At 38.6% G+C, this 115010-nt stretch overlaps 2 protein-coding genes across 2 annotated transcripts; one reads left to right on the plus strand and one right to left on the minus strand.

Moving 5' to 3' along the window:
• The first annotated feature begins 1642 nt into the window (after positions 1 to 1642).
• LOC132826602 (transcriptional regulator QRICH1-like) lies at positions 1643 to 39076 on the plus strand. Its single transcript, XM_060842558.1, has 9 exons — positions 1643 to 1780; positions 16448 to 17485; positions 22770 to 22941; positions 26878 to 27032; positions 28065 to 28179; positions 30769 to 30877; positions 31186 to 31337; positions 33030 to 33120; positions 36914 to 39076. The coding sequence occupies exons 1-9, from the start codon at positions 1643 to 1645 to the stop codon at positions 37101 to 37103; spliced, it is 2160 nt and encodes a 719-aa protein (XP_060698541.1). The 3' UTR covers positions 37104 to 39076.
• Positions 39077 to 40673: 1597 nt separating this feature from the next.
• mov10l1 (Mov10 like RNA helicase 1) lies at positions 40674 to 102446 on the minus strand. The gene is made up of 26 exons (XM_060842559.1): positions 102407 to 102446; positions 101773 to 101960; positions 96734 to 96893; positions 92240 to 92352; positions 88926 to 89116; positions 82287 to 82430; positions 80902 to 81426; positions 78798 to 78998; positions 76205 to 76319; positions 75948 to 76125; positions 73983 to 74053; positions 70591 to 70682; positions 70370 to 70428; positions 66380 to 66501; positions 65121 to 65160; positions 63417 to 63601; positions 62636 to 62782; positions 60490 to 60611; positions 59598 to 59697; positions 55249 to 55410; positions 52983 to 53156; positions 51222 to 51371; positions 50759 to 50866; positions 46272 to 46412; positions 44832 to 44923; positions 40674 to 40695 (listed from the first exon to the last, which is right to left on the minus strand). The coding sequence occupies exons 1-26, from the start codon at positions 102444 to 102446 to the stop codon at positions 40674 to 40676; spliced, it is 3642 nt and encodes a 1213-aa protein (XP_060698542.1).
• Positions 102447 to 115010: the final 12564 nt, after the last annotated feature.

The following is a 115010-nucleotide window of genomic DNA, read 5'->3' on the forward strand; positions in this document are numbered from 1 at the left end:
TGTGGACTTGTTGGGCCGAAGTGCCTGTTTCCACACTGTAAGTAATGTAGTCTAATCTAACATCTAATCTTCAAACTAGTCACTTTACAACCTTCAGCATTGAGTTCAACATCTTAAAAATTACAAACCCATTGCTTCTGTATCTTTTGGCTTTATTTGTTACATTCTCTGTCACCATGTCCTCTTATCCCTCCCCCCACTCCAGTGGGACTGTCTCTTTTTTCCAGTCTGGCAGTTACACAAACCATTGCAGAAATGCTGCCTCCTCCAGACTTGAAGAATCATCCAGACTTGAAACATGAGCTTGCTTTCTCTCTCTCTCTTTCTCTCTCCCAATAAATCAAAGAACTGCTACAGTGTGGAAACAGGCCCTTCAGTCCAACTGGTCCACACCAATCCTGGAACAGTAACCCACCCAGATCCATTTCCCCTACCTATTATCCTGTATTTACCCAAGTAATACACCTAACCTACACATCCCTGAACACTATGGGCAATTCACCTGACCTGCACATCCTTGGACTGTGGGAGGAAACCGGAGCACCCGGAGGCAACCCACGCAGACACTGGGAGAATTCTTTTTTATTTGAAAAATACACTTTACTCATAAAATAATTTGATACACTGTACATTTGGTAATGCCATACATATTTCCACATTTACATACACAGCCCAGAATTTTCATTATTACATACAGATCTGCGCATTTCTCACTCATATTGAGCTGAGGCGTCAGCAGAGCCCAAATAACTGCATGGCCCCCCTGATCTTCTTTCGACAGTTTTTTTTATTTCAAAAATATACTTTATTCATAAAATAATTTGATGCACTGTACATTAGGTAATGCCAATGCCATGCCTATTTCCACATTTACATACACAGCTCAGAATTTTCATTATTATATACAGATCTGTGCATTTCTCACTCATATATTGAGCTGAGGCGTCAGCAGAGCCCAAATGACTGCATGGGCCCCCTGATTGGACACTGGGAGAATGTGCAAACTCCACACAGACAGTCGCCCAAGGCTGGAATCGGACCGAGGACCCCGGTGCTGTGAGGGTGTAGTGACTTTACCGCCCGACTCGCTATAAGCTCCTGGCCAAGCAACTCCTACAGAGTAAATATACTGTGAGAGAGTAATCTGCACTAAGCCCAAACTTCCTACTCCACACATCGCATGCGCCACAAACACCGGCAACAATGTAGCAGTTCGCTGACAGTAGCCACGCCCCGTCAGTCTCTCACCCTCCTGATTGGCTGCTCACGCGCCATCATTTCGGTGGGGCTCTGGGTGTAATGGTACGGGCACGGTCAGAACGGCGCAAACTCCCTGTCGACGGTCCGCCTGGTATGGGGATCGCGCTTGCGCACGCACCCTGTGTGTGCAAACTCGGCGGCCCGCTCGCGACCGTGCAGACGCGCGTGCGCGCCGACTCGGGCGCTGGAGGGGGGCGGTGTCCAGAGCAGAGCCGGAGGTTCCCGCGACAATGGGAGCTGCGCACGCGCGCCTTCGGTGCCGTGACCCGGCGAAAGCAGAGGGGGGAGAAAAGTTCCAATGCTGCGCATGCGCTCCGTCGCGCTGGTGGGCGCGGCTTAATGGGACCCGCCCCGTTTTCGTGGAAAAAAGAGGGAGCCGCGCATGCGCGTGACTGGTGCAGCCTCTCCAGCGGCGGCAGCGTTCTCCTGTCGGCCGCCTCCTCTTTACTCCCTCCTCCTCGATGTTGGTTGTCGTTTTTCGACCGTAGCCAGCGGCGCTTCAGCGAGGTTTAAAACAAAGGTAAAGCAAAAATGAAGAGATGCGGCGTAAGGAATTTTTAAGTGAAAGTCAGGAGAACTCCTGCGGCTGGGCCCCGCTGCTCAGGAGCCGCATGTTTCAGGGGCCCAGGCCACTGCCAGTCCGCTCTCAGCAGAAACCCCAAGCAGCGGCACGAATGGCTCCTGTAACCTCGCTCTCTTTCAATGAAATAACTCACCTCTTTCCAGGGGCAGGCTATACGGTGCAGGATTGAGGCCTGCAGCTGTTGATCGTGGCTGACAGATCGTAACTCATTCCTCCACTGCATGAATTCCTTTGTTTTCACTATTTCATATGCCCCTAGTTTATCTTGTAAATTTTGATTCTCTTGACTTGTGCAATTTTTTTCGAACTCTGAAAATTATTATTTTTTTTCCCTCTGCACCGGGCAGGCAAACTTTTTTTTTCCCATTTAAATCGCAATCCATTGAACAGATGGATTTGAGCAGATCTGTCAATTTAGGAAACCAAGTATTATTGGTATTTGAGGCCTGTACTTGCATTCTACATTCTCGGGTGCAGAGTGACTGCTTACATCGATAGTGATGTACAGTAGATTGGTCCGAGCATTTTCAAATATCTCTTTTTAAAAAGTGTCAGTTGTGTAAAATTGGCTTATTATGTGCAGAATATAAATGTTCCTTCAACCACCAAAACAGTTGATGAGCTTGATTTTTTTTGTCCCATTAAATATCGTTGTCAGGCAGGGTTAATTGATTGTATTTGCTTGTCAGGTTTCAGTTTTTTTAAAAAAAATCACTTTTAAACGGATCTGCTTTTTGACAGTATATTCACTTGTAACTTTTATGGGCACTGACTGGACCAGTTTTGATCTCATGACAGATAAATGGGTGCCTCTTTACAATAAAATACCTGCCATGGGTTGTAAAACTATTTGTTTATTTTTTACTGTCTGATATCTACAATGGATGACTTTAATGGATAATCAAAGGGACTATTTAGTTTACTCTAAAACTGAATCTTCCTGTAAAATTATGGCAAAGTGAGTGCTGTGTTCTTTATTGTAACAGTTTTACTTCCCCTTAGGGATAGGTATCATGTTACTGAGCAAGATTTTGTTAATTGAAAGCTTTTTTTGTTTAATACAACCCAGATGCAGAGTAAAGGTTTTGCTGTGGTAATTGACTTACGACTGCACCGGTATGCCTTATTTTTGTCTCTGCAGCAGCTGTATTTGTGAGGAACTGTCTGGGATAAGTGTTAATTTGTGCTGTAGATCTTTACCTATGGCCTTGTCACGTCGAGTCCGCTAAATTTCTTTTCGTGTTACATCTGTGAGAAGAAACTTTTTAATCCTATTGATATAAGCTAAAACGAATAGAAATCTTGGTGGCAGACTTCAGTCTTAATGAAGCATGTATCATATCTAATATAGCATTTGACAGTCCTCTAATTATATTGGCAATGAGCAGATTTTGTTTTTCTCTAAAAGCATTGTTAGTCTGTGAAATTCTCTTTCCCCAGAGACCAGTAGAAGCTGGGCTATTGAATGTATTCAAGGTTGACTTAATAGCATTTTTGATAACAAAGGGAATCAAGGATTATGGAGGCAGATTTGAAGACAATGTTGGGAGCACAATCAGAACGGCAGGATATGTTTGAACTATGGAGCAGGTTTGGAGGGCTACTCTTGTTTCTACAATTTTGATCTGCAACTCAGCAGTAATCAAAATGAAGCATTTCTAATTATCATTGTTCATGATTTTATCTATAAAAGATTTGGAACTTGTGAAATTAGGACTCAGGCAATGTTAAAGTTTCCAGAAGGGGACACAATGCAGGACTGAGGGTGTTGTACTTAAATACATGAAGTATATGCGACAAGGTAAATGAGCTTGAAACAACAGATTGGTCTTGCCAATTTCAGTGTTGTGGGTATCGTTGTAATATGGTTGCAAGGGGATCAGAGCTGGGAACTAAATATCCAAGGATATGTGACCTATTGAAAGGACAGGGAAATGGACAGAGGGAATGGGATTGACCTGTTCGTAAGAAATGAAAGACAGCAAGAAGCGATGTAGGGTCAGATGGTATGGAATCTCTGTGAGTAGAATTAAGGAACTGCAAAAGAGAAAGGACTGATGGGAGTCTTGTATCGATCTCTTAACAGTACTCAGGATGTGGAGCAGAAAATAAATCAGAAGATAGAAAAAGCATGTAAGAAAGATGCTGTTACAGTAATCATCAGAGATAAGAATGTGGGTGGACTGAGAAAATCAGGTTGGTTGGTAGCAGATCCCAGGAAAAGGAATTTCTGAATATCTGAGGTCATTTTTTTTTTGGAAAAGCTTTTGGTAGAGCCCGCTAAGGAACAGGCAGTTCTCGATTTGGTGATCTGTAATGAGGCAGACTTCATTACAGAGCTTAAGAAAAAGGAACCCCTCTAGGGCAGTGATCACAATTTAAGATGGTAATCTCCCTGCAGTTTGAGAGGGAGAAGTTTGAATCAGATGTAACAGTGTTACAATTATGGGAACTACGAAAGTATGATGAAGGAGCTGGCTAGAATTGATTGGAAGAAATCGGGAAGGTTGATGGATCTGAAATGGCAGTCATAGAGATGTACAGCATGGAAACAGACCCTTCAGTCCAACCTGTCCACGCCAACCAGATATCCAGCCCAATCTAGTCTCTCCTGCCAGCACCCGGCCCATATCCCTTCAAACCCTTCCTATTCATATACCCATCCAGATGCCTCTTAAATGTTACAATTCTACCAGCCTCCACCACTTCCTCTAGCAGCTCATTCCATACATGTACCACCCTCTAAGTTGCCCCTTAGGTTTCTTTCATATCTTTCCCCTCTCATCCTAAACCTATGCCCTCCAGTTCTGGACTCCCCAACCTCAGGGAAAAGGCTTTGTCTATTTATCCTATCCATACCCCTCATGATTTTGTAAATCTCTATAAGGTCACCCCTCAATCTCTGATACTCTGGGGAAAATAGCCCCAGCCTGTTCAGCCTCTTCCTATAGCTCAAATCCTCCAACCCTGACAACATCCTTGTAAATCTTTTCTGAACCCTTTCAAGTTTCACAACATCTTTCCGACAGGAAGGAAACCAGAGTTGCACACAACATTCCAACAGTGGCCTAACCAATGTCCTGTACAACCGCAACATGACCTCCCAACTCCTGTACTCCATACTCTGACCAATAAAGGAAAGCATACCAAACGCCACCTTCACTATCCTATCTACGTGCAACTCCACTTTCAAGGAGCTATGAACCTGCACTCCAAGGTCTCTTTGTTCAGCAACACTCCCTAGGACCTTACCATTAAGTGTATAAATCCTGCTAAGATTTGCTTTCCCAAAATGCAGCACCTCGCATTTATCTGAATTAAACTTCATCTGCCACTTCTCAGCCCATTGGCCTATCTGGTCAAAATCCTGTTATAATCTGAGGTAACCCTCTTCACTGTCCACTACAGCTCCAATTTTCTGGGAGTAATTTGGGAGGCAGGCAGAAATGCATCCCAAAGAAGAAGAAACATATGGAGGGGAAGGCATGGCTATCATGGCTGACAAGGAAAGTCAGGGACAGTGTAAAAGCAAAAGGAAAAATCATTCAACGCAGTAAAGACTAATGCAAAGACAGTGGATTGGGAACCCTTTTAAAAGCTAGCAGAGGATAACTTTTTTAAAAAAAAAGCAGTGTGGGGGGAGAAAATGAGGTAAGCCAGCTAGTACTATAACAGAGGATTGCAAAAGACATTTTTAGATATATAAAAGGTAAGAGTAAAAACTGGCCTGTTGGAAAATGAGGCTGTGGAAGTAGTAATGGAGAACGAAGAAATGTTGGAAGAAATGAATAGGTACTTTTTATCAATCTTCATGGTGGAAAACACTGGTAGCATATCAGATCTTTGAGTCAGGGGCAAAGGTGAGTGACATGGCCATCATTATGGAGAATGTGCTGGGGAAGCTGAAAGGCCTGAAGGTGAATAAATCGCTCAGACCAGGTGGACTACACACCAGGGTTCCAAAGGAGATAGTGGTCACATCAGTGATTCCTGAAAGATCAGTACCAGAGTCATGGAGGATTCAAGAGAATTAGAAAATGGCTGATGTTTAAAGTGAGAGAGGCAGAGACAGGAAATTATTAGCCTGTTAGCCTGCCATGGTCATTGGTAAGAGTTTAAAGCCTGTTATTAAGGAGATTGTGGAATACTAGTAAAACAGGGCTGAATCGGCATGACTTTGTCAATGTAAAGTCGTATCTGACAAGTCTGTTAGATGTTTTTGAGGAGGTAATAAACAAGTTAAACAAAGGAGAGCTAGTGGACATGATCTTTTTGGATTTGCAGAAGGCCTTTGACAAGGTGCCAGACTGGAGGCTGCTAAATAAGTCAAGGGCCATGGTTTTAGGACCATGGTAATAGCATGGATTGAGAATTGGCTGACTGCAATCTTGGAACTCTGTTTAATCCTGAAATGAGCTTCTGACTGTATATTGACTCCATCAACAAGGCTGCTTACTTCTACTCCCATAATGTGTCCAATCTCCGATTCAACCTCAGTTTATCTTCTACTGAAACCACTGTCCATGCATATGTTACCTCTAAATTTGGCGTTCTAGACTTCTCCCATTTCTCACCTCCACAAACTTTGTTTCAATATTAACATGCAGTTCTGTTTACCCATTGCTCCTGTAGTTTGACTCCTATTTTGGAAATACCTCAGTTTTAAAGATCTCATCATTGTCTTCAAGTGTCTCCAAAGTCTTGTCCTTCCCAACTCTAATCTCCCATCCTACCCTCTGAGGTGTCTGTGCTCATGTAATTATGGCCTCCTGTAAATTTTCATTTTCATGAACTCTACAGCTTTCAGCTATATGTACAGTTTCTAGGTGCTGAGCTCTGAAATTCTGTCCTTAAAGCCTCTCTAACTCTGATGCTTTCTCCCCCTTAAAGTATGCTTAAAGACCTTTTCTCTTTGAACCAAGCTTTTTTGGGGTCACTTGCCTTAATATATTCTTCTGTATGAGCAATGATAACATGTCTCCTTCAGGTTGTGGGTTCAAAGCTCACTCCAGAGACTTGAGCACAAACTTTAGACTGATGTCCAGTGCAGTACTGAGGAAGTGTCGAAATGTCGGAAATTCTATCATTCTGATGTGACATTAAGTTGAGGAACTGTCTCCTTTCTCAGAAGAACATCAAAACAATGACATAGCATTTTTTTTTAAGAAAAGCAGGAAGACTATCTTAAGTGTCACGGCCATTCTTTCACCTTCATGCCGTAATACTTAAAGAAGTTATTGTCACATGGTTATTTGTGGGAGTTTGCTGGATGCAAATTGAATGCTAGGTTCCTGCATGATAACAAATATTACGTTTCAAAAGTACTTTTTTTCCTGTAAAGATTTTTAGGATGTCTTGAGTTCAGTCAAGGCAGTATATTATTTTTAAAATGATTTAGTCTGTCACAAACACCCACACGTTGTGAGACAATGCCAGTATTTACCAACCATCCATCCCTAATTCCTTTTGAGAAAGTGATGGTGAGTGATCTTTGTAAACAGCCCATTTGGTGTAATTGCACCCACAGTGCTATTAATGGGATCCAAAGCTTTTGAACAAACTGTAAAGTCATTCCAAGCAATACCTGAAAGAGGTTTCCTAGCTCTAGTAGGCCCACATCAGGGTCTTTGGTAATGGTGGTGGCGCTGCCTGGAACTTGCAGAGATCTTTTAAAAGGCATGCAGCTGTGTTTGTTGACACCTTGTACAGAAGGTGAGCTCTATTTTACGTTATTTCCTTTTACTCTAGTTGCAACTCAGATGGCAACAAAACACTTCACTATATCTTTTCAAATATATGTGACAAATAAATAAGAAATCAGGATGGTTAGTGACTTGTAGGGGGTCTTTCAGCTGGTGGATTATCTGTGGATCCACTGGTCTTGTCATAACAGGTGATAAAGGTCATCTGCTTGCATAAGGTGCTGTCAAATATGGTTTGGTGAAACGCTGCAGATCATCTTGCGTATGGTACACATTGCTGCCTACATCTATGATGGAGGTGCTTACATACCAATAAAACTTTGATTTGAACTGACTTCGGTTTTGTTAGGGCTCCTTGGATACCACACTCTGACAAATGCTCCCATTTGATCAAAACAATCACTCATCTCTTGAGTTCAGTTCTTTCATTGATGTTTTGATCAAGGCTGTAATGTGGCCTTGGTAGAACCCAAACTGTGAAAGTAGGTGAGTCATTGCTATGTAACTGCTGCTTGGTAATACTCTCCTCTTCGATTACATTGCTAATGATCAAGAGTAAATTGATGTGAAGTAATACACTTGTGCATTTACTTCCTCCCTCCTCACTATCCAAGAATCCAAACACACCTTCCATGTGAAGCAATGCTTTACCTGCACTTCACTTAATCTATCTAATGTACTTGCTGCTCATAACGTGGTCTCCCCTCCATTAGGAAAACTAAGCACAGACAGCATGACCGCTTTGCAGAACACTTCAATTCTGTGTTCAGGATTGACACTGAGCTTCCAATTGCCTGCCACTTCAACAAACCACTGTGTTCTATGGCCAATGTTTGACTGTGTTGCCTGGCCAACATTTGTCTCTGGTTTGCTGCAGTGCTGCAATGAAGCTGGAAGAACAGCATCTCATTTTCTGCTTGGGAATTGTGTCCAGAAGGCGAAATGTCAAGTTCAACAATTTTAGGTCTTGAGCACCTTTCCCCATCTCTTTCCCCCACTTCTGCACTCCAAACCTTGTCATCATGTGGATTGCTGCCATACACAACCCACCGTCAGCTACTAATAGTCCCTAGTAGCAGTTATTGGTTTTCCCAGGCTGAGCTGAAAATGTGTTGCTGGAAAAGCGCAGCAGGTCAGGCAGCATCCAAGGAACAGGTGAATCGACGTTTCGGGCATCAGCCCTTCTTCAGGCTGACTTTTACCTAGTCCATCTGTTTTTCATTCTTTGGGCTCGATCTCTACCTATCATCATTTACTTTACCCCATCCCATCTTCTGCATAAATAGTGACCTTTTCCTAGACACCATCAGTTCTGAAGAAGGGTCACTGGACCTGAAATGTTAACTCTGCTTTCTCTCCATAGATACTGCCAGACCTGCTGAGTTTTTGCAGCAATTTCTGCTTTTGTTTGAGTGATCAGTCAGGTTGTATTTCTCTTGCTTTTTGTGGACAGAACATAGTTGGTAGGTGTCAACGTTTGTAGCAGTACAGATGAGGATGTGGTTAGTTTTGGAACGATGTCCTAGTCTCCCATTATTAAATAGATAATTGTAGAGCTGCCTCCTCTGGTTATTGGTTTAGATGTCTATTATCATTCACAACTGGATGTTGCAGGACAGCAGAGCTTAGATCTGATCTTCGTTATTCTGAGCTTTTTCATGTGGCTTGGTGTCATGTGAAATGCCTTGGTATTTACTATGTTAAGTACACTATAAGAGTTAGCTTTAATGCTGTAAAGTAATTTTAAGATGCCGAGTAAAATATAATTGATACTATAAATATGAAGTAAAGGGATACAGCAGCTCAGGTAATAAATATAGAGTATTTCTTCAGATTATTCATCCAGGACTTTGCATTACTAATTACAGTATGTTAATATATCCAATTAAAGTGACCAGTTAGATAATATCATAGATGTTTCATCCTTACTGGTGATTAATTTGAAGGAGTGTACCATTTGGAAATGGGCCATTTGGCCCAGCAAGTCCACATTGACCCTCTAGAAAGTTATTTGTATTAGGCGGTTTACTATTTTTAAATGGATCATATATGTACATTTGGTGTGCAAGGTTCAAAGATTTTAAAGGATTCTGTATAAATTGTTGACAGGCATTTTTCCTGATTTCTTAGCAGTCTGGAAACTTGCAGCTGCTCTCCCCAATGTTTTTCCACCACTTACGTTGAAACTGAGCAATGACTTTAAATATGTAAATCAGTTTGCAGTATAATTTGATAGAAAATCTTTTTCACACTGAAACTAAAATCCACTGATAATCTTCCATGCTGATTCTGTTTCCCTCATCGTGGAAGTCAGGAATATTGGTCAGCACTAGAAGCAACATTCCTTCCCCTATACGTTGTTGAAGAACAAGGGAATAAGGAGATGACAAAATCATAAATCACTTATTGAATAAAATTCAAACTTATGATTTAATTTGTGGCAAACTTATAATTTAAACTTTTTATTCATTAATTCAATTCTGCAGCTGTATAAGTGTTTTAAGTTTTCATTCTTTTGGACTAAGCTGTGTACAAAAGGCATAAAATCTTTAGTTCAAGTTCTCCAAGATGGTCATTGATAGAGATAAATATGGCTGTCTTTAATAGTCATGTAGAAGCCGTTCCTGTGTTTGTAAATGTCATTGAATGATTGCCTGTAGAGGGTTACTGAGGCAAATCAAACAATGTTAGAAGAGCTCTTTGAGGAGAGAGGAGACTTAGACTCTAGGGTTAGCAGTTAATGAGCAGTTCCATGCAAGGCAGAGTGAAATAGAATGGTTAATAGAAAGCTATAGAGAGATTGGAAAATGATGCAAGCTCTGTACTCTTGACTGGAACTGTCTTGGTCCTGATCAGGAAGTGACTGGCTGGACTCTAAGGGTATAGTTAGCTGATGTTAATACAGAGGTGTTGCAGTTCAGAAGGCAGACATCACCCATCATGGTTGCACTGGCTCTCGAAATAAGCATTATGACTTACTGCCATTTTCTTGTCTTTTACCTGTACACTTGTTCGTTGTTTCTATTCAGTAATGATTTAGTGTCCTCTTGAATGCCTTAATTGAATCTGCTGACACCATGCTTTCTAGACAGTACATTAGAGACTCAAACTACTCATTGTGTGAAAAGGTATTTTTCTTGTATCCAATTTGCTATGTTTGAAAATACTTTAAATCTGTATTATCTCAGTCTTGATCCTTTTACAAGCAGGAATAATTTCTCCCTTTGTATTTTATAATGCCTTAACAAGACTTTGTAAATATAGGACATGTAGAGATTTAAGAAGTTGAGTGTGGGAGTTTTTGGGAAATATCAAATATTTGAAGATATTGAGAGGCTAATTAAGACTTGGTGTGATTGTAGATAAAAAAAGTTTGAAGGCTACTCAAGAGGAGAAGGAAGAAAAACTGAATTGTGTACTACATGGGCAGGGACAGTGACAGGATGAAAACAGTTTGGACATTAAGAAGTCCATGCATTCTTCCTATGGAATTTGAGATGAAGATGGAGTGAGTTATGAATATGACTGTGGGCAGAAGTGATTCATAGTGATGGAAAGGAATTGGATTGTTCTTATCCTATAAGATGCTAGAGTAACATGATTCAGCCAGCAATGTTCAGCAGGCTGAATGCCTTAATTTCAAAGCATCATGAGAAGTGAATAAGCAAAGATAAAATCAAACTTGATGGACTTGTGGCAGGACGGAAGTTTCATTGAGAAGTACCATCAACTCTGTTGAGACAAATACTCTGCATCAGATGGGAGGTCAGGTATACCGATGTCAGTGTCCTTGAAGAAGCTAATAGCACCTAACATTGTGACCATAATCAAGTCTGCTGGGCCAGCCATATGATTAGGACGCCTGAATTATAACTACCACAGCAAATCAGCCTTGCCCAGCTCAAGGAAGGCACTCAAGAAGATGGCAATAGAAAAATTTCAAAGATGTCCTGAAGGCTTCCCTCAAGAAATACACTATTCATGTCACTGCATGGGAGAGTCTCATTCAGAAGAAACTTGGAGGAAACTCTTGTGTGAAGGGACATAATTATTTAACAATACTCATTGGCAAGAGGAAGTATAGAAAACAAACTAGAGTCAGAAATGCCAGTGATCGCGTGGCCAAGGACCTCTTTCACTTCCCGAAACACTTATCAAATATGTGGTCAGCGATGCGGCTTTGGGATCAGGTTCATTAACCACACAAGGACCCCAGAACCCGTGACCAGAGACACAGAATTTCCTAGGTGGACAATTACTGTCAACAATTCACATAATCTGTGAAATCTAATATACATAGAAGTTAGCAAAATCTTTGAGAACCATAGAGACTGTGGTCAGTAGACCTGTTGTAAATTTTGGTGTTTTTGGAAAATATTGATTTGGTTGCTGTGAAGTAAATGCTTGGGTTTTGATCAGTGTCAGGTGTATCCCTGGTTTCTCAATACCGTATCTGCAGAACTGCAAAGCCAAGATAGAGTTGAGGCAGTCTCCATTCACACAGTAATATTCATGCCAGAGAAGTGCTAGGTGTTGACTATCTCCAACAAGAAAAAAATCTAATCATCTCTCATTGATATTCAATGGCTTTACTATTGCTGAATCTTCACAATCAACATCTGAAGTTTTATTATTGACCAGAATCTGAACAGGACCAGCTACCTAGAAATTATAACTAGAGCTGCAGGTCAGACACTGAGAATTCAGAACAAAGCAATTCATCTTCTGAATCCCGAAGGTTTGTCCACCCTCAATAAGGTGCAAGTCAGAAGAGAGATCCGAGAAATCAGCTGTTCTCCTTGGAGAAGTAGAGTCGCAGGTAGATAGGATAGGATAGGATAGTGAAGAAGGCATTTGGTGTGCTTTCCTTTTGGTCAGAGCATTGAGTACAGGGGTTGAGAGGTCATGTTATGGCTGTACAGGATGTTAGCTAGGCCACTTTGGAATATTATGTGCAATTCTGGTTTTCTTCCTATTGGAAGGACATTGTGAAACTTGAAAGGGTTCAGAAAAGATTTACAAGGATGTTGCCAGGATTGGAGGATTTGAGCTAAAGGGAGAGGCTGAATAGGCTGGGGCTGTTTTCCCTGGAGAGTCGGAGGCTGAGGGGTGACCTTTATGGAGGTTTATAAAATCATGAGGGGCATGGATAGGATAAAGAGACAGTATTTTCCCTGGGGTGGGGAGTCCAGGACGAGAGGGCATAGGTTTAGGGTGAGAGGGGAAAGATATAAAAGAGACCTAAGGAGGCAACTTTTTTGTGCAGAGGGTGATGTGTGTATGAAATGAGCTGCCAGAGGAAATGGTGAAGGCTGGTACAATTGCAGTATTTTAAAAAGCATCTGGATGGGTATATGAATAGAAAGGGTTTAGAGGGATACGAATCAAGTGCTAGCAAATGGGACTAAATTAGGTTAGGATAACTGATTGATTGGCATGGACGAGTTGGACTGAAAGGCCTGTTTCCGTGCTGTACATCTCCATGGTTCTAGTTTGAGTAGATCCATAAAGCTTGGGTTCAAGTGTAACCTGCCTCAGAGGTTCTTATATGCTTGATCATGTTGATTTTTAAAAAATGTATAAAATCAGACTTATTAGTTAGAATTTAATGTATCTTTTCTTTTAATTACTGTAACTAAGTAGGGAAGGGAGAGGTGTAAAGATAACAAAACCTAGATTCTGTGAATAAATTCACTTCAGACTATCATTAAGTTTGTGCCTTGAAGTCAGGGTTATAAGCTTATTTATTGTGCTGTGGCTCTATAATTGAGCTAGAAGGTCTGTGTTCAGGCCCCACCTGCCTGGGAGGTGTTAAAACATGTCTGAACAGGTTGATTTAAAATTATATACAAAATCAGACTTGTATGAAGGCTAGAAGACTCAGCTGCACAATAGTTGCATCATTTGAACAGGTTGGTTAAGCTTACCTCTAATTTATTCACTAGTTTGCAGTCAAGTTGTTGTAATCTCTCGGGTATTTACTTATGTAAAGCTACAGTATTCTGTGTGTTTTACTTTCTTGTGTGAGGATGCAGGAAATATGTTCAAATGTTTTAAATATAGAGCTTTCTGTATGCTGGAGTATCCAGTCATGGCTGATACATTTCTCAGCCCCGTTTCTCCTGCCTTTTCTCTGTAACCCTTGATTCTCTTACGAACCAAGAATATACCTATCTCAGTTTTAGGAGCATTGGGGAATAATGGAGTCAGTTCAATGGGGTAGTAAATCAAAACCTTTTCAGTATTTGCATTAAATTTAATATAATGCAGAGTAATTTCCATTTTGGATTTGATGCTGCCTTGCAGTGTAAAGGAGTCAGGGCATGACCTGGAAGTGATAGTTCGGCACTCCCTTAAATGGGTGCAGATTTTCAGTGAGTGCAAAGAGTTTTGTGCGATGTTTGGGGGGGGGTACTTCCTAAAATGTTCTTTTATATTTTGAAATATTTTAAAGGTTATGGATTCTGCTCTCTGTTTCTTTAGAAATTTAACTTTTAACTATTTGCAGCTGTGTATGCAGGTATATACAGATTTCTCCCTTGGGAGGTCAGTAATGATCCCAGCAGAGGAGAGCTGAACAAAGTAAATGATTTGTTTTGCCTGGCTCATGTCTGATTGTGGATACTAGTCTCACAACTGCAGTTGAAATGCAATTACAAGTTAATTAATATGTAGGACACTGAGGGCATGTCACAGCATGCCACTTACTTTGTATTAACTTCATTTAGTTGATATTTGCTCCAGGCTGTAATGTTAAAACAGCTTTTATAGCTTTCAAAAAGACCAAGTTGCTTCTTTTATTATTTGTTCATTCACAGATTGAGTGCACTCTGGCTAAGCCAGCATTTATTGCCCATCCCTAATTGCCCAGAGTCACTTGTAGGCCAGATTAGATAATTATGGCAGTTTCCTTCCTTAAACAAAGATTTTCGAAACAATCAACAATGGATTTGTGGTCATCATTAGATTCTTAATTCCAAATTTTTATCGAATTCAAATTCTATCAACTCCTGCGGTTGGATTTGCACACGGATCCCAGGCATACCTGGGTTTCTGGATTAAAAGGAGGAGAAAGTGAGGTCTGCAGATGCTGGAGATCAGAGCTGAAAATGTGTTGCTGGAAAAGTGCAGCAGGTCAGGCAGCATCCAAGGAACAGGAGATTCGACGTTTCGGGCATAAGCCCTTCTTCAGGAATGAGGAAAGTGTGTCTAGCAGGCTAAGTCCTTCCTCCTACCTTTTATCTTAGCCTGCTGGACACACTCCCCTCATTCCTGAAGAAGGGCTTATGCCTGAAATGTCGAATCTCCTGTTCCTTGGATGCTGCCTGACCTGCTGTGCTTTTCCAGCAACACATTTTCATCTCTGGATTAAAAATCCAGTAATAATACCGCTAGGCCATTGCCTCCTAGTGCTGATTCCTCTGTTACCAAAGTGTACAAATGTGTCAATGTCTGAATAATTTCTAGGCTTGGGCTGACAAGTGGCAAGTAACGCATGCATGTCACACAAGTGCAGGCAGTGACCATTTCCAATAGGAGACAATTGTATTGAGGTATCATCTCTTGACATTCAGTAGCATTATCATCATTGGATCCCCAACTATCAACATCCAGAAACTAGACAGGACTGGCCATCTAAGTACATTTGGTCCAAGAGTGGGTCAGTGGTGAGGAATAACTGCAAGCAACTCACCTCCTGACTCCCCAGTGCCTCACCATTCACTACAAAGCAGAAGTGAGAAGTGTAATGCACTTGCCTGGATGGCTGCAACTCCAACAACACTTGAGAAGCTTGATTTGATGCAGGAGAAAGCAGTGCACATAATTGACATCACACCCATAAACATCCAGTCTCTTCATCATTGTTCAGGAGCAGCATTTTATGCCACCTGCAAAACACACCAAATTCTCCAAAACTCCTTAGTTGGCATCTTGCAAATTCACCAAATCTAGAAAGACAAGGGTGACAAATGCATGGGAACACCGCCCAAGCTTCTGTCCAAGCTGTTCGACACCTTGATTTGGAAATACATTGTCATTTCTTGGGTGTCACTGGGTCAGAATCTTGGAATTGCCTCCCTTATGGCATTGTGGGCCTACCAATAGCACATGGACTATAGCAGTTAAAGAAGGCAGCTTACCACCATTTTCTTGAGCAACATGCAGTCATTTGCAGAGATTGATTTCTTCCAACTCTCGTGTTACCTGTTAATATTGTTGATTGCCCTTGCACTCCTTATTTTATGTACCTTTGTTTTTGATATTGGTGAGCTTTCCCTCATTCAGTATTTGCAAATTTTAGATACTCTAGAAAGCTAAACCAATTCCTCCCTTTATAAGGTCAAAATACATCCAGTACTTCTGTCCTGACAATTCTCAGTCTCTCTTTGTTACCTGTGAATCAATTTCAGCATCATTTACAAGTCCTCTCCTTGCTTTGTCTGCCTTATTTAGAAAAGTTTGACCCAAAGTCTCTTGACAATAGTACCATGCAAATTTCTTCATTTGTCTATTAGTATCCTGATGTTTAGCATGGAGTTAAAAATCGCACAACACCAGGTTATAGTCACAGGTTTATCTGGAAGCACTAGCTTTTGGGAGTACTGCTCTTTCATCAAGTGGTTGTGTTGATGTATTGAGGTACGTTTTCCAGCTAATTTATTTTGTTTCATGCTTCCTATACACTTTTTAAAAAAAAATTCATATCACTTTACTTTTGTTCTGATTATTACTGGCACTTTATTTTGCTTGTGCATGTTGTTAATGTTAAAATCCTATTATTATTGAGCAATACCTTTTTAAATCCGATATCTATCTTACTCTGATTTTTTTTTGGAATTAAATGATCTACATTCTAAGAAAAATAATGTTCTTACTTATATGATGCATTTTACTTTTTTAGTTGCTTAAAATGAATCATTCATTGGAGAATTCGATTCCCTATGAGGAATATTTACGGATGAAAGCACGGACAATACCACAGCATCGCATGAAAGAATTTTTGGATTCCATGAATGGCAAAGGGTCTGAAGAAATCCAGCAATTTGTTCAAACTCCTGTTACAATGTACCAGCAAAGAGGACATTATATCTACATGGACAGTGCTGATGTTGCTGGATCATTGCTGGAGTTGTCGAGACCAATTAGTTCTCCAATTCAGCAACATGCGTCACAGGGGTCACCACTAGGGCAACAGCAGATGCAGTCTCACCATGTACAAGCACAAGTCCACCAGTTGGAAATTCAAACAAACCATCAGTCCTTGCAAGCAAAGCAAATGCAAGCCCAATTACAGTCGCACACATCTTCTGAGGAACTACAAAGTGGCAGTCAAGCTGTCAACTCAATAACGCAAGAAAGAAGGCCAAGCTCTTCGAGTGTTCCACAGCCTGTGAAGAAAAGGAAAGTTGACTTACCAACTGAAGAAAGCTATACCATGAGTCAACCTGCAGTGCAAAATACCGTAACCACTGTGCTTACCTTGTCTTCTCAGGCACAACAACAAGGGTACATTCCTGTTCGTCAGGAGCTGCTTACAGTGGATAGCAGTCAGTTGTATGGTGTTGTTCCAGCTACCACTTCAGTTACAGGCCCGTTATCCAATACAGAATCATGGACTATATATACGACACCTGCACCTTGCTCAGAAGGCCAAACTGTACTCCAATCCTCAATTCCTCATGACACTTGTAATTTAGTACAAATTGATGAAATCCCAATGAGTATGACTGGGATCAAAATAGAAGATGACAAGGATAAGACTCCAGTACTGTCAGATGGTGGGAAAAACTTGCAGGATAAAATGATCCAGCCATCTGTGACAGCTGCTTTTTCAACACAGTTTGTGAATGTGAATGGCAACCTTCATATTCCTGTTACAATACAAGCTGGTGGGAGAGCCTATCAGTCTCTGAAATACTGGGATCCACAGCAATTACAGGTATTCTATATTCGGTAACCTTTTTTATGATATGGTTGATATGAAAACTAATATATTGAAGTGTTCTTGTTGTTTGTAAATGAAATTAAACCAATGGGGGAACATTGGATTTTCGTTGTCTGTTATTTGTACGATATTTTTCATCGGAAGATAACATGCTGTACTTGTACATCAAGGTGCTGATACCTCAGTAAGAACGAGAGAATAATCGTTTGAAACTTAGAACTTACGATGCATTGTGGGAATGGGGAAAGATTTCCTCCGCTCACCAAACTTGATTTATATTGGGTCGAAAGTAACCAGAGATCGAAACATCTTCAGTTAATTTTAAGTTTCAAATGTAGTTCTTATTAGCATGGACTTGAAGAGCTCCAGGTATAGTCCTCACACCCTGGGTGAATTATGTACAAATTAAAGTACTGAAATAATTTAAGAGCATGGTACAAGCCATAATTGCCATTTATCTGATAGCTCGACCAAATAGGCCTGACTGCTCAGTATAAGAACAATGGAGCACTGTGCAAAAGTTGGCAACACAAAAGAATTTGTATTGTCTAGATCCTTTCTTACAACCATAAGAACCAACTTGATAAAAGCATTAAATCAAAAAGTTTACTCAGACCAATTTCCTTCCGAGCTTGCAATTTGACACCAAGGAACTTACACATTAAAGGAAAGTAAGCTTTCTAAATATTGAACCACAAATTGCAGGGTTTTCACTTGTGTAGCAGTCAGGTATTGTTGAGTCAACATACAGCTCCTGTCTGTGAAATTGATTTAGTCTTTTTGGTGTGAAGCCACTTTAGGACAGTTTTTCAGTCTTCAAGCATTTTTGCCATTCTGTTTGACGTCTTTACTTCATGGCATCTTTACTTTGTTTTCCTTTTAAACTCATAACCACTAAAATTGCATGGTTCTCTGCTTTGAAGCTATTAGTTGACCCAATATTTCCAATGTCTTGGAGCATTTTCCAGATTATACTACCTTTTGTGATGCAGAAATGTTTCCTGATTCACTTTAGCTTTGCGAAAGCAATGGAACAAGAAGTTGGTGCTGCTGACATCACTTTGCACTCAAACTGCACCAGAACTGGAAGATGTCAGCCCATTGTTGTTCCCCCTCCATCTCTACTCCCTTTGCCACTCCCCTCACTGTTGTGTCAAGCCCTAGTTGAAAAGCTGTAACAAATCTTCAGAAAAGCACGCTTTACATGATTGAATCAGAATAAATTGCACCTATAAACTATCTTATTAAGAGCACCATTTTCGGAGAGATGATAACATGTTCCATATAAATCTGTTTGCACTTGAATACTGTGATTGCATGAAATCTGCACTTTTTAAAACTCCATAAGAAATAAGAACAAGAATATGCCATTTGATCAAGCCTAATCTGACATTCCTCATGTCCAATTTCCTGCATTTTCCCCATACCCTCCTTGATTCCCCTACTGATTAGAATCTATTTCTCTCAGCCATAAATTTACACAAGGACTTTGCCCTCACAGCTCTCTGCTACAAGAAATTTCTCCTCTTCTCAGTGTTAACTTGGCATCCCTTTACCCTGATGCTATGCCCTCTGGTCCTGGACTTGCCCATGAGCGAAAACATCCTCTCAGCATTTACCCTGTCAAACCCCTTAAGAATTCATTGTTTCAATTAGATCAATTGTCTGCTTAACCTTTGCTCATAAGACAATCCCTCCATTTTCAGAATCATTTTCATGAGCCATCTCTGCATACCTCCAATGAAATAATATCTTTCCTTAAATAAGGTGCTCAAAATTACAAAGAGAATTGCGAGCATGTATGGTTTGATTATCTCAATGTCTTTAGTTATGCAGTTCTTCAGAGTGAATAGTTTTGATGTTCTTATTCAAGTTTGTTGCAATCTGGTGGAATGCAGTGACATAACAGGCACTGCAACTGAATGTGTGGTGAGTGTGCTCCTGCAGTCTGTTGGCAGCAAATGCACTCTCCTGCTTTTAGTCCAAAATGTTTCAGACTTCATTTTGAAAGCATGTGCCTTTTCCTAGATTTCCCCCACTGCAGGAAATCGCTCATTGTACCTACTGTATAGAACTCTTTATCAATTGAAACATTTCAATTTGATTGATCCTCAACATCTAAACTCAAAAGAATACAAGCTGGTTCATGTAACTGTCATCATAATTAAATCCATTCAGCCTTTGTGTAATTTGATGAGCCTGCATTGTTCTCTATAGCCTTTATATCTTTCCTGAGATTCAGAGCCAAGAACTGAACATAGTATTCCAGATGAGGCCTGAAAATCTGAAGTTTTAACTTCTCCTTTTTGAATTCAATCTCCTTTTGAAATAAAGGCTGATGTTCTGTTAGCATTTCTAATGAGCTATGTTAGTACAATAGGTCTTATTGATTTGCAATGACCATCTTCAATAAGAGACAATCTAACCACTGTCCCATGCCATTTGAATGGTATACCATTACCCACTATCAATGTTCTGGGGGCTACAAGATCGGGTCAGAGGCTAGGAATACTGCAGTGAGTAACTCACTTCCTGACTCCCCTAAGCCTGTCCGCTATTTTCAAGGCATGAGTCAGGAGTGTGATGGAATAGACCCTACTTGCCTGAATGGGTGCAGCTTCAACAACACTCAAGCTGAACACCACCCAGGATAAAGCAGCCCTTTGGCACCATATTCGTAAATATTCACTCCCTCCACCATTGCTCAGTAGCAGCAGTGTGTACCAACTATGAGATACACTATAGAAGTTCACCAAAGATCCTTAAACAATTCGCTTGGTAGTAGATGCATGGGAGCACCACCACCTGCAGGTTCTTCTCCAGGCCCTCTTCATCGTGACTTGGAAATATATTGCCATTCATTCACTGTCACTGGGTCAAAAGCCTGGCATTCCCTCCTTTTAAAGGCATTGTAGGTCAATCTACAGTATGTGGACTGCATCTGTTCAAGGACGTTCACCACCACCTACTCGAGCAATTTGGAAGGGTAGTAAATGCTGGCCATGCTAGCGACACCCACATCCCATGAGTGAACATTTTTTTAAAAAAAATGTCCATGAACCCACCTAAATACATCCCCTCCACAGCTTCTAATCCCTCACCACTCGGGGCCTAGTTCATTTGGGGCTTTCTCATGTTCAAAGTCACATCATCCTTTCCCAGATCTATCTCCATCAATGGGCACGATTTCTCCCTAACGTTTCAATCTGGAGCTCTCACGATCTTGAACAGCTTTATCAAATCCCTCCTCAACTTTCTGTTCCTCATGGACATTTTGGCCCTCCTCTCTGGAACAAAATCTCTCAAATCATTCAAGCACCCTTTTTTGAAGTTTTCTTATCATTCCAAAGATACAGTATCCAGAATTTATATGCCACTTCACTTAAAATTGAACTGGTGTTTTGCAATGGTTCATCACATTTTTCATTGCAGTCTGTACCTCTATTTATCAAGCTCACAATTATGATTGTCCTTTTAAAGTTCTTCTCTCTGCCCTGCTAACTTCAATGGTCTTTGCATTTAAACCCCTGATCCTTTTGTTCCTTTAACACACAACTGAAGAATATCTGATGTTGAAATGAATAAGATATGTTGCAAATCCTGTTGTCACATTGACCTACCCATCCCCACCTCCTCAGCTTACTGTGCTAAAGACAATGACTGCTTTTTCAACTAATCATCACTCTTATGTTGATTAAGAGCCAGTCTACACATGCAAGTTCAGAGAAGAAATGAAAGAGCAAGGGAGAGAGAGAGAATGTTTTGTTTTAGAATGTTTGTTTGGCTATAGTTTTGTATTGTCTGTTCTTCCTACCACAATGAAGTAATACATAATACTCTGCATTAAATTTAGACAGTTTTATGTCCACATTCCAATGCACGTATGTCCTTTTTTTGAAGTTTATCACCATTCTTTTCTTATTTCACAATAATTCCAAGTTTTGACATCTGTACATCTTGAAATTTGTGCCCTGTGAACCACATCCAACTCGTTCCTTTAATATATTAAGAAAGCCGGGGTACAATTACCAAACTTTTCAGAAACTGTGTATCTTGCTGAAATTCAAAAAGCAACCATTCACTGCCACTGTTGTCAGTTGGGCAGTTTGACATCTGTGCTGCCAATTTTCAATTCAACAAAGTTTATTAAACATTATTTACCATCTAACATGTTGGCTTCTTATCATTAATTCACATTTTTCCAAAAAACTGTTGATTTTATCACTTATTATCATCTCTAGAAGCTTTCCCATTGTCAGTGTTGAGCTGACTGGCCTTGGTTGCTGGGGTTTTCCTTAAACCATTTTTTGAACTAGGACGTAAAATTTGCAAGTCAAGCCAGCTGTTCCTGTATTTAAACAAGAACAGTATGGCCAATGCCTTCAGAATTTCCAAGTTCTTTCCCTCTGCCCATCTGGACAGCTTTAAGGAAAGACACCTGTTTTTTTAAAATAGCTCATACACATGCCATCTCTTTCACTATGACTTGGGCAGCTACAAAGTGCTCATTTAGTAGCTCAGTCATGCTTTCTGCCTCCATGTATAAAGTCTCTTTCTGCTTCCTAATTGGCCCCATACCTTTTACTAATTATTTGCTATTCATCTGCCTTGTGAAAAGTTTGGATTCCTTTTTTTATTAGCTGTAGGTCTTCCCACATCTTTTTTCTCTCTCTCTCTCTCTCTCTCTCTCTCTCTACCTTGCTCTTTCATTTCTTCTCTGAACTTGCATGTGTAGACTGGCTCTTAATCAACACAAGAGTAATGATTAGTTGAAAAAGCAGTCATTGTCTTTAGCAAAGTTAACTCAGGAGGTGGGAATGGGTAGGTCAATGTGTCAACAGGATTTGCAACATATCTTATTCATTTCAACAACAGATATTCTTCAGTTGTGTGTTAAGTTGCACTTGGAAATGCTGAACAATGTGACAATGAATGACAGTTATTAGATTATCAGGATAAAACAGTGTGTTATTAATATTTGAAGAGGATAATTTGTTATATAAATTGCCACTTGAAACAGACTATTTGTATAATGTGCACAAATAACCTGTTCAAAAGTTGATTCTTTTTTGTTGGTCTGTTGAGTCTGATCTTAGATTTAAAATTGCCGTTAAAAAAAATCTTCCTTAATACTGTGGTTTAAACATGAGGAAGCCTTTTGATATAAATTATTTGTCATTCAGAAACAATCAATCTTTTATCTCCCAAGTGCCTAAATAAATGCATTTTGTGGAATAATTTTACACCATATACTGGCATTTTCTTTGTGTATATATAGGTTCAAGCAATTCAGACACATACAACGGAACAGCAAATTGAGGCGCAGGCTGATTTAATGCTTCCTGATTCTCTAAAACCAGAAGAAGGGGCTAGTGTCTGGCAGAACTGGGCTCAAGTTAAGAATGCAGAAATAATGAAGGAAGCTGAAAATAAACCCCCTTTGCCAGGAAGTAAGAATTCATTTTATATCATAGTGCAATGAAAGAGGCCCTCTTGTTAATCATGTTTGTGCTGGTCGTCAAACGCCTATCTACTCTAACTGCATTTTCTGGCTCTTTTCACCCATAGCCTTGTATACTACAGTGTTTCATATGTTCATGTAAATGCTGCTTAAATGTGATTGTTCCTGCCTTTACCACCTTTCAGGCCCTCTGGATAAAAAATCATCTTCTCCTTTAAACTTCTTCTGAACCTCTTGCTTCTTACCTTTAAATGTATGCTCCCTGGTAATTGACTCCTCACTAAGGGGAATAGTTCAGTTTCTGACTTGACTGACCTGTATCTGTGTCCCACATATGAGTGTATACCTCAGTAAGGTCCCACCTCGGCCTTCTCTCCTCCAAGGAAAACAACTCCATCTATATAGTTTCTCTTCATAGATGAAATCCTTCAGACATGGCAATGTCCTGGTGAATATAGTCCATTCCCTCTCCAGTGTAGGTACATCCCTCTTATGGTGTGACAACCTGAACTGAACACAGTACTCAACTGTGGTGGCCAAACCAACATCCTATACAGCCCAATCATTACCTCCTGCGATCTATATTTTCTGACATGACTAACAAAGGCAAGTATCCTATATTCCTTCTTAATATTAAGACCTTCTTGTCTTCAAGGATCGATGTACATATACGCCAAGATCCCCCTGAACCTCAGCATTCACACTACCCAAGGAACTACCATTCATCATGTACTCCCTTGCTTTGTTATTCCTCCCAAGATGCATCACTTCACATTTTTCTGGATTAAACTCCATCTGTTTCTATTCTGCCCATCTGACCAGCTTGCCTAGATCTTCCTGTAGTCTAAAGCTTTCTTCTTATATTTACCGTATCACCAATCTTTGTCATCTGTGAACTTATTGATAAAACCCCTATATTCATGATTAAGTCATTCATTTACACTTGCAAACTCAAAGGACCCAATCCTGCAGTTCTCTTCTGGGCATGGGCTATCTTTCCCAATGACAACTTTCCTCCTGCACCCTGTGCCTCCTGTCATCAGCCAAATTTTGGATTCAATTTGAAAAATTTATCCTTGGTTCCAAGGGCTACCATATTCTTTAACAGTGTTCTATGTGATACCTTTCAGAAGCCTTACTGAAGTCCATGTAGACTACGTCAACTACATTGTCCTCATTACGCACCTAGTAACCTCTTCCTTTTTTAACAAATGAGTTTTTTTTTTAATGGTCTCCCCACAAAGTGATGCTAACTATCCTCTATCGATCCCATGATTGTCCAGGTGGAGAGAAATTCTGATCCTAATTTTTTTTTTGTCTATAGATTTCCCTACCACTGGTTGTTGGGTTCATTGGCTTATTCTAGTTTATCCTGACTATCCTCCTTAAATAATAGTATCATATTAGCTGACTTTCAATCCTCTGGCACCTCTTATTTCCTGAGATGATTTTGAAAGGCCTGTGCAGTCTCCTCCCTTTCATTTCACAGCAGTCAAGGCTGCATCTCATCTCAAGCTGGAAATTTCTCCATCTTTAAATCCACTAAAAGTTTATCCACCCAAATTGGTTAAAATTTATCACAGTTGTCCACTTGATTTCCATACTGATATCCCTCTTCTCAATAGTGACACAGAATCAAAAAAAGTTCCAAAATTTGTAAGAAATGGCTTAATTTGCCAATTTTGTATACTGTTCTTTTTAACTTAAGAAATGCTTTTGTTGAATTATAAGGATAGAACCCATCAGTTTATTAGCATAAATTGTGAAGTCATAAAACTGTTTCACTTGTACGAAACCCACCTGAGGAAAGGAAAATTTGTGTGCTAAATGAAACAACTTGATCTTTGAGGCAAAGATTTATACTATAATAATATTATTGAAACACTTTGCTATTTAAACAAAAGATGTCTAATCTAGCAGCTGCTCATAGTTAACAATCCTTTGCCATGTAACTCTTTTAGTTTACAGTAATAGAAGTACTTAATGGAACAGTTTTTATTAAACTGCCAGTTGAGTAAAGTATACAATTGATTGATCTGAGATGTTAACAATGTGTGCCAGTGTAACGACTGAGTAATACCAGACTTGAAGTTTTAATAGGGCTGGTTTTAAGGTTTAGACTGTGCATCTCAAGGTTATTTTGTGTTTAAGACTAACTGTAAATCAAATATTTTGTTTGATTAATTGTAATACAGTGGTCCAACAGATTTGACTAATTGCAGGATAGCTACTGTGGTTCTGAATTTTCAGCAATTTTATGAAGGTTGAGTCAAAACCTGTTGGTGCATTATATCAATATTTTCATCATAAAGCTGATAGTCAAAATCATCTTGATTGGAAAATATGTAATTGAATTTCTATGTCAAGTTTTTGGTTGTTGTTATTGTTGTTTCTTTGCACCATTGGACTCTAATTTCTCAAAGTCATTATTGGCATCAAAGGACAAAGAAATTACAGTGCAGGAACAGGCCCTTCATCTGTCCAAGCCTGCGCTGATCCAGATCCTCTATCTAAACCTGTCGCCTATTTTCTAAGGATCTGTATCCCTCTGCTCCCTGCCCATTTGTGTATCTTCTAGATTCATTCATCTCAAATGATGCTATCATGCCTACCTCTGCCACCTCCACTGACAATGCGTTCCAGGCACCCACCACCCTCTGTGTAAAGAACTTTCCATGCATATCTCCTGGACGTAGGTTTGCTTGCTGAGCTGCAAGGTTCATTTCCAGACATTTTGTTACCTTGCTAAGTAACATATTCAGTGGGCCTCAGGCGAAGCAATGCTGAAAATTCCTGCTTTCTATTTATATGTTTGGGTTTCTTTGGGTTACAGATGAGGAAGACATCACTTCGACTGGGACAACACATCCTTCCTAGGACAAGCTAAACCAAGACACACATGTGAATGTTATCCACCCTGCTATATCTCACGATTTTGTAGACCTCAATCAGGTCCCACCTCAACCTTTGTATTCTAATGAAAATAATCCTAATCTACTCAACCTCTCTTCATATCTAGTGCCATCCATACTAGGCAACATCCTGGTGAACCTCCTCTACACCCTCTCCAAAGCATCCAGAACTGTACACGGTATTCCAAATGTGGCCGAAACAGAGTCCTATACAATGTAACATGACCTGCCAACTCTTGTACTCAATGCCCTGTCTGATGAAGGAAAGCATGCCATATGCTACCTTGACCAGTCTATCTACCTGCGTCACCACCTTCAGGGTACAATGAACTTGAACACCCAGATCTCTCTGTACATCAATTTTTCTCAGGGCTTTTCCATTTACCATAAAGTTCGCTGTTGAATTGGATCTTCCAAAATGCATCACCTCGCATTTGCCCGATTGAACTCCTTCTGTCCTAACTCCGCCCAACTCTCCAAACCATCTATATTCTGCTGTATTTTCTGACAGTCCCCCTCACTACTCCACCAGTCTATTGTCATCTGCAAACTTGCTAATCAGACCACCTATACCTTCCTCCAGATTATTTATGTATATCACAAACTACAGTGGTCCAACACAGATCCCTGTGGTACACCATTGGTCACAGTTCTCCACTTAGAGAAATGCCCTTTCACTAAAACTCTGTCTCCTGCTGCCCAGCCAGTTCTCTATCCATCACTAGTATTCTTGTTCACATCTTAAAAAGCATTAGAATTAAAACAATGCATCCACATATTATTAGTGATATTTATTAAAAAAAACTTGAGAATTTCTTGAACATTGAAACTTTTGACAATTTAAACTTTGAATGTTCACCTCGTCTAGAGTTCATTATGACTTAAAAAAAATCCCTACTTTCATTTAATATAGGCTGAAAAATTGTTAGCGATTTCGTGACAGTGGTTGAATGGATTGATGAACTTTCAAGTTATTTTTGGCTAATTTAAAAGACTTTCCTTTTACATATTAGGACGACAGCCAATGAAATTTAGAGAAGATGCCCTTTGTGCAACATTAGTAGAGCTCAATTATGGACTTTGTTTGATGACCAAAGAAGCAAGGTATTCCGATGGTTCCCCGTATGAAGCAGACTTGCTGTATTATTTCTTTCTTTGTATTCAGAAGGTATGTTTTGCATGCTTTCCTTTTTGGGTGGTGGAGAAACATGCTTATGCTGGTCGTTCCATGCTCCTTTTTGAATTGTTCAGTATTTGAGTGAATGAAATTCTGCTGATGGATGTATTTGCTATATTCACTTTAGTTCATAAGATATAGGAGCAGAATTAGGCCATTCAGCTGATCGAATGGCCGAGCTGACTCAATCATGGTTTATATGCTTCTCACCCCCATTTTCCTGCTTTCTCTCCACATCCCTTCAACTCATTACCAATTAAACATCTGTCTAACTCCTCCTCAAATTTATTCACGGTTCCAGCATCCACTGCACTTTGGGGTAGTGAATTTCACAGATTCATAAACTTTGGGAGAAGTAGTTTCTCCTCAACTCCTCAACCTGTTTTAAATTTGCTACTCCTTATTCTAAGGTTAATACCTCTTGTCTAAGAATGTGGTGCTGGAAAAGCACAGCATGAGGCAGCAAGTCGGGCAAAAGCCCTTCATTCCTGATGAAGGGCTTATCTCCAAAACGTCCATTCTCCTCTTTGGATGCTGCCTGACCTGTTGTGCTTTTCCAGCAACACACTCTTGACTCTGATCTCCAGCATCTGCGGTCCTCACTTTCTCCTAGAATGCCCCACAAGAGGAAGCATCTGTTTCACATCTATTTTATCCACACCTTTTATCATCTTGAATGCTCAATTTGATCTCACCTTTACTTCTAAATTCCAGAGAGTATAGGCCTAAACTGTTCAATCTCTTTTCGTATGACAAACCCCTCATCTCTGGAATCAATCTAGTGAACCTCTTCTGAATTGCCTCCAATGCCACTACATCTTTCCTTAAGTAAGGGGACCAAAACCACACAGTACTCCAGATGTGATCTTACGAATACCTTGTATAGTTGCAATAGTACTTCCTTCCTTTTATATTCTGTTCCTTTAGCTATAAAAGCCAACATTCCATTTGCTTTCTTTATTATCTGCTGTACCGGCATGCTAATTTTGTGACTCATGACTTTCTGTTTCATATGTTTCACAGCATATGTTTGAAAATGGAAGAATAGATAATATTTTTGCCGATCTCTACTATTCTAAATTTACTGAAAAATTACATGAAGTGCTCAAAGAATGGCATCCTAAAATAAGTCCACTTGGTGAGTTGTAATTTATTTCTGTAGTTATTGGTTTATAGAATTGGAAGCAGATCATCAGAATTCATTAAGTTGTTATAGGAATATTTTATCATTTTCAAGGTGTCAAATTTAAACCTGAAGTCTGATATTGATGCCTTAGTATATAATGTTGTGTTTGATATCTATATGATTATTCTAGAGTGAGAAATCATCGCACAATATCTCTTCCCTCTGCTCATCTGAGGTAATATTTGAGTACTTGCCTCTCTCACCACCTTTTTAAAGTGGTGTTCTTTTACAAGGGATGAATGTGTCTGAAGAAAAGGAAATATAAAATAGGAAACCTTTGTGACAAGAAATCATATATTTTATGATTTTATGTAATACTTCTAGGCCATTTCAGGTAGTGGAATTATTTGACTTCAAATGGGTAGAAATATTAATTTTCCCTTTGTTTATCTTTCATGACCAGCAAGGTGGTGAACCAAAGTTTGTATCAAATTACCAAAGTGACCTCAACACTTCAGCATTCAAGCAGTACATGCATGTAGTTCAAAAGTGTATATTAACAACAGAACATGACCCTATTCAAAGTACTGAGGCAACTCTTCACAAACTGTTTTCCCATGTGACCCATTTTAAACTCACCAACATCTTGAGGGCAGAAATACTTGTCATGTCAGGAGCATCCTCATCTCCTGAAATCATATTAAGATGATATTTAATATTGAAATGCTTGACTGAGTTTTTTAAAATATTTGGTTGAGATGCATAAGCCTTTTAATGCCATAGTCTGTGTCCAAAGCTCCTGAATTGCCTCCCTAATTTGCTGCCTCACCAACTCCTTTTATCCTTTACTTCTTGTAAGACCTCTAAACCTGCCTCTGTGGTGAAGCTTTGTTATTCTCATAATTTATTATATTCAGTAAATTTTTTTGTCCAATTGTGCTTCCACTAAAGACTTGCGTCAAAATTGCCATATGAATGCAAACTGTTGGTGAGTGGCTGCCTTGGGAGAGACAGGGGTTATTGGGAGAAGTAGTTGAGAGAGGTACAGAGGAACCCAAATTACCCGAAGGACATGTGTGGGGAGTATTTCGTTTGGTTAATCGAATGCCGGATGTCATAGTTTAGTCAAGCATCGGGACCTTGCAATCTTGCCGGATAATCCAATATTTGGAGAATCAAATGCCGGATAATCGAGGTTCCTCTGTATTCTCATTATATACTGAATGGTTTAGTGAATCACAAAGCTGCATTTTCTCAGCTTGCAAACAATTTTCTGACTCACTTCAAATGAGTAGCATGAAAATATTTTACTGAATGTATGTTAAAACTTGAAAAGATTTGGGCTGTTTCTGATCGATGCGTACATAGCTTCAGCAGAAATTGTTTCTGACTTCTTGAAAATTGGTGTTCTCATACAATTGATTTTTAAAAGTTTAAATGTATTAGTAATGGTTTTCAGAGATTCTGAATGATGCAAGTTGTAGGTGTAGTGATTAAGAGTGGTGTTTGAATAAAATGACTTGTTTTTTTTGCTCCATGCTTTGTTAATGCACTGACCACTTCGAACAGATATTGGGTTGTTATAATCTAACATTTCCCCACAATTTTTAAGAATGTTTGTTTGTTTGTTTCTTATGAGGCCTATAATTGTGTTCAGCTGTCAAGGCAAGCTGAACTCAAGCTGGCTTCTAGTGTTGATATTTTTGGGCTGTATTCCAATTGATGGCAACTTTTTATTAGTGGACAAAATAAAGTGAAAACTTTCCATTAGTGATAAGCAAATGTAGACAGTGAGGACTTCATACAATTTGAGCACTCTTAATTTGTATCTTCAGTGAACAAATGAATTATGTTGGTTCTTTGGAGAAACAGTTAATTTGTAGGTGTCTACATTGTCCTCTTTCATATAGAAAGGGACACTTGCAACTCAAAATAAAATAAATAAACCTCACTACCTTTTGAACAATTGGATATCATGGAAATAGAATCTTTGAAATAACTAAGTTTACTTGAAATGAACACGACAGTTACCTTGGAATTATTTGTGAATTTTATGTTCAACCTGCCAAAATTAGTAATTTTTTAAACAGGGTTTGATGTGATTTAATTCTTAATGCTGTTTATTTTCATTTCTAAATATCAATCTTTACATGGCTGATAAATCCATAAAATTTAGAGACAAAAAAACTAAGGTTGCTTCTTCAAATTTCGATTTCAGCTGATTGAAAGAGTAGCAGTGTAAAATTTAGATTTAGGTTTAGATTACTTTCAGTGTGGAAACAGGCCCTTTGGCCCAACAAGTCCACACCGAGCCGCCGAAGCGCAACCCACCCATACCCCTACATTTACCCCTTACCTAACACTACGGGCAATTTAGCATGGCCAATTCACCTGACCCGCACGTCTTTGGACTGTGGGAGGAAACTGGAGCACCCGGAGGAAACCCACAATTTATTATGCTACGTACAGAATTTGTATACAATTTGCCAGCAAAACATTTTAATGCAAGGTTGCATATTCCATTCTTTTCTTTTCACAGTAAACTAACCCAACAAGCTTTGTACCTTTAAAAAATTAAGAACACTTTTTTTGTTTTGACAGGTTATGTCATTCCAAGTCGAATTACTGAGGAGATGCTTTGGGATTGTAAGCAATTGGGAGCACACTCTCCAGCTACTCTTTTGTACACGCTAATGTATTTCAATACCAAGTATGACTTGCAATTTTGTTATTTGCCTAAAATTACTCCATTAAGGATTAATCTGTTATAATTAACTGCATTTGATGGGTTAGATATATTGTGGAAATTGCTCTTTTTACAAAAGTGGCTGGTTTTTTTGTGTATTATATTTTACTTTTAATACAGGATTAGAAAATGAGCACAATAAAGCTAAATTTTCTGTTGTTCCCTAATACAGAATAATTCTGCAGATCATTTAACTGGGAAGTAAATTTGATAGAAACAAGATTTTTAATTTAGTAAGCTATTCGTTTAAACTTGGCGAAATGTTTTCACAGGTACTTTATGCTTAAAACAGTCGAACAACACTCTAAATTAGCTTTCTCTAAAGTATTAAAGCAGATGAAAAAGAATCCAGGCAATTCAAAGGATAAGTGTTCTAGTATACGATATCTGCGATTATATGGACAACTTCAAGCTGGACAGAAAGGTAGTCTACATTTTTAAAGAACTGATTTTGAAAATGGCAATTTGCTCTTTGAAAATGGCTACCGCTTCCTACATTACAATTGTGATGACATATGAAGTAATTTTTTTGGCTGTAAAATACTTTAGGATGTCCATGGCTGTGAAAGTGTATATTTTTTGTTGTAATTACAATAAAAGGTTGTGATGACAAGCTGACATGTGGTAACATGTTTTGATGCCCAATATGAGTAAAAAGAATTGTTTTATTTGTTCATGGAATGTGAGCATCACTAGCTAAGCCAGCATTTATTAACCTACTTAAGTGCCGTGGAAGACTGATTTCTTGAACTGCTGTAGTCTCTGGTGGGTTGAGTTCACCAGCAATGTTTTTAGGGAGTTCTAGGATTTTGACCCAGTGACCGTGAAGGATTAATTAATGTAGTTTCAATTTAGGATAATGTAACTTTAAGGGTTACTTGTGGGTGATGGTTTTGCTGTGTAGGTGAATCAAAGGTTATAGGAAAAAGGCAGGAGAGTGGACATGAGTGTCAGTTCAGTTGTGACTCTACTGAATGGAGCAGACTTGAAGCTAAATGGCCTATTCCTGTTCCTATTTGTTATAGTCTTAAGTGTGGCATTTGTCCTTCTGGGTGTAGAGGTCATGAGTTTAGAAACAGGTATAAATGAAGTTTCAAGTCAACTTCTAGCTAGTTACCAATAAACAACTGTTTAAACTTTGTCATTATTGTTGATTATTTACCTTCATTGCTAAAATAAGCTTGAAATGTCTGTTTGACGCATTACATGTATGTTGTATGTACTTTGCCACCAATAAGTATTTTGTCTAATCTTGAATGCAGTCAGTTACAAAAATTTATTGAATATGAATTATTTCCTCCCTACCCCATTTTAAATCTCTTACTGATGTATCTTGACTCAGTTTTGAGAATTCTGAGCTATAGGGAGAGGCTGAACAGGCTAGGGCTGTTTTCCCTGGAGTGTTGGAGGCTGAGGGGTCACCTTATAGAGGTTTACAAAATTGAGGGGCACGGATAGGATAAATAGGCAAAGTCTCTTTTCCCTGTGGTTGGGGAGTCCAGAAGGAGACGGCATAGGTTTAGGGTGAAAGGGGAAAGATAGAAAAGAGACCTAAGGGGCAACTTTTTCACGCAGAGGGTGATACGTATATGGAATGAGCTGCCGGAGAAAGTGGTGGAGGCTGGTACAATTGCAACATTTAAGAGGCATTTGGATGAGTATATGAATAGGAAGGGCTTGGAGGGATATGGACCGGGTGCTGGCAGGTGGGATTAGATTGGGTTGGGATATCTGGTTGGCATGAACGGGTTGGACTGAAGGGTCTGTTTCTGTGCTGTACATCTATGTGACTCTGTCTGTCAAGAGCAAGATTGTGTTTGGATGCGGTACTTGGTGACGTGTGCCTTTTGCTCACACCTACCCTCATGAGATGAGTGACTATCTAAACAAATTTGAGTTGGCACCCTTGTATCAGAATGAATTTAGATTCAAGTCCTAAAGTTTAACCTTTCAACAGACTGCATCAGTTCATCAAGACTTGCTGTTTTTAATTTCTCCTCCTTGTTTAAGTTGTCATGATCTTTGAAAATAAAAGGCAAAGTACACTTTTTTTGTTGAATTAATTAGAATGAAAATTAAAGATTTAATACTTGGATGCTTTTCTTTTTTGGTTTAGTTACAGAAGATATGTATGTGGAACAACTTGAAAATTCTGAAAATCCCTTGAGGTGTCCCATAAAACTCTATGACTTCTACCTCTTTAAATGGTAAGGATACCCAGATTTCTTTTGTCTAATTTCCAGTAATTGACTACTACATTTTACTGTTCACTGCTTCTCATGTTGTTTTTCTCATTGAGGCATCACCTTTGAATCCCTACAGTGTGAAGCAGGCCATTCAAGCCATTGAGTCCACCACCAAACCCGTCATTCTGCCCTCTCCCTGTAAACCATGCATTCTTCCTTGCTTAATGACCAAACCTACACGTCCCTAACCACTGTGGGTAATTTAGCATGTTCGATCCACCTAACTTGCACATCCTTGGACTGTGGGAGGAAAGCAGAGTACCCAGCAGAAACCTATGCAGACACTGGGAAAACATGCAAACTACACATTGACCGTTGCCAAAGGGTAAAATCAAACCTGGATTTCTGGCATTGAGAGGCAACAGTGCTACCCCTGAACCACTGTGCCACCCTCAATCATTAAGCTTTTTAAAGGATTTTTTTAATCATCTAGATACCTCTACACCAATAAACCGAGAATTATGAGACAAATAATCATGTACATGTCTCCAGTTGATTGATAATAAGATACAGGAACACAATTAGTCCATTCAGCTCATCAAGTTTGCTCCACTGTTTGATCATGGCTGATCAGTTTCTCAACCTCATTTTCCTGCCTTCTCACTATAACTTTAATCCCCTTACTAATCCAGAACAAATCTATCTTTGTCTGAAATACATTCAACAACTTGGCCTTCGCAGCCTTCTGTGTCAGTGAGTTCTATACATTCACCATCCTCTGGCTGAAGAAATTCCTGATCATTTCAGTTCTAAAGCGTTGTCCCTTTTATTCTTAAGGCTGTGGCCTCAGGTCCTAGTCTCTTCTACATGTCCACTCTATCCAGGTCTGTTGGTATTCTATTTCAATGTGATCCTTCCCATCCTTCTAAACCTTGTGTACAGACTCGAGTCCTCAACCACTCCATATGAGAAGCCCTTCATCCCCAGGATCATTTTTCTAAAACTCGTCTGGACTCTCTCCAAGGCCAGCATAATTTCCTCTTCCCAAAACTCCCCTCAATATTCCAAATGCAATCAGACCAGAGCCTTGAACATCTTCAATGGTACATCACTGCTCTTGAATTCTGGCTGTTTTGAAATGAATGCATTTATACCTTCCGAACTGAACTGAACCTGCATGAACCAGGTCTCCTAAATTCTGTTGTGCTTCAGATTTCTGAAACCTTTTCCCATGTTCCTCTATTCTTACTTGCATAGACTCACTTATTCACATTATATTCCATCTGCCACTTGTTTGCCTGTACTCTTAGATTATCTAAGTCCTCTGCAGCCTTCCTGCTTCCTCCACACCTACCTTTGTATCGTCTGCTAACTTGGGAACAGTATCCTCTGTTTCTTCATCCAAGTCATTGATGTAAACTTTAAATAGTTGTGGTCCCAACACTGACATGTGCAGAACTTCACTAGTCACTGGCTGTCATCCTGAAAAAGACTCTTTTATCTGTATTCTTTTTGCCAGGCAGCCAATCGTCTTTCCATGCCAGTACTTTGCCTCTATTTTCCTTCCCCATCCCCACCCAGTTTAAAGAACTTTTGACCTCAATTCATCTTGATCTATGTTATCAGTTCATCTGCCTTAATCCAATGCTTTGTGCATTAAGATGCAAAGCCTTTATAATTGTTCTGTTATCAGGTTTCCCTACACTTTTATGGTTTCTTACCACAAAATAAGTGTGAATGTCAAATTGTACTAACAATCAACCCCATCACAAACCAGCAATCATACCTTCCCCGTTACCTCTGACTGTATAATTTTCAGTGCACCACATGCATGCACACACATTTTAGTGTAAAGCCGTACCCACAGCAGTTATGTACTTCAGGGCTTTGGTCCTAGATGAGCATGTCTCATCAGAACAGCTGCCTCCTTCCCCAGTACTAGTGCCAATGTCCCATGCATTCGAACCCACTTCTCCCACACCAAATTTTGAGCCAAACATTTACCTCTTAATTTTGTTGACTTATGTCATTTAGCTTGTGGCTCAAGCAGTAATCTGGGGATTATTAACTTTTCTGGTACTGCTTTGTAATTTAGCTCCTAGTTGCTCATGTTCCCTCAGAATTACTTTCCACTTTGTCAATATTGTTGATATCCATGCGAGCTAGACTTTTTTCCCCCTTACATCGTGACTTTTTCGGTTATGTTATGAAAGTATCTTGCCATAGTTAAAGACCAGAGAATACACATGATACAAGCTGGAACACACTGGCATCAAAATGCAAATACTTTGTTCTATTTTGATAAGATAAAATATTTAAAAAAACACACCCTCTTAGGTTGATTGACTGGAAAGCTGACAAAGCATTCTTGCATTTCAGTCATGCAACATCTCGCATATCAAGGGTGATACAGTGGCTTAGTAGTTAACATGCTGCCTCTCAGTGCCAGGGATCTGAGTTTGATTCTAGTCTTGGGTGACTGCATGGAATTTGCATGTTCTCAGTGTCAACATAGGTTTTTGCTGGCTGCTCTGGATTTTTCCCCACAAGCCAAAGATGTGCCGTTTAGGTGGATTGGCTATGCTAAATTGCATTGTATTGTTGAGGGATGTGCACACTGGGTGAATTAGTTGTGGTGGTGTTATGGGGATAGGATGTGATGCTCAAGAGTTGGTGCAGACCTGATGGGCTGAATGGCCTCTTTCTGTAGGAATTCAGTTCTACCATTCTGGGCATGGATAGGATAAATAGACAAAGTCTTTTCCCTGGGGTCGGGGAGTCCAGAACTAGAGGGCATAGGTTTAGGGTGAGAGGGGGAAGATATAAAAGAGACCTAAGGGGCAACGTTTTCACGCAGAGGGTGGTACATGTATGGAATGCGCTGACAGAGGAAGTGGTGGAGGCTGGTTGCAACAATTGCAACATTTAAGAGACATTTAGATAGATATATGAATAGGAAGGGTTTGGAGGGATATGGGCCGGGTGCTGGCAGGTGGGACTAGATTGAGTTGGGATATCTGGTCGGCATGGACAGGTTGGACTGAAGGGTCTGTTTCCATGCTGTACATCTGACTCTATTCTACAAACTTGTTTAAAAACTTTTACTATTAAAAATACAACCTTACAAAAGATGCAAAAAAAGTAAGAAATTAGGTCTTGTTAAAACAAAAAAAAAGTACAGCATGAGACATTGCAGCATTTGTGTGAATGTTAGTTTTATTTGATCATGGGTTTACTGATTCTCTGCAAAGTTTCACCCTTGAATTCATCGCTCCTAACCACAAAAGCAAATCAAGCAAGATTTTATAACTTGTGATCCTGTGCTATTGTCCTAGCATTAATATTTTGAATATTCATACTATAAAAATGTGCACAAAATCCATACTTTTCTACTTTTTTCCATAACGTGCAAATGAATTTTAAACTTCTTAAACAATGAATGGGTTGGACAATAAAGTAATCTGCATAACTAATAGACTATCCAGACAAATTAAACAAGCTGAATAGCTTTGAACTTGTATGTAAGATTTACCTCTTCCAGGCACTTCTGAACTGAACCTTGTTATATGCATTTTATTTTTGTTTTATGTTGGTGCACATTCCACATCTGATAGGCAAATGCAAAATTGATGTTCTACCTGCCTGGTCTGATGGCAACACAGTCCAACATTTAACTCTATATTGAAACAATTTGAAATTCCATGTCTAACTGTTGCTGTAAGATATTCCATATAAACTATAAAATATGTTTAATTTCACTTTTCTGTATTACTGTGTAAATAACAAGCAATAATGACACTTTTTTCCCCTGTAGTCCACAGAGTGCTAAAGGGCGAAATGATGCCTTCTACTTGAATGCTGAACCAGTAGTTGCTCCAAATAGTCCAATCTGGTATTCAACACAACCAGTCAGTAATGAGGCAATGGAACAAATGTTGACCAGAATCCTTATGATAAGGGAGGTTCAAGAAGCTTATGTAAATATAGAGATTCCTCCCTTCTAGTGAGAATTTCCCAAAGCAGGGTGCTGGTGGAGAAACTGCCAGTCTAAAGTAAGTCATAGGAAGATTATTTTGTCAGAGAAACATCTTTGTCTCTTCCTGCTCCCTCAGAAGATGTTCATGCACAGTGTGCTTGAGGACTTGTGTATTATGAATATGGATGTCAGAATTTGTAAACCCCGTGAATTTGTGGGTGATTTGTATTCCAGTTCCAAAAGCTTGATCAGTTCTATTGTTTCTTTAAACTATACAGAAAAATGTAACTGTCTAACTGAACAAACTGTAAATAAGAGGAAAGTTTAAAAAAACTATTTCTTCCAGTTAGTAGTAAAGTTTGCTACTTCATCTATAAATTCTTTAATGGAGCTTTGAATTAAATATAAATTATGTGCATTCCAATTTGTGGCAACACAGATAATTGTGATCATTGTATAACTTAACTTCTTGTTTGAATCTTGACTCTCAGTTCTGTCTGTACTTTGATTACAGATGCTTCCATGCACAGTCTTTTTTTAAGCAGACTGACATGTTCTTTAAGTGTCTTTTTTTGTATGTAATGTACCTGGTGTACTTATGTGCCTAATGTGGATATTCCACTACAGATTTTAAGAAACTTTTTAAAATATGGAAATTGCATTTGCATGAACAAAAATTAAATTGGGCTTTCTTAAAAAAAAACGTTGGCTTTAGGTTTTAAACCAGATCAACTTTACCTCACGGATCTTGTGATATTGTGCCTTCGTATTAGACAGGCACAGGATAATTTTCTTATGGACTATAGTGTACTAGAAAGCTTTTTGAATAGCTAGTTTTGGTGGTTTTTACTTTTATGGGGATAATTTTTTTTTCTTTAATTTGTTTTGAATCATTGACTAAAATCAGTACTGTTATACACATAGTGCTTACCAGGGATATCATGTTACCTTTGTAATTTTTTAAATACAGATCATTCACTAATTTTGTTGGTCTAGGTAGAAACAATAAATTTTGCCTATGAAAGTAAGATACACTTTGTTGTTTATCATAAAAAACTGAAATCTTAAAAGATGCATCTCCTAATATAAATATATACCAAAAAAATTGTTTGAAATGCAAGCTTATTGCAATCAGTTTAGCTACAGGTCATTCAAATATGGTTAGAATGCACAAAGAACAGGGTGAGTGTATATTTTGATTAATATCCCAAAATAGAGGAATTTCAGTATTTTCCCTTCTAATTGTTTTGTCAATTTTGTTCAGTACGGGCATGTCCATCTGATGGCAAATTGGTTAAATTATACCAATCAAAAATCAGTTGGGATAAAAGTTACATCACACACCACCAGGTTATGATCCAACAGGTTTAGTTGGAGGGAGTAGCTTTTGAAGTGCTGCTGCTTTATCAGGTCACAACCACCTGATGAAGAAGCAACACTCAAAGGCTAGTGCCTCCAAATAAACCTGTTGGCCTATAGCCTGGTGTTGTGATTTTAAACTTTGCCCACCCCAGTCCAACATCAGTTCCCCCAAATCAGTTTGGGATGCCATTGCTGTGACATGTTCGTAAGGATTTGTTTTGCCATATTGCTAATCCGATGCTCGTGCTTACAGCTGTATTTGTAATGATTTTAACTTGATTTCTGTGTTTAGGTACTTGTATCATTTTTCTCATTACTTTTTTTGATAACCTGTTTTAAGATGCGAATGAGAGATTTTGCTTAAGCCCGTAGCTTCCAAACCTGGTAAGTCACAACAATTTTCAGAAGCAGGACATATTTAGTTGAGCATTTTTAATACCTCAGCAATGACCTTAGGACAGTTCCCTTTAAGGAACCAATCTCCCAAACTCTTGTTTTGCTGTACATACATTTGAAATCTTGGCCAATGCATCTAAGATGGCCTTGTGTTTTATTTTATCTGTGTATTTATGTTATCTTTTCTTGTCTTCTGGAATCTAATTAGAAACATTTTAGAACCAGTTACTGTGTAGAACTCATTGATGCAATAAACAAAAATACTACCTATTATCCTTATGGAAAATATCTTCAACCTCACAACATTGCATCGTGTGCGCTGCATGTTTTGTTTCATGACCAGGTATTCAAAGCATGAAGAACAATAACTGGGGAAACGAGAGCTGCAATTAAGTGCAGTTATTTTCCTTTTTCTGATACCAGAAATTGAAAAGGCAGGGTACAAATCATTAGGATTTTCAGAAGGAAAATTATATGGTCAATCCATAAAATAGAATAACAGTTGTTTGAGATTCAGTCTTGAGGCTTTTGTCATTATAAGGATTAATTCTGAGCACTAAAATGAAGAGGTATTTTATTTAAATTGAAGTACGGTTCTATTGAAGAATTGTAATGGAAATTAGCAAGTGTAAAACCGCCATTCAGGGAAGGAGTGAGAGAGAAAATGAACAGGATTTTCTGTGGGAATCAGTGCTAGGACCTCAGCCATACTTAACTTTACAATATTTGCAGTCCAAATGGTTTTGTTAACAGTGATATATTTGCATGTGTAAACACAATAATGCGAAATTAGTGGATCCAGTGGTGAAGAAACACATAGACTGGTTAAATGGATGCCTAACCAGGAGCCAGAGTCAAAGAATTATACAGCTCAGAAACAGACCCTGTGATCCAACTCCTCCGTGCCAACCAGATATTCTAAACTGATGTGCACCACTTGTCAGCATTTGACCCATATCCCTCTAAATCTTTTCCATTCATTTACCCATCCTTTTAAATGTTGGAATTATACCCACCTCCACCACCACCTCTAGTAGCTTGTGACTTGGTAACCTCATTGGGATATTATGTACTGACTATTTTCTGCATTGAAAAATTCAAGTTTTTGGGCATCTTAATTTGTTTTTAATGACATTCACAGAATTCATATTCTCTACAACCAACTTAGTTGTATGAAAATGATAAACAATTTTAACAATTGAAACAATAGTGTAAACATTTTGGCAATTGTGCTTCTTAAAGTAAAAAGTGACAAATGAACATGCATAGTTGGAAAATTGTAGATCTTGAATGAATAATCTAGAAAATTTTGAACAAAATGTTATTACTTCCTTTCATCATTTATAAGTAAGGCTAAAGTCACCATTGTCCCCAGAACATCATAGACTACTTTCTCTCATTCAAGAGATGGCTGGTGGTGTGTTTAACCCAAGGGTCACATTGCCTCAGAAGGGGTGAGGTTGAGAGAGCAGGACCAGTATAGAAAGTGAACATGCATTACTGGTATTCTGCATGATGCTAGCTGACCAGTTAAGAAATTATGTAATTGTGATAAAGAACTTCAAATAATGCAACTTTTTTAGAGTTCACAACCAACTTTACAGTGAAATAATTCAGAGCTGAATATATTAATTTACATTCAATGCATTGCTGCAAGAAAATTAGAGTTAACCAAATGCAAATATTTTCTGCTTTAGAAATTAAGAGGTAAAGGCCTGTAATGCTAATGTACAGTTTTAAAAAAAACTTTACAACTAGCATCACAAAATAATATGGCACTATTTTCCTCTGAAGAGGTCTTCCTCTTTTACAGAAAAAGTTTCAAAACTGAGACAATATTTTATTTCTTCCCAGATATAGCTCTGCAAACAAAAAAATGAGAAAGCTTCAGTTATATGCATAAACAATTATTTCTACATAAGCATTCTAAAAAAACTATCCAATGAGGGTTGTGTGGAGTACAATTGTTAAATTTAACAATACTTAAATTTGAGACAGCTTGAAAATAAAGCTACACACGTGGACACTATGCAATTATAGAATAAATTCTGGGCAATAACTGGCTCATAACCCAGTGCCTCTCAAAGTATAAAAGTCATTCAACCTATGGTAAAACGTGTTAAAATCTATCTGACATGCTGTTTTCTAACATTACAGTATTTAACAAGAACATTTTCTGTCAAACTGAATATTTGTTCCCCTCAGTTGAGGAGTAGATGCATAGTTGGATGTGAATACTCAAAGATGCTGAGCAAACTGTACGACTCTTAACTGGTTGAACATTACCTTGTCAGTGAGGAAAATAACTTTCAATTTTCTGGCATTAAGTTCTTGAATCTAGTTCCTAGCCAGTTGAGAGTTCTGGAACAGAGTAGGTTATGACAGAACCTGAACTGAGGATCAACAGTCAGGCTATTGGCAACTGGGCATCCCTTGGTGGTAGTACTGAAGATCCCTTCCATTGTTTTGCTGGTTTTGGGGTGATAACTGGCTAAATTATACTTTTCACGGAAAGAACATTACTGCTAGACCAGTAATATTGGATTAACCTTGGCATAGTTTTAGTGCACTACCACCTTGCTATTGTATGACTCCTTGAGCATTACTATGCACTGTTTATTCAGATGCTTTTTAAGTGCTGTACAAAGTGGATGTATTTGCTGACTGTTGAAATTTATGAATGGGAGGTAGAGAAAACATTGTCGACGTTGCATATTTAGTTTAAGTTCAAACATTTAATACCATTCCCTCATTAATGAAACTGAACCCGCAGGGATGACTGATAAGATTGCTGAAGTCAGCCCTGATTCTGACTTGAATTCTTATAATGGGTCCATCTAATTTTTAACTCTGTAGTCATTATTTCCAAAGAAGTGATTTGCTAGTCCATTTCAGATCCATTGTTGAGCAATGTATTCACCAATATGATCATCCAAAGCCATCTGGATAGTCAATGAGAGATGACAGAGTTTACTTCAAAAATTTGCATTTCTCTCAATTAAACGCATCAAGTACGTGAAGCATATGCCAAATGATGACATGCATAACATACCCACTGGAAGTTTTGGTTGCCATGTTATTAAAACAGACGTGATGTTGGGAGTGTATATCTAGAAGACAGAGTTACTTAAAGTGATGAAGCTGTACTTGCCTTGGTGAGGTACAATCTGAAGTATGTATCCAGGGTTAGTTTTCATAATGAAGAGAAGAAATTTGAGAGACTGTAGAGTAGGACTCCACATTGTACAGGTGAACTAAGAGGGACTTTACACTTTTTGGAGAAGACTATGAAGACAGATATGACTTCTGAAAATTTTCAAGAGCAGTATGAAGTTGGAAACAAATCAAGGTCAGAACAATTGAGGAACAATATTACAAGTAGCAGGAAAAGTTCAGCAGAGCTGGCAGCATCTATGGAGAGAAGTCAGAGTTAATGTTTCAGGTCCAGTACGACTCTTCACAACTGAGGAGGGTTATTGGACCTGAAACGTCAACTCTGATTTCTTTCCACAGGTGCTGCCAAATCTGACTTTGCCACTAATTTGTTTTTGGTTCTGATTTCTAGCATCCACAGTCCTTTTTGTTTTCAAAAATTACAGGGAAACTTTTGACATAACTGATTCATTTCATAGAGTTATGAAAAGTCTCCCAACCAAATGAGCCACAACCCAAATAACTCCGGCCTTATGCTCCTCACTATCATTTTCAGTCTCTGCCTTGTAATTATCAAAAATACAGCTTGGACACATTTCAGAACTGCAATTGTAGTAAGTGTTGCCATAGCATACAACAGCACTATAAAAGTAAACTATCCAAATGATAGAGCACAGGAGGCTGACTATTTGCTTCATAATGCCTTTGCTGGCTTTTTGACAAAGCTTTCTAATTCCCAACTCTTTCCCCATAGCTCAGCAAGTATTTCCTTTTCAAACAGGCTTTATGGTTGTTAAGCAGTCAGAAAGAGTTCTGGGTTTCCATAGGATTCTTCTGCATTTTTCACAGAATTTTTAAGCTTATGCTCTGTAAAAGAAAACTTAGTATTCCAATAGTATAATGATCGTGTACTTAATTGGCTGCTTTCCTAGTAGCCAGTACGACACATAGTACAATAATATCTGCTGGTTGTCCTTCCACACAAAGTGGCTGCTGTCTAGAGCATACAAACATGATCGATAACATTGACTCTATGACTAAGAGATGGACAGCATGGAAACAGACCCTTCGGTCCAATCTGTCTATATTGACCAGATATCCCAACCCAATCTAGTCCCACCTGCCAGCACCCAGCCTGTATCCCTCCAAACCCTTCCTATTCATATACCCATCCAAATGCCTCTTAAATGTTGCAATTGTACCAGCCTCCACCACATCCTCTGGCAGTTCATTCCACCCTATGTGTGAAAACATTGCCTGCTAGGTCTCTTCTATATCTTTCCCCCCTCACCCTAAACATATGCCCTCTAGTTCTGGACTCTGACTACAGGGAAAAGACTCTGCCTATTTACCCTATCCATACCCCTCCATAATTTTGTAAACCTCTATAAGGTCACCCCTCAGCTTCCAAAGCTCCAGGGAAAACAGCCCCAGCCTGTTCCTTCTTGGAATTTGCTCAGCATGGGTTTATAACTACATATAGATCCATGGGTCAACTGAAGCCCTCACTCAACAGATCACTGGACTCCTGGAATAAAGAATCAAAGATCTGGACAGATCAAATGATTATACTAAAACAGCATCCTGGGTGTTCTTGTAGTTCTGCATGAGCTGTTCTATGAGTATGACCACTGAACCACTATTGCATCAGTTTTTGGATAAGAGGGGGCACTAATGACAGAGGACAGCAACAAATGAAAGGATTTGGGTCAGGGTTTTTCATGGCATTTAATGGAAGAGACTTTCGTCTGCACAATCTATCCTTTCTTGAAGTAACAATCATATTAAATGTCTGTTCTAATTTTTCTCCCTATAGCAAGCAGCAGCTACTCAAAAACTAAAATTACTAGTAATGCCATCTGATGTTACAAGAGGACATACCAGTACAGAAACACAATTCTAACCCAAATTGAATTCTATTTAACCATTCCTCTGGATATATATGTAGAATTATTGGGTAGAATGCTAAGTTTTACAAAAATGAATGATATACAGCTATGAGGATTATATTAAAGAGCATCTACACAGCTGCCCTACATGGCACCTCACAGAAACAAATAAAGATGCTGAACCCCACAAGAGGTACAAAGGAAGATTGGTGATAAAGAAGTGTGTGTAGAGAATTTCACAGCAAGAAGTATAGGTGACTGAAAACCTGGTCACCCAACAGTGGCTGATGGGAAAAGGTACACAATACACTGGAGTAATGGAAACTATTTTGTTTAGGAATATAAGGAGGCATTAGGGTAGGAAGTGGTTGCAGAAACTGGAGGGGAAAAAAAAGACCAAAAAGGAATTACATGACACATTTGAGACAGGCAACCAAAGTTGGTAATTTCACGAGACTCTTGAGCCATCTATCGATCTGAAAATTAGTTATGCATTTTATCAGTAACATCTATTTTGTGTCTTGCATTGGTTTAATTTCTTTGATTTCCTCTGTTATAAGCCAACCTTTTGTCTCTGTTATTACAGAGACTAGTTATGACATCTACTTAATTCAAACACTTCCCGAATTTTTTTCTACCCTATGTGGCCACAGTGACTTTATACCATTATTTCTCTTTGCTTTATTATGTTTAAACACTGGGGGGAAATGCGAGGACTGCAGATGCTGGAGATTGGAGTCAAAAAGTGTGGCACTGGAAAAGCACAACAGGTCAGGCAGTTATGTTTAAACACTGCGTAGCTGCTTATAATCTTAATTCTCAGCAAGAGCCTACACCAGAAATGTCTATTTTTTTCTTCTTAAACACTGCTGAACTTTTTTCATTTATTATTGATGGGTTAATCCATTTCACTGAAGAAATTGGACAATGGATTAACAATTTAAAAACAAACTTACCTTTGCTGAATCAAAACTTCATGTGGGAGATCGCAACCAACATATGCATTGTTTGTAACACAGTATTCCAGAAATGCACCCCAACATGGATCCTAGGACAAAGAAATGTTTAACAGTTTTATTATAGTTGATGTTGCACTACTTGAAATGTGGTACCAATTAATAGAAAAAGTATTTATTCCTCCATTAAAAAAAATTACTAACTTGATGCACCTGATTTTCAAGTACAGTTCTAATTTTTGTTTATATAGTAGAATTGTGATAAGCCAAATGCAGATATCTCAGAATTCTGCTCATGGTGAGATTACTGGCCTTTCCCTCCATCAGAAGGTTGCCTGTGAGAAGTCAAAGTTCTGGACCAGTAACTCCTAATTGGCCAACATCATGCATGCTTGTCATATGACCACAGTAACCAACTGTAGCAGGGTTACACCCCACTCGTGCACAAAGATATGGGCAAACTAGCAACGATAGCTGCAAAATGAGTTCTTCCCACATCCTGAATGAGTTTGCACTCAGGCATTTTTAACGTGGATAAAACCAACTGTTCTGCTGCTCTCGACCAGATCGCTTTTCAGTGTTTAACTGCTTCACATTTCATCTTTAATGTGTCACTGCTATGGTGCATACCAAGATGGAAAGCACCAGAAAGCTGCCATTTCTTGAGACAGGAAAATCCAAAATATGTGGTGTATATGGATTTCAGTAAGGCGTTCCGATAAGGTTCCCCACAGTAGACTATTATACAAAATAGTGATGGTCATTGGATAAACATAGGCTTCAGATTGGTTCCATAGGTCAGCGCAACATTGAGGGGTGATGGACTGTACTGAACTGGCTGCTTCATGAATGTCAAGACATTATCTACACAGCACAAGACAAACAAAACAACCTGGGGTAACCTCCAGCATTTTTAAAACTTTGATCTCCCAAAAAAAAGCCATCAATTCACAAAAGTCGCAGGTTCAATATCTGCCCATTCAAGCGCTTGTTTTCTTAGCTGAAGCCGCAAAGGTCAAGAGAGAAGCGATAGGATTTTGCACTGCAGTATGAAAATATGGAAAACACGTTTGACTGCATTGTCAAAATATTACCATGCTTTTCCAGAGATAAATAATTTTTTAAAATGCGCAATGTCAGCCCATTGTAGAGGTGAATAAACTGTAAAAGACAGACATTTTTCACATATTTACTTCGCCACGGTGTTTTCATTTGTTTTGACATTGCACGATGGTGAGCATTAGCAATCCCAAAGCTCCTGCCAAATCTGTGGGCAGGGCCTCTGCAAAACAACATTGCAAGGTTCTGATTTTAGTCTAATGTTAGATGCTAAGACATACACAGATCCTCTTCCAACTTTAGAAATCAAGTAAACAAAGAGATTGAAGCAAAATCAAGACTCAATGTCAGAAATTCTACTTAATAAAGAAATTCACCCACCTTGAGAAGAATATGTGGATTACCAACCACAATCAATAATGCTTTTGCTCGAGTGATAGCCACATTAAATCTTTTGGGATTGGAAAGAAACCCTAAAACATAACGCGTGTCCTCAGCCAGATTTTCTTCACTGGACCGTACCTGTACAAAGCATTTGTTAATGTTGAAACTGCTTATGATTTCATTCTTTATGTTTACATTCAAAAAGACAAACAGAAAACTACACTGTACTAAGCATAACCATAAAGCTGTATATTAATTTGGTACATATATAATATATATGTTAAGCTGCCATGAAATATTTTAAGAAAAGAAACATTTGTGAAAAATATTGAACTGGAACAGTTTTACTACTTGTGGAGGGAGGCATAGTTTTATTTGTCTCCAATTAGGATTTATATGTAGGTATCAAGGTATATTGATGACTTATACAAATTCATTTGTAAGAACATCTAAAACACATCTCACATGGTCAATGAAGAAACAATCCACTTTGTGAAATGCTTGTTCTGAAATGTTGCATTTTAACGGATTTAAGAGTAGATGCTTAGAAACACTGAAGTTTTATTAATACATTGTTTCAAAATATGCTGAAGGCCTTCTTGAAAAATGACACTGCACTGCCTATCATCTAATAAGTTTGACAAGTCTTCTCAAAAAGTTTATCAAACTTAAGATTTGTCTACTGCATGTCCTGTGTGGTGTAACCTGTATGCCTTACTCTGTCCAAGTGTTTTTTTCACCCTATGATTTGTATGTCCTTGCTTCCTATCATCTGCCTATACTGCTCGCAAACAAAGCCTTTCACTGTACAGGGGAACCTCGATTATCCGAAAATCGGATTATCCGAAGGAGATCTCCAGATCCCGATGGAAATATTACAAAGACGTGTTTCTAAAAGTGATCAGGTCTTTAATTTACATTGATTAGACAGGCACCATCTCCAAATGACTGACAGCCTGCCCTCTCTCCCCACACTTTCCCTGGAATTCTACAGAAGGGTGTACCCTAAACCAATAATTAGTGCTTGAGACTTTGGGAGTCAAATCCTTGAATTTTAAAGGTGTTTTCTTGATCTACTATCATGACTTTGGTGCAAGATTGGCAGAACCCAAAATCTGATTAAATGGTTAATAACCACAATTCCCACCACTACTTCAGTAGTTTCACTCATCATCTTCTTAACTTACAGTAGGGGATGGGAGGAAAATGTAGCGATTGCCACTTCCATGCTACTAATATTTTATTTTAAATGAAATTAGACACACAAGCTAATTAGGTTCTTGCTTGATTTGTGGGCCTAATTGCACAACTCCTCCCTTTAAACATCACCTGCAGCTTAAGTTCTATTTGAAAACAATTACCATTTAAGAATTAAACAAATAACCGCTGGAAATCTGGGACAAAAAACAAAGTGCTGGAGATATTCAGCAATTCTGGCCACATATGTAAAGAGAAATGTATGAAGGGTCATTGGACTCAAAAGGGTCTACAGATGTTGCCAGATCTGCTGAGTTTCTCCAGCACTTTGTTTTTGTAACATTTAAGAATACCTTCTTTGGTCTTGGAAGTTGAGAAAGTGTCCAATTTATTAAGCATCTTTCCTGCACAACTGTTTTCTAAATTTTATCCACCAACATCAAAGTCAATACCAACACATATTTGAAAAAATTACAAGTTAGACATATACGTATTATTTTAAAGAGGTTGATTTTCAAAACATTTTAATGTTTGATTAATGCAGAATATAGGTGATTAAGATGTTTGATCATATGTTATAAAGCACTTTGTGACTTGTGAACAGCTACTTGTGGGAAAATCTACAGCACAGCACTGGGGAGTGGGGGCATTCAAAAAGAAAATGGAGCGTACAGGCCTAACACGTTCCCTTTAGGTAAGAGCTACAAACCCAGAGAACCCTTGGTGTCCAGGAACATTCAGGATTAGATAAGGAGGAGAGAGAGAAACAAATGGAGGCTTTCAGCAGGTGCAAAGACAAGAAATCAGTGGAGGTCCTGATGGAGTACAGGAAGTGCAGGGGAGGTGGGGGGAGGAATCTTATGTTGGAATTAGGAGAACAAAGTGTGAAAAATGTTTAATAAAATTTGGGAGAATCCCAAGATATTTTACAAGTATATTAAAGGGTAAGAGAATAACCAGGCAAAAAGTAGAGCCGATTAGGAACAATCTGTGAAGCCATAGAACGATAACAGGGTACTAAATTAGTGCTTCACTTTTATCTTCATTTGTGATGAGGGGAACGTAGATACGGAATTTGGCTTTCGGGACTGTGACATTCTTGACCAGATTGACTTAGGGAATGAGAAGGTACTGGAGGCTTTTACAGGCTTAAAAGTAGATAAATCCTCAGGTCCAGATGAGTTGTATCCCTGGCTGCTGTGGGAGGCAAAGGAGGAAATTACATGGGCCCAACTATTTAGTATATCTCTGACCACAGGTAAAGTGTCAGAGGACTGAAGGACAACTAATATGGTTCAATTTTTCAAGAAGGGTGGCAGAGAATTACAGACCAATGAGTCTAGCATTAGTGGTGGAGAAAATTCTGAAATAGAGAATTAATTTCCATTTGGAGAAGCAAGGTTTGATCAGGGATAGTAAGCATGGCTTTGTTAGAGGAAGGTCATACCTAACGAATTTGAATGAATTTTTTGAGGTGGTGATCAGGTACGCAGAGCAGGGTAGTGTGCAGTTAGTACGAATTTCAGCAAAGCCTTCGTCAAAAAGTCTCACAATATAAACTGGTAAAGAATCTAAAAGTACACGAGATCCAGGGTAAGTTGGCAAATTGACTTTGTGGCAGGACAGTGGTGGTTGAAAGCTGTTGCTGTGGCTGGAAGCCAGTTCCCAATGGCATACCACAGGAATCAGTGCTGGATCCCTTTTTGATATCTATCAACAATATAGATGAGAATATTGATGGTGGGCAGAGAAAGAGATAATAAGCATGTTTGTGGATACCACCAAGATTGGTCAGATATTTAGTAGCAAGGAAGAAGGCCCATGGTCCAGAGATGTGCAAGTTAAGTGGATTTGCCATACTAAATTACCCATAGATTTCAGCAATGTGTAGGTTAGGTGCATTAGCAACGTTACAGGGATAAGGTAGGGGGTTGGGTCTGGGTGGGTTGCTCTTCAGAGGGCGTGTGGACTTGATGGGCCAAATGGTCTGATTCCATACTGTAGGTATTCTATGGATTATGTTACACGGAGATATAGACAGGTTGCTCAGATGAAGGGCAGGAGGTTTAGAGAGGATTTCAGAAAAAAAATCTTCACTCAGAGGGTGGAGAGAATCTGAAACACACTGTCTGGGAGAATAGAATGGGCAGGAAAAGTCACAGCCTTTACATGGATGAGCACTTGAAATGTCTTATCATCCAAAGCTGTGGGCCAAATACTGGAAAATGGAAATAGTATAGATTGGTCAGTGCAGACTCAATTGTCTGAAGGACCTCTTCTGCACTGTATGACTATGACTAGGACAGCAGTGATTAATAATAGAAAAGTGTCACGTATTTTTAATCTGAAATAAAGTTAGTAAATGCTGGAAATTCTGAGCAGTCTAGACATAATCTAAGAAAAAAGTAAGGGGTGGTAAACTGGCTCAACTTCCTTTTTCAAAGACTGTGATCTGTTCATTTTCAGCTATTTAATTTTGACAAGTGTTATTATTTAACTTAATCTTCAGATTACGGGGTGAATAATCATGTATATTTTGTACCATTGCAATGAATGTTGCAATAATTGTATAATTATACAAGTATAAATGCTATCTTCAATGTATAATAATGTGTTAGCATGTTGAAATTATTATCTCTAAGCAAAACATTTCCATTGCAGATGTGTATATTATGGAGTGTAACATTTATTAAGTGGTCAAACAATAAATAGGTTGAAGAGAATTTATGGATAAAATATTTACATTTAATAAATATTAACAAAGATAGAAATGTAGATCTGAGATGTTCTGGCTATAATGCTAAACTGAAATGTAAAGATTAGATTAGATTACTTACAGTTTGGAAACTGTAAGTAAATTAGTCCACACCGACCCGTCGAAGTGCAACCCATCCATACCCCTACATTTACCCCTTACCTAACACTAGCATAGCCAATTCACCTGACGCGCACATCTTTGGACTGTGGGAGGAAACCGGAGCACCCGGAGGAAACCTACGGGGAGAACATGCAAACCCCACACAGTCAGTCGCCTGAGGTGGGAATTGAACCCAGGTCTCTGGCGCTGTGAGGCCACCTGTGCCACCCACTGGTCAGGATTATCAACTTGAAATGATAACTCTTTTTCTCCACATATATTGCCTGACCTCCTGAGTGTGCCTAATGTATGCGTTTTTAAAAAAAATTCAAGGCACAGTATTATTTTCATTTTAATACCATCCATAAATGCATCTGGACTGTTGTAAGTTATTTAAAATGTCAAGTTAACACATAGTAATAGATCTTACTGTTGACACAATTATGACTAGTTTCTCCTGGCCTTGAAACTCTTCAACAGATCCAACCTTTAGGTCAGAGAGATAACCGCTTCGGAGAAGAATTCTGATCTTTTGTACCTGCATATACAAAATAAAAATACATTAACACGTATACTTGAACTTATAATGATCGAAGTATGAGGTAAAGGAACAGTTTAGTTCTACAACTTTATGCTCCCAGTTTATAAATAGGGCCATTTCCCCGTATTTACTCTTGCCAAATTAGTTCAGAATATAATACGAAAGGCAAATAATATCCAAATTATTCTCAGTGTTTTGGTCCTTGATTTGACATACTTTAGTAGGGATACAAGTCAGAAGCAAGCAACAAACACAATTACAAGGTGAATCGGTAGTTGGAAAGTCACCTGCTTCCACTTAAGGCTGAAGTAGAAGAATGAATGTTATTATATGATATCTCGAATGTACCTACCTGTTTTTGATAGGGTGCAATGACCCCAATCTCAGAAGGTTTTACTGGGTTTGTACAGTGTTTTGCCAGGAGACAGCAGTAACGCATTACTTGAACTGCCTCTTTAGGATTGAACCATGATGGATTGCTACCTTCCCTCATTTCATTTCCCTGAAATTTTAACAAATTATTTCAATTAACAGCGATTACAAAATTAGAATCAGATGTGACTTGCAAGAATAAAGCATCCAAACAGCTATTTCTGTAAATGTTTGTCACTTATTTAAGGACAGAAATGACAATTTGTAACAAGGTTTATAACAGTGAATGTAAGTACACATGGTACATCATTGTCAGGGAGATGTAACATGCTTTTAATAGAGCTACAAGAGTTTGTCACTTCTTCTGTTATTCCATTTGAGGAAATTAGGTTGTTTTTCACAACACATAAAAAATTACAAAGGAATATGCAAGAATACTAGGAGCAGGAGTAGATCATTTGGCCTCTTGAGACTGTTGAGCAATTTGCTAAGATCACAGATGATTGAGGCCTGAATTCCATCTCTCAGCCTACTCCCACAGCCTTTGTCTCCATGGTTAGCCCTCCATAATCCTTCAGGTGCTTATTAAATGTTCTTTTGAAAACGACAACAGAATCTGTCTTCACCACATTCTCAAGCATCATATTCCAAAGCCTCATCATTCACTATATAATAATTTTGATTCTCCTGTCATCATTGCTTCTTTTGGCATTTTAAATTGCTGACTTCTCTGCCAATGGTAACTATTCCTTCCCATATACTCTGTCTAGACTCCTCACAATTTTGAGCATATGTAATAAATCACCTTCAACTTACTGCAAGGACAGCAAACTCAGCTTCTCCAACCAATTCATGTGTCTGAAGTCCATCATCAATGAAATCATTCTCAAATTTTTTTGCATCCTTTAAAGTCTTCAAATCTTTTCTAAAGTGTAGTGGCCAGAATTGAACACAATAAGTCACAGCTCTGCCTGAAATGAAGTAAACTAAAATATTAACCTGGCCTGAATGGTGACAGGGTATTTTAACCCTGTCACTATACAGGTCAGGTTAAAATACCCTGTCACCATACAGGTCTGTTATTTTAACCTGGCCTGAATGGTGACAGAGTATTTTAACACTGTTACAAGCAGGTCCTGATTTTCCACAATTTCTAGTATGTAGTGTATCAAGGGTCAGATCAATTGCTATGAAGGAGGAGGTCATTAAACAGCTTTAACTGTATCTAGCATCTTTTTTGCTGTCGAACAGTCGTCTAAAGAACTGCATGTCAACTGACACAACCATACTTAGAATAACAAGCTGAGCACAGACATGGATCAAACTGTATCCTTAAAAGTTTGCTTTGCCCAGTGACATTCTCACCACTGAGTTATTTCAGTTTAACTTGTGTGAGCGATCCTATAATCATACTCCAAAACCGTTCTCCCTGTATCCTGGCTGACATTTACTTCACAACAAACACCATTAAAAACAGATTAGCTTCAGACCATCATAAGCATGATTCATCAATGAATAAATACCATGTGTACTATTGTGATTTCAGTTGCTTAAGAAAATACAGCTGCATTAATTTTATTTTAAAAAGTTAAATGTTATCGCAAAATCATTTGATGATTGGGGGAAATGGATGAATACAATTCTCATTCTATATAACACTATTGAAATTATAATCATGTAATATGAAATAATTCACTTATGAAAAAGGTATAACACATTTCTTAAGGCTTCAACAGCATACCCTCAATCCATGAAAAATTATCGGAAATCCTTTTCTGGGCAATTTTTCCCAGTTACAGAACTTGTTGACCACAGACTGATCTGAAGACATCTTTAGCTCTTGATGATAAAACAACTTAGAAGGCAGGGCAAGTAAAGATGAATGTGACCGATAATTATTCACTAGCTTTGTCACCTATAAAGAGGGGGGAAGTTAAATTTCAGTCATATTTTTTAAAATCAGAATAACATTTATAATTCTCTATAAAGACCACTCGTCCTTCCCTTTATAGTAATCTGTGTACCTGAAAATTATTTTCAAGAAAACTAAAATCAATCAAAAATAGTGTTAATTGAAAATAGTATATGCGAGAATTCAAAACAGATGGCTCTTGCCAATAGTACTGATTGGGTTAGCAAAAGATATTAGCAGATTCACATGCAAATAATAGTAACATAAATCTGCAAATTACTGAATTAAAAATGCTCAGGTTCTCAGAGTCTAGTGATTCCTGTGTCAGTTTTCTTTTTAGAATAACTCTCTATTTTGTTCAGCTCTCAAAATGATTTATGCCTTAGCCTTTTGAAAGATACATGAAATTAGAATTAGAATCCCTACCGTGTGGAAACAGGCCCCTCGGCCCAACAAGTCCACACTGACCCTCCACCAAACCCATTCCCCTACATTTACCCCTTACACATGCACCTAACCTGTGCATCCCTGAACACTATGGGCAATTTAGCATGAGCAATTCACCTGACCTGCACAGCTTTGGATTGTGGGAGGAAACGAGCACCCGGAGGAAACCCACACAGACACAGGGAGAATATGCAAACTCCACACAGTTACCCAAGGGTGGAATCAAACCTGGGTCCTTGGTGTTGTGAGGCACAGTGCTAACCACTGAGCCACTGTGCCGCCCTAATATTAGAAAATTGGTGACAAGTAACAAAACAGTGACAGGAATAAAGTGAGAAATATATTAATTGTTGAGTAATTTTGGTAGAAATTAATTAAATCATACATTCTGCTTTCCATTTCCTGATCATTGTCTGCTGGTGGTGAAGAGCAAAGTCCTTTCCTAGACATGATTCAACACCTTCTTTGATCTTTCCTCTAAAGTGATTACTGATCAGTCTGTGATATTCAGGATTTCCTTTCTTAAAGATTATGCTGCAGCACATTTTTTTTTGTTCAGAATACTCCTCAGCTTTCCCCGTCAAGTGCAGTGCCTCTAGCAGTGCAGCACAGGATCCATTCAGATAGCTGTTCATCAGAAATTATGATCCCAACAAATGGGAGAATCTCATTTCTAGCCTATATTCTAATTTGCCATGAGAAACCTAATTATGTACTATGCTGAAAGTGCCATGAATTTACTACAAAATGTAACCCTACCTACAAAGATATCATATTGACATTTTGTTATTTTTCAATGCAAGAGATGATTTGTTTGTAAACCAATCTTTTTCACAAATTACTTTCTATGATATTGAAATACCACAGTGCAAGTCTACAATTTGCTTGAAACCAACTAATACTTCCTGTATTCTTCTTTTCATTCAACTGGGAACCTCTGCAATTTGCTTGTGAGCAAACAGAATCAGATACATGTGCAACTCCCCCAAACGTCGCCCTAAAATAGTTACTTCCTTTCTGTAGGAAACTATTTACTTGAGTTAACTACCTCAACCAATGATCTCTTCCTACATACCAGTACAGCATTGTTATCTAGATGTCTGACTAGAGGTTGAGAGTTTCCATTTGGAGACACATCACACTGAAATACCTCTGTGGGCATCAACTTCAGCCCTCCTAGTGTGAGACCCCATCTTGTAAAGAAAATTGAAATATAATTGCTTTTTTTTTAATACTTTGTCCAACACCAATTGAAAGCATAACCTATGGTTCCTCTATCATCAGAAGCAAATAATACAAAAAGTGAATTAAGGTCAAAATAAGCCTATTTCTATTAACAGAAAATGACTTCTGTTGTTTAAAATTCTGTCAGACAGCTTCCTATAATCTGTATTTCCAAGTATCAATTTTTCAGCAGAGTCCCTGATCTCTTAAACACTGATATTAGCTTAATGTATACAAACAGAAAAGAAACTTTCAAAGCCTTCACTTGATGACAATTAACATTATACTTTAGTAAGACATGAAAATGCAGTAGCTGTACAAAATGACAGAATCAGAAACCAATCACTTTGCACTGTGCATACAGATGGAAGATGGATCAACATGACTCTAGCAGTTGGCTACTGCAGACAAAGACTAAACTCACCAAAAGAGGACTATAGGATCCAAATGCAGCAAAGTTTTCATCTCTACAGTACGAAGGACGTGCCATTAATCGCTCCAAAAGTGAAACACACAGACCATAAGCTGAAGCAATTCTCGACTTTATTATTGGTCCCAGTTGCATTGGGTCTCCAGCAAGCACAATCTGTAGGTTTAATAATAAAGTATGGTACCAGGCTGGTCACATTGCAAATTACAGAAGCCTTCTCTCATTTATTCACTCCTCCCTCAAGTATGAAAAACTAAAACAAAAACTAAAACTTAGTTTGTGTTGGTCAAAGAGAAAAAAAATCCCAATTCTAAATGTGTTAGCAAATTGAAAACAATTGAAGTGAAGTGAACTTCACTGAAGTTTCAGAGATCTGGGGAGTTGGGGGTGGGTGTATCGGCTGAAGAAAACAATTAAGACACTATGGAATGACATTCCATTTAAAACATCACAACAAAGGATTTTGGCTAGAAGTCCATGAGTGTACAAAGTAAATTGGAGCTGAACTCTGTTTAAGAGGACCAGGGATTTGGGGGCAGTGAAAGGGGTAAAAACTCATGGCTGGTTAACTGTACTCTAGATATTATTCCATAGTTCATTTTCATTTTAGGCAAGTGGCCAAATCAAAATTATGAATAACTTGGAAAATGATGCCGCAAGTAACAGCTTTAAAGCAGCAATCCATGATGATGTTTTAGAACATAGGAACAGGCCAATCAGCCCTAGAGTCTGTACTTCAATTCAACACGATTTCAACATATATGCAAACATAACTGTTATTAAAAAAATTATTCATGGATATGGGGCGTGCAAGTTAGGCAGCATTTATTAACCATTACTAACTGCTCAAGGTGGTGATACAGATCTACCATCTTAAACCAATGCATTTCATTAGGTACAGGGCAATGATGTTGAAGTGGAGCAGGTAAGGGAGCCAAAATTCAAGGTGAAAGTAACTGTGAAGGAACAGTAACATAATTCCAAATCTGGATGTTGTGGGGCTCGGAAAGGAACTTGTAGGTGATAATGCTCACATGCATTTGCTGTCTTTGTTTCTCTTATCAGTAGAGGTTAGGGACAGTAGACCATTCAGCTTGTTGAGCCTGTGTCTGGATTAGAGTGGTGCTGGAAAAGCACAGCCAGTCATACAGCATGAGTTTGTTGAGCCTGTGGCCTTTTTAAGATGATTTTATCTGATGATCCACTTCAGTCCCTTTCCTCACACCATCACCATATCTCTTTACATCATGGATATTTAGAAATCTATAATTCTCTACACATACTCAATGGCTACACCTCTCAAGCCCTCTGGAGTCGAGAGTTCCAAGGTTCACAACTGAGTGAAGAAATTTCTCCTCATCTCAGTCTTAGTGGCTTTCCCCTTATTTTGAAATTGTTCCCCCTAGTTCTAGACTCCCCAACTGGGGAAAAGTTTTACCTGCATTTACCAGTCTATACCTTTAAGCATGTGGCAGGTTTCAACCAGATTATCTCTCATTCTTCAAAACTCTCGAGAGCACAGTCCCGATTTCCCCAATCCCTCTTCATACACAGTCTGGTGACCCTTTGCTGCACTCCCTCAATAGCAATGATATCCTTCCTAAGTAAGCTATGCACATACTGCTTCAGGTGCAGTCTAATCAAGGTTCTATATAACTGAAGCAAGACTTTGTTACTTCTTTATTTAAATCCTCTTACAATTACAGCTAAATGCCATTAGCCTACGCAATATCTTGCAGCACCTGCATGTGAGCCTTCAGTGATGTATCGCTGAGGCCACCCAGGTCCCTTTGTACATTTACATTTTTTAATCTCTTAGCATTTAAGAAACATTAGCTTCTTCTTACTCAGATTTTTCTTGTTAGCCAAAACTTAATCTATTTCTGTATATCATTGTCTATCCCACGTGCTTGAGTTTGCTAACAAAACTCCTGCAGCATACATTAAAGTGTGTGTCAAGTGTGATTTCCCATTTACAAATCCTTGCTGACAGTGCCCAATCAGATCTTTATTGCAGATTTGGATAATGCTGTCAAAGAAGCCTTGGTGACTTGGTGCAGTGCATCTCATAGATAGCACACATTGTTGCCACTATGACTTAGTAATGGAGAGTGTGAATGTTTAGGTAATACACAGTAAATGGCAGGACCCTTAGGAGCATTGATATACAAAGGAATTTTGAGGTCCAAGATGTGGCAACACACGTGGATAAGGTGATAAAGACAGCCTATACTATGTCTACCTTCATCAGCTGGGGCATTGAATATAACAGTTGGTATATATGTTGCAGCTACACAAGACTTTGGTTATGTTACATTTGAAGTACTGTACACAGTTCTGGTTGCCACACTATAGGAAGGATGTAGAGGCTTTGGAGAGAGTGCAAAAGCAGTTTATCAGAATGTTGCCTAGGTTAGAGTGCATTAACTTAAGGAGATGTTGGACAAACTTGGATTGTTTTCGCAACTCCATCAGAGGCTGTTTCCCAGGGTGGAAATGTCAAATACTAGAGGGCATAAATTTAAGGTGAGAGGAGAAGAGTTGAAAGGAGGCATGCAAGGAAATGTGTCTTCTTACACAAAAGTGCCTGAAACAAACTGCCAAGGTATGTGGTAGAAACAGATACGATTGATAAATTTAAGAGGTATTTAGACTGACCAAGAACAGACAGGCAACAGAGGAATACTGACCACGTGCAGGCAGACAGTATTAGCTTAGAATGGCATCATGGTAGGTACAGGAATGGTGGGCCGAAGGGCCTGTTCCAGTGTTGTAGTGTTCAAAGCAGATAGGGGTTAATCAAGTAGGTCCTGCATGTTGTTGAGCTCGAGTATTGTTGAAGCTCACACATTCAGGCAAGGGGAATGTATGTCATCATACTCCTGACTTGTGCCTTGTAATTGGTGGACATGCTTTGAAGAATCAGGTGGTGAGAATTCCTAGTCTCTAACCTGCTCCTGTGGCTACAATATTCGTATTCCTGGTCCAGTTCAGTTTCTGGTTAATGGTTGCTCCCATGTTGAAAGCAGAGGATACAGCAATGGTAATGTCATTGAATATCAAGGGAACATTGCTAGATTTCCTCTTGTTTTAGATGGTTAATGCAGGTTAGCCCAAGCCTACATGTGGTTCAAGATTTGCTGCCTCTGGACAGAAATTACTTCAGTGGCAACAATGAGTACTATCCAAGAGATGCACTGCACCAACTCACCAAGGCTTCTTTGACAACATTATCCAAATGTGCAATAAAGATCTGAGGTGTTGTAAATGGTGCTGAACATGGGATCAATAGTGAACTTCCCCACTTCTGATCTTATGATGAAAGAAGGTCATTAATGAAACAGCTGAAGATCGCTGGGCCTAGGTCTCTACCTTAGGGAAAGAAAGGCTCTTGTGGTGGAATGGTAGTGTCCCTACCTCTGAATCAAAAGGCTCAGGTTTAGCTCCCACCTGCTTCAGAAGCATGTAATAATATGTGAACAGATTGATTAGAAAATATCTACCCTGGGGAATTTCTGCAGAGATATTCCGGAAGTGAAATAGTTAACCTTTAATAATTGCAACCAACTTTCTTGGTATTAAGCATGACTCTAACCAATGGAGAGTTTTCTCCATGATTCCTACTGATGCCAGTTTACTAAGGTTCCTCGATGCCATGCTTAGTCAAATGCTACCTTGATGCCGGGGAACTGTCACCAACTCATCACTTGAGCAAAGAGTTGAGTGCATTTGGCTTTGTTACCAATCTATTCATGAGCGAGATTATGTATGAGCAATTACTTGCTCTTAACCCCATCTCTCTTAATATCGTTGGATATTAAAAATCTAACAATCTGAGGTTTAAAAATTATCGTTGATTAGGCAGCAATTGCTGTTTGTGGAAGAAAGTTTCAAACTTCTACAGTGTTTTGTCCACAGAAGCATTCCCTAATTTCACTCCTGAAGGTCTGACTATAATTTGTAGGTTATGTCCCCTAACACATATTTCCAAACCTTGTAAATAGTTTCTACCTACCTTATCTGTTCACTGTAATATTTTGAAAACTTTGATCAAATCACTACTCATGCCCCTAAATTCCAACTTAACAGTACAAGCTTGTTCACAATTCTGACAGGCCTACTTATAGCAAGCTATATACTACGTGCTGTAGTGATCAATTTCAACTTATTTCCCATTTTCTGCAATGCCGATCTGAAAGCCATTTGGGAGAAGTACGACCAGAGTGGAAATTTGCATGTGGCAAAAAGCCAAGTTAATGAAATACTAATAGGAGCTCAAGGCTGCACGCAATAATTATTCAATACAAATAAAAAAAAATGTTTTTTCTACTTTTGCATGGTACCTGTCCATCTTCCTCCGATACAAGCAGCATTGGAATGAGACATTCAGGTTCACTAGCTTGACCAGCTTCATCAACAAAAACATGAGTAAAGTGCCCAATCCTTTGATTAAATAAAAACAAAAATAGTAGATAATTATAGCTATCCAGCTTAGACTTAAAATTCCACTCAATCTTCATCAATCTTTCAGGGCAAAACAAAGGATGTAAATTGGATGACAGTGCCCCAGATAACTTTTACTGTCTTGTTCTATAAAGCTGGCATGAGGAACTCTGGAAGATTGTCATGGTTCTCATAACCTCCAGGAAGGGGGACCTTCAGAGGTAATGAACTTCGACTTCTTTCAGTGATCCAATTTTCCAAAACATGTGATTCTAGCGTATCACTAGCTTCAGATTCTCCATTCCCAAATGCTCTTAAGATTATTTATAAGCAATTTAAAATCCACTTTATGTATAGCCTGTCCCATACTGACCACTGGATACTTCCAAACTGAGCATATTGAACATGGGACTTTGTTCCAGGACCATTGTTCCGGGAAGGGTGTGTAGAAAGATGGAGTGGAAATTGGACACAGGATATGTCATAGGGACCAGGAAGACAATTAATGCAGCAAGTTTGGTGAAATACACTGAGAGAATCATTAGACCTCCGAGCAACTTGGACTTAGCCAAATAAACTAAGATTCAGTCTCCAGTCTATTTAATACTGTAAAACATGAGTTTACACCCTCTGCACGCATTTTCAAAAATGCAAAATCTCAACTGGAACAGATTGCATTTATTCGTACAATGATTTAGAAAGACTGCACGGAAAATGTATCATGTAGAATCACTTCATGCAAATACAATACAAATAGAAATTTAAAGCAGATGGCTTAATGTTTCTTTATACCTTAATCCAATCTGGTAAAATAATCCAGCTGTACTACACGTGCTTATTATTATTCTGCAGCGTGCTGCATCCCAAAGATCTTCACCATCTTTACTGTACAATTGTATAATTTCAGGGATGTACTGGTAGGAAAATAAAAACAGAGGCAGAATCAGAAAGTAAATGGTCAGCCTTACATCCCTTTTGTGGTATTAATAAATGCAAAACATGGTTCTACAAGATTTATCTGATTCATTTATATTTATGTACTTTTAAGTATTGGAAATATTACAATGTTCTATATCCTCTAAATGAGTCATCATTTCCACAAGGCAATGCTACTTACTGTAGGGACAGAATTTTGTGTGTTGGCTATTTTGAAAAAGGATGAGGTGAGGGTTGTGAATCTCTATTCCTACCTTTTCTTTGTCAAAAGCGTGGAAATTGATAAAATAATCAGCAGTAGAATCAATAATCAGAATGTAGTTTAAGGAAAAACAGCAAATATTCCAGTATATAAACATAATTGCGAAATGAAATGAAGGAAACTAAAACTCAGGAAAATAATGTCAATATAAATACCTTAAAAAGTTCAAATCTATATTGTCCAAAAAATTCACAAGCTCAATTATTTAGACATTAATTATCAAATATGCAATTTATTTACTTAATAAATCCAAGTATATTTTGTATGAATAATACCAGGCTTTTGAAATGGCAATTTCTCTTCTTGAATTCTCTCTCTATCCAAAGGAGCCAACAACAATTTTTTTTTAATATATGTGGCCATTCTTCATGTATGAAATTAGTCCTGGACACTCAATTCTAATGTCACCATTGATCTACAATAAAGTGCTGTCAGCAAGTGATGCTAAAAACTACTGAACTTGCTACAAATTTGGGATGAAATCTGGAACTTTCCTGATGGTAAACTCTCAGTACCATTGGATGTACAATATTTACCTGCATCATTATAGGAAATGGAATCAATAAAGCCTCGTTTTATTCACAAGTTTATCTTTGTAAAAGAAAACAAACAAAGTAAGTATAATTAAAACATTTTACAAACTAGGATGGCCTTCCTGCAAGAGTATCATTCCATATATCAGAATATTTGTGTCATAAACATGGCCCAAGGTTTTAACTGATGGGCTCAATGGAATATTTGTCCCCATTTTGTTAGTTTTAAAGGTCAACAATTTGATGGAATTTGAAATAAAAATATACATACATCCATAACAAAAGATCGTACACACAAGAAATGAATTAGGAGCAAAAGATGACACTTAAGCTGTTCAAGCCTGCTTTGTCATTCAATATGATCATGGCTGATCTGATTATTCTCCAATCCTACTACCCTCATTATCCATTCACCCCCTTGCTTATCAAGAACTTTCTATCTCCATCTTAAAAACATGCAAAGATTCTTTGCACAATATTTTGAAGAGTTCCAAAATCTTCTGAATTTTTTTTCAGCTGTCTTTAACAAAAAAAACCACTTTAAAAAAAACTGGGACCCATAGTTTCTAGATTCTCCCACAACAGTAAACATCCTTTCCATAGTCATTCAGTCAAGATAACTAAACATGTGAGATCATGAGTGAAGTTGCTTTTTCTATTCTAAGCTACAGTGGACATAAGCATAGCCTGTCCAACATTTTTTCACTAGTTAACCCATCCATTCTAGGTATTAGTCTAATAAACCTTGTATTTATATCTTTTCTTAAACAAGGAAAACAACACTGTACACAAGTGAATTCATCAATACCCTACATAACTGAAACATAACCCCTATTTTGGTGTTCAATTCTCATCACAATAAATTATAACATTCTGTTAGCATTCCAATTACTTACTATACTTGTGTAATAACCCTTTGCAATTCACACAGCAGAACACGCAGAACCTTCTTGCATATAGAGCTTGAATCTCTTACTATTTAGATAAAATGCTTCTTTTTTATTCTGCCTACCAAAATAGCAATTAAATATTTTCCCAGATTGCACTATATTTCCCAGATTTTTGTTCAGTCACTTAATCTATCTATACTCTCTTGCAGCTTCCTTATGTCCTATGCACACATTATTTTCCTACCTTTCTGTGTTATATGTACAAATCTGCAAATTTAGCTATTTCCTAAAGAATTTATCATACCAAAATATCATACCTCTGCAGGTCTGCAAGTGGCATTAACTCGCACCATGTCTCCTTGTTTCAACAAATTGCTTTCATGTAAACGTAAACACAGTAGGTCAGCAGCACTGTTGGATGGAGCACAAGCCAAAATCCGACTGTCTGGTAAGGTAAAGTGGATCTAAACAGAAACAAATGAAGACTGAGTTTGCTCCACATTGGGCAATAAAATAAACTAAAATTAATCTTCTGCTGAAATAGCAATTTGCTATTCTAAAGCTTCATGCACAGCCCTTATCACATCTGTTTATCAGTGTTATGATAATTGGCTAAGTGAACTAAGTTTTAAAATATATTGATAATTTGCTTACGTCATAAAGTAAATCTGACTTAACAAGGACTTCTTAAAACGGTATCATTGCTTGACAATCCTGAGTTTAATGATACTATTAAATTTGGCCGGCCTGATAGAGTGCCCTTTCATATTGTGGCAGCACATGGGTACTCATGGTTCCTCAGGAAGTGACTTGTCAATATTAGCTGTGGAGTGAGAGATGAAGAGAAGCAACTGAACTCAGACACTTCTCCAGAGAAAATGCTGATCTTAGTGGAGGCAGAATAGGACATAGGCCAATTCAAGAAAATGAAATCAGAAAATATACAAGTGTGCTGGTGCCCTTGTTAAAACAGATCGTTAACTTGTTTTAACTACAGGGCAAATCCATTTGCACTATGTGAATCACCAGAGGCTGTGACCAGCCAGCCAGTGTAATTGTAAATTATGCTAATTCCTATAAATACCAAAAATGAAATACCTGCAAGATTGCTTCGAGGATAGTGACTGTTTTTCCAGTGCCAGGAGGTCCAAATACAATATATGGTATTGGTCTGCATTCACCACGAAGTATCCTCTTGACTGCAGACTTTTGATAGTCATTCAGGAGAGAGTTAAAGAAAGTACATTCTTGCCCATTGGATTGTTTGCCTGTATAATTTCCTCCTATATTATGATGTATGAAATTGGAGGTAGTGTTATAGTTGAAATGTCTGACTAGAAAGTGTTAAAATGGGTTAGCATAACTCACAAGAAAATGAAATGCAGGTGGCATTAAAATCGTTGACTGAATTAACCATTTTTTATGAAGTTCATAGAGTCATAGAGATGTACAGCAGGGAAACAGACTCCTCGGTCCAACTCATCCATGCCGACCAGATATCCCAACCCAATCTAGCCCCACCTGCCAGCACCTGGCCAATTCATATACCCATCCAGATGCCTTTTAAATGTTGCAATTGTACTAGCCTCTGCCACTTCCTCCGTATACATACCACCCTCTGACTGAAAAACATTGCCCCTTTGGTCTCTTTTTTTAATCTTTCCCCTCTCACCCTAAACCTCTACGTCTGGACTCTCCCTCCCCCAACCCCCCCCCCCCCCCCCCCACCCCCCACCCCCCACCCCAGAGAAAAGACTTTGTCTATTTATCCTATCCATACTCCTCATAATTTTATAAACCTCTAAAAGATCTCCCCTCAGCCTCCGACACTCCAGGGAAAACAGCCCTAGCCTATTCAACCTCTCCCTATAGCTCAAATTCTCCAAGCCTGGGAACATCCTTGTAAATCTTTTCTGAACCCTTTCAAGTTTCTTTAAACTTAGATTGGGGCAGGTATGTGCAGAAGATGCAGAAAGCTGCTTGGATTCCTTTCTCTTGTTTGGAAATGTAATATATTACAATGCTGGGGCCAGGGGGAAGGTGCTGAAAACAGCCAAAACACAGTCCTTAAAACACTGAGCTAATAGGGCGGCACAGTGACTCAGTGGTTAGCACTGCTGCCTCACAGCACCAGGGACCCAGGTTCGATTCCCCATGTCTGCGTGGGATTCTGCCTGGTGCTCCAGTTGCCTGTCACAATCCAAAGATGTGCAGATTAAGTGAATTGGCCATGGTAAGTTGTCCATAGTGTTCAGGGATGCGTAGGCCAGGTGCATTAGTCAGAGGTAAACATAGGGTAGGGGAATGAGTCCAGATGAGTTACTCTTCGGAGGGTCGGTGTGGACTTGTTGGGCTGAAGGGCCCGTTTCCACACTGAGGGATTCTAATTGCAGTATGATTTTCCAAAATCAGCTACAAAATTGAATGTTGACCTCCTGTGTAGAATCATCTGGCCTACATTTTAAAAGAAAGTCTCAAAGGTAGATCAGCCAGCTTTCCAATTTCCTATCTGGACTGGATACTGTGTATGTTGCAGCAAGTGTAATAATGAGATAATAATAGTAATCATATCCTAGTCAGAAACACAGTAACTTTGGATTACAAATCAAACTGTAAATGTTTTACCTCTGTATTCAACAGAAGTGAATTTCATAATTACTGGTCTGTCAAATCCAAGACTGTGATTTGCACTACCATCACCATTGTGTGCAGCAACTGACAATCCTTCAGATGCACACATCCTATAAGTTGTCCTTCCCTTCATAACTTTGTTTTCACCATCTTGGCAACAGCTCTTCTTACCTGTACAGGAACTATTTAATTTCGCAGCCACGTCCTTTTCCTGAAACAGTACAGGAATACAATGTCACATCGAGTGAATACAAGATATATTAGAAACAGATTTACATACTACACTTCTCAACTGACCATTCAATAGAAGATACCTGAAGCCTCAAAAATATGTAATGTTAAACCTAGTTTAAAAAAGTACAGTGGAGCCTGAAATAATACATTTTCCATTTACTGCATTGCTATTTTGAGCATGTGTGTAATAAACTGTGAATAATGTTTAAACAATAATATTTAATACTTCACACTAAAGCCAGAATTGCTCCATTTTGTTTTAATTTAAAAAAAATTGACCTCCATGTTTCTTCCTGAACATGTTGTTTAATTGGATAATATTAGCAAAAATTATGGACAAATGACTAGGTGGTCTTGCTGCATATTAAGCATTGGTTTCATTCCATTACTAACTCTCTGAGCAAATTTTACCTGCTGAGGCCATCATTATCTATTCACATACAAAAAAAATTCCAGAGTAAGTTCTCAATGTGATAAAGGAAGGAAAATGAAATCCCTCTCCCCTTGCAGCAATTAAAATCGGAAATGGAAAATGCTCATAAAAACATTTTTGTTCAAGTCAGGATGAATTAATGAATTAAGACGAAAAATGAATTCAGCTCAAGCCAAGACTCAAAATTCACAATCTGAAGGATTTTGACTGCCTTTTCTACATTGCTAGCGATCACACAGGTATTGCACCAAATCAGTGCTTTTCAAACGAGAGTCTGCAAAATTGTGAAAAAGTGATCACCAGAGGAGGCCTTGATGCTGCTAAGGGGTGCAAGTGGAGTGCGGCTGCACACATGCAGTGTAGAGTGGGCCAGCTCTCTCAGTCAGAGGGAAAATGAAGGTACAATGAGGAGTGCTTACAGAGGCAGGGAGATCATTATTTACACCATCAGCTCCCAAGGCTCTTGAGGCTAACATTTGAAACAGGGCTCTTTACCAAAATGTCTGAGGGGTAAATTTTATTTTAGTGACAGAAATCAAAAATACTGAATTCACTGCTTTCTTATGTCTGGCTTAATACAACCTTTACATGAAAGAGAAAAAGCTCAGTTTGTACACTTAGTGAGATCAGACTAACATGTGAGTACAGTTGACAAAGTACTTATGGTGTAATTCAAGAAATCTTTAACACACACTAATGTAAACAGTTTTTAACTTCTTAAGAAAATCTTTAAATGTTTTTAAAATCCTGAAAGCATTCTTACTTTGTTAGTCTGGCCTTCCAATCTGCAGCAATTGTTTTTTTCATTTGTCACAACTGTGTAAATATCATCCCATGTAGTAACTGTCTGTGGAGGTTTTACTGCAACATTCTCTGGAAACAAAACTGGATGAATAAAAGGGATATTACTGATTGAACTAATAATTAAAAGTTTTATTATTGTTTTACAGTGGGACAAATTTATCCAACTTTCCAAGGATTTCAGTTACTCCCCCAACCTCACAAGGTGCTCAAGTGAAACACCATGGTATCAATTCAACCCTATGCCTTCCTTCATTCAACATATTCTCCCAAGTCCTGACACAAGAACTATTGTATGCAATGAAATCTCACTCAACTACGTATAACATTCTTAAACGTCATTCTTTTGGAAAACTGGTCAATCTCATTTTCCAAACAATTCAGCACTTTTCAAAATCAATTACATATGCCCATCATCTAGTTGGAGAAAAATATAGAACCATTTCCAGCAATGTGATTTGTCCATCAAATACTTATCCTACATGACACAATTCACATGCTATGTATACTTCTCATTTAAAACTCTGGATATTTTCTCTAAATGCAAATTCAGCTTTGACAATCTCCCATAACTCAAGAGACTGACCTCACATTATGATTCATAAATTCTAAACCAAGTTTAAAATATTTGAATGTAGAGTATATAAAACGCTTACAATTTGCGACCTCACCAACAACCTACAATGTCTTTTAAACAAAAAAATGTTTCAAGTTCCAATTAAACACATTTGATAATGTCAGAATCTAATTGAAGCTATTAGCAACGGAGTCAATATTTACTTTCTCAATCTTTTAGACACCCATTGATTTCACATTTCCTGAAACAAAAATATATTGCCAAGTTACCATATTAAAAATCCTATTCCTTAATTCTTCCCTATGAATATCTTCAGATTACAAATCATTCTCCAGTAAAATTCTAACTTTCATTCATTGTTTCCTTCCTTCACCCAAAGGATCATAATTGAGCCTATTATGCTTAGCATTACTATTGCTATGATTATTTCAAGGTGACTAATTTTCCTTTAGTATCTATCCTGTTAAAATATGAATTGAGCTGCCTGAATTTGCCAGCCATCATGAACAGTAAAACTTTGCTTCCTATACTGCCTTGTTGTTTAAACTGTATGTGCCTAATACAAACAAGTTAACGCTTCCATAAGTGGCGTGGGCTTGATGAATGCCGATTGGTTTAGTTTCTCAAACTTGTGCTGCTATAGGACTGTTAAAGCTAACCTCTCACATTTTCCTTGTAGTTTTATTTTATTGCATTGAATGAAAATGCAGATCATTTTTATAACACTAAACAAATAATTCATTCAATGCTTGCTTAGAAATAGATTTATTTCCATGAAAAGCAACATAAGAAATAGGAGCAGGGGTAGACCACACAGAGTTCAGACTGCTCTATCATTTAATACATTCATTGATGACCATCAGTCTCCACTCCCATAACCTCCAATTTCCTGAGACCAAAACATTTGTCTACTCAGCCATACATATATTCAACAATGGAGCATCTCTGGAGTATAGTATTCCATAGATTCATAACTATTTAAATGAAATCAATGCTCTTCATCTCAGTCCTAAGGAGATGAGTCCTAACCCTAATCCTTAGCCCAAGAATCTCCCCTCCCACTTTTTCTAGATTCCCAGCCAGCGGATTTCAGAGGATCGAAGACTACCTTGTCAAGCTCCTTCAGAATTGTGCATATTTCAATGAGATCACCTCTCATTCTAAATTACAGAGTGAGAGTGGGTCTAATTCATTCATCCTCATGAACTGTTAACTGACCACCTCCAATGTAAGGATATCCTTTTTGAAATAGGGAGATTAAAATTGTACATGGTACTCCAGGTCTTGCCTCAGTGAAACCCGATATAACCATAGTGTGTAATAAGGAAATTTTGCTATGTACTTCAATCCCCTTGCAATTGAGACCAATATGCCATTTGTTTTCCTAACTTCTAATCATGTTTATATTCTAAATATATTGCTTGTAGAAGTGTACCTGAGTCCATCTGAACATCAACATTTTCAAACTTGCACCCCTCTTAAAAAAGTATTCTGCTTTTCTACTCTCACTAACAAAGTGACAAACTCTTCACTTCCTCACATTATATCCCCTCACAATCTTGTTGCACACTCACTTCACCTGTCTGCAACTCTAGAAACCTCTGTCCTTCTCATAGTTATCATTCCCACTTAGCTTTATATCAAAATTAGAGTCTCTATTTTCAGTCTTTTCATTTAAGTCATTTACATTGATTGACATCATGTTGTATTCTAGTTACAGTCTGACAAGTTGAAAACGTGCCATTTATCCTTCCTGCTTCACATCCAATAACCAATTCTTTATGAATATTAATTTATTACCTCTGATCTCATGTGCCCTTCTCTAGGTGAAAGCGATTCTCCTTACCAGCTCTCCTCAAAAAAATTCATGTGTCAGAAAAGATTTTCCTTTCATAAATCTGTGTTTACTTGGTCACTCTATAATGTTTTAAGTGTACTAGCAAAACTTTCAAAAGAGCTTCCAGAATGTTCCTAATGACTGATGTCAGACTAACCTGTCTGTGGTTTTCTCTACTCACTTTTTTTGTAAAGCAGTTACATTTACTAACTTCCAATTTATGTTAGCAGTCCACGAATTTAGAAACTTTTGAAAAGCTATAATCAGCTCATCTGCAACCTCTGCAGCTGTTTTGGAACCCTAGGTCTTGGAAATTTGTCAGATATTAGTGCTTTAAGTTTCTACAACACTTCTCTGCTAACATTAATTACCTCAAATTTCTCACTTATTTTAGCTTCATGGTTAATTTCTATTTCTGGTATGCAGTTTGTGTTTTCTAGTGTGAAGGCAAACACAAAATATTTGTTCAATATCTTTGCCATTTCCTCATTGCCCATGATAATTGCTCTTATCTCTGCCTCCAAGGCGCCAATATCTGGCTACAGCTTCCAGCTCTACCTTTAGAATACTTCATATTCTAATTTTATCCCTTTTAACAACTTTTTGGTGGCTCTTCACTAGTCTCCAGCTGACAGTTATTCTTTGTCACCTGTGATGCTTCTTCTTTTAATCCAATAAAAAGATTTTATTTTCCAGAGTTGGACCACGGATGGACCTTTCCTGCTAAGTGTTTGTTTTTTCCAATGAAATTTGTCTTGCTGAATACTTTGAGTCATTTCTTCAAACATTTTCATATTTATCACTATACTTTCTATTCTATTTAACCAATCCACCTTTGTCAATTCTCAATTCATACCGGTGTAATTAGCTTTGCTTAAATTTAAGATTTTTGTTTGTGACCACATTATGTTGCCTCCAAAGTTAAAATGGAATTCAATTAAGATATGATCACTTTCTCCCCTGATGATTTTTTCTATAACCAAGATTACTAATTAACTCTGCACCATTGCAAAAACAGAAAATAGCTTTATCACCAAATGGTTCAACAACTTCATGTTCCAGGTGCCTAACTCCAGTCTAAGGTTTAGGAGTCCCCACAATTATTGTATTGCCTTTGTTACATGCTCCAATTATATATGTTTATAAATAGTTTGCCCAATAGTAGGCATCCCTCCCACATGAAATGAGTTATCTTCTCAAAGAATCCAAGAAACTTCACAATAAAATATCACAAATGCACAGCAATGAGTGTAATGTGAATCCTGGTGAATGGTTCAGAAGCCATAACTTCTTTTATTTCTCAACATCATTAATAATGATGATGATACAGGCATAAATGAGTATAACAAAAAAAAAGTAAATTAGCTTGCTGTGTGATGTCAGTTTTGGCTGATTTATGTGAAATTTTATAATATTTACCAGTCTTTTAAATTTCAAGTACAAAACACAAAATGTCACTTCTATATTTTGGAGGAGAACTCCCCCCAAAATTCCTTTTTTGACACTCAAGAAACAGTGGAATTAGAAGTTATGAATACCTTGTTCACCAAGATGAATAGCTTGTTCCACAGCAAATAGGCATCTCCGAGTTGAAGTTCTAAAATACAAAATGTTCCAAATCAATATAAATCAATTCATAGGCTGTACCAACTAATTTTTTAAGTGAATTCCTGTGTCCTCAATTTCTACTTTAACGTGAGTTTCTTTTTCCACAGAATTGGTTTTTCAAGATGCAACTACTATGCATTAGTAGTTTTACCTGTTATATGTAAACTCCACATCCATAGGCTCCCCTCCATAGGCTTGCTGAAATGAAGAATTAAACTTCAGTACAAGCTCATCTTCATACACCTGCACCAAGAGATCAGAGGGAAAATGTGTTTACTTTGAGTACAGAAAGATTAACATATTTTTAATATCCAAAGCAGCGAAGGCAAAATTACAAAGAGCTTTGGAATACATAAATTATAGAGTCACGAGAGATCTGACAAAGCCATGCTGAAGTAAAGGTCCTCAACTGCAGCACTAATGTAGTTTCTGTGTATCTGCTAGGTCGAGGATGGAAATTGCCCAGAAGAGGGTATGAAGCCACACTGACTGCCTAACTGTCTTCTGTGGCCTTGTCCATACTCACTGGCTCCAATGGTTGATGTGTGATATATGTGATGCCAGTAGACACTGCAAGGATTGGAATACTTTGTGGAAACTATAAATAATATAACTTGGCTCTCTAAGTTTCCCTTCATTGTATTCAAATTATTTAAAGGAACAAATAAAAAAGGCTAAAGTTGTGATCCACATTGAAGAGAAGTAACTAAAGTTACGGAGATGGAATCGTTATGGATTTCCAGAATTCATTCGATGACGTTCCTTGGAAGAGACAGTTCATGAAAAGCTGAAGCCTATGAGATTGAAGGCTAATTAGTGATCTGCTTGGAAAATTGGCTGATCAGCATGAAACAGAAAGAGTGATAGCAAGGAGGAAATCTGAACAATTGGACATGATGACTGATGTATCATGTATCTGTAGTGGGTCCTCTACTGTTCACATATTTATTTCAGACATGAGAAGTGGACTCGAAAGTCACACAACTACATTCATTGATGGCACAAAAACATGCGACATCATAAGCAGTATAAAATCCATCAGTATCTCCTTGTAAATTTGCATGAATGGGCACAACACTGGCCAATGGGATTTCAATCGAGGGAAATGAGAGGTCATTCAATTTGGACTTGTTAGAACAGGAGACTTTATAAATTTGGCAAGGCTAGAAGCAGTGGAGGTACAAAAGAACATGAAGGTTCAGTAACATACATCTACTAAAATGCTTTGAATGGAAACAACAAGTAATAAAAACAGGCTAAAGGAATGCTGGCCCTTAAATCTGGATGACTAGAAGTCACCCTTCAGCTCTCCAAAGTCTTGCTTACAGGAAAATAAAACAGTAAAACTTGGAAGCAACAGCACAGGACCATGCTAGAGTCTCACATTGAAGAATCAAGACAAGTTCAGACCAATTTCATCATTTCCAAGTTTCACTGTTTTTTTTTCCTTTTGTCTGACCATCAAAGTAGAGGACTTTAAATTACCATCCTAACAAGGGCAGCATGGACGAACCAGAATAACAGATGTACTCCAAGGGTTAAATTACAGACAGATTATACAAACTAGGGCTGTATTCCCTGGAATTTTAGAAGATCAAGAACTGATATGATCAAATTTTTCAAGATATTAGAGGAATATATAGACTAGATACATGGGAGGTATCCCGCTGGTTGAGAAATCTTGGGTTAGGGACGAGTCTAAAAACTAGAGACAGACCTTTAAGATTGATATTGGCAAACATTTCTACACAGAAAGGGTGAAAGAACTTTGGAACTCTTTCTAACTAGCAACCTCTACACTAATGATAAATTTAAAAATCAGGGATAAGATAGAAGAGCAACAGTGGCTAAAAGGAGTTACGTCACAGATAAGTGAACATCTCATCATCTGGCAGAACAGCTCAAATGGGCTGAACGGCCTCTTTCTATCTCTGGAATTGTAATGCTCTGATCAAACATATTTACTTACCAAGAATTTGTTAAATATAAAACACTACACTTTAGCACAAGTCAGCAGGTTCAGAGGGAGAGTATGTGAGAAATTTGTAAAGGCAAGCACACTAACCATGAGATAATTCACATTGATATAAAATCCCCAGTGTAAAAGGAGTCGATTTGGCCCATGGAGCCCACACAGATATCACGCCCCCCCCCCCCCCCCCCCCCCCCCCCGCCCCCCCACCAAGAGCATCCCAACCAGACCCACCCACTTACCCTGTATATAGGCAGAAGTGGTCACTGCAGATTCTGGAGATTAGAGTCAGGATGAGAGTGATGCTGGAAAAGCACAGCAGGTCAAGCAGCATCCGAGGAGCAGGAAAAATTGATGTTTCAGGCAAAAGCCCTTTAACAGGAATGGCTTTTGTCAGAAACATCGATTTTCCTGTTCCTCAGAAGCTGCCTAACCTGCTATGCTTTTCCAGCACCACTCTCATCTTGACCCTTACCCTGTATATCCCATGGCTAATCCACCTAGCCTGCATATCCCTGGGCACTGTGGGTAATTTAGCATTGCCAATCCACCTAACCTGCACATGTCTGGACTGAGGGATGAAACCCTTGCAGACAAGAGGAGAATGTGTGTGCAGTTTGCACATAGTCACCCGAAGCTAGAATCAAACCCCGGTCCCTCGTACTGTGAGGCAGCAGTGCTAACCACTGAGCCATGGTGTTGCCCCTAACATTTAATTAATAGATGCCCCCTTTAATCCAGAGAAGCTAATTTCCTGACCCCAAGTGGACATCATTGGAAACACCCTAAGTTTCTTTATCAAAATTAATAAGAACACAAGGACAGATGTAGTGAATTCACACACACTCAGTTAGCCCATTGCTGATCCCTGTTAGAACTCCATTTCTCTGAACCTAGTGTGAATAGAAAATGTAATATCAACTGGAACAAAATGTTTAAGAGATCCAGCCATTAGTGCAAGGGTGAACATTGAGAGGTAACAAATGATTTTTCTTCTAAATTAACACAAATGTTTGAATATAAGGTGGCACAGTGGCTCAGTGGTTAAAACTGTTGCCTCACAGGGACCTGGGTTCAATTCCAGTCTCGGGTGACTGGCTGTGTGGAGTTTGCACATTCTCCCAGTGTCTGCGTAGGTTTCCTCCAGGTGCTCTGGTTTCTTCCCACAGTCCAAAGATGTGCAGGTCAGGTGAATTGGCCATGCTAAAGTACCCATAGTGTTCACGGATGTATAGGTTAGGTGCATTAGTCAGGGGAAATGTAGAGTAATAGAATAGGGCAACGGGTCTGGCTGGGATACTCTATGGAGGGTCGGTGTGGACTTGTTAGGCCAAATAGCCTGTTTTCACACTGTATGATTTCTATGATTCTACAATATTGATGCAATAAAATCCTTTTAAAATTTCCGTAATGCCATAATTTCCGTCATATAGTTGTAGCTGAGAATTTTGGTTTTGAATGCATTGTACGCAGTTGGGTAAGAAAGTGGAATGTTTAAATACTAAACTGAATTAGGATCTGCACATTTCCCAGAATATTGTTAGCCCAGAGTCAGGGTGAAGCCTACTTACCTCCAGTACAAAGCCAGAATATCGTACTTCAGATTCTGTATAACATGAATTCTTTAATATGATTCGGTCACCTAATGGCAAAGAAAATAAATTTCAAAAAATTTTAAAAGTCTTAATAAATATTAAGGCATTTGTCCAAATAACAGCATTTCAAAAATCCACTTTCCATTCACCAATGATTTGATGTACCCTTCATGTCAATAACTGAGAAAGAATCAGTCAAGTTTCTTTCTCATCCCCAAACGATTTACCTCAAATATAACCTTGAACATAAAACACATCACTGAATGAGAGTTAAGTTGAAAATTACAGGTTATGCTGTTTCAAGCTATTTAAGTTTTTGACACTACATTTCTGTTTTGCTATGTAATTTATATTGTGTATTTCAAAGTGTTGGTGAATTCAACATTTTCACTGTAATAACACACAAATTGTGTTATCTGTATATTTTCATGTTATCAGCAACGGAATACAGTATTGCTTTCAACCGCTAAGTGTGGGGGCATTTCCTTTCACTCAGCAGATAATTGCACTAGCTATACTGGAGCCACATTTCAACTTTAATCTTCTTTCTATATCAATAAGAGGCCTTACCATTAATTGCAAATAACAAGACATGTTATTCCCCCCAGAGTCACTAACAGCATAACTTTTTAAACTAGTTTGACAAGAAAATGCTTCATTGATGAAGTAGTCATTGTTCAAATGGTTAGGTGAACATGAAAAACAATCCAAATGACACAAAAATCACTGAGTACTCCCAGTGTGTTGGTGCTTTGAGAACTTGCTCTGTGCAAGTTAGCTGCCATTTCTTACATTATCACAATGACCATACTTTGAAAGTACTTCACGGCCAGTATGCATTCTGGGACATGGTGTAAGGCATTATATAAATACCAAAGCTCTAGTTTCTCCCCTCTCATGGGTCCCCTCAATGATACTGAATGCCTGATAAATCCATACAAATCTTTCTCAGCACTTCAGGACAAACACTACATAAACCCGGACAGCTACTAGCTTTAAATATTTCCACCAGCTTGTCTCAGACTGTGATTCCAAACAGCAAAGTTTGAATTTTACTTTGGATATTTTTGTTGATGTACTATGTGAATACATTTCTTTTATCTAAAAGGTCGTAAGAATGCTGATTAATAGAAAATGGTATGTGGCTTTTTCATTTGTACACAATAACATCCCAAATATCACTAAAATCATACTTCTCCCATCCTGATCAGCCTTGCTTGCTATCTCTGGTTTTCCTTTTGAATATTACTTCTCATTGGTACTTCTTCCCAATTCCAGTTTCCTTTGAGTACTCTTTTGCTTTTGTAGGTAGATTTAATAGCCATTCTCCACTTATTGTTTACTGCTTACCCACTCCCCCCTCCCTATCTTCTGCATTCAAACCAATATTTGCCTAGCTACTAGTAGCTAGAGGGTCACCAAATCTGAACCAGACTCTGATTTCGCTTCACAGATGCTGCCAGAGCTGCTGAGCTTTTCCAGAAACTTCTGTTTCTGATTCATAGCATCTGTAGTTCTTTCAGTTCTTACTTGCATTAATTCATTTTTAGGTTTAAAATGCTGAATTTGTACTTGTTTTTCTTCAGCAGAATATCTGCATCCTGTTCCTGACACTTTAGTCAGTAGCTCTCTTTTAACTTGCTATTGTGCTTTTTTTTTAAAAACCAACAACTGTGCTTCAAATTTCATATTGGCAGTTTTATGGAACCGAATCAATATAGCTATATTTAACATACCTCACTGGATGCTGCAAAATTAGTTTTGTGGCATCATATTCATGAATGAATTATTGAGCTAGAAACTTAAATTAACCCTGATATCTAATAGAAATAGAGTTTCAAAAGCTGAGATTGAGGTAACTGTGGAGATTACACAAAACACAGTGCAACTGTTCAAATCGTAGCCCGCAGAGTCTGTAAATGAATTTTATGTCCAACTAACCAACAGATACCGATGGTCGGCCTTCAACCAACCCTGGCACCTCCAGAATGAGGAAGTCCCCTTTCTTTCTCAAGGTCACGTTGGGCATATTAAATTCCCTCATCTCCATCTTGGCTTTGATCTCTTCCAGCCACAGAAGTGTTGAAAAATGATCTTTATATTTTGACATGCTCAGAGCCTTTAAAAAAAACAAAACAAACATTCACTTTAAGCAGAGATTTTAAAAAAAAAGAACTGGATACAAATAAATTACTAACCTCCGAAAGATTTGGCTGAATGGTCAGGATATCTGCATCCCTTTCAATGCACTCTTTTAATCTCTCAGGCACAGCGTACTGTGGAAGAAAGCTAGGTATGCGCCGTCTGGCCAGTCTAGACAGAATATTAACAAAGTTAGACGTGCTGGTGCTCAAAACCTCTAAGTACTTTGCATTGACTATAAACAAGCAGTTATTCTGAGCTGAAGGCAAATCAAGCAGACATTTAACGCTTTCATTAAATTCACCAAATGGCAAATCTGGCTGTTTTTTACTTGAAAGTAGATTTTAATCTTACTTGTAACTAATCTATAAAATGGTAAGTGCTTAAAAAGGGCCAGGAGAATAAATGTTAAAGGGTATTATTAAACTTACCAGAAGAGAAAGTATTGCACAGGGGCAGTTTGGAAAAGCTGCTGAAGTGTACAGCTACAGATGTGACTTTGTGCCTTTAACACCAGGTAATAGGATGAGAAATGCTATAGAGATAGGGATGAGAAGGAGCACACAAAAAGTTTTTACAAAGTACTCAGCCACTTACTGCACTCCTTAGACATTCATGACTATGTTGGTAAATTCAGTTCTAACTCTATTTAGAAATTTGCTGATGACACCACTGTAGTGAATTGGATCTCAAACAATGACGCGACAGAGTACAAGAAAGAAATACAGCGCTTAGTGGCATGATGTTAAGACAACAATATCTTCCTGAATGTCAGCAAACTGAAGGAGCTGGTCATTGACTTCAGGAAGCAGAGTGGAGGAGGACATGGCTCTGTCTGTGTCAATGGTGCTGAGGTGGACATGGTTGAGCGCTTCAAGCTCCTCAGAACAAATATCACCAACAATCTACACTGGCCCACCCACATCAACGTTCAGTCAAGAAAGCACAACACCTCTAAGGAAATTCGGCATGTCCACAAATGACTCTTACCAATTTTTACTGATGCGCCATAGAAAGCATCCCATCCAGATGCTTCGCAGCTTATATGCAACTGCTCTGCCCAAGACTGCAAGAAATTTAGAAGGTTGCAAATGCAGCCCAGTCCATCATGAAAACCACCCTCCTTCCACTGACTCCAAATACATTACCCGCTGCAGAAAGCGAGTCTCAAAGACCCCTCTCGCCCTAGTTATACTCTCTTCCACCCTCTTCTGTTGTGCAGAAGTTGGAAAACACATTTCAATAGATTCAAGAACATTTTCTTCCTTGCTGTTATCAGACTTATAAACAGACCGTTCATTTATTAGAGTTGATCTTTCACCACACCTTCTCTGTAGCTGTAACAGTATATTCTGCATTCTGTTATATTATCTTGGTGTACCTGTATAAGGTATTGTTTGGTTGGCATGCAAAACAATACTTTTCACTATATCTTGATACATGTGACAGTAACAAATTAAATCAAATCAATATTGCTCACTATATTGTCTGATGTTACAGATATATAGTCAGACCTGTAGCTGCACACTTCCACCACTGGATGGAACCCTAAAAGATCACATTCAGCAGCTTTTCTCGACTACCTCTGCATCTGCCATTCAGTTTAATAATGCCCTGTAACAGTTCGAGTCCTGGCCCTTTTTAAGCACTTACCATCTTACAGACTGGTTGACGTAACTGTAGCATTTACATTTAAAAACTCTTTGCTCTATTAGCCCTAGGTTCAACTTTGTTCCAATTTGAGATTAATTTTGATTAATTTATCCTTCCACATCAGTTATAAAGCCTTGCTTCTGGTTACTTTTCTCACCCTGATTTAGGATTCTCATCAGGAACTTCTACAGTCCACCATTCCACTGATATTTAATATATGACATGCTCAAACTTTCAAGTTCATTAACAAACATCATTTCAGAAAGCTATAATTTCAACCACATTTCTTTGCAAGGCAAGAAGATTGGAACAGAATTCTGTTTAGTGCATCTGGGAGACAAGACACACCCAACTGCTTTTATGGAATGTGTAATTTGACCTTGTCAGCTCGAGAGTAATTCTATGTTCTTCACAATGTCCAGCCATTGTTACACAGGCAAACAGACTTCAAAAGGTAATAATGTTGCTGTAACTGTATTGTTTAACAAAGGAAAATGATGCAGTAGCATGTACGAAATATAGCTATATTTCCCATTTCATCTGTTCTTCTCAAATACAAATAAATTGTCACAATAGGATTGATATATTAATGCAGCATCTCAAAAGGTGTGAACGCAGATTCATTATATTTACTGATGACTCAAACCCTGGCCATTAGAAAATAAACAGAATCCCTACAGTGTGGAAACAGGCCATTTGACCCATCGGGTCCATACCAACCCTCCGAAGAACAATAACATATTTAATTCAGACTTCAATTAGTCAGTTACTGGGTAGACTCAATTCCGCACCCGATTTCTAAGCAGTGAGCTCATGATTTAGTTTTTAAAAAAATGCAAATCCATACAACCACATCCCATAGGAGGCACAGTTACTCTGATTTCACAATTTTCTCATCACATGTTGCTCATCATTTTCTTGTTACTAAAAACACTGAATCTTCTGATTAAGACAATACTACATCTGCTAGCATAACATATCAAAAACGTATGATACCTTGAAGGATTTCTCACACTCACAACTGTGAAGTTCGTTTCTTTTTGATCTGATTGAAAGGATTTGGATTGTATGGGGTGATAGCTGGATCTTGGTACCAGTAGATATTCCTCATCACTCGTTACGTCCACTTCCACATAACATCCCATCGTAAAATTATTAAAATAAAGCAAGAGAAAATCTTTATTACGACCAGGATTTCTGCAAAACAAAAATACAATAATGAAAAAAAAGTATAACTATTGCAATTTGTTTAAAACAATACATATTTCAAATAAAATAAATGTTATTTTAAAAATCCAACCTGGCATATGTCAACTCTTTCTCCAATGACAATTTATGTACATCACAGTGAAGTCTATAATATAGAAATTCATTGCATTTCAGATTTGAATAAAAATACTAGTGTTTTTGCCACTCTAAATGCAGAAGTTATTGGAAATTGAATTATACACTGCATGACAAAGGGAAACTTAAGACTGTGACAATTTGCATCTATCTGAATCAACTTGTCCTTTTAAATAAGTTAGTACACTAAAATATCATCCACACTGCAAACAGCGGGGCAGCAGGTACATGAGTCTTGTTATATTGCACTGTTTTCCATCAGGATTTTGAAACATGGTCACCGTATTTGCCGCACAACATAATATACACAGCGTCGATAAAACAAACATGCAATCTTTTGGAAATACATTTGATCAAGATCTGTAAGCTCACTGCCAGAACATGGAGAACATCTTCAAAGGGTTTTGCAATCCAAGTATTCCACCAATTGTACATTGCCATATCCACACCTAAAAGGTGACAACAATCAAGTATTGGAAATATTCTATTTATGAAGCCTGTCCCAATTTATTTTTTTAAAATTCTTTAATAAATTGTATCTGAAGAATTGACAAAAAAAAAAATCCACATACTGACATCAATGCTTGGATGTTTATCTTCCTTGTGCTTAGCTATCTGCCATCCCAAATATTTATATATTTTAAGCAAATATAAATACTATTCAAACAAAATTCACAGTGTCACTTAAACTAACCTTTGGCTCATGGACTAATCTCTCTCTTTATGCCAGCCTCCTGTTCCTTTCAGTTACTTGTTGCAACAGGTCTATGAAGATGAAAGCTGGAATGTTACTGTAGCTTGTTGCCGGATGTCCCAGCTTGCTAAAATTGCACATTCCAACCTGCATCCACAACTCACGCACTTCAACTACTTTGCAAAAAGTGCTATCGATAGCAAAACAAAATAGTTCAAAACCATCCCATGTCATTAGTTTCTCCAAGAGAATCTGAGGTGAAGTGGACACACAAGCAACTGGATCTAGCAACTCAGACTGGACAACAGTAGGTGCTGTGGGCCATCAACAGCAACAGGATTGAACTCCAGCACCATGTGCAACCTCATGGCCCAGCGTATTCCCCCAAACAACCACTATTATTGAGGCAGGGGATCAACCTTGCTTCAGTGGAGAGTGCAGGAGGGCATGTCAGAAGCAAAACCTGAAAGTAAGCAGGCAAAACTAGCAAACAGGACTATTTGCATGTCAAACATCATAAGCAGCAAGTCATAGAGGAACTAAGTGATCCCACAAGCAATGGAGCAAATCTAAACACTGCCGTCCTGCCACATCCAGTTATGAATGGTGGTGGACAATTAAACAACTCATCGGAGGAGGCGGTTTCACAAATATCCCCATCATCAATGATGTAAGAGACTAACACATCAGTGCAAAAGGTAAAGCTGAAGCATTTGCATCAATCTTTAGGCAGAAGTGCCAAGTAGATGATCTGAATCTGCCTCTTCCAGTGGTCCCCAGCATTGCAGATACCAGTCTTGAGCCAATTTGACTCGTCATGTGATATCACGACACAGTTGGGGATACAGCAAAGCCCATGGGCCCTGACAATATTCCGACAATTCACCCTAAATTAGCCGAAACTTTCAATTTCTATGCCATTATTTTTTGGGGATCATAAATATATTGAAATTCAAGTATTATGGAAGAATTAAAGTTTGATTTAGCAATTTTTGAACAATAGATAGTTTTGTGCATCAATAGTTCTCCTTGACAATTAACTTTCAATAGTAAAACTCTTACTTTGCTTCACACATGAGTTTTATGTAGGCTTTTCCACCGGGTAATATTTGCAGCAGACTTTCACCAATTTCTTCAGTTGGGCTGAGCTCGTGCGTCACCTTTTCACATTTTACATGAGCATCATCAAGAGTTTGCAGACAACTGAGCTGAGTTATGCAACTTGCAGAGGCTGATGGTAGATTATTCAGGAATTTATCATCTGGCGTGCTTCGTGAATTGAGTGAACCATCTTGCTTGGATGATAATCTTTCTGGAGGTGAAGATACATTCTTCTGATCAAAGGTCACACTGGGAAGCTTAGAATCTTGCTGATCTGATACGCAGGGCAGGAAAGAACCAAGGGCCGTACATGACGACTGGGATTGAGTCATTCTACAGTTAGATGCAAATTTAGTGTGGGTCTGTTGCTTGGATCCATTTTCAGAGGCAGTGAGTAATTGGGGGGATGTCATTAAGAACTGATTGTCTCTCTCCCATCCAGCCAGCTTATACTTTAAAAGGCTTTGTGCCTTCTTTCCTTTGTTCCTGAAATCAGAAAATGACAGAAATAAAATAAATAAAAGGATCATCGATTGTACAAATACAACTTGCATCACCCCTTTCATTTCTTTGAGAGTTAGAAAACCACACACATTTAATAAGGTGCCCAGAAGTTTTCAGACTCAAGTGACAGCACTTCTCAAATCTGACTCAGTATCATTCAATTCAGTTTGGTCAAATACTTCCTGCATGATTTTGTACTCTCAGTGCTACTGTTAAAATACAACTGTTTATTCGATAGTACACTGCAAGAACATAGGAACAGGCCATTTAGACTGTTGTGCCTGTTCTGCCATTCAATAAAATAATATTTGATATGCAAAGTTACTTCACAGTCTCCTTTGCAGATATCCCTCAATGCCTTCAATTAGCAAAAATCACTCTACCTCAGATTTAAAATTAATAACTGATCTGGCACCAAAAGAAATGGCACATATACTCTTAAAAAGCACCTAATACTGATTGGTGGTTGTATTTCAACTGTTAAATTTAATTGATTAAATGTTGCACATGCAGTCGAGATTAGTGAAGTATCTAGCTGCCCTCGACAAGGATGGTGGAGAGCGTGAACCCCTTGGGGTGGAGCTTCACCAACTGTGCTATTAACCAAGGGCTTCCAATCCACTTCTCCCTCTAAAGGCTTCAAAGTTAACAAGATAACATTGAAACTTATAAATATTCTTGAGAGAGGAAAATAATTTTAGTAAAACAAAAACAGCCAATGTATGGAAACTGTATGCTGACTAAATGAAAGCATATTCAACAATGTATATACAAGCTGTAATATTGAGGTTTATTTGTGGTTTTCCTGAAGATACTCAACATTCTATTTCACATTAACTTACTCAATCCACACCATCAAGTCTTTTTTCTCTCCTTGTCTGATGGTACCAAAGTCAATCTTCCTTGTAACTTCCAATCCTTCTTTATGAAAGAACTCCAAGTCAATAGGGTCAAGATCTTTGCTTGTTATTGCAGGAACTGATGAACTGAAAAACAGTCAGATATGAAAGTGCTACATTACTGGAAATTGAAATTTTCTCCCCAGACTGGCTTTTGAATCAGTACCTTCTGTTGTGTTGTGTTATGTATATTTGAAATACAGCTTTATTTGAACTGGAGAAATTCTTAGCAATTGGACATTACAAATATACCAACTTATGTAACTACTCCAAATGTAATTCACACAATTTCAGTTACTAATAAAATATAGCTTTAATACTTGAAAATATATCGTGTTAATTTTAAAGGCTATATACGTGTCCCTCCAGGGAGCAGCTGTCTTTTTTTATAGACAGAATGGGACACCTCAAGGAACAAGTTGCTAATTTTATGGAGGAACAGGCCAGAGGTGAGATATGGAGAGAGACGATGGAGAAAGGCAGAGCGAGAAACGTCAGATGTGGAAATACTCAACTTGTGTGAGAACAATATCAGAAAAACAACAATCTCTTTGACTGATCTTAAGTTTAGATCTGTTCTCGCAGACGCTCAAGAGATATTTCATGGAGCATTATGAAGCTGTGAAAATGTTGCTATGGAAGCACATTCAGTTCCACAAGCTTTGGTAAATGAAGATTATAGGATAGGAGTATAATCAGAGACTAAGATGGGTATAAATTATCCTTAATGTTGAGGTTGCACAGGACACGGGTGAGGCCTCTTCTGGTATATTGTGTTCAGTTCTAGTCTTCCAGTTATAAATAGGATATTATCAAACTGGAGAGGGTTCAGAGGAGATTTACCAGCATGTTGGCAGATATGGAAGGTTTGAGTTAAAAAGAAAAGTTGGATAGGCTGGGACGTTTTTCATTGGAGCGCAAGAATTGAGGAATGACCTGGATAGACACTTATAAAATAATGAGAGGTATAGATAGAGTTAATGGTAGCTGTCACTTCCCTAGGATGGGGGATTGCAAGATCAAGGGAACACATTTGTAAGGTGAGAGGAGAGAGATTTAAAAAAGATGAGGGGCAATGTTTTTTTTTTACAGAGTGTGGTTCTCCTGTGGAATTAACCTCCTCAGAAAGTGGTGGATGTGGTTACAATTACAATGTTTAAAAGACATTTGGATAGATACATGAATAGAAAAGATTTGGAGGGATATGTGCCAGGAGCAGGTAAGTGGAACTAATTTAGTTTGGAATTATGTTCAACGTAGACTGGTTAGACTGAAGGGTCTGTTTCCATGCTGTATGATCCTATGTTCTTTAATAGAATAGAGTCTTCTCTTCAAGAAGGAAAGGGATGCTTGAAAATATTAAATATTATCTGGTGTGAACAGTTCATTAGACTTTACCAGTTTATTTTGTGGCACAATATACGATAGTGTAATATTTGGTTTGGTCCACTGCCATTTTTACTGTGCTGCTATTTTAATTTCTTCACCACCACAGATACTGGCCCCCATGACTCAAACTCCAAATCCTATCAACCTTTTATTAACCTTATGACAAATTTCCTAATGCTCAAAAAGGCAGTGATTTCCTGTCTTTGTGACCCATGGACATGTCTTCCATATGCACAATTCGACCTGGTGGGATCAGTTGGAGACATGACCACAAACTAGAAGATTACATCACAAAACACACAAAAATAGTATGCACTGACAGGGCGAGGATGATTGGGCTACAGAACAGTATGAAGACAATATGTGGTGGGATTTGAAAAATACTGAAAAAGGGAGAAAAGGAAATCACATGATCCAAAGTTCCTATGTTGCTTTGCGATGTGCTGGAGGAATTGTTTTGGATAAATTTTCAAAGTTTGTGATGCCCAAGTTAATTTGAGTAATAAAGTAAATCCTGGAGACAGCAAACATAAACAGATGATGGGGAACAGATGCAGCTTGGGAACGTCATGTTATGGTCAAAGCTTACAAGAAGATTTTCTATGAAAGCCATCTCAATGCACATCTATCTGGTTACATGCTTTAATAGTGGGGTCAAATGCAAACTGTGTCTATTACAACAACACATAATACTCCCTGAATTATTCAAACATTGGTCCAGGGACATTACTGAATATTGCCTGAAGACTGATCCCAAACTACAGGATACCGCTGCCTACAAAACAAAAGCTCTTTTTCTGTCATTAATTAACTTTTTTTATAATTAAAACCAAAGTAAATAACAAGCAGACTAATCTGTCATCAATTGAACTGATATAAAAATAGGAACCAATACTGAAAATTGCTTTAAAGTTACTGTATATTCCAGGACCCCCCCAAAAAAGTACATCTTCTTTCTGTTTGGAAATCATGTATGATAATATGCAAGTTAGACACACTTAAATGTTTGCAGCAAAAGAGAAATATGACACACAATCATTCCTAACCAAAAGAGAAAAAGCTAAGGAAATGCAAAAAAAGGAAGTCAAAATAGAGGCTTCCACATCCCAAACAACCAGAAGAGGAAGAAAACTTAGTACGATTTAAAATGCTGTTCACTTCACGCACTCTGTTTTGCACTGCAAGTTTGTTCAACACAAGTTTCTCAATCTGAAAGATTGTATGAAAATGTTGTTTTTGCATGTTTTTAAACACAGTCTGTACTGAATTCAATTTATCATTCTGTTTCATCATAGATAGCCCATGGACAGTTTCCGCAAAACCTGAGTTACACAGAAACAAGTATTATCACACAGGAGCTGGCCATATGACAGACAGGTTTATGCTTGATTTTATTTCACAATGTGGTCAAATAATTTGTAAAGGAGAAAGTGAGGACTGCAGACCAGAGTTGAAAGATATGGTGCTGGAAAGACACAGCAGGCTAGGCAGCATCCGAGGAGCAGGAGAATCGATATTTCGGGCATAAGCCCTACTTCAGGAATAAGGAAGAAGGGCTTATGCCCAAAACGTCGATTCTCCTGCTCCTCGGATGCTGCTTAACCTGCTGTGTTTTTCCAGCACCACATTTTTCAAATAATCTGTAAAGACTTATATAATTGTCGGGTAATGAGGACAAGAAATCAGTTGTAGCTGAATTGCTGCAGACAGGAATGGTGAGAATGCTATAGTTTTCTCTCTTACTGAGGTACAATACTGAAATATTAAATTGATAGAAGAAACAAATGGTAGAGAGAAGGAATACAAAGAAATTCTGAGACATGATTTGTTTAGAGGTTTTGAACAAGAATGGAAAGGATATCCCAATAATTCAGCTCTAGTGTACTATTCATCATGCTTCCCTATAAAAATGGGACAAGTAGAGCTATGTGGGATAAATTATATGTGCAGCATCATAGGGCATTTGCCGGGAAAAACTCTGAAGCTGCAACAACTACAGGTAGTTTTTTAAAATAATTAATAGATATTGGTATTTAACATTTAAAAACTCAGATCTGTTGAGTCTTTGAAATAGATGAACAGGTGCCTGACTTCTTTGTTTGAAAGTCCATATGTTGAATCTTTGGGGGAAAAAAGCACATGAATATCTTTTTGAGCAGCTTTAAGACACATTATATGATATGGACCTCCTCTGAGAGGCAATAGCCCACAACTCTAGCCTTGCCTGTCCCTCTAGGAAGAAATAACTTGGGCACATATTCTTTCAGAACACAAATAAGACGTCATAAAATGGTCCAGCTTAATCCTGTGGATTCCATGGAAATGTGGATACGTTTTTCAAATTAACGGAGAATAATTTAGCACTGTAATTAACCATTGTGTGGAAATTCACGCCTCTAAAACGTTAACAATGTACACAGCATTGACTGACTTAAAATAAAAATGAGGGGAAAACAAAATTTTGCAAAGAGGAGTGCGGCCAATCAAGCCAATTCTCTGCAACATCTCTCCACTTATTTTCATTCTTCAACCCTATTTCTATACCTTTTAATTACTTGTTTTTAATGTATCTACTTTGCCTTTAAGGATAACTATATAAATGGCAAAAGGAAAGAATCTATTAGGATATTCTACATTTCAGCAACTGGTTAAATGCTATAAAATTCCTAATTGCTTACTTTAACTCTTTTACTGTAAGGAAAGAATGTTCAGTTTTCAAAAGTTTGTTTACGCATTATAGCATCACATTAAAACATTAAGCTTAAAATCTTTGGTATAATGTGAAGAACTTTAAATTAGCATTATCGTAGAAGTCTCTAGGACAAACAAAAGACCACAAGGTGTGAAAATGTTCACTTTTCTGAAAATAAAGAAGCAAATTAGAGAAGCAATGATAAATGAAGTGAGGTATCAACCTGGTGACCGCCATAACACAGGATTTCATGCATGTCCAACAGAGGAAGTGGTATAAAAAAGGTATACAATCCCACAACCAGTAGATCAGATCAAAGCTCTGTAGGCCAATTCTATATTAGGTTTTAAATAAAAAAAACTGATCAACCAGGTTTCTTTAATAGAAGCAAAATTATTCTGATTTATTACAAGATAAAACACATTCAATGAATATGCCAAACTGGTTAATATAGTTATAAATGTACAAATATTTACGAATACAAATATTTAACTTCAGAATAACCTGATGTACACACGAGGAAAAGGAAAATGGGACATTCGCTTTGGAAAAAAAAACACACTTTCGGCCAATAACGGTTAGTTTTGAAGACAAATCGTATAAGATGTGGACTGTTCAGATAGCTGCCATTCTGGAGTTTTGGCAAATTTGAACAGATCATTGACATCACGGATCAATGGATGTACAATAGTCTTTGGCATTTATTTTAAAGACTCAACAGATGTCTGGATTTCTGTTTTTAAAAAAAAGTTAAATACCAAAGCACAGGGTCCAGGTGATATATTCAATTTGTTCAGGAAATATTAAGACAAACACCCTCAGAGATTTCCCATGTAAGAAACCAAGTTAGTTTTTTTTTCCTGATACCACACTGAAAGCAAAAGGATGCAAGAACAGATGAGTTCAGCTGGGAAGTTTCTTTCCCTTAGCTGGTTAGACACCAACTCCACCTGCATCTAAGATACTTTTAAATAGATATCAGCTCTCTGAGAGCTTCAAGTTGAGGCAGGTGACCCTCCAACAAACAAGTCTAGCAATTGGCTGAAACTAAGTGATTCCCAAGATATGCCTGGTTAAAAATGCTCCAAAGTGACCTTATATTAAAAAACAAAACAATCCTGGTTTCTACAGAACTTTAAATCTATCCATTTTCACCAACTGTCAAAAAAAAAATGAAGCCTACATAACAGCACATTTAAACAACTAACCCAAGGAGGAGCCTTCTCAATCCAGGAGAAAACCCAGCACATCAATCCAGAGGCAAGACTGAAACATTTGCAATCATTATCAATAAGTGATGAGTGGATGATCCATTCCAGCACCTGCTCAGGTCTCCAGTTTCACAGATCCCAGTCTTTAACCAACTCAATGCACTATATAAGGATACAAATAATTGTCTCGGAGAGATGGACAAAGAAAAGCCACTGCCCTGTATCAGTAACATCAAGTCAACATGTGGAGAACTGTCCAGTTACGTCCTACCCATAAAAAGCAGGATAAATCCAATCTGGTCAACTACCACTCCATCAGTTGCCAGCAAAATGATGCAAGGAGTTGTCAACAGTGCTATCAAATAGCAGACAAAGCAATACCCTGCTCACTAATGTTCAGTTTGGGTTCTGGCAGGGAGACTTGACTCCTGACCTCATTATAAGAGTTGGTTGGGCACAAGAACTGAACGGGAGAAGGGAAGTGAGAGCACCTTTGCTGTCAAAGTACCATTTAATGAATGAAGTCAATGGGAATCACTGAGAAACACTCTACTAGTTACAGTCATAACCGGAACAAATGAAGATGGTTGTTTGTGGCTCTCAGTTCCAGAATATTAGTGCAGGAGATCCTCAGGTTTGTGTCCTAGGACCAAAAATCTTCAACTGTTTCTCTGATGTCCCCCTCATCAGGGGGTCAGAAATAAGGATGTTTACCAGTGATTGCAGAAGGCCCAGTACCATTCACAACTCAAAATTCTGAAACAAGGATTCACTCTTCCACCACTGACACATTAGTTTGCAACTCACAGATGTTGCACTACAGCAATTCACCAAGACTCTTTCAACCTCTTTCAAATCTGTGACCAGTAGCACTTTGAACATCAGGGACAGTGGATACATGGGAACACTGCCACCCGATGGGGAATAGTATTGCTGTTTCTTTTCTCACTGGATCAAAATCCTGGAATACTCTTCCTAATTATACCCAGCGTACCTATCGCTGATGGATTCCACGCATTCAAGAAGGCATCTCACCACCATCTTCTCAAGGGAAATTGGGGTCAGGCAACAATTGTTGGCCTTACCAGTGATGGCAATGTCTCATGAAAATAAAAGGAAGAAAGATCAAACATTCCTGTTAACCTATTGCCAATTGACAAAGCATTAATGGACCAACAGTCCATTTGACAGAACAGTACACAAAGCATTCCAAATGGTAATATTTAAAAACAAGTGAACAAACATTTGGCAAACACATCAGTATAAATGTGAGGTTTGATTATAGCATACCTTTCTTTGTTTGCAGGTCCAATGCATAAAGCTCTCCACTGGTATAAAGACTGATTACTTTCAATAATCACTACATTAACCAAATCATCTTTTTTGGGCACATAAAGTTGCGGCATTCGGAGAGAATCAAGAGTGAAGAATATAATGTCATTCACTACACCACCTCGATGAAGAATTTGAGTTATTGGTACCTTCAAACAAGAAATGCAACAATAATACTCATTCTGACCAGTTGTACAGATATGAAAAGTTACACGAGAAATTTTCTACCAACATAAATATTGTTTCCAGGTTGTGCAGAATGTAATTTTATTCCTATTGAGCAGTAACATTGTTTGCAAAAGCATAAATTTAGCAGCAACTATTAGACCACACCGTGTCCAATTCTGGTGACCATATTAAGTAAAATGCATAGTCGCACTGGAGTATGAAAGAACAAATATTTACAAGCACGATACCAGAAGCTTGAAGATATGCTTAATGGAGAATGAACTGATTGGATTTATTTTCTGAGAGGTGAACATAGAAGGAACTACAAAGATTCCAAATGTGTGGAAGAGCAAAATCGAAGACCTTAATACAAGACATTAATATTAGCAGCTGTAGAGAAAGAAACGCAGTCAACATTTTGGATCTAATATGACTTGCCTTGAGAATTCAGTGACTGTCTGGCAAAGTGAAGCCAATGGAATGTTGTGTATGTAAATTATCAGGGAAACAGGATAAGACTTAACAAGAAAAGACAAGGGGGGGGGGACAACTATCTCTCCTCTCTTGGTATTAAGCCACTTCTTGCAGACTTGTTTTCACCTTCCAGGCATACACAAGGACAGCTATTAGCCAATGTGAACTCTACTGCAGTGGACTGGTGGGACCGAACATTCTCATGTACATACTGAGCGTTAGTGTGCTGTAAAGGTCACAGTTGAAGAAATAACTCCTGGTCAATGTGGTGTAGGTAAAGACCTTGTGACACTGAGTTCTGGAAGTCATTAAAAAAAAAGAAAGAATCAGGTAATGAAGGACTCTTGCCTCATCCAGAATCATGGAATGCAATCATAATCAAAAGGTGGCAGAACTACAGAATCTCAATTAACCTGCACAACTAAAGATCGTGAGGCTGACTTCATCTACCACTGTGAACACTTTTAATCTCCACTACAAAAGATGCGACATTCTATTAAGTTATCTTTGCTAACATGTCAGAGACTGATTCCTATCTCTGTCTTTTAAAACCTTTCATCTTTTTGGACTAATCTCTTAATTCTACTGTGTGTGTGCTGTGTTATATTTTCTTGTACAGTCATTCATAAAGCTACACTTCTTGTAATTCAAAAAAGCCTGTTTTGTTGGCATTTTTCAACCCAAGTGCATTTGCATCTAGAAAAAGGTGTGCACTAGGAAAGGAATCCTCTCTAACTTAACCTTGCTGCAGCCTACCCAAGAATGGGTGAATAACGAGGGACGGGGTCAGTTCATCTCTCCTCACCCAAGAGATTAACAATTTTGGGTATCCTGTCTGAACAGTAACAAAGTAGGGCCACATTCTGGGCGAATTTCCCCAAAGTATAGCCCTTGAAAAGTCATGAACAGTATCATGATCTTGTTGGGGTACAGGTACCACAACTATTGTCTTGGGCATCTGGGTTGTGAGTTGATGCATCTGAGGAAATTGTTCCAAGTGCATTCTTGGAGCTTGAGTGCTGATGACTGCATAGTGACCTGAGTTACAGAAAACCTTAGTGGAAAAAAAATTGCTTTATCTCTTATTTTAAGTGGACAACTCCTGACTTTTAAACAGTGACAAACAACCTCTCCACATCTACCCTCAGATTCCTCAGGATCCTATTATGTTTCAATCAAGTCATTTCTAACTCTAAATTCTATTAGATACCAGCCTAGCCTGTTCAACCTTTCTTCACAAGCCAGCTTGCCCATTCCAGTAATGATAACATTCTATTAGCATCCCTAGTGACTTGCTGTACCTGCAAATTAATCTATTATAATTTATGCACAAGAACACCCAGATCCCTACACCCTGAATTTCTGTTATTAATATAGGCACTGGAGTATGGTAACTTAAACACTTTTCACTGTATTTTCAGTAAAAATACAAGTGACAATAAATGACTATTCTATTCTCTGCTAGAGTACTGCACATCTTCATAATGAGGTTTCCCACTTAAGATGGCGATTGGGAGAAAATTCCTGTCTCAGATGCTCACTGGTATTTAAAACTGGGTCCCCTCGGGAGCAAGAGAGATGGGATCATTGATATTTGAGGCTGGGTTAGACCGTGTAGTCAATGGCACACGGATCAACAATGGTCTTACAGACTAGCGAAGCACATTTAAGGCACCAAATTTTTCACTCCTATTCCTCATGTTAGAAAACACCAGCAATTAGACATCACACACAGTTATCAAATCTTACAGCATAGAAGAATGCTAATTTGCTTTGAAAATTCTTTCTAATAATTAGTCCCACACCAACCCACTCTTTAACCAAAGCCCAGCGACTTATTTTTCCTTTTCAAGTATTTATCCAAATCCTTTACTGAGGTGGTTGATTTTTCAGCATCCTCTCAGACCATAGCAATTTGATATGTTAAAACTAATTTGTTATCTCATCTCCCACTCCAAGGAGGAGAGATAGTCCACAGTAATTTCTCAGGGTCCCTGATATAAAGAACTATAGTAGCTATGTGATGTCAGACAAATCACAAACTTTTGTCTGTTATTTCTTTTTGCACTCGGGTAGAGAGGTTTCCACAAGTGAACTCTGTCTCTTGTCTTTTGAAATACTTCAGTAATTTCGAAGACTTCTTTAAACTCATCCCTCAGAAAAGACTGAGCCTGTTCATCTTTCAATAGATATGATTTTGCAGTTCTGGTATCATATTGGTATTTTCCTTAAGCATTCTCTCCTTTAGCTCTATAGTCCTTCACTCAAAACAAAAGGGAGGCATGGCTGACTAAATTATGTTGCTTGTTAAAAGGGAGAGCAGAAGTGTTAAAAGATACAGAGTTTAGTGAAGGTAAGTTTGAGATTTAAAAGCAAAACGTAAATTGAAGTATCTGGAGTGTGTCCCGGGCACGCAAAAATGGTCTTGCTGTAAACCCAACAGATATTTACATCTGCAAAAATATTTTACTAAACATTCCAATAGGAAGAACAGCAACTCAAAGCTTTCAAATATAAATGACCTGTTGCGCTACATTATTAGTTCAATTTATGTTTTTAGATTGCAACTTGTTTCAGCTGCTTTTTTAAAAAAAGAAATAAGAGTCTTTGCATCTTTAATTAGTACTTACTTTATCAACTCTTTTATATCGAAGTGGTTTCAGGCAGTAGGCTTGGCTTTTCCAAGTTGTTGGTTCAATAGAGTATTGGGCCTGTACCCAGTCACCTTTATATGGCTGAAAACCTGGAAAATAAATCAGTAGCACTTTTTACACATGTACTTAAACTTGTCCAAATAGATGTGAGCAAGATTCTCAGTGACCCACATAGAAGTACCTCGAAGCAAGCATACTTTCATATGATTTTCATTTGTGGACTGGCAGTGTTTTTAAACTGCAAATTATTCACTTTGCACTCTTACCATCGTCAAAAAGGCTCTGCAATCAGCCTAGACAGTCAGAGTATGTTAACTAGCTGTGCCAATTCAGACCTCGAGTGTCACATCCGTTACACCTCAAATTAGAAGTATATCACAAGTCTGAGTGGAGCACAAAAATATATTTGGTACAGCTAGTTTCCTGCCTGGGCAGCAAGACCCTCACACAGCATAAAGGAATGAAACTGGAGGCTAGACAGGCACCTGTAGCTAGCACACGGAGATAGTTTTAATTTTTTGTGTGCGCGTGTGGCTCCAAATGAGACAGCAAGAAGTTTAACTATGTTTGGTTTACTTTTGTTCATCATTCATTTGTAACAAAAATTAACTCACAAACTCCAAAGCTAAAAATAATATGAAGAAAATCTGATGCCGATTTATTCTGTGTGATGTTAATTGTAAATTAAAGACAAACTCTTGCAACTGATTTTGTTTTTGCCTTCACAACCTCAGCCACAGCTCCAGGCAGCACTGTTTCTGTGACTATGGTGGCGAAAGGAACTAAAGCATGTAAGGAAGAAACAAAATGTTGGGCATGAAAACCAGACATTCAGACCAATCAATTTTTTAAGACGATAAGTTATAGGAGCAGAATTAGACCATTCAGCCCATGGAGTCTGCTCTGCTATTTGACAATATTTTTCAATCCCATTCTCCCTGTAACTCTTGGTCCACTTACTAATCAAGAACTTATCACTGCCTTAAAGATACTCAATGACTTGACCTCCACAGCTCTCTATAGCAATGAATTCTTCAGATTCTGTACCCTCTGGCTAAAGAGATTCCTCATCTCAGACCTAAAAGGTCGCCCCTTCACTGTTGAGCCGTGCCCTCAGGTCCTAGTCTCTCCTACTAAGGGAAACAGCTTCTCCACACCCACTCTATGCAGGCTTCTCAGTATTCTATAAGATTCTCCCCTCATTCTTCTAAGTTCCATCAATTACAAATTCAGAGTTGACCTCACATGACAAGCTCTTCATTCCTGGGATTATTCTTATAAACATTTTCTGGATCACTTCCACGGCCAGAATATCCTTCCTTAGTTATAGGATCCATAACTGCTAAAAATATTCCAAGTGCAGTTTGATCAGAGACCTGTAATAGCCTCAGCAGTACGTCCCTGCTTTTATATTCTCATCCTCTGAAAATGAATGCTAACATTGTATTTGCCTTCCTAACTGCCAAGTAAATCTGCAAGTTTACCTTCAGGGAATCCTGAACTGGAACTCCCAAGTCCCCTGTGCTTCAGATTTTTGAAGTCTGTACCATTTAGAAAATAGTCTACACCTCTATTCTTCCTATCAAAGTGCATAACTTCTTAGTTTCCTACATTGTATTCCATCTGCCATTTCTTTCCCTCTTAGCCTATCCAAGTCCTTTTGCAGCTTACTAAATACTACGTGTCCCTCCACCTATCTTTGTGTCATAGGCAAACTTAGTAACAATGCCCTCAGTTCCTCTGTCCAGGTCATTAATATATAACATGAATATTTGTGGCCCAATACTGATCCCTGTGGAACCACATTAGTTATCCTGAAAAAGACTAATTTATCCTCAATCTGGCTTCTGTCAGTCAGCTAATCTTCTATTCATGCCTGACCCTTACCCCCGAACAGGCCTTTTAATTTATTTAGCAGCCTCCTGGGTAGATCATGTCAAAAGGAATCCAGAAAATCCTAACAGACCGCATTCACTGGCTCTTTCTTTTCAAACTTGCTCAAAGAATACTAACAGATTTATCAGGCATGACCTCCCTTTGACGAAGTGGTGCTGACCCAGCCCTATTTTACCATACACTCCCACATACTCTGCAAACTCATTCTTAATAATGAACTCTGAAATCTTGCCAATGACCACTGTCAGGCAAACTAGCCTGTAACATCCCACCTTCTGCCTCCCTCCCTTCTTAAACTGAGGAGTTACATTAGCCATTTTCCACTCCTCTGGAATTCTCCTGATTCCAGTGATTCCTGAAGATCACCACCAATGTGCCTCCATAAGCTCCTCAGCATCTTTAGAATTAGAGGGTGTAATCAGTTTGGTCCAGGTGATTTACCCACCTTCAAACCGTTCAGCTTTCCCAGCACCTTTTCTGTAGTGATGGCCACAACACTCATCTCTACCCCTTAACTTTCTTGAATTTCTGTTATGCTACTGATGCCTTCCACAAAGACTGAGGTGAAGTATCTATTCAGTTCCCCCAGCATTTCTTTGCTCCCCATTGTTACTTCTTCAGCCTCATTCTCCACTGGTCCAATGTCCAGTCTTACTCGAGGTATCTGAAAAGATCTTTTTTATATGACGAGCTAGTTTTTCCTCATATCATCTTCTCACTCTTTAAGACAAGCAGAAAATAACTTAAAAAAAACAGTAAAAGCTTCTCACTAATCTTCACCACTCTATGCGTTTTCTTGCTTTTATGTTGTCCCCAACTTCCCTTGTCAGCCATAGTTGCCTCTACTCCCCTTTATTTCTTTAGTCTTCCTTGCGATGAATTTCTGCTGTGCCACCCGAATTACCCTCAAACCCGTCATTATTACTACACCATCTTCTCTGCTAGGCTCCATTTCCAATCAACTCTGGCTAGCTCCTCCCTCATGTTTTCATAGTTAGTTTTACTCAATTGTAATACTGTTACATCTGATTCAAACTGATCCCTCTCAAACTGCCGGGAGATTTCCGTTCATATTGTGGTCACTGGTCCCGTGGGGGATCCTTCACCTTAAGCTCTCTAATCAAGTCTGCCTAACTACACCACTAAATCCAGAATTATTGATTACATAGTGGGCTTTACCACAAGCTGCTCCAAAACAGCATTTCATAGAATTTGTGGAATGTTCTTTTCCTGAGGACCACGACCAATCTATTTTTCCAGTCCATCTAAATATTGAAGATCCCCATGATTATTGTAATAGTGCCTTTCTTACATGCACTCTCATTTATCATCCAGACTGCTGCTAGAGAGCCTGTTTTTTCCCCTTTACAGTTCCTCAACTTTCCCCATACAGATACTACACCTTCTGACCATATCTTGCATCTTGCTGTGGATTTAATTTAATTTCTTATGAAGTTGTGGCATACTCAAGCTTCCTTCTCCCTTTGCTGACTTAACAATATTAACATAATCCTTTAACCCCTTCTCTCTCTTATACTTACCTTGTACTCTTCTTTTCAAATATTCCCTGTTCCTGCATGTTCTACATTCTTGCAACCACAAGTGAGGTAAATTCTTCATAATTCCCTACTGGATTTCTTGGTTACAACGAGTAGCACGTGGTTAGCACGGCTACCTCACAACACCAGGGGCCTGGGTACAATTCCACCCTTGGGCGACTCGGTGTGTGGAGTTTACACATTCTCCCTGTCCCTGCGTGGGTTTCCTCCCATAGTCCAAAGATGTGCAGACTAGGTGGATTAGCCATGGGAAATGTAGAGTTACAGGGATAGAGTGAGGAGTAGGTCTGGATGGGCCACTCTTCAGAGGGTCTGTGTGGACTCGATGGGCCGAATGACCTACTTCCACAGGTAGTAGGGAGTCTACTACCTTCTTCAGTTGGATTCTCATTGAAACAGAAACTAGGTTATGTGGAATAGAACTACATTTGATTATTGCTGATGGGAGACAACATAATACATTTCGAAAATTCAAGCACTCTTCTCGGAAGCATGAAGAGAAAACAAACACCAGAAACTGCTGCATGTCTGAGGAGAGACTAGGATTCATGCTACACAGAAGGTTATTTTGGGTGATTGAGCTAAGCAAACCATTTCTGCACTGTAATTTTTATTTCTAGAATGCAGGTGTAATTTAGCACTAATGGTCTGCTACTGACTTTCCCCACCTAGCACAACTGTGCGTGCAGGTCATTGAGCTGCAGGCATTCTACACAGATATTCTTTCCAGTAGATTTACTCCATCCAATTGAGAAAAGTTATCCTACATGATCTTTCCCATTTCATACCCAAAGAACAGAGAGTTACGCACTTCTGACCTACAGGTCAGTAATGGAGCAATTACTGACAAAAATGAACATACAATCAATTTATGAAGCTTGGACACGCCTTACATTCGATACATGTTCCTTATAAATAAAATATGCTGTGGACCTTCAAAGATACAGCTGGCAGTGAAGGAAGTTGGAAGCTAATTGTGCGCAACTTTTACACAACAAAAGGGCTACACTTTTACCTTCACACGCATCTGCCATGGAGAAGTAAATAGTTTCATTAATGTAGCCACCATCCTTGTTGCATGAAGTTACATTGCCCATCAGGTTATGAGTTTCGTTTTCTGCTGGAGAGCTGCAAGTATCATCATCCCCCTCCCACTGGTTAGTTACAGGTTCCACCTAAATTCAAAAATGTACAAATCAACAAAATCAATTCAAACTTTCAACAATCATCTGATCTTGCATATTTGCAATTTAAATCCTCATTGAACAACTGAAATATATAATTTGTGCAACTGATCTACAAAACATAAATTCATACATGATTCTATAATGCTAAGATTAAAAACAGTTGCATCCAAAACTGGTTTGAGAATTTAGGCAGTTACCCAATTTACTTTTGTAAATAATTTTGGAATACTTTTAGACCAGGAATTCAACAATTTAAATGTGCAACCGCCAATTTATTGGCAACTAATAAAAATGTAAATAATCTAGTGGAAGAGGCAAAGATTAACTGTCTTTAACATGAGTGACTGTGGGTGATAGGCATTCTTTATACTGGATCTAGATTGGTAAGTCTTGCCTCATCAAATCAGAATATTCTGGCAACTGTAAGAATTTTGCCACTACTTCGGAATAATAAAACCTTTCAAATCAGTTTGACCAGATTACTAACCTCACCACTTCCCTTTTGTGATAATAAACTACCCAGTCTTTTTAAAATCACTCACTTTAAGGACACCTCATGGCCAAGTAACTCCTGTACCATGCTGACTTTGACATGGCAAACTAGCAGCTGCAAAGTAGCAGGATAACTGTGGAAAATGAAACTATAACAAAAAATGTATAGGAGAGCTCTTTGCATGCCTGAGATGAAAGAGTAGAACACTGGAATTACTTCCATGTTTGAACCAAGCAAAAAACATACCTCACCTAACATTATGCCATTACTTAATGGTGAAAACCTTGCAGTGTATTCTCCAGCATTGGCCTCTCTACCTCACATGGACAGAGAAAAAGGTTTGTCAGTTCGGGATAGTAAGGTACATTTATAAGTTAATGAAATGAAATGAGGCTGCATCCAAAGCAATCACAAACAAATTACGTGGTTGGCTTTTTACTGTATGTACTATCATAAAAAAAAACAAATATATTTTGACAATCAGCAGTATTTTTACTCAACTGTTGTCATTCAAGGATTAAAAGAAACATCTGTATGCAACTTGTTCAGGCGTGATATTTCATATTTGGTGAGGCACGGTAATTCAAAACAGTGAGACTCTTAGAAACACAGCAACTCTAGTGTGGAGCTGTGCACTTGAATCCTAGTTCTAGGCATTCTGTCCATTCTCCCTTTACTCCTCAATATTTTTTCTCCAAATCTTCATCCAATTCTTTTTTTTTAATAGTGTTACACTTCCAATAGATGTTGGATAATGTGTTTTGCATTCTAACAACACTATGCAGGAAAAGAATACTTCAAAACTCCACCTGTTAAATCTGTTCAAAAGATTAAGAACTTTGCTTAGACTTAACTTTGTATTAGTTTGCTTTGCTTCAGTGAATATGCAAGTTGTCCACCAATTTTTTTTCTATCCGAGCATTATGTTTCTGGTGGCACTCACGTCAATCCATAACAGGAGCGACTGAGCTTTTGTTAACAACTTTTATGCAGGTGGAAATAATTATAAAGGGATATGTGGGATATCAGAGTAGACAAAGAAATCTTTAGCAACAGAACAAACAATGAACAATATCTGCAGCTGGACATAATTTTTCAACCAGAATAATTCCCTATTAAGTAACCAATTAAAATGTTATCAGCTTCGTATTATATTGGTCAAACAGTCTTGATCACAATTTGAAGCATCAGTTTTTACACCGGTTACCAATTTATCAGTGTTTAAAAAAAACATTGGTCTGTATGATATGAACAGCATAAACAATTCAACTAATAAAGCTCCTTCATCCTTAGAAAAAATTGCCTTCATAGATAAAATCAAGGACAGATAATTGAATAGATGCCCACGGTGATGGCACATTGCTAAGTAGAGAAACCAGCCAAACACTCCAGCTAGACCTGCTTACATAATAGAATCAAACAATGGGATCTTTGAACTGCACTAAGGTACAATTGTTGGAAGAGGATGGCTGATTGTGCCAAAGCCTGCAGAGCAGTCAAAAAGATTAAGCAGTGATACTGCATCATTTTCTTACTCAGAGGATATTGTTTATAACAGAGATTCAGTTGTTTCGGTGCTATGGGAACACAAAGCCACACATGTAGGGAGACAACAGATTGTCTTGGGTTTGCACAGGGAGGAATTAACAATGGATTTTCCTGAAAGGATGGATGATGATATATTTCTTGGTGATTTTACATAGGCATTAAAAAGAAGTGCTGAAAGAGTCAGGGGTAGGGAACATCCAAGAATTCAACATGAATAAACAGGACAACATAGCTGTGGAAGAATAAGTACTCAAGACATCATATCCTGGCCTATTCTTGTCACAGACACAAATTACAGATGTATTTTGAGCATTTCCCATCTATTTTTCATATTTTCTGCAATTGTAACTTCTACTTTAATTTTGGAAGAGAATGGAGATATTTCAGAATGGAAGAAAACTCAAAACATATGTGCTGAAATAAAGATATTACTCATCTTGGTCTTACATTGATTTTACAATTCATGAACTATATCAAGTGTGAACAAATCTAGATATTTGTGGTTAAAATTTTTAGGGGAATATACTTTAAACGTAGAGGATATCAGAATAGAAAATGGCTTGGATTTGTTCAAAGACTGAGGTGGCGGTGGGTATTGGCAGGGGAGGGGTCTCCAACCTACCAAAATGCCTCTGGAGCCTCAATTCTGGATATCCCAAATCGTGATGTATGAGTTTCACAGTTTTCTGGAGAAGTATAAAGCTGTCAGAGTTGTTTACAGAGGCAGAATTGACAGGTGCAGGGACACTTTTGGGAGAAGTCATGCCATTTAAGACCATTCAAGGTAGTCATGAGTATGAGCTTTAAAACAAAAAAAAATTAAAATCATAATGACCGTTTCATAATGAATTGAAAATGCCAGTTTTGAGAAGATTTGTAGCTCAGGTTGAGGTGCTGGATGTAGGTTTGCTCGCTGACCTGGAAGGTTCATTTTCAGACTTTTCATGACCATACTATGTAACATCTTCAGTGAGCCTCTGGATGAAGCACTGCTGGGTGTTTCCTGCTTTCTATTTATATGTTTGGGTTTCCTTGGGTTGGCGATATCATTGCCTGTATTGCAGTCATTTCCCATTCTTTTTCTCAGGGGGTGGTAAAAATGAGATCAAGTCGATGTATTTGTTGATAAGAGTTCCAGTTGGAATGCCATGCTTCTAGGAATTCGTGTGTCTCTGTCTGGCTTGTCCTAGCATGGATCCATTGTCCCAGTCAAAGTGGTGTCCTTCCTTATCTGTGTAGAAGGATACTAGTGAAACAGGGTCAAGTCATTTTGTGGTTAGTTGATGTTCATGTATCCTGGTTTTCTGCCTGTTTGTCCAATGTAGTGTTTGTTACAGTTCTTGCACGGTATTTTGAAAATGCCATTAGTTTTGTTTGTTGCCTGTATAGGGTCTTTCAAGTTCATTAGCTGCTGTTTTAGTGTGTTGATGGGTTTGTGGGCTACCATGATGCCAAGGGGTCTGAGTAGTCTGGCAGTCATTTCCGAGGTGTCTTTGATGTCGGGGAGAGCGGCTAAGGTTTCTGAATGCGTTTTGTTTGCTTGTTTGGGTTTGCTGCTGAGAAATCAGCGGACTGTGTTCATTAGGAACCCATTCTTTTTTAATACACAGGTGATTTTCCTCTGTGTGGCAGTGTGCGGTGGCTCGTTGAAATAATATCACTAGTATCCTTACATACAGATGAAGAAGGACACAACTTCGACTGGGATACCACATCCATCCTAGGACAAGCCAAACAGAGACATGCACGAGAATTCCTAGAAGCATGGAATTCCAACCAGAACTCTATCAACAAACATGACTTGGATCCCATTTCCCACCCCCTGGGAAAAAGAACAGGAAATGACATCACCATAGGAAATGACATCACCAACTCAAGGAAACCCAAACATATAAACAAAGAGCAGGAAACACCAGCAGTGCTTCTTACGGAGGCTCACTGAAGATGTTACATAGTATGGTGACGAAATGTCTGAAAAATGAACCTTCCAGCTCAGTGAACAAACCAACATCTGCATTGAAAATGCCCTGGGTCATTGAACTATTGAAATAACTGCTTGTTATTTCAGTGTCAGAGTCATTCATACAAACTGAAGGCTATGAGGAGAGAATGTGCTGTATGACTGATCTCAATTTGTTATTGAACTGCTTGTTGGTTGTGCTTGGTTAAGAGGTCCACAGGCTTATCTTTTTTGGGGGCTATAAATAGAAATGCTTCTTTTTGTAAAGGGTTAAGTAATTGAAGGATACTAGACACAATAAATGAGTTTATGAACATATATTCTTTAAAACTAGTGAATTCAATGGATACTGAAAATGTTTATTTCATCTCAGCAAGGGTTCTGAGGTCTTCTCATTGTGTATACTGAGGTGAATTGATATAGAGATTGTGAAGGCAAATGGTGGAATGGGGCATGGGCTGGCATATGTTAGCATAAGACTATAAATGGGAGTAGGTAAAGACCACAGCTTGACAAAGGATCAGAATAGTAAGTGTAGGTTGGGACTGTCAGGGGGAAGAGATGAGTGTGTTTGGCAATTGAACATGAGGTTCCAGTAACATTTCCTTAAAACCAATTGCCAAGTAGCCCTGGACCACTGAGACTGGTCATTCCCACAGCCCACCTCTGCATCTGGCAGCACCCGCTGTTAACCTTAACTCTTTCCAAAGACATCGAGCCCGACTCCAGGTAACACGTCCCACTCACAGACAAAAGGGCACTATCTTCCAACTTAGGTGTGTGAAGCTGCAGATTTTCCCTGACATTGTAGTCTTATCCGAGGAACAAAATCTTTGGCCTAATTGATTATTTGGACCACCTCCTACCTTGACGGCTTTCCAACCTCCCGATGTCTCATTTTTTTGGGCCACCACATTCACTTTTTGGCCGACTTGCAAAGGCATCCCTCCCAGCACATCATTGGAAGTGAAGTAAATGGAGTCATCAACTAAACCATATTTGCCACAAAATCTGGTCACAGTAGCTCCAAGAACATTTTTATACTCTGTACAATCTTTAAAACAAAAGCAAAGTTTATTCATACTGGCATAATTCAACCAATTATATACAATAATATTATAGACAATAGAATCAGAAAATCTGACTCTCTCATAGTTAAACATAATTGCATGTGTTTGAATGAGTGCTCAAAATTCTAAATTTGCAACAGCTGCTCATCTCATGGTATACAGTCACCTAAGTACCGAATTTAGCACTAAACCACAACCAGAGTAATTCGTGCTTTGTGTTGTGAAGTTGATCTCAACTGGGATAGCTTTTGAACTACTCTATTTAGCCTCGGTGCCCCTTGGCTGTTTTAAAATTTTTCTTTAGCTAAATTTACACTCCTGATTATTGGTCAACATCCTGTACTAGAACATAAGTGCATATATGTGTAAAGTGTATATATACTTTGAGGTGGAAACATGGCTGACATGTTCTCACTGCTGAATCACTTACATGTGGTGGACCACACACAGACAGCAGCCTGGGGTGCCATCTGCTTACGAACACCATGTAGTTGCGTGGCTGTGAGAAGGCAGCAGGTGCACTAGTTATGATCATTGATCACAAAAAAAAAGCTCCTTCCTATTGGGCCATCAGTTGTTCTATTTACTCAAAAGGGTCAACAATCCTGTGGGATTGCCTATCATAGGCTGTGAAGGCCAAGTACATTCAAGTTAAGAGACAGGTGATTTTTTTAAAAAAGATTTTAAAGGCATCAAAGGGTATAGGGACTAAGACGGAATATTGAGATAAAGGATCAACATGATCATATTTAATGGCAGAACAGACCAGAATGACTTATTCCTGCTCCTAGTTTCTATGCTTTCATGTTTGCAAAAACAAATCAGTTGTTAGAGAGGGAGGAGGGGGAGAGCAGTTGGGTGCTGCTGTACACAACAGGACTGGCAGCTATCTGCACAGGATGTGGGCGGAATGCTTGGGGTGGTGGTGGTTGTGGTGGGGGGAACGCGAGAAGAGAAAATAATGACTGACATCTGCAACCTAAAATCCTACGTACATCTGTTAAAGCTGTTGCCATCAATTTTGTCCTTGGCCACTCCAATTCTGGAAAGCGTATTACCTGCATGATTTCAAAGCATTCTTGTCCAAATATTGCATTCAGTTTAAGATTATTATTGTGTTTAATGACAATTAATATATATCAGTTATGAGCCACAAAAGCAATAGATAAATGTTACATGACTATAATTTCAAGAACATCAAAGTTGGAAGACTAAAAATCATTGCATTTTCAGAGAGGACAGAAAACATAATGCACCTTTAAATAAAAGCTTCTGTACTGGGTTAAGGGGGACAGAGTAAACTTGACAAATTCCAAAATCATTTAAATCTCTTCTGGGGTTATACTAAGTGTGTAATGTATATTTGGGAATTTAGTTGGTTTCTGTAACTTTTCTTCTAAAACAAAAAATCAGAAATTCATTCAGAAAAGAGATCTAAATCAAATTATTTCCAAGAAAACATGCAAATTACTAAGTGTCCAGCTTCTTATCTGAAATGTATAAATTTAGTATGTTTTTCAATAGGACGGCACGGTAGCTCAGTGGTTAGCACTGCTGCCTCACAGCACCACGGTCCCAGGTTCGATTCCAGCTTCCGTTGACTATCTGTGTGTTCTCCCAGTGTCTGGGTGGGTTTCCTCCCACAGTCCAAAGATCAGGTCAGGTGAATTGCCCATAGTACTAAGTGCATTAGTCAGAGGGGAATGGTTCTGGGTGGGTTACTCTTCGGAGGGTCAGTGTGGGCTTGATGGGCAGAAGGGCCTGTTCCCATCTAATCTAATCTAACTGTATAATGATCAGAAGACACTGGTAATTTGGTTTGTGTTCAGTTCTACAGAATCAGGTTCCAGTTTCATTCTTGAAGAACTGGGTTCTCAATTCATGAGAACAGTTTAATCCTAACAGGCAGGTTAGTTTGTGAAGTCTTGAAACTGGGAGAGCTTGTATAATGTTTTCAAGCTGTACTTCAAAGAAAATTGCTAGGAAAGACTTAAACTTGTTTTACTGTTTATGTTCATCTCTTTCTAAACATCTTTTTTTAAAAAAAGGCATAGCTTTGCTTCTTTTTATCTGTATCAATAAGTTGTGTTCTTTCACTAAATAACTTTGACAGCCCTTTGTGAATATGTTCAGTGATGAACCACCACAGTCACCAACAGATGAGTTCAACATTTGCTACAAACCTAGGTTTCACACTGGAATCTGACCTGACCTGTTACAATCAGATGGGATCAAAACAGTGGTAAGTATTAAAAATATTTTATACTGTCTATAAATTTTAGATAGGAGGGACTAATGTTAGGAATCTAGAGATTGAAACATTAAACACATTCAAAATAGCCGAAGTGAGGAGAAAACAAATCAAAACCAAACGTAAATCAGAAGGAAGCCACTGGGTCCCATTTTCATTGTATACTACAGGAGTAGAAAGAATTTTTAATATTTTGGACCAATACAACGTGTTACCAAATTTCTTTGCTCTCATTCATGCAAAGGTAACTGCACTCATTTAAAATAATGCAAGCTACTCAAATTTATTCCCCCCACCCACCAAAGTTACAGTAATTACATTCATTTGTGGGTTGTGGGCATCGTTGGCTGGCCAGCAATTATTGCTTGTCCCTAGTTGTCCTTGAGAATGTGGTGGTAAGCTGCCTCTAGAACCGCTGCAGTTCATGAGCTTTAGGTAAAGCCTAAATACTAATAGGGGAGAAATTCCAGCAATTTGAACCAACAGTGAAGAACAGTAGCAGATTGGTAAGGATGAGGTCAAGTTGGTTCCCTCACCATCTGCCACAAACATACAGTCTAGCAGCTATGTCCTTTAGGACCCAACCAGCTTGGTCAGTAGTGCTGCTGCTGAGCCACTCTTGATGGTGGACATTGAAATCCCCCGTGCAGGGTATATCAGGATGGTGACTGGTTTGCAGGGGAACTTCCAGTCAGTGATGTTCCCATAGATCTGCTGTCCTGGTCCTTCTAGATGAAAGTGGCTGCAGGTTTAGAGGGTGCTGTCCAAGGGTCTTCAGTGAATTTCTGCAGTGCCATCTGTTCAATAGTACACACTCTGCTACTGAGCACTGATGAAGGGTGCGGAGGTTTGTGGACGCGGTGCTAATCAAGTCGGCTGCTTTGACCTACATGGTATCAAACTCGAGTGTCATCTATCCAGGCAAGTGGGGAGGACTATTCCATCACATTCGTGACTTGTGCCTTGTAGATGGTGGACAGGCTTAGGTGACTCAGGTGGTGAGTTACTTGCTGCAGTATTCCTAGCATCTGACCTGCTCTTGTAGCTACTGTGTTTATGTGGCAAGTCCAGTTGAGTTTCTGCTCAATGTTAACCCCCTAGAATGTTGATAGTGGGGGATTCACTCAATGGTAACATCATTGAATGTCAAGAGATGGTGGTTAGATTGTTCCTTCTTGGAGATTGCTTGGCATTTGTGTGGCGTGCATGTTACTTGGCACTTATCACCCCAAGTCTAGACATTGTCCAAATCTTGATGCACTTGGACATGGCCTGCTTCATGTCCGAGGGCTTGCAAACAGTTCTGAACATTGCATAATTATCAACGAACATCCCCACCTCTGATCTTATGATAGAGGGACGTTCATTGAAGAAGCAACTGAAGACGTTTGGGCTGAGGACACTACCCTGAGGTACTCCTGTAGAGATGTTCTGCAGTTGAGATGACTTCCTTCACCAACTACAACATTGTTCCTATGTGTCAGGAATGTCTAACTAGCAGAGTTTGCTCCCTGGTACCTACTGATTCCAGTTTTGCTCAGGCTCCTTATTGCCACACCTGGTCAAATGCAGCTTTGATGTCAAGGGCTGTCACTCTTACCTCACCTCTCGAATTCAGCTCTTTTGTCCATGTTTGAACCAAGGCTATAATGAGGTCAGGAGCTAAGTGGCCCTGATTGAACACAAATTGGGTGTTGCTGAACAGTTTACTGCTCAGCAGGTGATGCTTAATAGCACTGTTGATGACTGTTTTCATCACTTTACTGATGATCAAGAGTAGACTGATGGGTTGGTAATTGGCTGGGTTGGATCTAATCTGTTCTTTGTGTACAGGATATACCTAGGCAAATTTCCAAATAGGTTGGTTAGGTGTCGCTGTTGTAACTATATTTGGAAGAGTTTGGCTGGAGCACAAGTCTTCCGTACTATTGCCAGAATGTTGTCAACGCCCATAGCCTTTGCAGTATCCAGTGTCTCGCATGGAGTGAATTAAGTTGACTGAAGACTGGTACCTGTAATGCTAGGGACCACTGGAGGAGGCCAAGGTGGATGATCCACTTGATACTTCTGGCTGAAGATTGCTGCAAATGCTTCAGCCTTATCTTTTGCACTGACAAGCTGGGTTTTTCCATCATTGAAGCTAAGATACTTTTGGAACCTCCTCCTCCAGTGAGTTGTTTAATTGATCACCACCATTCATGAATGATGTAGCAGGACTGAAGAGCTTAGATTTGATTCGTTAGTTTTGGATCACTTAGCTCTGTCTCTCACTTGCTGCTTATGCCGTCTGGCATGCATGTAGTCCTGTTTGATGGCTTCACCAGGTTGACTCCTCATTTTCAGGCTTGATGGTAATGCTTGAGTGGGGGATATGCCAGGCCATGAGGTTGCAGATTATGTGGGGTACAATTCTGCTGCTGTTGATGGCCCACAGTGTCTAATGGATGCCCCGTCTGGAGTTCCTAGATCTGTTCAAAGTTTGTCCCATCTTGCACAATGATAGTGCCACACAACACAATGGAGGTTATTCTCAGTGTGAAGGCAGGACTTCATCTCCACACTGACTGTGCGGTGGTCACACTTGTCAATACTGTCATGGACAGATGCATCTGCAGGAGGCAGATTGGTAAGGATGAGGTCAAGTTGGTTCCCTCACCATCTGCCACATAGTCTAGCAGCTGTGCCCTTTAGGACCCAACCAGCTCAGTCAGTAGTGCTTTGCCGAGCCACTCTTTGTGGCGAACATTGAAATCCCCCAAGCAGAGTAGATCATGTGTCCTGACCATCCTCAGCGCTTCGTCCAAGTGTTGCTCAATATTGAGAAGTACCGATTCAACAGCTGAGGGAGCACAGTAACCTTGTCCGTGTTAACCTAAAGTCACTAGACTTTGTGTGTTCCGAGGTCAATGTTGCAAAGTCCCAGGCCAACTCCTACTTGACTATATACAGTGTCTACACTTCTGCCGGGGCCGTTCTGCTGGTGGGACAGGACATATCCAGCGATGGCGATAATGGTGTTTGGGATGTTCGTAAAACATGGCTCCATGATTATATCAGGCTGTTGTTTGACTAATGTATGAGACAGCTCTCCCACTTTTGGCACTGGGCCCCAGATGTTAGTGAGGTGGACTTTGCAGGGTTGCCAAGTTGTTTCTGCTATTTTCTTTTGAGGTGCCTACATCAATGCCAGGTGGTCCATCCAGTTCATTTCTTTGATTTCAGACAGCAGCTGAGAGTCAACCACCTCTGGGTCTGGAGTCACATGTAAGCCAGACCTGGTTTGGATGGTAGATTTTCTTTCCGAAAAAGATGGGTTTTTCTAACAATCAACAATTTTTTTTTTATTCAGGAGATTACATTTTATTGAATTCAAATTCAGGATTCTAAACTGGGTCTCCCAGAACATTAGCTGAGATTCTGGATTAATAGTCTTCACAATAATACCACTGGGCCATTGCTTCCTCTTACTTATTTAGTGTACATGATTAATAGTGCAAAAAATTAGCAAAAAGTCTGTGAACATCAGCAGCAAACTACATAAAACAAAGCAAGTTTCTCACTTACTACTGACAATGGCACGCAATAAATACAAAACATGCTTGTTGAATAAGAAAGGGATGCTTCGTAGAGTCTAAATGCTTAATTTCAACAACATCTCAACAACAGCCATACACGTGATTACATGCATGTTGTAGCTATGGTACCAAGTAAAGATCATTTTGTACTTTAACAACATGGATTAAAACTCAATACCTGCAGTGTCATAATTGTCCTGTTCCAAGTCATTATCAGCTCTCCTCCAGAAGAAGGCAATAGCTTTCAAGAACAGGGAAAACATTGCTGGTATTTTTTCAACATGTCTAAGTTGAAGAGAAAATCTTAATATTAACAAAATATAGCTTGTCACATTAAGCATACAATGAAAGAAATGCCCAATAATCATTGAAACTCTCCGAATTTCAATTTGAAAAAGTGATTTTTAATTGCTTTTTATGAGCAGAATACTTCAGAATTACAGTTGCTGCCAAAGATTGGTTGATAGCAGGAATATTAAGTTAGTGAGATCACTCAAAATAGTCACAGCACCATTGTTATACCTCTTGCTTGCTGGGAGCCAGCTCCCATATGGGTGTAGTCATTTTATATTGCTTATAATAAAATGTGATTCTGTGGTTTAGTTATAGCTCAGTGTTCAGCACCTAATCATAGTATTAATCTAAAAAAAGTAAACAACAAAATCGTATGGTGGCAGAGTCAGAATGTTTTCACATTTTATAAAGAATAACAAGAGTTTATGCATCATATTAATACAGATATTGATCTCTACTTAGTGCACAGTATTATGGTGTGATAACAGCAGAAAACATGGCAGTCAACGATCAGGCAGAAAACAGCCCCACCCTATAGTTAAAATCCTCCAACCCTGGCAACATCCTTGTAAACCTTTTCTGAATCCTTTCAAGAGTCATAACATCTTTCCAATAGGAAGGAGACCAGAAAACATGGCAGTCAACGATCAGGCAGTAAAGCTCCAATGTTTATGAAAAAAAAAGGCAGTTAATTCATATAGTTGAGGAGAAAGTGAGGTCTGCAGATGCTGGAGATCAGAGCTGAAAAAGCGCAGCAGGTCAGGCAGCATCCAGGGAACAGGAGAATCAATGTTTTGGGCATAAGCCTGAAGAAGTGCTTATGCCCGAAACGTCGAATCTCCTGTTCCCTGGATGCTGCTTGGCCTGCTGCGCTTTTTCAGCAACACATTTTCAGCTCGAATTCATATAGTTGTTTGGTAAATCACAACATGTGTGTTGCTAAAAAAAACACCTTTTCAAAGGTTTTGATCTTGTACTCAGTCAAATCCCAACATCAAAGTAAAGAGAAAACAACACATATGGTATGAGAGCAAAGTGATTAGTTGGCAAGTAGGCAGTGGTTAGTGGAGGTATTGACTGGGGCATCTCACATGATGATGGACAGTTAACTTCCAAGCTGTGCTTAAATGTTAGAGTAGGCAGATCTGTTTTGATTTCCCATACCAATGACCAACAAGCCAGAGAATATCTGCCACCTATTTTGTTGAATTGAAACATATGCTGTGTGTGATCTGTCTGCAAAAAACAGGGGCCTGTTAATCGTGCTAGCCCTCACTCGGGTAGAACGTGGGATATCAAGCCCCACTGTTCCAGGGGTTGGCACAAAAGTTATGATTTTTAAAAGTGTACAGACTTCCCTAATTTAGCTGTCTCTACAGATCAAGGTTGACATAAAGCACACACCAGATTTCAGCACTCATCAAGAATGACTATTTATTGTAAATAAACAGATTTTAGCTATAATTATGGAAACAATTATGAACTGTTAACGTACAACTCTGCTAGTTACAACTCTAACACCTATAAACTTTCCCTGCACACAGACACAAAAATGAGTTAGATAGGTGGGGGAAGAAAGGGTCCTATCATGATCCTTTTGGCTTGTCAGGATATGCTGCTCTTTGATTTTCTTTGTCCAGGTACTTTCCCTTGCTTCCAAGAGCCTAGGACAGCTTATAGAGCCTCTGACTTATTAGTTACCAGGCAACAGTTTACAACAATTGCTGAGGGGAAATAAATTAGTTTTCAGGCTTGAAGTGTTTTTTTTAAAACCACAAAGGAAAAAGGGACAGTTCTTTCCCTTCTGGCTACTCCTTCAAACATTCAGATCTGCTAGCTGTTCAGCTAACTGGGATCCAATCAAACAGTTGTTGGCATACAGAAGGCATTTGCCATCAGTGGATGGTCACCATTTCACTGATCAATGAGCTACCTGTTGCCAGCCCAAGGTCTATTGGCTCATACCACTTGGCTCCAGTTCACCTATAACTAGACTTCCCCACTGTTTGAACAAATAGCTGTGTAAACAGCACTTAATGAGTTTAGATCAGAGTGGTGCTGGAAAAGCACAGCAGGCCAGGCAGCATCCAAGGAGCAGGAAAAAAAATTGACGTTTCGGGCAAAATCCTTTTTGCCCGAAACGTTGATTTTCCTGCTCCTCGGATGCTGCCTGGCCTGCTGTGCTTTTCCAGCACCACTCTGATCTAAACTCTGGTTTCCAGCATCTGCAGTCCTCACTTTTGCCAAGCACTTAATGAATGCCAGGTACCTTGCTTTTAAAAGTGCAGTGATCCTCTAGCAATGGCTTTTAGAGCATTCTCCACAAGCATTCCATCCCACGAGTCCAACTACCAAGTCCAAACTGATTATCAGCATTTACATTTTTTGCATACTCAGGATTATACAGCAAATGTTGTCCAATTACAAACCATATTTAATGCTGGATACTGTCGAGTGTTTTGCAAGTCAGGCACAGCCTGCACCTCACTTGCTGTGAGCAGCTGAAGGGATCTGCTTTTTAAATATGATCCATCAGCCACTCAGATACAACATACCAAACATCCTACTGGAACTGAAATTGCACAACAGGACCAACATGTTTTAGACTTGATGGCAGCATCCCTTTAATAATGAACTACCCTGGAGTTAAATGTTAATTTCTACTTGGACTTACTTTTGGTTAATCCACTGTGAAACTTGGCCAACTTTTGGGTCAACAGCTTCCTACAGCTATTTTTAAAATCAGTGTTTTGGTCCTTTTTTTAAAAAAAGGAATTTCAGTCTATAAAGTCCCACCTGTGAAATTCAAAGATCAAAAGTCCGTAATTTGTTTAATTCTGACAAGAAAGGATTTAGATGTATATACAGAAGACAAGAATGAAAGAACCAGGTTATGCCATTATGTGTTAGTACTGATGCTTTGGTGTCCATTTCCACGTGGATATAACCATTTTCATCTAAAATACTGTTGATATTGTAATCCACTTGACAATCAACTTGAAGACAAAGATACCATGACAGTGCAAACAGATTTGGAATTTACAGCATGCCAGCTAACACAACAGAAAAGTTGACAGTGGAAACATGTTCTGTGCTTTAAGCAGAAGCTTTTATTAATTAATGATGTTTAATAAAATTGTGTACCATTGTCACAGCTGGCAGTTTCTAATGTTCCAGTGATAATGCAATGCTGTACACTATATACCCTGTTGTAATCCCATCAAGAAACACCAAGTAGAGAATACATGGAAACACCAACTTTGTAAGTTCCTCTCCAAAACATACACCATTGTCACTTGGAACCATACCACTATCCTGAGTGTCACTGGGTCAAAAGACCAGCACTGCGTGGACTGCAGTCCCTGCAATTAGATGGCACCTTGCTAAACAGAGAACTAAAATTAAAAAAACTAAAACTTTAAAAAAACTGAGTCCAGTAAAGAAAACCTCTAGAAATGAAGAATCAGTTGTGCAACGTAAAATAAACATTAAGCAAATTTGGTCCCTTTTATTTCCCCACCTCTAATATATAGAAGAAATCCAAGAAAATCTCAAATGTATTAATAAGTATCTAGCAAGAAAGCATGCATTAATCATTCCAGTAAAACAAAGCTCTAAAAATAGAGCAAGTACATTCATAAAAAAAAGTTGTATCTATCACATAATTAATACCCAACACTGAATTTGAATTCACTTTAGAAAATCTGAAAATTAAAACAAAAGGTAATTCAGCAAGTGTTGTTAAATGACTGTTTAAAAAGCCAACTGGTGCACTGAAGGAAGTAAGCTGCCGAACTTATTTGGTTTAAGTTGGACTCTAAATGACTTTTACTGCGGGTAAATGAGTAAAACACTCAGTGCAGCAAAAAGGCCCAGAAGCGCCTTTCCAAGGTAACTATCAGTAGACAGTAAATCGATGGACTTCGGCAGCAGCAGCCAGACCCCAGGAAAAAGAGAGAAAGTGTGAAAGCCATTACAGTTAGACCAGTGAACAGACCAGACTATGGCTCACACTCCGTTACCATCATTTCTTGCACAGCCGGTTACAATTATTACCGAGATTTTAAAAAAAAGTAAATAGCAGTTACGTTCAATTCACCTGGAGCTGTCAACCAAGGTCTGTTCCTGACCTGGAAAGGCACGTGGTCAGGAAAATGTAACAAATTCCCTCACCTGGGCTCCAGGCGATTATGCGCAGGCGCCCGCCGCCGCTGACTTCACAATAGCAATGGAACACAGGCCGTGAAGTTTCCGTGTTCTAGTGTAGCCACGTGCTGAGTACAAGTCTAGGGCCATTTAATGTGTTTGAGAGTGTATCTGCATCTGATCATTTTCACTTTGCAATCCGGTTTATCCGTTTTTTTTTTAAATAAACCATCTTTCAGTTGCCCCTTGTTGTGGAAGTGTAAAACAAATCGCGTGTTTTCATTTCACATGCCAGCTTTTCTGCATTATTTTGCTTTGTTGTAGAAGGAACTATGGACGTTCCGAAAAACTTTGAAAAATACCTTAATTTTCCTCCAACAGGCTTTGGAGGTGAAATAAAACCAAAACAAAAAAATGCTGGAAATACTCAGTGGGTCTGTGGAGTGTGTAAAAGTTAAGGTTTAAGGTCAGTGTTGGACCTAAAATGCTGCTGTTCATACAAGGGGCCCTGTCCCCTTCGGAGTTTGCCAATTACAGCACTTTTAAAATAGTTGTACTGTTGTAAGACTGAAAACATTTTTAGTTTGTAAATCTCCTGTTTGCACATGAGAACAACTGAATTAACATGGAACACACATGGTGTTAGGAAAGCAGAATCGTTCTGTATTGGTTTCTGAATTCTATTATACGGATTATCAATAGCTGTTTATTAACTATTTGCTGCAGGAGATCCCACAGTAATTTATGTAATTTTGATAGAATAATGGCAGCATGATAGCTTTTGAATATCTAGTTCAAATAGATTTTTATTTATTCACACTAAACCCTAAATCATCATTTGTCAAGTAAATAGGTGAGATGAATGAACAGTAATAACAGTAATATGAACAAAAAAGCTTCTATGATGAGAGACAAAACCAATTGCAATACAAAAAAAGTTGTTAGAGTGTGAAGTAAACTGTGCTAAAATGTACATATATAAACTCAGTGGTATAATTAAGGTAATGTTCTAGGATAATGTGCAGCACCAATAGTATTATGTTAGTTTCTTTTGTTTTAACTAACTTATTACTGGGCAAATTAATTCATTTATCCTGTAGAACAGAAATGTGATATTTTATCATTGAACCTTGCTTTCATAACCTCTTTCTTATCCAGCTCTCAAACCGCTTTTCTGAAAACCAATTGGAAGACTCAGCCAATGTTTAGACAGAAGTCAAGGATTGTTTTTTGTTCCCTATGTCCAAAACCTTTGTATAAATTTTAAAAATCCTACAATTGATCTCCTTATCAATAAAGTCTATAATTGTATAAAGTTTATTTCCACAAAATTTCCCTGAATCTTATTTATTTATGATAAAAAGTGAAACTTCTTTATCTCAATTTTTAGGGAATTATTATCAAATAATATCTAACATAAACCAAGTCCAAAGACACAATGTGAGCTGGATACCCCTTGTCTACTCACAAAACTGTCAAACCAAATAGTCAAACATGATTTGCCCCAATAATTCTTTTTTTGCTCTCCTTTATGAGATTTGCTTGCCCAAGCAGTTGCTAATTATCTCCTAATTTTCATTAAAAGCTTTCCATCATCAATGTTAACCCCAAGGTGAAAAAAAATCATTATCTATTTATCCTATCCATGGCCCTCATGATTTTATAAACCTCTTTAAGGTCACCCCTCAGCCTTCAATGCTACAGGGAAAACTGCCCTAGCCGATTCAACCTTTAGTTAAAATCCTCCAACCCTGGCAACACCCTTGTAAACCTTTTCTGAATCCTGTCAAGTTTTACAATATCTTTCCGATATTGCATGCAATATTCCAGCAGTGGCCTAACCAATGTCCTGTACTGTCACAACATGACCTCCCAACTCCTGTAATCAATACTTTGACCAATAAAGGAAAGCATACCAAACGCCTTCTTCACTATCCTATCTACCTGCGACTCCACTTTCAAGGAGCTATGAACCTGCACTCCAAGGTCTCTTTGTTCAGCAACAGTCCTGAGGACCTTACCATTAAGTGTATAAGTCCTGCTAAGATTTGCTTTCCCAAAATGGAGCACCTCACATTTATCTAAATTAAACTCCATCTTCCACTTCTCAGCCCATTGGCCCATCTGATCAAGATCCTGTTGTAATCTGAGATAACCTTCATTGTCCACTATACCTCCAATGGTGGGGGAGGGCATAGGTTTAGGGTGAGAGGGGAAAGATATAAAAGATATCTAAGGGGCAACTTTTTCATGCAGAGGGTGGGGTGTGTATGGAATGAGCTGCCAGAGGAAGTGGTGGATGCTAGTTCAATTGCAACATTTAAAAAGCATCTGGATGGGTATATGAATAGGAAGGGTTTGGAGGGATATGGGCCAGGTGCTGGGAGGTGGGACTAGATTGGGTTGGGATATCTGGTCAGCATGGACGAGTTGGACCGAAGGGTCTGTTTCCATGCTGTACATCTCTATGACTCTATAATGCTTCTCCCATTTTTGAAACAAGGGGTACAACACTTGGATTTTTTCCAATCCTCTGGCATTACCTGTATGTCTGAGGAAATTTGAAAAAAATTGGCAAGCAACTCTACACTTTTGAATAGTTGTTTCCCTTAGCAGCCTAGAAGGAATTGCGTTTGACTAAGTGACTTAGCAATTTCAGGAATTACCAGCTATTCTAGTATCTTTCTTTTGTCTTATTATCTCCTCTAGTGTCAGACAAGCTCCCAGTAGCTACATAGCAAAGTTCTCTTTCAATACGCTGCAATGCA

Source organism: Hemiscyllium ocellatum, chromosome 23 (genome assembly GCF_020745735.1).
Source record: "Hemiscyllium ocellatum isolate sHemOce1 chromosome 23, sHemOce1.pat.X.cur, whole genome shotgun sequence".
In the NCBI taxonomy this organism is placed as follows: domain Eukaryota; kingdom Metazoa; phylum Chordata; class Chondrichthyes; order Orectolobiformes; family Hemiscylliidae; genus Hemiscyllium; species Hemiscyllium ocellatum.

Coding starts and splice junctions, on each gene's coding strand:
- LOC132826602 (XM_060842558.1), top strand. CDS start 1,643: ATGCGCGTGACTGGTGCAGCCTCTCCAGCGGCGGCAGCGTTCTCCTGT. Junction 27,033..28,064: donor TCTTTCTTTGTATTCAGAAG/GTATGTTTTGCA, acceptor TATGTTTCACAG/CATATGTTTGAAAATGGAAG. Junction 30,878..31,185: donor CTAATGTATTTCAATACCAA/GTATGACTTGCA, acceptor ATGTTTTCACAG/GTACTTTATGCTTAAAACAG.
- mov10l1 (XM_060842559.1), bottom strand. CDS start 102,446: ATGGCACCCCAGGCTGCTGTCTGTGTGTGGTCCACCACAT. Junction 92,353..96,733: donor CATGGCAGATGCGTGTGAAG/GTAAAAGTGTAG, acceptor TTTATTTTCCAG/GTTTTCAGCCATATAAAGGT. Junction 55,411..59,597: donor TATCGGAGGAAGATGGACAG/GTACCATGCAAA, acceptor TTAAACCTACAG/ATTGTGCTTGCTGGAGACCC.